This window comes from Primulina huaijiensis, chromosome 14, assembly GCF_012295235.1.
Source record: "Primulina huaijiensis isolate GDHJ02 chromosome 14, ASM1229523v2, whole genome shotgun sequence".
Lineage (NCBI taxonomy): Eukaryota > Viridiplantae > Streptophyta > Magnoliopsida > Lamiales > Gesneriaceae > Primulina > Primulina huaijiensis.
Window position 1 is genome coordinate 16,242,932 of NC_133319.1, and position 123,517 is coordinate 16,366,448.

The 123,517-nt window shown below is 36.1% G+C and overlaps 3 protein-coding genes and 1 pseudogene across 3 annotated transcripts; 3 read left to right on the forward strand and 1 right to left on the reverse strand.

Annotated features, from left to right (window-relative positions):
- The first annotated feature begins 82,009 nt into the window (after positions 1-82,009).
- On the forward strand, positions 82,010-82,894 carry LOC140958032 (uncharacterized). Its single transcript, XM_073415435.1, has one exon. The coding sequence runs from the start codon at positions 82,010-82,012 to the stop codon at positions 82,892-82,894; it is 885 nt and encodes a 294-aa protein (XP_073271536.1).
- A 7,009-nt stretch (positions 82,895-89,903) lies between these two features.
- On the forward strand, positions 89,904-95,960 carry LOC140957466 (uncharacterized). Its single transcript, XM_073414752.1, has 7 exons — positions 89,904-90,026; positions 90,247-90,309; positions 92,082-92,154; positions 92,242-92,335; positions 94,239-94,346; positions 94,469-94,517; positions 95,243-95,960. Exons 2-7 carry the CDS (start codon positions 90,277-90,279, stop codon positions 95,705-95,707), a joined length of 822 nt encoding a protein of 273 aa, XP_073270853.1. The 5' UTR covers positions 89,904-90,026; positions 90,247-90,276; the 3' UTR covers positions 95,708-95,960.
- Positions 95,961-100,189: 4,229 nt separating this feature from the next.
- LOC140957294 (cytochrome P450 98A2-like) lies at positions 100,190-103,245 on the reverse strand. The gene is made up of 3 exons (XM_073414484.1): positions 102,747-103,245; positions 101,145-101,539; positions 100,190-100,953 (listed from the first exon to the last, which is right to left on the reverse strand). Exons 1-3 carry the CDS (start codon positions 103,228-103,230, stop codon positions 100,309-100,311), a joined length of 1,524 nt encoding a protein of 507 aa, XP_073270585.1. The 5' UTR covers positions 103,231-103,245; the 3' UTR covers positions 100,190-100,308.
- A 12,747-nt stretch (positions 103,246-115,992) lies between these two features.
- Positions 115,993-119,613, forward strand: LOC140957636 (uncharacterized; annotated as a pseudogene).
- Positions 119,614-123,517: the final 3,904 nt, after the last annotated feature.

Below are 123,517 nucleotides of genomic sequence, written 5' to 3' on the forward strand. Positions count from 1 at the left end.
TCAGTTTGAATATCTTGTTCGGCAGATATTTCTGGCTGAACTGGTGCTTCAGTTTGAGCTTTTTCGGATTCAGTCAGTTCTTTTTCTGAAGTTTGGATTGGCACTTCAGTTTGTTCTTCAGTCTCAGCAGATATAAGTTCTTCAGTAACAAGAGATTCAACTGGTGCTTCAGATGATATCTTGACTTCTTGTTCTGGTTGCTCTAATGAAGTAGCAACTGATTCAGAGTGTATTTCTTCTAGCTGAGCTTCCAGGGCTACAGCTTGAATGATTTCATCAATGTTTGCCAAGGATAGTTCTGTTTCAGAGTATAGCTGATGTTCTGCCTGAAAAGATTTAGGCATCTCCTGAACTGGCTCTTCAGTTGCCGGTTGTGGAGATGGCCCTTTCTGTGGAGAAGAGGATGAATCTTTATCTGTGTTTGAATTTGAGGATTTGTCAGGAAGAACCAGTTCCTGATCCTGTTCCAAGAATCTGATTTCACCCTGTAGACGACTTAGATCTGTGTCCAGTTGAGTGAACACAGCTCTATCATTGTATGCAGTTGGACTTGTGCGATTGTAGTTGGATTTCAGCTTTGCTACCATTTTGGTTAGCTTTTTGGCGCGAATTTGATCAAAGAAATATTTTTGCCTTTCTAATGCCTGGGGAATAGTAGCAGCTTTGACTACTTTCAGCACAATCACTTCAAGCTTGATGAACTTTTTCAGTTGGGATTTGTGCTTCAGTTCTTTGGCAAAGACTTCAGTTCTAAAAATTTTCCAAATATCAAAGGATTTTAATTTTGATGTGGCAAAAGCATTGACCTGTTCCCAAACCAGGTCAATGTGTGTTTGAATGACATTAGATGGCCTTGGTTCTTCAACCAGCTTGCCTTTTCCTTTGTCAGTTGTGAGAATGTGAGGAATATCCATTCCAGAGTGTGTGGCATCCACTGGTTCCCTTAATGTCATGCCTTTGGATCTGGCCCTAGGCAAAATGGTGGGGGGATTTACAAGAGTTAAGGGAGCTCTTACCTTAGCTCGTGCCTTTTCTTTAGTGACTGAATCCTCAGGTGGAATTGCCTGTAAAGGTATAGACTGAAGAGGCTGTTGAGCAGCTGATTGAATGATTTTCTCAGTTGGAATAGGTTACACTGTTGTTATAGGTTTGCTTCTTTGCGTCCTAGGCTTCTTGACAAGCTTAGGAGACGGAGTTTTCTCCGAATCTGATTCAGTCAAGATCAATTTCCGTTTTGCTGTTTTTAGTTGAGCCAATGTTTTGGCTTTCTTGACTTGTGCTGGAGCAGGTGATTGCGACTCAAGCTCCTGTTTGGTTTTTGATGGCAAAATGTTCTTGGCAGTAAAGACCTTGAACTTTGATGATGTTCTAGCATTTTCAGCTAACAATCCCTTTATTTTTAAAAGATAACTGATTGGGATGGCAAAGCCGCATGACTGTTTGGATGATTTAAGCATATTCTTCAGAATGTTGAAAATTATATACCTCCAGTTGGCCTTTTTTTCTCCCATGATGATCGTCATCACCTGGAATTTTTCAAGTGTAAGAGCAGCATAGGAGCCAGCCTTTGCCAATATCCCCTTCGCTACTATGTCGGCTAATAATTGTATTTTTGGTTTCAGCTCTTTCTTTGGATCGGAAACCTTGATTTTCCGTCCATCAGCAGACAACCGAGATTGCATTTCTTCAATGTCAGGGGTTTTTACTTCAGAAAAACTGACATACTCATCAGTTGGCAAAGAAAAGATTTCTCCGAAAGCCTCTTCTGAAAGGATCAACAACTGATCATTGATAGTTACAGAGACATTGCCATCAGCAGTGACGAATCCCTTCAGATAGAATTCATTGACTTCTTTGAGGTATATCTTCTGTAAAGATTGTTCCAAGAACATCCTGAGACCTGCAGATTCAATCTTCAGAAATACATTCTTCACATCTGCTTCTTGAACTGATAGTACTGAGTTAAAATCGATGACCATAGCGTTCAAAATATGAGCTGGGATCTGATTTGCCATTTCGAAAGATATAGTGATCTTTAAATCGTAAAGAATAAGATCTGGAATTAGTATACTTTTAGAAACTGATTGTATTCGTGAAGAGGAGAACTGAATTGAAGCGGGCAAAGTACATTTGTTCGTGACTGTTCAAATTCGGGACACGTGTCAGTCCAGGAAAAATGTTGAATAAAAAAATATGTGTACGTGTGCTGGAAACGTGTGTGTAAAGATAGTGAGCGGTTTAAAATGTGCCACGTTATGAAACTGAAGTCACGTCATTTGATTTGGAATATAATTAGTTTTTTAATTAGTTAACTTATGTGAGAAGATTTGTAACATATCCAACTGAACAATCAGTTGGAAAACTGATACATTCAGTTGGGAATTCACAAACAATTGTCTTCTCAGTTAACCTTTTTAAAACTAACATTCCTCCTTAATTAGTGCATAAAATAATTAAAGTAACGATATGAATTAATTTTAAAAATCAGAAGGATTATCGTTTGCTGAAACGTTGATGACCCTTCAGCTTCCATTTTTTCAGCTATAAATATAAGTAACACAGTTAGTTTCAGTCATATTAGTGAAAATATTTAAGATAAAAAAATGGCAGATGCGAGCAGTTCGAGTGGACCGTCGTTTACTCTGGAAGCTAGGAAGGCTGCCATAGAAGACGAAGTCTTCTACAAGAGTCTTCCCTACTGGGAAAGGTTACAGGAGCTTGCGTTCCTGTATAACTCTGGAGAGGCTACCACTCCTGAGTTGGTGGCAGAGTTGAATAAAGTGCGAAGGCACTTGAACATTGCTGTGTGGGTGGACATCTTCACAGATGGTAATATCTATCAGCTGATGCTTCGGAAGGAACTGAGAATCCTTAGGCGCATAGCTGGCTCTCACAGCTTTTGCAAGACATCTACTCCACCTTTATCCGCTTGGTTACATATCAGAATAAATGTTATAGAGGAAAAATATAATGATGTAATCCAAGCAAATATTTATGGTTAAATGAAATATTTTTATGAGTTTAATTTTGTTTTTCTTTTTCCTGCAAACGATACATTTTATCAGTTGTCATATATGAATTACGAACGTAAACAAATGAACTGATACGAGACTATCTGTCATAAGTTGATCATGAACTGAAATTGTTTAAACATTAAGTAATAAATGACAAACTGATATCAGTTGATAATGAACAACTGATAACTGAGGATCCTCGGTAAATGTGAAAGATGCTTTGGTTGACTTGAGACTCTTCAGCTTCTCCAATGTCATATTCCTATAAATAGGACGATAGTGTTAAAAATGTGAGACAATAAAAGTTCAATAACAGTTCAATATGTCTGATTCAAGTAACTCTGATGCATGCAGCAGCACGCACATTCATGTTACTGAACAATCGTGTAGAACCCATAATTAGACTGCGTATAAGCCATGCATAATTCTAGTATTTTAAATTAAATTGACTTCATTGCATGAATATTTAAATGCTTTTCTTTGAAGTTAATTATTTAGCCAGCAGTTTAATTTTATCTTTTCAGTTAATTCAGTGAGGCCGGACTGGAGTTGGAGTTTAGAGATAAAATTTAAGATTCAGAAAATATTTCCAGAATTTATTTTAGCTAGCAAGTAAGTTAATTTAAGTTAAAAGGAGGTTTAAAGAATTATTTAAGCAACTTGAGGTGAGTAGAAAATTAGTTCATTTAAGCTCCATTAATTAAGGGGTTAATTCACTAAATTATTTAAAAAATAGGTAAGGCTTTTAAGGGATAAAAATTTACTAAATAATCAACATTTTCCCCTCCACTAATCTACAAATTTCGGCCACCTTAGAATATTAAGCAATTCATTTGCCAACTCACCCTTTGACCAATTCTTTGTCATCTTTTAGCATGCTAATCTTTTCAATTATTGAGCAACCTTAATTAATTAACTAATAAGCATTATCCTAGTCTAGATTAGCAAGAGAATTTGGCCACCTCATTCCAAAACACCCCAACAAATCATTTGATATCAAACAACAATTCAAATTTCAAAAAAATGTAGACTTGATCTTGATTTGTTCCATATATTGTGCACCCATCTCCCTCACTCCCCTAACCACTTATTCCCCTCCTCCCCACCGAAATCCAGTACACATTTCAGAGCTAAAAATCGTGAGTTCATAGCTAGAACAAGAGAGGAAAAATCGAGTAAGAAACAAGGTAGCAAGAACGCTCCATCTCCTCCGCGCCGAGTCGTTTTATTCATTCGTTTTTCGTTCAAAACGAAACCAGGCATGTATATATTTGATTGCTCTTCAATCAAGTCCTATTATAAATTATTTTTCATCACATGATCATCATTTCAATGTTAAAACCGAAATACATCAAGACATTTCAGAAAATGCAACAAGCAGAATTTTTCGGTTTTCATGATGCTTTTCACGGGTTGCCTTGCTTTGTTTGTTTCAGGTATTGAATCTATTCCAGGCTCCCAAGGCTGCTCCTAGACATGTGCTAGGACATGTTAGGAACACATTTGTCCAGTGGTTTGAGTCCCATGTCAGCCGAGACCAAGAAAATGACAGCAACTCCATTTGCGCCCATTTGTGTTTCGAAATCTGATGTTGCTGTCATAAGGGAATGGATCGGATCATGGATGCCCCAGGGGCCTATAGCCATGGTTAGATCACTTCCCTAGCATGTCTAAGACGTGAATAAGTTGTCCTTTTGGTGGCTTGGTCCATGGTGCATCGGTTTTTAAATCAAACGCAAGAACAGCCCAGCACCCCCTTCGGCTTCTTCCTTTGTACAGCATTGTGTGTTTCGAAAATGGTGGTATGGTGTGGATCTTGGTTGGCCTATGGACCATAGCTACGGTTCATACCATACCCCAAGATGTCTAGATCGTGCCATGGTCAATAAAATGGCCACTGGAACGACACGAGACAACAAATGAAACACAACACCACACACGCATGTATGAGTGTTCTCGGTTGGATCCTTCGGTTGAGTTATGGTGTGATGCGAATTGTGGCTGGCCTAGGGCCCTTAGCCATGGTTCAAATCATTCCTTGGGATGGTGGTAAGAGTCTCTGGTTGGTGGTTCAAGCCCCAATGGCCGGTAGTCTCAAAAACGACACAAGATACGCGATTGCACAGCTGCTGTAATTTGACAGCAAGTGGTGCCGTCGTTCGGAGGCTTGTTTCGAGTGCTTGGTTGGCTTTTAGCCTATAACCTTTGACTGGACAATGCCTCATCGAGTTAGGAAGGTCATGCTTTTGGCCGTTTGTGATTCGGATCATTTTTGAGGTCGTACGAGAATTTACGCTGCGATGTGCCAAATTGACTCTCGAAAGAGCGTTTCATGTTTTGGCCTCCATTCAACTAGATTTCGGCCCTCACTATTTTAGGAGAATTAATTCATCATTTTAAGTGTATTTTAATCATGACTATATGATGGTTCAGTGTTGGTTCGGGTTGGTTCGGAGTAATGATTAAATACGAAGTCGTTAGACGTAATTGTCGCACTTTCGAACTTAATTGCATAGTTTGGTCAAGTAAATGCTATTGCATATTTTCATGGCATATTTAGGTTGCAGCGAGCCTGGGAACGATCCAATCCAGTTGGTAAAATAGTACAGGATATTTCATTATGCCATTTAATTATATTACGCGCATAAAAATAGAAAATACTTATTTTTTAGATTTATGCGATATTGCTTGTGGTCAATTCACTATCATGGGAGCATTATTTTACCCGGTTGCCAGTTACCGGTCAGTTCAGTTTGGTACCAACCGGTCGCCAGTGACCGGTCAGTTTAGTTTGGTACCCCCCGGTAGCCAGTTACCGGTCAGTTCAGTTCAGTGCAGGGGCCACATGCGTAGACCATAATCTCAACAGAAAATTATTACACGCTATTTCAGTACAGGGCTCCAAGGAGCAAACATTTTTCACTATGATTTTTCAGTACAAGTTATGCACGTATTATAATTGCTCATGATAAGTTATGTTTCACAGTATGCCTCATGACATGATATTTTATCCCATGCAAATTTTACTATAGTATTTACTCGTTATCTACGATATATGCATGCTGAGTCTTTAGGCTCACTAGACTTGATTGTTGTAAGTACTGACGAGGTCGGGGCCGAGGGCGGGGACCAGTGAGCCAGCTGGGGTCGGCAGTAGTGGCACCCGAGGACCTCATTTACAGCACTTGCCATTTTATGCAAACATTTTTATCAGTTGTTGGATATTCTTAAATTGTTATTTTTGCAAACAAATATTTTCTTCCGCTGCCATTTTGAATATCAAACTTTGTTTATCGGTTTATTTATGAATGAGGCATTTTAATTATTTAAAAAGAAATTTTTTTTTAATTTTCCGCAAATTTTCAAGCAAGAATCATCGGGCCTTCACAAATCGACTCCTCGTTTAGACGAGATGAAGAGAAAGATGGAGGAATATGTTTTGAAGAAAGTGATGTCCACATGGTTTAAGATTCATGAGTTGCAGAGGGTAAGTAGAAGTTGTGCTTTTCCTACTCGTGCTCAAGCAGCAACAGCAAAAAAATACATTGAGCGTTTTGAAGTTAGGCATGTTACAGATTTGGTTGAGGACAAATGTCTGTTGGAAGCGATGTTATGGAAGGAGTGGCATGTGGTTGATAAGATTTCTAAAACTAGGGCATTTTCTAGAATCCGAGTTTATGAGATGAATGATTGGGTTAGATAATGGCTAGATTCAGTTGGTTCTATGATTTCTTCTGTAAACTAGGATCGGTGGTATTCTTAATAAAGTATTATTTTCAATTTGTTGTGTTCTTATTTTATGCAGATAATTCTCTTAGTAAAGCAACATTACTAATAATTTTAAAACAAATAAATTAAACCAAGAATATTGCGAAAGTAAGAAAACTTAGTCTCTGGTAATGGTTTGGTGAAGATGTCAGCTGCTTGTTGTTCTGTTGAAATATACTCCAGTCTGATATTCTTATTTAAAGCATGATCTCTGATGAAGTGGTGTCTGACATCGATATGCTTGGTCCTTGAATGAAGGACTGGATTATAGGTAATGGCAATTGTGCTCGTATTGTCACAAAATATGGGCGATTCTTTTGTAATTACTCCATAATCTCTCAATTGTTGCTGGATCCAGATCAGTTGTGCACAGCAACTGCCAGCAGCAAGGTATTCTGCTTCAGTTGTTGAGGTAGCTATGGATGTCTGCTTTTTGCTAAACCAAGAGATCAGTCTGTCTCCCAGAAACTGACAAGATCCACTTGTACTTTTTCGATCAAGCTTACATCCTGCATAATCTGCATCTGAATATCCAACTAAATTGAAAGTAAAGTCTTTAGAATACCACAACCCAACATTTTATGTACCCTTAAGATATTTCAAAATTCTTTTAGCAGCAGAAAAGTGTGATTGTTTAGGATTAGCTTGAAATCTATCACACATACAGACAGCAAATACAATATCAGGGCGACTGGCAGTTAGGTACAACAATGAACCTATTAAACCTCGATATAATGTCGCCTCAACTGATATTCCCCCTTGATCAGTGTCCAATTTTACCGATGAGCTCATGGGAGTGTTTGCAGCTGAACATGATTCCATGCCAAATTTCTTCAGCAGCTCCTTTGTATATTTAGTCTGACTGATGAATATACCAGTTTCCAGTTGCATCACTTGTAGTCCAAGAAAGAATGTCAGTTCTCCCATCATGCTCATTTCAAATTTGTCCTGCATCAGCTTAGCAAACTTTTCGCATAGTTTGGGGTTAGTTGACCCAAATATGATATCATCAACATAAATTTGAACTAACAAAATGTGATTATTCTTAGTAAATTTGAATAAGGTCTTATCAACTGAACCAACAGAAAAATCATGGTCAGTTAGAAATTTTATGAGAGTTTCGTACCAAGCTCTGGGAGCTTGTTTAAGACCATATAATGCTTTGTTCAAATGATATACATGATCAGGAAAGTTGTGATTTACAAAACCTGGGGGTTGTTCAACATATACTTCCTCTTGTAGTTGACCGTTCAGAATGCACTCTTTACATCCATCTGAAATACTTTGAAATTTTTGTATGATGCATAAGCAAGAAACATTCTGATTGCTTCCAGTCTTGCAAATGGAGCAAACGTCTCATCATAGTCAATTCCTTCTTCTTGTCTATATCTTTGTGCTACTAATCTTGTTTTGTTGCGTCCAACTGAACCATCCTCGTTCAATTTATTCCTATAGACCCATTTTGTACCTATAATAGTTTTTGAAATTGGTCTTGGAACTAAGTTCCACACATTATTATGAGTGAACTGATTTAGCTTTCCTTGCATTGCATTTACCTAGTTAGGATCAGCAATAGCTTCATCAGTTTTCTTCGGTTCTAGTTGTGAAACAAAAGCTGAATGAATAAATAAGTTTAGCATTTGATTGCGAGTTCTTACTGGATCAGATGGGTTTCCTATTACCAGTTCAGGTGGATGTGATTTTCTCCATCTGTACTCAGTATTTGTCGTATCAGCAATTTCTTCAGTTGGTAACTGGACACAGTTGTCAGTTTCAGTTGGTGCTTCGTCAACTGGTATTTGAATGTTATCATTATGCTCCACCAACTGATCATCAGCAACGACTTCCTGCTCATCTAATTGGTCCAGTATTTCTGGTTCAGGAGTTTGAAATGTGTTTTGATTCCCATGACATTCATCTTTGTCGTCATCTTCCAAACTGATATCTGTGAATCGATCAACTAGCTCAACTTGATCAGTTGACTAATCAGTTAGTTCAGTTTCATAGAAATTAATATGAACAGATTCTTCAACATTTAGTGTTTTGTTGTTGAAGTCTCTATAAGCTATACTAACTGATGAGTATCCAAGAAATATTTCCTCTGCAGATTTAGCATCAAACGCTTTTAAATAATTTTTACCGTTATCAAGAATAAAACATCTGCAGCCGAATATTTTGAAGTATGTTATTATAATTTTTGTTCCATGCCAGATCTCATATGGTGTTTTCATATGATTCTTATTAATCATTGATCTGTTTTGAGTGTAACACGCAGTGTTTACTGCTTCTGCCCAAAATCTTTGAGAAATACCAGAATCAGCAAGCATTGTTCTAGCAGCTTCTTTAAGGGTCAAATTTCTTCTCTCATCTACACCATTTTGCTGAGGGGTTCTGGCTGCTGAGAGCTCATGCTTAATTCCAGCATCCTCTAGAAAATTTGTAAGAGTTTGATTGATGAATTCAGTTCATTGATCAGATCTGATTCGATCAATTCCAACTGATTTTTCATTTAAAAGTCTTTTGAAGAGCTTTATCAGTTGTGAAGCAGTATGGTCTTTAGATTTGAGAAAAATAACCCATGTAAATCTTGAAAAGTCATCTACAACCACCAGGGTGTATTTCATTCCCCCTAAGCTCATGACTGGTATAGGACCAAAGAGATCCATGTGCAACAGTTCTAAGCATCGGGATGAGGATTTACAGCCCTTGTTTTTAAAAGAGGATCGTACTTGTTTACCATACTGACATGCAGAGCAAAGGTTTTCTTTTGAAAAATCTATTTTGGGCAAACCAGTTACAAGTTCATGTTTACTCAGATAGGCAATGGTTTTGAAGTTAAAGTGATTTAATCTCTTATGCCACAATCAGTTTTTAGATGATTTGGAAGCAATAAAACAAACTGGTGCATAAGTTTGATCATTCCAACTGACTTTATATGTGTTTCTACAACGTTTGCCAGTTAGTATGATTTCATCAGTTGGGGTTTTGACTGAACATGAGTTTTTGTCAAATTGTACTGAGAATCCACTGTCGCATAACTGACTGATGCTGATCAAGTTATACTTCAGGTTTTCTACTAATAGAACATCTTTAAAAGTAAAGTTACCATGGATAAGCTTACCCTTACCCACAGTTCAACCTTTGGAGTTGTCCCCGAAACTGATGTTTGGACCACTGTACTTGATCAGTTGAGATAGCACACTTGCATCTCCTGTCATATGTCGCGATCATCCACTGTCCAAATACCATATTGAATTCTTGTTTGTACCTGTTACATGCAGTCACACACATGATATAATTTGGTACTCATATCTATTTGGGTCCTGAACTGATTAGTCCCTTAAGAACCCATATTTGGATTAGTCTAATAGACTTTCCAGTAGCTGTATTCCAAATTGTTTTTCTCGGCTTTTGTGTGCTCGTGTAGTGTACCGATGATACAATATGTGTTTTAGCTTTATTCAACTGATTGTTCAGTCTATATCTCTTCTGAACTGGCTTGCAGTTATAGTAATTGGAATAGTCGTTTGAATATTTTTTGTAAAATCTCTTTGATGACTGACTTTGTGAATCAGTTGAGAATTTTTTACTATAACCAATCCCATATCTTTTAGCCTTATTCATATTCTCAGTAGGTTGCTCAATCAGTTTATTGAGCTCAATTTGTTCTTGTACCACAGCTGATTTGACAAAGTGAATGTATTTCCCTTTGTCTATTGTTAGCTTGGGTTGAGTATCACTTGGATACATTTCTCCTTGAGTACTGAAACCTAAACCAGTTTTATCAGAAACTGATTTTTGTGAATTCTGCATCTCATTCAGTGCAGAAGATGATTTATTCCAAGACTGAATGAGTTCAGTCTGTTTTGAATTTTCAAAGATAAGTTTCTGGATCAATGACTGATCTTTGTTTCTGCTTTTAACTCAGAAATTTCCCTTTTTAGACTCAACCCATCAACTGATTCATCAGTTTTGGTTTTATTTTCTACGGGATCAGTTTGCTTTGCTTTGATTTTCTCAAATGATGATGCAAGCTTTTGATACTCATTTACCATGTCATGCCGTGTTAGAATGAGTTCTTCTCGTGTGAAATCAGTTGAGCTGAAATCAAATACCTGTTGGCTAGATGATTCTTCTGCTGCATCATTAGCCATCAAGCACTTTACTTCCCCATCATCACTAGAACTGCATGAGCTTTCTGGTTCTGACTCCTCACTATCTGTTTCTGCCCATTTAGATTTGTTTTCTTCAGCTAAGAGTACCTCATGTTTCTTTCTGAAGACCTTCTTATCTTCCTTGGGTCTTCTTTTGTGTTCATATGATTTCTTTCTTCTATCAGTTGAACCTTGACTATCCTTCTTGGGTTTAGGACAGTCAACAATAAAATGACCTGATTTGCCATAGTTATAGCAGGCATTTGGTTCATCTTTGGAATTGTTTCTTTGATATGGCTTCTGGAATTTCCCTTGATTCTTTCTCATGAACCTTCCAAATTTTTTGATAAACAATGACATAGCATCATTGCTTAACTGATCAGCAGATTTCTCGACTGAACTGATTGGTTCAGTTCTGACAGCTGCAAGAGCAGTTGTGGCTGGTTCTCCTTCTCTGGTCTGCAGCTCAAATTCATAGGCCTTCAACTCTGCAAACAGATCAAGAAGTTAAATCCTGTTCAGATCTTTGGATTCTCTCATTGCCATGGTCTTGACATCCCATTCCTTGGGAAGACCTCTCATTACTTTCATTGCAACCTCTTTGTTGGTATACACTTTTCCAAGTGCATTTAGCTCATTGATGATACTGCTTACTCTTTCATCATACTCGTGCATCGATTCTCCTGCTTTCATTTTGATGTTATCAAAATTTTGCACAGCAACAGAGAGTTTATTTTCTTTGGTTTGATCATTTCCTTCACACAGCTGGATCAGCTTTTCCCAAATTTCTTTGGCTGACTTACACATTTTTATTTTGCTGAAGGTTACTTTATCCAGAGTTTTGTACAGAATGTCTTTAGCCACATTATCAAGATTTGCTTTTCTTTTATCTTCAGTTGTCCATTCTTCTCTTGGCTTTTCTATTCTTTGTGGCGCTCCTTCTGTTATGGCAACTGCTGTATTTGTTTTTAGAATTTTCATGGGTCCATCAGTTATGACATACCACATGTCATCATCTTGTGCAGCTAAATGAGCCTGCATTCTGATTTTCCAATCCTCAAAATCTTCTCTGGAGAACATAGGAATTTCGTTGAATGAAGTCATGCTAGCAAGTTTATAGATCAAAAGTATTCAAGAACAAGATTCAACTGCTCTGATACCGCTTGATAGGATCGATTAACGTATCAAGAGTGTTTAGAAGGGGGTTGAATAAACACTTACAATTAATACTAGTCTTTTCATGTTTTGAGTTCAGTTTGGTGACAAACTGATCCTCGGTATCTTGTTGGTCAATAACAATCAGTTAAACTAATATAGTTGCGGAAAATAACTGACTGAAAGATAGAATACGAAACTGAAATAAAGTAGACAAGGATTGTTTATGCATGTTTGGAGATTTCAATTACTCCTACGTCACCCCTTCTATCTCAAGAATAGGATATCCACTAAAAGACTTTGATCAAATACAAGATGTGTACCGACCCACTTCAGTTAGGACTTAACACTGCCTAGAACTGAAACTCTTAGTTTAACATAATGTTTTTAGTGCGTAACTGATTTTAGCACTATTGAATTTAGAAAATATTACAGAGTGCTCGTATGCTCAACTTGTAGCCTTGACTGCTACGAATAAATCAAGAAAGGGTGAGCTTATATTTTGACAGAGTGACAGCAAGCTTTTGAATAGTGTATGTTGCACTTATTCAGCTGTTCTTCTGTCATATTTGTACTCTTCTTTTTCAACGGTAACTTGAGAGGAATTTGAATCCTTGTATCCGTTGATTTTCACTTGATTATTCCTTGGACATTGTTTGCTTCATTTATTTTAATGCGGTGTCTTAATTGCTTTAGCCGAAATGCGTTTTTCTAAGCTGTCTTGATTAGGGTGCAACGTTATTATTCAGTTGCAATCTGCTATGTCTCTTTGTCGGCTGAATGTTCTTTCCCGAGACATCTTCAGTTGAAGGATGCTAAGCTTTAACTGATCGAAGTAATATTATATCAGCTGATCTTAGTTGTGAGGTTCAGTTGCTGAATATACTTGCGTGTCAGTTAGTTCTTCTTTTGTCAAATGCCGGAACTTAGTTTCCAACAATGGATTTGAATAAAAAAATTGAATCGTTCATTTTATTATTTCGCGCATGAACCATAAATGCATTCGGAAACATTCTCCTTCATTTATTCTTGTCTTTATTGGTGATAAAGGTTGGTGATAAAAGTTGGTAAAAATATTTAATGGGTTTAGTGGTTGGTTTGATTATTGTGTTTATAGTTTTTTTTTATTTTAACCATTTATATTATACGAAGAGATATGGAAGAAAATTCACAAATATAAAGTGATTTTTGTGATTCAAGTGATATTGAATCTCAAAATATGCATTTTGATATAAGCTCATCATTTTCATCAACCTCACCACTTGAGAATAAGCGCACAACGTTTCGATCGTTTCTGTCACTTCCACTGTCGCAGCCGCCGATGTCGCCACCAATGTCCCCACCCTTGTTACCGATTCAGTTGCAACAGTTTTGTTCTATTCTGCCGTCTCTAAAGCTAGCGTCACTTTCGTTTTCTCCCTCCTCGTCGCCTTCAATGTCGCTGCCGTCGTCGCTAATGTCACCGCCAATGTTACGGACTCTGTTAGAGAAGTTTCTTTCTATGCCGCTGTCTCTAAAGCTAGCGTCGTTTTGGTCTTATCTCTCGCCTAGACCTCTCGTCGGCTCGTCATCTTTGCATTAATAATCCAATTGCAATTTAAACCATTTTATATGTTTTAAATGGTTTACTTTTGTAATTATTTAGTAATATGTATAACCAGAAGTATGTACATTTTCAATGCTTATGAGTTTAAATGTTTGCTAAAAGAAGTTGGATATTTCTTATTGGTAAGGTACAATAAAATTTTGATCCTAATGATTTTTTTTATTATGTATGACCAAACTTAAGATTTTCATATTTAGAATATATTTATTTTTTTTGTTAACATACTTGGTATTTTTGTTATTTTTTTTTTTGTTACCCCAACAAGACTATAATGCTTTTGAAAGGGAAGAAGTGAGTAGTTTCGTGCGATGTACAAGAAGATCGCGCAATGCACACAAAGTCGCATTTATTGCGACATGACTACCCCAGAGATCATCGTGCGATGTACTGGAGAACATCGCGTGATGTACTAGAAATGTATTAATGCGAATGGACGTGACATTTTCACGCGCATGGATTTGAATAAAAAATTTGAAACGTTCCTTTTATTATTTCGTGCATGAACCATAACTGCATTCGGCAACATTCTCATTCTTTTATTCTTTTCTTTATTGGTGATAAATGTTGGTGTTAAAAGTTGTAAAAATATTTAATTGGTTTAGTGGTTGGTTTGATTATTGTGTTTATAGTTTTTTTTTTTAACATTTATATTATAGGAAGAGATAGGGAAGAAAATTCACAAATATCAAGTGATTTTTGTGATTCAAATGATATTGAATCACTAAATATGCATTTTGATATAAGCTCATCATTTTCATCAACCTCACCACTTGAGAATAAGTGCACAATGTTCCGATCGTTTCTGTCACTTCCACTGTCTCCGTTGTCGTTGACGATGTCGCCGCCAATGTCCCCGCCCCTGTTACCGATTCAGTTGCAGCGGTTTTCTTCAATTCCGTCGTCTCTAAAGCTAGCGTCACTGTCGTCTTCTCCCTCCTTGTCGCCGCCAATGTCGCTGCCGTCGCCGTTAATGTCACCGTCAATGTTACCGACTCCGTTATAGCAGTTTCTTTCTATGCCGCTGTCTCTAAAGCTAGCATCATAGCCGTCTCATCTCTCGCCAAGACCTCTCGTCGGGTCATCTTCTTTGCATTAATAATCCATAATCCATTTGCAATTTAAACCATTTTATGTGTTTTATATGGTTAACTTTTGTAATTATTTAGTAATATATATAATTAGAAGTATGTACATTTTCAATGCTTATGAGCTTAAATGTTTGCTAAAAGAAGCTCGCATGCTTTCTTATTGGTGAGGTACAATAAAATTTTTATTTTAATGATTTTTTTTTATTATGTCTCACCAAATTTAAGGTTTTCATATTTAGAATATATTTATTTTTTTGTTAGCACACTTGTTATTTTTGTGATTTTTTTTAGTTACCCCAACAACACTTTAATGCACTTGAAAGGGGAGAAGTGAGTAGTTTCGCGCGATGTAGACATAGTCGCATTTATTGCCACATGACTACCCAGAGAACATCGCGCGATTTACTGGAAATGTACTGAAATCGCATTTAATGCGAATGGACGTGACATTTTCATGCGCATGGAATTGAATAAAAAATTTGAATCGTTCCTTTTATTATTTCGCGCATGAACCATAAATGCATTTGGCAACATTCTTCTTCATTTATTTTTGTCTTTATTGGTGATAAAGGTAGGTGATAAAAGTTGGTAAAAATATTTAATGGGTTTAGTGGTTGGTTTGATTATTGTGTTTATAGTTTTTTTTATTTTATTTTAACCATTTATATTATTGGAAGAGATAGGGAAGAAAATTTACAAATATCAAGTGATTTTTGTGATTCAAGTTATTGAATCACAAAATATGCATTTTGATATAGGATCATCATTTTCATCAACCTCACCACTTGAGAATTAGCGCACAATGTTCCGGTCATTTCTGTCATTTCTACTATCCGCCGCCACCGTCGTCTGTAAAGCTAGCGTCACGGTCGTCTTCTCCCTCCTCGTTGCCGCCAATGTTGCTGCCGTTGCCTTTAATGTCACCGCCAATGTTACCGACTCCGTTAGAGCAGTTTCTTTCTATGCCTCTGTCTCTAAAGCTAGCGTCGTTGCCGTCTTATCTGTCGCCAAGACCTCTCGTCGTGTCTTCATCTTTGCATTAATAATCCAGTTGCAATTTAAACCATTTTATGTGTTTTAAATGGTTTACTTTTGTAATTATTTAGTAATATGTATAATAAGAAGTATGCACATTTTCAATGCTTATGAGCTTAATGTTTACTAAAAGAAGCTCACATGCTTTCTTATTGGTGAGGTACAATAAAATTTTTATCCTAATGATTTTTTTTATTATGTCTTACCAAACTTAAGTTTTTCATATTTAAAATAATTTTTTTTAAACACACTTGGTATTTTTGTGTTTTTTTTAGTTACCCCAACAACACTATAATGCTCTTGAAAGGGGATAAGTGAGTAGTTTCGCGCGATGTAGACATAGTCGCATTTATTGCCACATGACTACCCAGAGAACATCGCGCGATTTACTGGAAATGTACTGAAATCGCATTTAATGCGAATGGACGCGACATTTTCACGCGCATGGATTTGAATAAAAAAATTGAATCGTTCATTTATATTTCGCGCATGAACCATAAATTCATTCGGCAACATTCTCCTTCATTTATTCTTGTCTTTATTGGTGATAAAGGTTAGTGATAAAAGTTGGTAAAAATATTTAATGGGTTTAGTGGTTGGTTTGATTATTGTGTTTATAGTTTTTATTTTATTTTAACCATTTATATTATAGGATGAGATAGGGAAGAACATTAACAAATATCAAGTGATTTTTGTGATTCAAGTGATATTGAATCACAAAATATGCATTTTGATATAAGCTCATCATTTTCATCAACCTCACCACTTGAGAATAAGCGCACAACGTTTCGATCGTTTCTGTCACTTCCACTGTCGCAGCCGCCGATGTCGCCGCCAATGTCCCCACCCTTGTTACCGATTCAGTTGCAACAGTTTTGTTCTATTCCGCCGTCTCTAAATCTAGCGTCACTGTAACGCCCCGAAAATTTAAAAGTCTACGCGAACCACATGCATTTGAATTATTAAATTCTCCTGTATTTTAATTAATTGTTTTAATGGCATTAATTAATTATGTTGTGCATAATTGCATGTTTAAAATATATTTTTCTACATGATTTCATTAAAATTGTATTTTTAAAGGATATTCGAGTTGCGATCGAGGAACGGGGACCGAGGGCTGAAAATGTAAAATGTTTTTATTAAATGATTATTTTTAACTATTTAAAATATGGTCGATGCTTTTTAGTATTTTTGAAAATAAAGGGTTTTGAGGTGATTTTCTACGTCGGGACGTAATTTTATCGGTGTTGGTTTTTCAACTAAAATGCGAACTTCTTGGCAACCCGGCTATTAAATTCACAAACTTATTTTACCAAAAGTATTTTTTATATTTCAATTAAGACTATTGGTCCTAATTAAACCCCTTAATAGGCCTAAGCCTAATTAGTAATTTAATTAACTATCTAAAGTTTTTTTAATCACAAAACCCTTCACTTTGCAATCAAACCTCACGGCCACTCAATCTTTATTTCTGAAAACTCTCCTCACAACCCACATCACACACGGCACACCATATTGAAGGAAAAATTCAGTAGAGTTTTCGAAAGGTTCTAAGGAAAACAAGCCAAAGGTTTCGATCCGTTCTTCGACGTCAACGGTTTTTCGTGCATACATAACGCAAAGGCACGCCATAATTCTTCCTTTTCTCATCTTTCACACCATAGTATTTATTTAATTGTGTTTTTGCATGAAAAACAAGTGCATCATAATACAAATTCGTTTTTGTGGCATATGTTAATTTTAAAGCTTGTAATTGCATCCAAAATCATGTTTAATATGATCTAAAGGGGCTGCCATGATTAGGATATGTTTGAGGGATGTTTTTGCATGATTTCAAGAGTCCTAAAACCCACCAAAACGTTGCAAATTTAATAGAACAAAAGCTGGAAACCAATTGTTTATTATGGTAGCATGTGTGTTCGGTGGAAGAAATAATCGATGCATGGGGGTGAGTGACTCGACCAGACCTGGTGGTTGAGTCCTAGGGGTCATGTTTAGGTCCTAGGGAGGGTCCTGGAAGGGCTGGGCTCGCTGTAGGTGGCTGGGGAAGAGCCCTTACGTGTTAAGGGACTCTTCCCGTGCGTGCGTGAGGGCGGCTGAGAATTTCAAGGGGGGGCTCGGTTGAGGGCTTGGCTAGGGAGGTCCAGGCGATGGCTCAAGGTGGTTTATAGTGGGGCAGGAAGGCTAGGGCTCGGTGCTGGCTGCTGCAAGGAGTCCCACGCAAGGTGGACTCTCGCGCACACAATGGGTCTCGCGCGCTGGTGCTGTGCGCCTGGCTGCTGCGTGGGTTCAGGGGCTCGGGGCTGGTTGGGTCGAGTCTGGGCATGGTCCATGGATGTCTAGGGTGAGGTGGGCTCGATGGTTAACTAGCTGGAAGGGTCCTAGTTGAGTTAGGAGTCCTAGAAGTGCAAGGTGACACACACACATGTATGCAGAATGTTTGGTCACGTTTTAGAAGGTTTTGGGTCGGGCCAGGGCTGGTTTATGGGCTTGGGCTTGCACAGTAGGGTCCCTAGATGGGTTGGTTAGGTTTTGGCTCGGGCGTGGCTCGAGTAAATTGAGAGATGGCTCGATGGGTTCACTAGGGTGTCAATATTTCGAATTTAAGAGCAAAAATTGAATCTAAGGGTCCACGGGTGTGGCTCATGACTTGGAAGGGTAGAATAAATACTAAAAATGTTATATTTAAAATTTGGGATCAAAATATTGAGTTTTGGATTTATTCGGAATTTAATCGCCGCACGAAACGTCAATTAACGAGTTAATTGAAAAGCCTAGTTTTAAGCTTTATAAAATTATGAAAAATTAGGTTTAAGCTTAAATAATTATTATAAGTCTAAGTTTTTAATTTGGGAATTTTATATGAAAGTTTGGTTTAATTCGGGATTAAAACGCATTAAAACGTTATATTTAAAGATAAATTTAAAAGTCATCGAATTAAGCTAAATAAAAATATGAGAAAATTCTTGTAGGCTTAAATAATTATTTGGGGCATGTTAGAGTCATGAAATCAAGAAAAAATTCGAAAACGTAAAATGCTGAGTCCAGGGGTAAAATGGTCTTTTTACACCGGAAAATTAGTAAAGGTCATGGCAGTGCCCGAAATACTGTTTTTATTAAATGTTTATGAATTCCTCATGATTAAATTATGATTTTTAAATGTCTAAGGGATTTTTATGATTTAAAAAAGACATTTAAAATACATGTTGCATGCTTGGTTTCAATATGAAAAACGTAAATATTGTTCATGATTTTCTAAGTGATGCAAATGAAAAACGTTGAAGGATGTGAAGTTAATGTGACTAATTCGTTAATGTTGGCGACGTCGTGAGGGTTATGGTCCCAGTGGGAGCCCGACGATCGTGTTTCCATCATTGCGAATATGTGGTAACGGTTAAAGTGGTAACGGTTTTGTGGTAACGGAAGAATGAGAATATCGTGAGGGGAAAAGGCCCTAGAGGGAGCCCATTTATGGGAAAAGGCCCCAGAGAGAGCCCCGACGATCGTATTTCTATTCGAATCATGGTAGGCCAGGGCCTAGTTGACCGGTGAGAGTGTTGCTGGTGTCCCCCGCCGCTCAGTACTGTGGTTATATGTAGATGGATCCATCGACCCTCATGATCATGATCAGGAAAATCACAATTAACGATCTGAATTCAACAAAAGAAAAAGAAAAGGAAAAATGATTATGATCAAGTTAAAACGTTTTATGTCATGATAAGGAAAAGAGCAAGGTTTTTTATGCATGTCATGAAATGTTATTTTTACTTAAAAGTATTTTCACTGTTGCATGCGATTTTATACGTATTACTTGTTACAAAGATTTTGGTGTGTTGAGTCTTTAGACTCACTAGGTGTGATGGATGCAGGTGAGTACGATGTAGGTCTTGATGGTTGACCTGACTGGACTGAAGTTGCACACAACCCGAAGACCAGCGCTACATTTTTCGCATTACGTTTTATGATTACTGATTTAAGTTAAAGATTTTTAAGACTATTTATTTATGCTTTTGAGAGATTTTTGAGAGGTTTAGTATGGGCTATCCTTTTCAAATTATTGCTTTTTAGGTTTGGTAAAACAGTAGACGATTTTATTTTCAAAACTATTTCACTTGATTTTTAAAATGCTAGTGGTTGATGTTTTATTTTAATATGCAAAATATTTTATAAAAATATTTAATGGTGATTGCCGAAACATTAGAGGAAGAAAAAAAATTCTAGTACTTTTAAAGCAATAAAAAGGGCAGACGTTTCAGTCACTGTCGTATTCTCCCTCCTCGTCGCCGCCAATGTCGTTGTCGCCGCCGTTAATGTCACCGCCAATGTTACCGACTCCGTTAGAGCAGTTTCTTTCTATGCCGCTGTCTCTAAAGCTAGCATCATAGCCGTCTCATCTCTCGCCAAGACCTCTCGTTGGGTCATCTTCTTTGCATTAATAATCCATTTTCAATTTAAACCATTTTATGTGTTTTAATTTGGTTAACTTTTGTAATTATTTAGTAATATATATAATTAGACGTATGTACATTTTCAATGCTTATGAGCTTAAATGTTTGCTAAAAGAAGCTCGCATGCTTTCTTATTGGTGAGATACAATAAAATTTTGATTTTAATGATTTTTTTTATTATGTCTGACCAAATTTAAGGTTTTCATATTAAGAATATATTTATTTTTTTGTTAACACACTTGTTATTTTTGTGATTTTTTTTTACTTACCCCAACAACACTTTAATGCACTTGAAAGGGGAGAAGTGAGTAGTTTCGCGCGATGTAGACATAGTCGCATTTATTGCCACATGACTACCCAGAGAACATCGCGCGATTTACTGGAAATGTACTGAAATCTCATTTAATGCGAATGGACGCGACATTTTCATGCGCATGGAATTGAATAAAAAATTTGAATCGTTCATTTTATTATTTCGCGCATGAACCATAAATGCATTTGGCAACATTCTCCTTCATTTATTCCTTGTCTTTTTGGTGATAAAGGTAGGTGATAAAAGTTGGTAAAAATATTTAATGGGTTTAGTGGTTGGTTTGATTATTGTGTTTATAGTTTTTTTTATTTTATTTTAACCATTTATATTATTGGAAGAGATAGGGAAGAAAATTTACAAATATCAAGTGATTTTTGTGATTCAAGTTATTGAATCACAAAATATGCATTTTGATATAGGATCATCATTTTCATCAACCTCACCACTTGAGAATTAGCGCACAATGTTCCGGTCATTTCTGTCATTTCTACTATCCGCCGCCACCGTCGTCTCTAAAGCTAGCGTCACGGTCGTCTTCTCCCTCCTCGTTGCCGCCAATGTTGCTGCCGTTGCCTTTAATGTCACCGCCAATGTTACCGACTCCGTTAGAGCAGTTTCTTTCTATGCCTCTGTCTCTAAAGCTAGCGTCGTTGCCGTCTTATCTCTCGCCAAGACCTCTCGTCGGGTCTTCATCTTTGCATTAATAATCCAGTTGCAATTTAAACCATTTTATGTGTTTTAAATGGTTTACTTTTGTAATTATTTAGTAATATGTATAATAAGAAGTATGCACATTTTCAATGCTTATGAGCTTAATGTTTACTAAAAGAANATACAATAAAATTTTGATTTTAATGATTTTTTTTATTATGTCTGACCAAATTTAAGGTTTTCATATTAAGAATATATTTATTTTTTTGTTAACACACTTGTTATTTTTGTGATTTTTTTTTACTTACCCCAACAACACTTTAATGCACTTGAAAGGGGAGAAGTGAGTAGTTTCGCGCGATGTAGACATAGTCGCATTTATTGCCACATGACTACCCAGAGAACATCGCGCGATTTACTGGAAATGTACTGAAATCTCATTTAATGCGAATGGACGCGACATTTTCATGCGCATGGAATTGAATAAAAAATTTGAATCGTTCATTTTATTATTTCGCGCATGAACCATAAATGCATTTGGCAACATTCTCCTTCATTTATTCCTTGTCTTTTTGGTGATAAAGGTAGGTGATAAAAGTTGGTAAAAATATTTAATGGGTTTAGTGGTTGGTTTGATTATTGTGTTTATAGTTTTTTTTATTTTATTTTAACCATTTATATTATTGGAAGAGATAGGGAAGAAAATTTACAAATATCAAGTGATTTTTGTGATTCAAGTTATTGAATCACAAAATATGCATTTTGATATAGGATCATCATTTTCATCAACCTCACCACTTGAGAATTAGCGCACAATGTTCCGGTCATTTCTGTCATTTCTACTATCCGCCGCCACCGTCGTCTCTAAAGCTAGCGTCACGGTCGTCTTCTCCCTCCTCGTTGCCGCCAATGTTGCTGCCGTTGCCTTTAATGTCACCGCCAATGTTACCGACTCCGTTAGAGCAGTTTCTTTCTATGCCTCTGTCTCTAAAGCTAGCGTCGTTGCCGTCTTATCTCTCGCCAAGACCTCTCGTCGGGTCTTCATCTTTGCATTAATAATCCAGTTGCAATTTAAACCATTTTATGTGTTTTAAATGGTTTACTTTTGTAATTATTTAGTAATATGTATAATAAGAAGTATGCACATTTTCAATGCTTATGAGCTTAATGTTTACTAAAAGAAGCTCACATGCTTTCTTATTGGTGAGGTACAATAAAATTTTTATCCTAATGATTTTTTTTATTATGTCTTACCAAACTTAAGTTTTTCATATTTAAAATAATTTTTTTTAAACACACTTGGTATTTTTGTGTTTTTTTTAGTTACCCCAACAACACTATAATGCTCTTGAAAGGGGATAAGTGAGTAGTTTCGCGCGATGTACAAGACGATCGCGCGATGTACACAAAGTCGCATTTATTGCGACATGACTACACCAGAGAACATCGTGCGATGTACTGGAGAACATCGCGCGATGTACTGGAAATGTAATGAAATCGCATTTAATGCGAATGGACGCGACATTTTCACGCGCATGGATTTGAATAAAAAAATTGAATCGTTCATTTATATTTCGCGCATGAACCATAAATTCATTCGGCAACATTCTCCTTCATTTATTCTTGTCTTTATTGGTGATAAAGGTTAGTGATAAAAGTTGGTAAAAATATTTAATGGGTTTAGTGGTTGGTTTGATTATTGTGTTTATAGTTTTTATTTTATTTTAACCATTTATATTATAGGATGAGATAGGGAAGAACATTAACAAATATCAAGTGATTTTTGTGATTCAAGTGATATTGAATCACAAAATATGCATTTTGATATAAGCTCATCATTTTCATCAACCTCACCACTTGAGAATAAGCGCACAACGTTTCGATCGTTTCTGTCACTTCCACTGTCGCAGCCGCCGATGTCGCCGCCAATGTCCCCACCCTTGTTACCGATTCAGTTGCAACAGTTTTGTTCTATTCCGCCGTCTCTAAATCTAGCGTCACTGTAACGCCCCGAAAATTTAAAAGTCTACGCGAACCACATGCATTTGAATTATTAAATTCTTCTGTATTTTAATTAATTGTTTTAATGGCATTAATTAATTATGTTGTGCATAATTGCATGTTTAAAATATATTTTTCTACATGATTTCATTAAAATTGTATTTTTAAAGGATATTCGAGTTGCGATCGAGGAACGGGGACCGAGGGCTGAAAATGTAAAATGTTTTTATTAAATGATTATTTTTAACTATTTAAAATATGGTCGATGCTTTTTAGTATTTTTGAAAATAAAGGGTTTTGAGGTGATTTTCTACGTCGGGACGTAATTTTATCGGTGTTGGTTTTTCAACTAAAATGCGAACTTCTTGGCAACCCGGCTATTAAATTCACAAACTTATTTTACCAAAAGTATTTTTTATATTTCAATTAAGACTATTGGTCCTAATTAAACCCCTTAATAGGCCTAAGCCTAATTAGTAATTTAATTAACTATCTAAAGTTTTTTTAATCACAAAACCCTTCACTTTGCAATCAAACCTCACGGCCACTCAATCTTTATTTCTGAAAACTCTCCTCACAACCCACATCACACACGGCACACCATATTGAAGGAAAAATTCAGTAGAGTTTTCGAAAGGTTCTAAGGGAAACAAGCCAAAGGTTTCGATCCGTTCTTCGACGTCAACGGTTTTTCGTGCATACATAACGCAAAGGCACGCCATAATTCTTCCTTTTCTCATCTTTCACACCATAGTATTTATTTAATTGTGTTTTTGCATGAAAAACAAGTGCATCATAATACAAATTCGTTTTTGTGGCATATGTTAATTTTAAAGCTTGTAATTGCATCCAAAATCATGTTTAATATGATCTAAAGGGGCTGCCATGATTAGGATATGTTTGAGGGATGTTTTTGCATGATTTCAAGAGTCCTAAAACCCACCAAAACGTTGCAAATTTAATAGAACAAAAGCTGGAAACCAATTGTTTATTATGGTAGCATGTGTGTTCGGTGGAAGAAATAATCGATGCATGGGGGTGAGTGACTCGACCAGACCTGGTGGTTGAGTCCTAGGGGTCATGTTTAGGTCCTAGGGAGGGTCCTGGAAGGGCTGGGCTCGCTGTAGGTGGCTGGGGAAGAGCCCTTACGTGTTAAGGGACTCTTCCCGTGCGTGCGTGAGGGCGGCTGAGAATTTCAAGGGGGGGCTCGGTTGAGGGCTTGGCTAGGGAGGTCCAGGCGATGGCTCAAGGTGGTTTATAGTGGGGCAGGAAGGCTAGGGCTCGGTGCTGGCTGCTGCAAGGAGTCCCACGCAAGGTGGACTCTCGCGCACACAATGGGTCTCGCGCGCTGGTGCTGTGCGCCTGGCTGCTGCGTGGGTTCAGGGGCTCGGGGCTGGTTGGGTCGAGTCTGGGCATGGTCCATGGATGTCTAGGGTGAGGTGGGCTCGATGGTTAACTAGCTGGAAGGGTCCTAGTTGAGTTAGGAGTCCTAGAAGTGCAAGGTGACACACACACATGTATGCAGAATGTTTGGTCACGTTTTAGAAGGTTTTGGGTCGGGCCAGGGCTGGTTTATGGGCTTGGGCTTGCACAGTAGGGTCCCTAGATGGGTTGGTTAGGTTTTGGCTCGGGCGTGGCTCGAGTAAATTGAGAGATGGCTCGATGGGTTCACTAGGGTGTCAATATTTCGAATTTAAGAGCAAAAATTGAATCTAAGGGTCCACGGGTGTGGCTCATGACTTGGAAGGGTAGAATAAATACTAAAAATGTTATATTTAAAATTTGGGATCAAAATATTGAGTTTTGGATTTATTCGGAATTTAATCGCCGCACGAAACGTCAATTAACGAGTTAATTGAAAAGCCTAGTTTTAAGCTTTATAAAATTATGAAAAATTAGGTTTAAGCTTAAATAATTATTATAAGTCTAAGTTTTTAATTTGGGAATTTTATATGAAAGTTTGGTTTAATTCGGGATTAAAACGCATTAAAACGTTATATTTAAAGATAAATTTAAAAGTCATCGAATTAAGCTAAATAAAAATATGAGAAAATTCTTGTAGGCTTAAATAATTATTTGGGGCATGTTAGAGTCATGAAATCAAGAAAAAATTCGAAAACGTAAAATGCTGAGTCCAGGGGTAAAATGGTCTTTTTACACCGGAAAATTAGTAAAGGTCATGGCAGTGCCCGAAATACTGTTTTTATTAAATGTTTATGAATTCCTCATGATTAAATTATGATTTTTAAATGTCTAAGGGATTTTTATGATTTAAAAAAGACATTTAAAATACATGTTGCATGCTTGGTTTCAATATGAAAAACGTAAATATTGTTCATGATTTTCTAAGTGATGCAAATGAAAAACGTTGAAGGATGTGAAGTTAATGTGACTAATTCGTTAATGTTGGCGACGTCGTGAGGGTTATGGTCCCAGTGGGAGCCCGACGATCGTGTTTCCATCATTGCGAATATGTGGTAACGGTTAAAGTGGTAACGGTTTTGTGGTAACGGAAGAATGAGAATATCGTGAGGGGAAAAGGCCCTAGAGGGAGCCCATTTATGGGAAAAGGCCCCAGAGAGAGCCCCGACGATCGTATTTCTATTCGAATCATGGTAGGCCAGGGCCTAGTTGACCGGTGAGAGTGTTGCTGGTGTCCCCCGCCGCTCAGTACTGTGGTTATATGTAGATGGATCCATCGACCCTCATGATCATGATCAGGAAAATCACAATTAACGATCTGAATTCAACAAAAGAAAAAGAAAAGGAAAAATGATTATGATCAAGTTAAAACGTTTTATGTCATGATAAGGAAAAGAGCAAGGTTTTTTATGCATGTCATGAAATGTTATTTTTACTTAAAAGTATTTTCACTGTTGCATGCGATTTTATACGTATTACTTGTTACAAAGATTTTGGTGTGTTGAGTCTTTAGACTCACTAGGTGTGATGGATGCAGGTGAGTACGATGTAGGTCTTGATGGTTGACCTGACTGGACTGAAGTTGCACACAACCCGAAGACCAGCGCTACATTTTTCGCATTACGTTTTATGATTACTGATTTAAGTTAAAGATTTTTAAGACTATTTATTTATGCTTTTGAGAGATTTTTGAGAGGTTTAGTATGGGCTATCCTTTTCAAATTATTGCTTTTTAGGTTTGGTAAAACAGTAGACGATTTTATTTTCAAAACTATTTCACTTGATTTTTAAAATGCTAGTGGTTGATGTTTTATTTTAATATGCAAAATATTTTATAAAAATATTTAATGGTGATTGCCGAAACATTAGAGGAAGAAAAAAAAATTCTAGTACTTTTAAAGCAATAAAAAGGGCAGACGTTTCAGTCACTGTCGTATTCTCCCTCCTCGTCGCCGCCAATGTCGTTGTCGCCGCCGTTAATGTCACCGCCAATGTTACCGACTCCGTTAGAGCAGTTTCTTTCTATGCCGCTGTCTCTAAAGCTAGCATCATAGCCGTCTCATCTCTCGCCAAGACCTCTCGTCGGGTCATCTTCTTTGCATTAATAATCCATTTTCAATTTAAACCATTTTATGTGTTTTAATTTGGTTAACTTTTGTAATTATTTAGTAATATATATAATTAGACGTATGTACATTTTCAATGCTTATGAGCTTAAATGTTTGCTAAAAGAAGCTCGCATGCTTTCTTATTGGTGAGATACAATAAAATTTTGATTTTAATGATTTTTTTTATTATGTCTGACCAAATTTAAGGTTTTCATATTAAGAATATATTTATTTTTTTGTTAACACACTTGTTATTTTTGTGATTTTTTTTTACTTACCCCAACAACACTTTAATGCACTTGAAAGGGGAGAAGTGAGTAGTTTCGCGCGATGTAGACATAGTCGCATTTATTGCCACATGACTACCCAGAGAACATCGCGCGATTTACTGGAAATGTACTGAAATCTCATTTAATGCGAATGGACGCGACATTTTCATGCGCATGGAATTGAATAAAAAATTTGAATCGTTCATTTTATTATTTCGCGCATGAACCATAAATGCATTTGGCAACATTCTCCTTCATTTATTCCTTGTCTTTTTGGTGATAAAGGTAGGTGATAAAAGTTGGTAAAAATATTTAATGGGTTTAGTGGTTGGTTTGATTATTGTGTTTATAGTTTTTTTTATTTTATTTTAACCATTTATATTATTGGAAGAGATAGGGAAGAAAATTTACAAATATCAAGTGATTTTTGTGATTCAAGTTATTGAATCACAAAATATGCATTTTGATATAAGCTCATCATTTTCATCAACCTCACCACTTGAGAATAAGCGCACAACGTTTCGGTCATTTCTGTCATTTCCACTATCTGCCGCCACCGTCGTCTCTAAAGCTAGCGTCACGGTCAACTTCTCCCTCCTCGTTGCCGCCAATGTTGCTGCCGTTGCCTTTAATGTCACCGCCAATGTTACCGACTCCGTTAGAGCAGTTTCTTTCTATGCCTCTGTCTCTAAAGCTAGCGTCGTTGCCGTCTTATCTCTCGCCAAGACTTCTCGTCGGGTCTTCATCTTTGCATTAATAATCCAGTTGCAATTGAAACCATTTTATGTGTTTTAAATGGTTTACTTTTGTAATTATTTAGTAATATGTATAATAAGAAGTATGCACATTTTCAATGCTTATGAGCTTAATGTTTACTAAAAGAAGCTCACATGCTTTCTTATTGGTGAGGTACAATAAAATTTTTATCCTAATGATTTTTTTTATTATGTCTTACCAAACTTAAGTTTTTCATATTTAAAATAATTTTTTTTAAACACACTTGGTATTTTTGTGTTTTTTTTTAGTTACCCCAACAACACTATAATGCTCTTGAAAGGGGAGAAGTGAGTAGTTTCGCGCGATGTACAAGACGATCGCGCGATGTACACAAAGTCGCATTTATTGCGACATGACTACACCAGAGAACATCGTGCGATGTACTGGAGAACATCGCGCGATGTACTGGAAATGTAATGAAATCGCATTTAATGCGAATGGACGCGACATTTTCACGCGCATGGATTTGAATAAAAAATTTGAATCGTTCATTTATATTTCGCGCATGAACCATAAATTCATTCGGCAACATTCTCCTTCATTTATTCTTGTCTTTATTGGTGATAAAGGTTAGTGATAAAAGTTGGTAAAAATATTTAATGGGTTTAGTTGTTGGTTTGATTATTGTGTTTATAGTTTTTATTTTATTTTAACCATTTATATTATAGGAAGAGATAGGGAAGAAAATTCACAAATATCAAGTGATTTTTGTGATTCATGTGATATTGAATCACAAAATATGCATTTTGATATAAGCTCATCATTTTCATCAACCTCACTACTTGAGAATAAGCGCACAACGTTCCGGTCGTTTCTGTCACTTCCATTGTCTCCGCCGCCGCCTTCGCCGCCATTATTGTCGCTGCGGCCAATGTCCCCGCCCTTGTTACCGATTCAGTTGCAGCGGTTTTCTTCTATTCCGCCGTCTCTAAAGCTAGCGTCACTGTCATATTCTCCCTCCTCGTCGCCGCCAATGTCGCTGTCGCCGCCGTTAATGTCACCGCCAATGTTACCGACTCCGTTAGAGCAGTTTCTTTCTATGCCATTGTCTTTAAAGCTAGCGTCGTTGCTGTCTTATCTCTCGCCAAGACCTCTTGTCGGGTCGTCATCTTTGCATTAATAATCCAATTGCAATTTAAACCATTTTATGTGTTTTAAATGGTTTACTTTTGTAATTTTTTTGTAATATGTATATTTAGAAGTATGTACATTTTCAATGCTTATGAGCTTAAATGTTTGCTAAAAGTAGCTCGCATGCTTTCTTATTGGTGAGGTAGAATAAAATTTTGATCCTAATTATTTTATTTATTATGTCTGACCAAACTTCAACTAAATTTTTTATCCTCAAATCTCTCATTTACTCCCCGTTTTTTCCTTCTTTTTCAATCAAGATCTTTACCCTTCTGATACTCACCGAAAATTTAGGGTCTGGTTTCAGCAAGTGACACTAGTCTAGACGCAGGTTTTGAATTTTCCATGCGCCTGAAATCACGAAGAAGACCGTTAGAAGGGGGTCGGGAGGGTGTCTCGGTGTAGCCCATCTGACGCTCAAGTCAGAGACTGAGGATATAAGTGGAGAGCAGCTAAGAGTGCTGCTGAAAATAATATAGTGAATATATCAATGAGTTGGACACCCACACTGTAAGGTCCAAATTAAGACGACGTAATCTAACTGCATGCAAATATAGGAAATATGAAAAATAGCTAATTAATTGATTTTAATTGATTATGTGACATGCATGATTATATGTTAAATAGCATTTTATTGTCATTATGCATAAAACTATATTTTTAAGGATTATTCGAGTTGTGATTGAGGAACGGATACCGATGACTGAAAATTAAAAAATGTTTTTATTAAATAATTGTTTTAAATTATTTAAAATATGATTGATGCTTTTTCATATTTTTGAAAATAAAGGATTTTGAAGTGATTTTATACGCCGATGCGTAAATTTTATCGGTGTTGGTTTTACAACAAAAATACGAACGTTTTGGCAACCCGACTAATAAATTCACAAGCTTATTTAAACTAAATAATTTTTTATAATTTAATTAAAGACTAATGGGCTTAATTAAACCCCTTAATGGGTCTAAGCCTTGTTAGTATATTTATTAAGTATTTAAAATACAATTTCACCCCAAACCCTCTCCATAACCTCACGCCACTTTCAGCAATTCTCTCCCACATTATTCACGGCACACACACATTAAAGTTTGATATAAATTCGAAAGCTTTCAAAGGAAATTCAAGCCTAGGCCCTCCTCGTCGTCGTTCTTCATCGTCAACGTAAATTCGTGCATAAATTACGCAAAGGCACGCCATACATCTCATTTTCTCGTCTATCACATCATATTATTGTTTTAAATAACTTATGTATGAAAAGCATGAAGTTCTTATGATTATTTTCGTAATATTGCATATACATGTGGTAAACTTATGATTACATGATTCAAATTCATGATTTTATTGTGTTTAAGGGGATGCCATGACTAGGGCTTTGATCAATCATGTTTTCATACGTTTCTAAGGGGCCTAGAACACCTGAATATGCTGCACAACCCGTTGAAACAAAAGCTGGAATCAACTTCTGTCAAAGGGAACTTAGGTGATCGGTTTTGGACTTGGGCGCTTGGTTGGGTCACGGCCAGGGTCTGGATGAGTTGAGTGTTGAGCCCTAGCCACGTTAGGGCACGAGTCGAGAGGGCTGAGAGGAGTCTTAGCATGATGGGACTCCCACCCGAGAACTTCAGGAAAATCGCGCAGGGTTCAGCGGCTTGCGCAGGGAAGATGGCTCGGTCTGGGGACTTCGGGCTGGGCTAGGGTGACTCCTTAGGGTCCTAGGTGGATGACAATAGGCTGGTTGAAGGGCTGGGTCAATGACTAGAGTCCTAGGTGCGAAACAAGAGTCCAATACCTACAAGGGTTCTTGGCCGAGAGCTGTGCTGCTTGCATGGCTTCAGTTTCTTGTTGTGGTTCGAGTCTAAGGGGTCCTAGTTGTCTTGAGGGTTCATGAGGGTCCAGGGGAAGTGTGGCCCGAAGATGGCTTGGGACAGCTCGAGCTTGTCGCGCTGCAAACGTGAGGGTGGCTCGGGTATGGCTTAGGGCGTGGACTTAGGGTTTTGCTTTAAGAAAATAAATCGAAACACAACTCACGGGGGTCGAGTCGTGGTTCACGAGGGCTAAAATAATATAAAAGTCTAAGTTTTAAATTCAGGAATTTTATTTTAAAGGTTGAAATTATTCGGGATTAAAACACATTAAAAAAGAATAATCACGAGTTAATTAAAAAGTCTTATATTTAAGCTAAATAAAATTATGTGAAAATTAATTTAAACTTAAATAATTATTTGGAACATGTTAGAGTCAATGAAATTAAAAATAAAAAATAAAAAAACGTGAAATTTTACGTCGAGGGGTAAAACAGTAATTTTACACCTAAAAAGTAGTAAACATCATGGCAGTGCTCTAAATGATGTTTTATATTCTAATATGATTATTTCAAATGTTTATGAATTTTATTGTTAAATTATGATTTTAAATGTTTATGGATTTTATTGTTTAATTATAGACAAATAAAAGATATGTTGCATGCTTGTTTTTTTTTAAAAGAAAAGGATATTAAATGCTTGATTTTTATAAAGTGATGAAAATGTGAAATATTGGAGGAGGTGAAGTAATTGTGACTATTGAGGATATGAATGGGGATATCGTGAGAGAAAAGACCCTAGAGGTAGCCCATTTATGGCAGAAGGCCCCAGAGGGAGCCCAAAGATCATATTTCCATTAGATGAGGATAGGCCAATGCTCAGTTGACGGGTGAGAGTGTCGGTGATGTCCCCGTCGCCCAGTACTGTAGTTACATGTAGATGGATCCATCGACTTTTTTTGAGGTTGAGGAAAGTCACAATTAACGATCTGAATTCAATAAAAAGGAAAAATGTTAATGCTCATGATGAAAGGATTTATGTTATGAAATGAGAAAAAAAGAAAAGTTGAGGTTTATGTTATGCATGTCATGAAAATGTTATTTTTACGTAAAAGTATATTCACTGTGCTTGTGATTTTATACGTATTACTTGTTATCAAGATTATGGTGTGTTGAGTCTTTAGACTCACTAGGTGTGATGCTTGCAGGTGATTATGATGTTAATGTTTCTGGAGGTCTTGATGGTTGACTTTGCTGGACTGTGGGTGCACATAACCCGATGACCAGCGATTCTATTTTTTCGCACTTATGATTTAAGTTTATGATTTACGTTAAAGAATTTTAAGACTATTTATGAATATATATATATATATATATATGCAAGTATTTCGGCCGAAACAGTATGGTTAGAAAAAAAAATTTAGCCCTTTTTAAGCAAAACGATTAGCAAACGTTTCACATACCTGGTATTTATAGAAGAATACATGGGCCTATCATGGGCCTTCTACCTTGGCTAGGGATGGGCTGGGGCCCATGATCCGATGTGGGCTCGATTTGGATGAGCTCATCCCTGGGGTATCACCAGTCTTCCCCTCCCAAGTCAAACTGAATCGCAGGTTTGAAGTTAAATTACTTGCATGGTTCTCGGTTTACAACATGCGAGTTTTGTGTTCTTCCTATGCTGCTCACTAGTCTCCAAAAATTTAAAAACAAATTAAATCACCTTCCCATTGTGAAGGGTCATATATGCGTTGGGCTCCCCTGTAAATATTAATCCCTTTTCCACTTCACTCTCGTCTTCCCTTAACATTTTCTCCATAACCACACCAGTACATTCGCCTTGCACAACCGCTCGCCACTTCGCTTCGCAACCACCAGCCTCGCTCCTCCTCGTACAAAGCCTCGCCCTAGTCTCGCATACGCTTTCACTCCACAGCCTCTCCCCTTCTCATATACTCACCCTGCGCCGAGTGCATCGCCCCGCAACCCTGCTCGCCTTTCTCGAGCTCTCGCCCTCGCCCTGTCACCAGTCCCTCATCCTCCTTTCGATCAGCCTCTCCTCTTGCGCAGTGCCTTTACCCTTCCTTCCCTTCGCCTCGGCCCTCGCCAACTCAGCTGTCACCTCGCCAACCTCCCCTCACCTGCAATGCTTACCCTCGCCAGCACAACCTTGCACCCTCCTATCCTCGCTTTGCTCGCTCTCGCATTGCTCGCTCTCGCATTGCACCTTCTCGGTGCTTCTCGAACGCTCGCCCCATGCAACTCATAGCCCAAACGCTTCTTCTCCCAGCAGCGTCGACTCTCCCTGAGAGCACCCGCGAAGCCTCTCACCCATATGCTTGCGCGCTCGCCCAGCACGCCAAGCGCTCGCCCTGCACAGCCTCTCCCTCCGCCCCTCTCTTCATCGTCTTGCCTAGCCCTTCCCTCTCGCCCATGTCCACCGCCTCGCCCCTCATCCAAGCATGACATCGCCCTAGCGCACGCAGCCATCACCCTCGCCCAGCCGCCAACCGCCTCGCCCTTCGCCCAAGCCATCACCTTCGCCCAGCCGCCAGCCACCCTCGCCCTCACCGTGCGCTCGCCCAAGCCATCACCCTCGCCCAGCATGTCGATCGCTCGTGCTGCACAGCCTCCCCCACGACTTGACCAGGCAGGTCAATCCCCGCGACTTGACCAGGCAGGTCGATCACCGTAATTTTCGCAGTGGCAAACATCGTTCGTTATCGACAAACCAAATAAATTTTTCTAATACGGTATGCCCTCGTTGCCCCCATCTTCAAGGTCCTCTACTAAGCTTTTGAAGGAAAAATAATTTCCACTTCTCCGCGCCCTTGACTCCTCTGCTAAAATAGTCCTTAGCAGGAAAAATCAAACTTCAACCTACTCAACCTCTAACTACTCTGCTAGGTGATGCCTTAACAGGAAAAAATAAAACTCTTACATCATCATCTCGTAACTCCTCTGCTAAGCCGGGCCTTAGCAGGAAAAATCAAACTCTCACCTAATCATCTCGTAACTCCTCTGCTAAACCGGGCCTTAGCAGGAAAAATCAAACTTCAACCTCCTCACCCTCTGACTCCTCTGCTAGGCGATGCCTGAGCAGGAAAATAAAACTTCCACACCGTCACCCTCTGACTCCTCTGCTAGGAAATGGCTCAGCAGGTAAAATTTAACTTTTCTCCTTTCCAACTCTTTTCCTCTACTAGGCTCAGTCGAAGTAGGTAAATTTAAATTTTCTCCTCCACGCTGCTCCTCTACTAGACGATGCCTCAGTAGGAAAAAATTAATTTTTCTCCACCCCAAATCTGCTCATATGCTAGGCGATGCCTTAGCAGGATAATTTAGATTTCATCTCCTCACCTCTGACTCTTCTACTAGGCTTTGTCCAAGTAGGTAAAATTTAATTTTTATTCTCCTCTACTAGGCGATGCGTCAGTAGGAAAAATTTAATTTTTCTTCATCCCAACTCTGCTCCTCTGCTAGGTGATGCCTTAGCAGCTTAAATAATTGTTTGGGACGGTCTAGGGTCAATGAAAATAATAAATGGTCAAATTCGAGGAATTTTACGTCTAGGGGTAAAACGGTCATTTTACACCTAGAAAATATTAAAGTTAATGGCAATGCTCTGAATGCTGTTTTATATATTAAAATGATTATTTTAAATGCTTATGGATTTTTATATTTAAATGTCGATGAAAAAGATGTGATGCATGCTTGTTTAAAAGAAAAATGATTATCATATGCATGATTTTATAAAGTGATGGAAATATGAAATGTTGAAGGATGAGAAGTAATTGTGACTAATACAAATACGATGATGTGTGAATACGTAAGGCCAAGGCTCAGTTGACGGGTGAAAGTGTTGCTGATGCCCTCGTCGTCCAGTACTGTAGTTACATGTTGATGGATCCATCGAACCCTTAATACGAAATCACAATTAACGATCTGAATTCAACGAAAAAAGAATACATATATTTATATGTTGGATATGAATATGTTTATGTTTAAGTTTATGCATGATTATGAAAATGTTAATTTTAAGTAAAAGTATTTTCACTGATGCATGTGATCTGTATACGTATTATTTGTTATCAAGAATATGGTGTGTTGAGTCTTTTGGCTCACTAGGTATGATTGATGCAGGTGAGTATGATGTTGATGGTAGTGGAGGTCTTGAAGGTTGATTTGACTGGACTGAATGTGCATATAACCCGAGGACCAGCGCTAGTTTTTCCGCATTTATGTTTATGATTTATGATTAAAGATTTTTACGACTCTTTTTATTTATTTATGCTTTTGAGAGATTTTTTGAGAGGTTGATAGAGTTGTATTTATTTTTAAGTATTGCTTATTTAGGTTTTGTAAAACGTTTGACGATTTTATGTTCGGAACTATTTCTATGATTTTCAAATATATTTGGTTGTTTTATTTTTAAAATGGTGTCAAAAATATTTTATGCATGTGTATGTATTCGGCTGATTCTTAGGTGAAGTTTTTTTTAAAAAAAATTCTGCTAATTTTAAAGCAAAACGAGTATTGGACGTTTCAATTGGTATCAGAGCAATGTTCCTGTAAAGGGTTATGCCACCATCAATGCCGGGAAGCTCAGTCAAGCCTCAATCTGTAAGTTTAAATGCTTTATATGATTTATATGATGCTACCTACATGATTACATAGAATATATGTTTATGTCACATGTTTAGTAGCTTTTTGAGAATATATGTTTTATATGCTTAAATTGCTCAAAATGGATTAGAATATGTTGCATGATTAGAAAACTTAGATTTAAATGCATGTTGGTTACGTTAGAATTTGGAAAACGTTAAGCTATTATGCCTTCTAGACGCGCACCTGTTTCCGAAGGGCAAGCCGAGAATGTTGAGGATCTTCATGTTAATGCACCCCCACCTCCTAATGGGGATGCTACTACGCGTGCACTGGAGAGCATATCACGTTTTTTTTTGAGCAGTTTCAGCAGACTCCTAGGACACAACACGATGTTTATTATCAGTTTCAGAGGCTAGCGCCGAAGGAATTTTTTGGACCACCGACCCATTTGCTGATGAGGCATGGATTCGTGCACTCGAGGTGCACTTTCTCTACTTGAATATGGGAGATGCTTACCGTGTGAGGTGGGCCACTTATATGTTTAGAGATGATGCTTCTTTATGGTGTGAAGGAACTGAGCATGGTATTGATGTCGGTACTCATACGTGGACTCGATTCAAGGAGATATTCTATGAGAATTATTTTACTGCTGATGTCCGAGAGCGATTGAAGAGAGAATTTATGAATCTCCGTCAGGGAGAGACTTTTGTGACTGAGTTTGTGAGGAAGCTTGATAGGGGTTGTCACTTTGTACCTCTTATTGCTAAGGACGCTGCGGAGTAGATGAGGTACTTTCTAAATGGTCTACGAAGTACTATTCTTCGTGATGTGATGATGATGCATCCCTTAAATTATGCTGCTGCCACTGCCTATGCATTTCAAGCCGAGCAATCTTTGAAAGAGATTGATTTTGAGGCGCAGCTCAAAATACAGCAAAACCAACAGCACAATCAGCCAAATAAGAAGCCATATATAGGGCCTCCTAGACCTCAAGGACAGCAAAAGCCCCAAGGTCAAGTCAAGAAGCAAGGACCACCAAAGCCACCACTTCCTGGAACACCAAAGCCTGCAGAGAGGCAACCATGCAAGGAATGCAATCGCTTTTATTTTGAAAAGTGCATGTGGGGATCTTTTAGATGCTTCATATCCAAGGAGGAAAGGCATAAGGCTGCTGATTGCTCGAAGAAAAATGGATCTATTGTGGGCAGAGCTTATGTCATGCATGCTGAGGAAGCCGAGGAGGAGCCAGACACGACGCTCATTACCAGTAACCTAGTTATTTAACATTTTTATATTGCTTATATTGCATGAAATGTTAAATTGGTTATTAAAATTGAATTTGGATCAAGATTAAACTAGTGAAAATTAGGTTGCATGCTCTACCTTTGTTGGAATTAAGGAATAATTTTAGAAACCATGGAAATTGGTATTGATTTTGAGCCTTAATTTATGTAAAGGATGTAGTAATTCCAAATAAAATTTTGATGGGCAAAATTTGAGGAAAAATCATAACTAAGGGCTTGATTAGAGGAGTTTCAAAATTTTGGAGGGTTTATCGTGCAATTACCAAAATTTTTGGGGCAAGATTGAATTTTTCTAAAATTTAAGGACCTAAATGGAATTTTCAAAAAAGTTCGGGGACCAAAATCGTAAATTCCAAAAATTTAGGGGTCAAAATTGTAATTATTCAAAAATTTCGAGGGACTATAATGTAAATTTCGAAAAATTGAAGGGCTAAAATGAAATTTTTCAAGAAATGCTAAGTTCAACGCGTAATCTTCACATAACGTTGGGAAATAATGATAGAAATTCCTTAAGCTTCAACACGAAAAGATTTAAAAGATGTTTTCACATCAGGGAGGATTATCATTCTAGGTATAGCTACCTATGCACAGCTAGATTCAGGAGCTACACATTCTTTCATATCCGAGACTTTCGTTAAACGACTGAATATTATTCTTGAGGATATGAGATTGGGTTTCAAAGTTTCTATTCCTTCCGGTGACCAAATGCTCACGTATAGAATTGTGAAGAATCTGGAGCTTCGTTTATTTATAGATGTGGTTCAGGCAGATCTTATTGTGCTCCCCATGCCTGAATTTGACATCATACTCGGTATGGATTGGTTATTGGAGATTTGATAGATTTTTTTCAGATATCTGTGTTTATTCAACCGCCTAGTGGTAAATCTTTTGTTTTTGAGGCGGCGAGGAACAAGTTAATCCCGCACATTATCTCTTGTCTGTGTGCGAGAAAGCTTATGAGACGAGGATGCCAAGATTTTCTAGCATATGTCACTACCGAACATGCTCCTATCAGTCAGAAGTCAGAGGATGTCGAGATTGTCAGAGACTTTCCTAATGTCTTTTCTGAGGTTGTTTCTGGAATTCCACCTGATCGTGAGATGTAATTCTCTATTGAATTGATGTCGGGAACAATACCTATATCTAAAGCACCTTATCATCTAGCACCCGCTGAAATGAAAGAATTAAAAGATCAAATTCAAGAATTACTAGAATAGGGTTTTATTCACCCTAGGTATTCTCCATAGGGCGCACCGGTATTGTTTTTGAAGAAGAATGATGGTAGTATGCGACTCTGTATCAATTATCGAGAGATAAATAGAATCAGTATCAAGAATAAGTATCCTCTGCCAAGAATAGAAGATTTATTTGACCAATTGCAAGGAGCATCGATATTTTCGAAGATTGATCTTCTTTTCTGGATACCATAAGTTGAAAGTGAGAGAGTCCGATGTTCATAAGACATCATTTTGGACTATATATGAGCACTACGAGTTTATGGTCATGGCATTTGGGTTGACCAATGCGCCAGCGATCTTCATGGATCTCATGAATCGCCTATTTCGGCCGTATATGGATCAATTCGTCTTAGTCTTCATTGATGATATTTTGATATATTCAAAGAATAAAGAAGAGCATAGTAGTCATTTGAGGACAACACTGCAAGTAATTCAAGATAGGAAGTTGTTTGCAAAATTCAGCAAGTGTGAGTTTTGGCTTGATAGAGTGGCATTCTTAAGCCACATCATTTCTAGCGATGGAGTCGAGGTTGTTCCAAGCAAAGTTGAGGTAGTGAGAGAGTGGCCAGTACCGAAGAGCGTAATCGAGATTCATAGTTTCTTGGGACTAGCTGGCTATTATCGAAAGTTCATTCAAGGATTCTCATCTATTTCGATACCCATGACCGCCTTGACAAAGAAGAATTCAAAGTTTGTATGGGGATCTGAGTGCCAAGAAAGTTTTGACAAGTTGAAGCAAGCTTTGATTACTGCGCCAATGTTATCTATGCCATCGAGGCAAGGAGAGTATGTTCTTTATATCGATACTTCTAAACTTGGTTTGGGCGCAATTCTGATGCAAAACGACCGAGTGATAGCCTATGCGTCGAGACAGTTGAAAGCTCACCAGAAAAACTACCCCACTCATGATCTTGAGCTTGCTGCAGTATTTTTGCATTGAAGATTTGAAGACATTACTTATATGGGGAGAAGTGTAAGATTTTCACCAACCATAAAAATTTGAAATACTTCTTCACCCAAAAAGAGTTGAATATGAGACAGCGAAGATGGCTAGAGCTAGTGAAATACTACGACTGTGAGATTAGCTACCATCAGGGAAAAGCTAATGTAGTGGCAGACGCATTGAGTCGAAAAACAGCAGTTATTACTCATTTATCTCTTCAAAGACCACTATAGTCCGAGATGCAGCAGTTTGAGCTTACAGTATATGCTAGGGGCGAGGCCCCTAATCTTGCCACCTTGACATCACAGTCGACTTTGAGAGATAGAATCCGTGAAGGACAGTCTTCTGATGAGCAATTGAAAAAGTGGAGAGATAGAGATGAAGACAAGGACCAGAAGTTGTATTATGAGGTGGATGGTATAGTTCGATATCGAGATCGTTTATGGGTTCCTAGTGACGACTCTTTGAGATAGCTCATTATGAAGGAAGCTCATGACACGCCATATTCCATTCATCCTGGAAGCACGAAGATGCACAAAGATCTTCAGTTATTATATTGGTGGTCGGGCATGAAGCGTGATATTCTGCGTTTCGTGACCGAGTGTTTGGCATGTCAACAAGTCAAAGCAGAGCATCAGAGGCCAGCGGGGAAGATTAAGCCACTTCCTATTCCCGAGTGGAAATAAAAAAATATTACCTATTGGGATGGCTCTTTTTGAGGCACTTTATGGAAGGAAATGTAGATCACCTAGTGGAGTTCACCTGCGAAATTGAGATATTATTGTGGGATGAATACGAACTCGAGACATTATTGCTGATGTCCCCGCCGTCCAGTACTGTAGTTACATGTAGATGGATCCATCGAACCCTTAATATGAAATCACCATTAATGATCTGAATTCAACGAAAAAGGAATACGTATATGTCTATGTTGGATATGAATATGTTGATGATGTTATTTATATGTTTAAGTTTATGCATGATTATGAAAATGTTAATTTTAAGTAAGAGTATTTTCACTGTTGCATGCGATCTGTATACGTATTATTTGTTATCAAGAATATGGTGTGTTAAGTCTTTAGACTCACTAGGTGTGATTGATGCAGGTAAGTATGATGTTGATGGTAGTGGAGGTCTTGATGGTTGATCTGACTGGACTGAAGGTTCACATAACCCGAGGACCAGCGCTAGTTTTTCCGCATTTATGGTTATGATTTATGATTAAAGATTTTTACGACTCTTTTTATTTATTTATGCTTTTGAGAGATTTTTTGAGAGGTTGATAGAGTTGGCTTTATTTTTAAGTATTTCTTAATTAAATTTGGTAAAACGTTTGACGATTTTATGTTCGGAACTATTTCATTTTATTTTCAAATATAGTTGGTTGTTTTATTTTTAAAATGGTGTCAAAATATTTTATGCATGTGTATGTATTCAGCCGATTCTTAGGTGAGGCTTTTTTTAAAAAAAATAAAAAATTCTGTTACTTTTAAAGCAAAACGAGTAATAGGTGTTTCAATGTGTGTTGATTAGAGAGTTAATTAAGGAGTTAATTAGAATAATAAAATAGCTAATATCCAATTAACATGTTAAATAAAATACTAATCCAATATTATTAATCAACCACTAACTTTACTAGAACCCCTAATTTTAAATAAAATGCACAAGTGCCAAATTAGTATTTTTGAAAAGTTTAAAATCTTAAAATCATCTAATAAATTAAATTAGGCTATAAAATGCTTAAAATTTCAGAAATATTTTAAAATATCAATTTTCTTGACTTGAAATAAAATATCACATTATTCATAAATTGCCTAAATCATCACCGGTCTCTTTTTCCAATCTCGCATCGAATATTCGCCTGAAATATAAAACTCAAGAAAATGTTTTAACGTGCATCAAATAAACATGAAATAATTTAAAATAATGCGAATCTTAAATCATGCATCATTAAAACCATATTAAAATTAAATAAATAATTTAACAATTTAATAAATACATGGGTTTACGTGTACTGATTTTGGGCTCTACAATTATTCCCCACTTAAATAAATTTCATCCTCGAAATTAAATCTTACAAAACAACTCCGGGTAGTGACTTTTCATATCTGCTTCGGCCTCCCAAGTGGCCTCCTCCACTGAATGATTCAGCCAATGGACTTTGACCAACTTGGTCACTTTGTTCCAAAGTCTCTGTTCCTGTCTGTCTAGAATTCGGATAGGTCTTTCTTCATATGACAGATCTGGAGCAAGATACGGCTCATAACTCAAAACATGAGAAGGATTTGCCATATACTTCCTCAGCATCGAAACGTGGAACACATTGTGTACTCCGGCTAGATTCGGCGGTAGAGCTACACAATAAGCAAGTGTCCCAAATCTGTCAAGAATTTCGAATTGTGCAATGAATCTCGGACACAGCTTGTCTTTCTTCCCAAACCTCATAACACCCTTCATAGGTGCTATCATCACGAGTACGTGATGTCCTACGGCAAATTCGAGATCTCTTCTTCTCTTGTCAGCATAACTCTTTTGGCGACTCTGGGCGGTCTTCATCCTATCTAGGATCTTGCCCACCACGTCTGCAGTCTGCAGAACAATCTCTGGGCCAAGTTTTGATCTTTCACCAACTTCATTCCAATTAATCGACAATCTGCATTTCCTTCCATAAAGTTCTTCTTAGGGAGCCATACCTATAGATGATTGAAAATTGTTGTTGTAGGTAAACTCCACTAGGGGTAGTTTTGATTCCCAATTCCCATAGAAATCGATCACACATGATCGCAATAAATCTTCCAATATCTGAATCACTCACTTTCTCCAACAAGAATTCACACTTACTGAATTTTGCAAACAACTTGTGACTCTGCAAGACTTGCAAAACAGAACTCAAATGCTGACTGTGTTCCTCATGGCTCTTCGAGTATATAAGAATGTTGTCAATGAATACTATGAAGAACTGATCTAGTTAGGGCTGAAATACTCGATTCATTAGGTTCATAAAAATCGCTGAAGCATTTGTCAGTCCAAATGGCATCACTAAGAACTCGTAGTTCCCATATCTAATTCTAAAGGTTGTCTTATGAACATCACCATCCTTTACCTTCAGTTGATGATACACAGAACGTAGATCTATCTTAGAGAACATTGTAGCTCACTGCAACTGATTGAATAAGTCCTCGATCCTTGGTAATGGGTATTTGTTCTTGATCGTTACCTTGTTCAATTCTCGGTAATCAATACACAACCTCATGCTTCAATCTTTCTTCTTTACGAAGAGCACTAGTGCGCCCCATGGTGAGAAACTAGGGCGGATGAATTCTTTGTCTAGGAGCTCCTGAATTTGCTTTTTGAGCTCTAACATTTCTACTGGATCCAAACGATACGGTGCCTTGGATATTGGCACAGTGACTGGCACAAGGTCAATGGCGAACTCCACCTCTCTCTCTTGTGTAAGGCCTGTGACGTCGTCGGGGAAAACATCAGGAAAATCTCTGACCACTGGTACATCAGATATCGACGGGGAGGGTGCGTCACGTGTTGAAATAATACTGGCCAAGAATGCTTGACACTCCTTATGTATAAGTCTATGTGCCTGCATGCAAGAGATCATGCGAGGGAAACTCCTCCACCCATCCGGCTCAAAAATAAATTGCTCAATGCCCAACGGTCTTACCAACATTGATCTTCTCTGAAAGTCAATTAGAACTCTGTTCTTCATCAACCAGTCCATCCCCAAGAAAATATCAAACTCTGGCATTGGCAACACAATCATATCGACGTAAACTAGGTGGCCCTGTAGTTCAAGATCGATATCTCTGACCACGCTAGTAGCTGATAACTCCTCCCCTGATGGGACTGTCACAGAGTAGCTCACGTTGAGTCAAATGGACTTGACCTCTAAATAATTAGCGAACGTCTCTGAGATAAAAGAGTAAGCCGGAATCTAAAAAGGCCTTGGTGAATACTCTCTTTATGAAGATATTTCATGAGGGTCGTTAGCACAACACATAAATTTATACCTCAAAATACTAATCTTAACCTCATGCATAGTTGGAAATCTCTATCCAAAGTCACCAAAAAATGAAAACAACATACTATTATTCCCAAGTAAAATTCAAAGCATGAATGACAAAAATAATATGGTGTTGAATTAAATAGGTTACCAGTCAGTAGAGTCATGTCTGGGTTCACCTCCTCGGCACGCAGGGCAAACACTCTCCCTTGGGTAGGCTGCCTCCACTGCGGGCAGTCCTTCAGCATGTGATCACTGGCTCCACACTTGAAGAATTTGCCCGAATCCCATAAAAAATATCCCACATGATTACGGTTGCATTTCATGCACGTTGGATACTCACAGGCTTCTGAGGAGCCTTCTTTTGCGGAATAGGACCTTTGACTTTCGGCGGTTCTTGAAATGTTCTATTTCTTTTTGTTCCCTGGAAAGGTATCTTAAGCTGTTGTTCCTGTGAGTGATGCTCCTGGGGTGCCTGATAGGGCCTCTTGTCCTGCCTGTCATTCTCAATATCCCTCTGGTCCTACTCTGCCGCCAAGGCTCTCGACACGGCAATAGCATAAGTGGTAGGACCAGCAACTCTAACATCATGGCGCAAGATCAGCCGTAATCCATCAATGAAATGCCTCAGTTTCTCCCGGGCATCATTCGCAATCAGGGGCACGAAGTGACACCCCCTCTCAAACTTCCTTACAAACTCTGCTACGCTGTTGTCTCCCTGTTGCAAAGTCATAAACTCCTTGGCCAGGCGGGAGCGTACTTCCTCAGTGAAGTACTTGGAATTGAAGACCTGCTTAAAACCAGTCCAAGTCAGGGTCTACCAATTTACTGGCATAGACGCACTCTCCCACCACAATCTAGCGTCCCGTGTCATCAGAAAAATGGCACATCTGACTCTGTCTGCATCCTGCAGCTCCATAAAAGTGAATATCACCTCGATGGACTTAATCCATCCCTCAGCTATCATCGGGTCAGTAGTCCTCAAGAACTCCTTCGGATCCATCTTCCTGAATCTCTCATACACCATCTCTGGCCTAGGCCTCGCTCCCGTATCTACTCCAGCATTGTTCCCCGCAAACTGTGTGAAGAACTGCGTCATCCCTACAAGCATCTGTGCCTGCATATCTGGCGGTGAACGAGGAGGAGTGGCCATCTCCCCATCCCGAGCTTCTCTATCCTCTTCACCTGCTCCACGTGCGATCATACGTCTAGGATGCATACTGTTCCAAAATTTACCCAACATGTAAACCAATATGCAATAACATAATATCCATATCATAAAACGAACTTAAACATGTACATGTTGAAATCATGACCTTGAAGCTTACTACATTAAAGAATTTTAAAACTTTAAAACTTACAGATTGAGGCGTGACTTCATGAGCTTCTCTCAACCGGCAGTATGCATAACCCTTTACAAGAACACCGCTCTGATACCAATTGTAACATACCGTACTTTAAAACTACTTCAAATTTGCAGAAAAATAAAAATTTTCTTAAATAAGTAATAATATTTCAAAATGCAATATAAATAAAATTCTTGAATGAATATTTGAAATATAAACGAATACAAACCATTTCTGTGTCATCAATGTCACAATCAAAACGAGCTTGCAAAAAGTATTTGTTTAAACAACGTGAAGTAATTTCATTAAAATTAGAGTAAATGAATTTAATATGCATAAAATTCTTGAAAACTTAAGCGGTCCTCGGGTTAGGCATCCGCACAGTCCGAGCCAACTCACTGGTCCCCACCTCTCGCCTCCTCGTACTCGTCCTCACCTGTATCGATCAAGTCTAGTGAGTCTAAAGATTCAATATGTATAACTGAGAATAACAAGTAATACATAATAAAACCACATGCATTTTAAAGTAACACATACATACTTAAACTATGAACATACTTACATAAACATAGACGTGCCATCATTACATAAACATGCTACATCATACATACTTAAACATGCATAATCATCATCATTTTGTGTAGAGATATGTTTCAAAGCAAGTGACCCATAACATAATGTGGCTGATCAGACTAAACCACAGTACTGGGCTGACAGTGATCATCATAGCCTTTCGACCGAACGTCCACTCCCACATACATAAGATCGTCGGTCATGCTTTACCGGGTGGATTGGTCCCTGGTCATGCTTTACCGCTTCTCAATCCTGATCAAAACCCGGCCATGCTTTACCGGGGTGGAGAGATGTAGAGCCCAAAATAAGTACACGTAAACCCTTGAATTTATTAAATGGTTAAAATTATTTATTTAATTTTAAAATGATTTTAGCGATGCATGATTTATGATCTTTGCATATTTTAAAATTATTATATGTTTACTTGATGCACGTTAAAATATTTTCTTGAGTTGTATATTTCAGGCGATTATTCGATACGGGATCGGGAAAAGAGACCGTTGACAATTTAGGCGATCATTGAAAATTTGGTATTGTATTTCAAGTCAAGAAAATTAGTTTTTTATATGATTTTTGGAATTTTAAGCATTTTAAAGTCTAAGTTAATTTATTAGGTGATTTTAAGATTTTAAACTTTTAAATTTTATTACATGGTATTTTATTTTTAATTAGGGGATTTTAGTAAAATTAGTATTGGTTTAACATTTTAATTAGCATGTAAATTGAATAATCAAGCAATTTTCTTCTCCTAATTATCTAAAACACACACACACACATATACACAAACGTTTCACCTACACACACACACACACTCACACACACTCACATATCAGATTTTTTTGAGAAAACTAGGGTTCTAAATTCTCAGCAATAGCCACCCCTTTCCCCTTGCAAAATTCCTGAAGATTTTGTTTGTTTTTCGAGCAAATCGTGCCACAAATCGTCCCAGATTGTCCCTCGCATCTCTCATCTTTGGTATCATCGTGTTGTGAGTTTTAAATCATAAAATGCATGTATATTCTTTCGTTTTTGCATTGATCTTGTCATAATATATGTTTTGATGCTATTGTGTGTAGAAATCCATGTATGTTGTGCAAAAGTTTGAGCAAAAATATTTTGAAACGATTTTGGATCAAATTCTAGATCTCAAAAACGTGTCTGCTGTCATTTTGAGTACTATGAATATTTGGTTAACTTTCTGGAACACCTTTCAACACATAAAACATAATACTCTTCGATACCTTCAATTTGACAGTAAATTCGTAATTTTTGGACAAGAAACGAGTGAGTTATGATCATTTTCGTGTGACTGCTCAAACTGTGACTTTTTTAAAAATATGTTCTTTTTGCTTGAGTTTATTTGGTTGCAGGCTTCGTTGGGAATCGCCGAGTGGTGGTGTCATGTGTTGTGATCAGTCGTCTTTCAGTGTTTCGTTTTGAGTCAGGTTGGGTTTGGATGCATTAGAAGCCATAGGGAAACTTGTGTGCAGATTTTGATTGAGTTCGCGCAGGGTTAAGCTGCAGCGCTGCATCTTTGCATGGTGCAGCACCACGGCACTGCAGGGTGGCACCTGTCAGGCGCTGCAGCACTGTCCCTCAGTGCCTAGGCACTGGTTCTGGTGTTTTTCGGGCTTTGAGTTTAGGTGCTATTGCTTCTTTTGGGTACTATTACGTCGTTGTGTCCAAGAATAGTGAGGGTTAATTTAGATGTTACGAATTTTGATTGCGGAACGCTGAACTATGGTTTAAGCGAGGTCCGTGTCTTCTATTGCTTGAGAAATTTATTACTCCATGTCAAGATCGTTTCGGGGTTCGAGTCATGGGTTAGTATGTTGATTAAACGTGTTCAAGTTCCGAGGGGTCTAGAAAGTCATAAGATATTTAACTACGTCGGTGGTGAGTTTGTTTGGTACGGTTAAGTTATGAAATTTTAAAGTTGTTGGGATAATGTACTAGTATGTATGTGTAGCGGGAGCCCCAAACGAGATCCAATGATTCCCTCAACGCTTTGTAAGTATGTTCGACATGCAAAAGAATTTTTTTTTTTAATGTTTTTGAGGTATGTTAAATTTCTTGTGACCAATTATGAACGGGTTTGGAAGCCGGAGAACGTGTCCGGGGACCTCTCCACCCCAGTAAAGTATGACCGGGTTTGATCAGGATTGGAAAGAGGTGAAGTATGACCAGGGACCAATCCACCCGTTAAAGTATGATCGGGGATCTTATGTATGTGGTAGTGGACATCACTGTCAGCCCAGTATTGTGGTATAGTCTGATCAGGCACAATATGTATGGGTCACTGAAAGGATCGGTTAGAAGGTGATAAATGTTTAGAAGGGGGGTTGAATAAACACTCACAGATTTTATATTCTTTTCGAAGATAGGGTTCAGTTTAGTGACAAAACTTACACTCGGTATCTCGGCAGTCGATAACAATCAGTTTAACTGTAAGACAGTTGCGGAAGTAAACTGACTGAAAATAATGACTGAAATAAAATGCACACGGTTTGTTTCTGGATGTTCGGATAATAGAATAACTCCTACGTCACCCCTTATATCACGAAGATAGGATTTTCACTAAAAGACTTTGATCGAATACAAGAGCTGTACTGATCCACTTCAGTTTGGACTTACCACTGCCAAAATTGAAACTATTAGTTTACAAAAACTTTTAAAGTGCGTGACTGAATTTAACACAACTGAATGAATCTAACAAAGATTACAAAGTGCTAACAAGCTCGTAAATTTAGCCTTGATTGCTACTGATATATCTGATAAGTGTGAGCTTTCGATATTTGAATACGAGTAGTGATTTTAGCAGCGTAACAGCAACCTTGAATAGAATAGTTGTTCGTTCTCTTCTTTTTCAGCTGCACTCTTCACCTATTTATAGGCTTCCCTCTCATGGTAACATTAAATATTATTTGAATTTTATATCCGTTGATTGCCACCTCAATATTCCTCTGACAACCGTACACTGCGATCTCTGAAATGCGACGTTTCACTAAGTAACAGTCTGCTGTGTACCACTGTTGGTTGAATGTCTTTTCCCGATAACTGATGACGTGTTCAGCTGAAGAATCAGCTGGTGGGCAATAGCTGGTAAGGTTTACAACTGCTGTTAGTTGGTTGCGCGTTCAGTTGCGTAGATCAGTTGCATAGTTCATGCGTTTAGTTATTGTATAATTAGTTGATTCGAGCTTTTGTCCTTTAATTTGTCAGCCGAAACTTAGTTTCCAACAATTTCTTCTTTTTAGGTGTTTGACAAAACTAAGCAGATAATAACTGATCAACTGAACTTATTGTAGATAAGATAAGAATTCAACTAACTGAACTTCTTCTTAGAGAATAATAATCTTCAAAAATAAAAACTGCTACTCAAAACAGTTAACTTCTGACTGCTCTTCAAAGAGATTCCGACTTCTTTTGCTGTTGATCTAGCTGAGCTTTAATCTCTTTCCCCTTTTTATCAAACGCATCCATCTTATTGGATAACCGCCGAACATCAGCTGATAAGATGCCAACAGTAGTGGATACGTCTAAGATTGCATTAAGCACTGTGGTTTGCAGCAAATCTATTTTCCTTGAGACAGACGTCTCCACAAAGTCAACTCGTTTGCTGATTGAGTCTTGAGTTAGGTAGAGACTCTCAGTTAAGCCTCTGTTATTTTTAAGTTCATCTATTGTAAAAGAGATAGAGTGTAAGGTCCAAAATTAAGACAACGTAATCCAACTGCATGCAAATCTAGGAATTTTGAAAATGAGTAATTAAGTTATTTTAATTGCTAATTAATTACGTGATATACATGTTGTTCGTTAAATGTGATTTTATTGTCATCATGCATAAAATCGTATTTTTTAAGGAACATTCAAGTGACGATCGAGGAACGGAGACCGAAAGCTGATAAACGTAAAATATTTTTATTAAATAATTATTTTTAATTATTTAAATTATGAATGAGGGTTTTTCATATTTTTTAAAATAAGGAGTTTGTGAGATGATTTTATACGCCGGGACGAAATTTTTATAGGGGTTGGGTTTTCAACTAAAATACGAGCTTTTAAACAATCCGGCTATTTAATTCACGAACTTATTTTACCAAAACCATTTTTATGATTTTATTTAAATCCTAATTAGTATTAGTGGGCTTAATTAGGGGCTTAATAGGCCTAAAGTCTATTAAATGAATAAATTAGTATTTAAAACACATTAAAACCCTAAGCTAAGCACTCAAAACTCACGCCACCCTATTTTATACAACTCAAACTCTTCCCAAGTGCAAACCACTCTCACGGCACATCACACAAAGATTCAGTAGGTTTTTCGAAAGTTTCAAGAGGGAAGAAAGCCTCGATTCGATCCGTTCTTCGTCGTCAACGGTTATTCGAGCGTATATAACGTAAAGGCACACCTTAATCTTCCTTTTCTCATCCATCATATCATATTATGTTTTGAATTAGTGTATGCATGAAAATCATGAATATTATTCAGAATTTTCGGAATATATCATGTGCATGCTTTGAACTTTTGATTTTTTATGCCTAAAATTCAAGTCTTGTACGTTAAAGGGCTGCCATGATGTCTAGGAAGGTTTAAGTGAAACTTTGGTATAAATTGAAGTCCCACACACCACACAACTCTCGGCTGGAACAAGAAAAAAAAAGAAGAAGCAACGGCAACAGAAACCGTAAACTTGCTATCAAGGGTTAAGGGAACGGGTTCCTTGTGCCAGGGTGGGGATTGGTTTCGGTTGGGGGGCCAGGGCTTGATCAGGGGAGGGATGAGTCCAGGAAATGGTCCTAACCACGTAAGGGTTCGAGTCTAGAAGGCTGGGAGGAGTCCTAACCCACTAGGACTCCTACCCGAAGTAACGCGCCCTTGCGCGCAGGCTTGCTGCGGCTCATCTGGGGTCGGGGGCTGGTTTAAGGGGCTTAGCATGGGCTAGGTTGAGGGTTAAGGGTCCTAGGTGAGTGCCATGTGCGTTGGGGAGGGACTAGAGTCATCGGCTAGGTCCCTGCATGCGTAAATCTTAGAGTCCATGCATACCCAAATTCTCGGCCAGCATAGGTGTGTGTAGAGGGTCCACGTTTTTGGCATTAGAATGGTTTCCTTGATGAAGTTAGGGTCCAGTAAGTTAATTTAAGATGTTGGGCAAGTTTCGGACCAACATGGTTCGGGGCTAACTCGTGAAAATCGGAAGTTGGCTCAGTGTTGAAGTTTTGGTGTCAAATTAGGCTTGTTAACTAAAGAAAAAAAATTGGAAAACGGCTCACGGGGGTCGGTCATGGTCCATAAGGGCTAAAATAATATAAAAAGACTAAATTTAGAATTTAGGAATTTTATATTAAAGTTTGGGATTTTTCGGGATTAAAACACGGTCAAAACGACTAAATATGGATAAATGAAAAAGTCTAATTTTTAAGCTTAATAAAATTATGGAAAAAATTAATTTAAGCTTAAATAAATATTTGGGACATGTTAGAGTCTTGAAATCAAGAAAAAGTCAAAAACGTAAAATGTCGAGTCCAGGGGTAAAATGGTCTTTTTACACCGAGAAATTAGTAAAGGTCATGGCAGTGCCCGAAATGCTGTTTTTATGAAAATATGATCATTTTTAAATGTTTATGAATTTCTCATGTTTAAATTGTGATTTTTAAATGTCTAAGGGATTTTTATGAATTAAAGAAGACATTTAAAATACACGTTGCATGCTTGGTTTAAAAATGAAACGTAAATATTGTTCATGATTTTTCTAAGTGATGCAAAAAAAACGTTGAAGGATGTGAAGTTATTGTGACTAATTCGTTAATGTTGGCGACGTCGTGAGGGTTATGGTCCCAGTGGGAGCCCGACGATCGTGTTTCCATCATTACGAATATGTGGTAACGGAAAAGTGGTAACGGAAGAATGGGAATATCGTGAGGGAAAAAGGCCCCAGAGGGAGCTCATTTATGGGAAAAGGCCCCAGAGGGAGCCCCGACGATCGTATTTCTATTCGAATCATGATAGGCCAGGGCCCAGTTGACCGGTGAGAGTGTTGCTGGTGTCCCCCGCCGTCCAGTACTGTGGTTATATGTAGATGGATCCATCGACCCTCATGATCATGATCAGGAAAGTCACAATTAACGATCTGAATTCAACAAAGGAAAAAAGGAAAAGGAAAATGATTATGATCAAGTTAAAACGTTTTATGTCATGATAAGGAAAACGATCAAGATTTTATATGCATGTCATGAAATGCTATTTTTACTTAAAAGTATTTTCACTGTTGCATGTGGTTTTATACTTATTATTCGTTATCAAGATTATGGTGTGTTGAGTCTTTAGACTCACTAGGTGTGATGGATGCAGGTGGTTCTGAGGGAGGTCTTGACGGGTGATACTACTGGACTGAAGGTGCACACAACCCGAGGACCAGCGCTACATTTTCCACATTATGCTTTATGATTTAAGTTAAAGATTTTAAGACTATTTATTTATGCTTTTGAGAGATTTTTGAGAGGTTTAGTATGAGATTTACTTTTCAAATTATTGCTTTTTGGGTTTGGTAAAACAGTAGACAATTTTACATCATGGCTATTTCACTTGAGTTTTTAAATACTAGTTGATTGAGGTTATATTGAAAAAGGGGCAAAATATTTTATGAAAATATTTTCATGTGTTAGTTGAGTTGGCCGAATTATATATAAAAAAAATTTTCTAGTACTTTTTAAGCAATAAAAAGGGCAGGCGTTTCATAGAGGTCACAGCATCTTGAATTGTCTTCAGTCTCCCTGAATTGAATTTAACTGAAGAGTCCAGCTTCAGAGAATGAGCAAGTTGAGTGGATTGAATTTTCTTGATAGCATCCATCATCTTTGACATGTTATGCTGGATGTCCTGAATCTCTTCAAGTACTAAATCCATGTATGAGGATAAATGAGGAGATAGAGGTCCAGACATCCCTGGTTCCTGTTCCCTGGTAGTTTGATCAAAGACCACCATAGTCTTGTCAGATACTACCGTTTCAGCATGTATCAGCTCTGGAACGTCTTGCATACTGGTTTCTTCTTGAATAGGAGGAGATGAAGATTGATTCGGAGAAGCAGATAAACTTTCCTGCTGATTAGAGGATCTGTGGGAGTTTCAGTCGGAGGGTCAGTGACTGGTGCTTCTGATTGATGGTCAACTGAAACTTGTTGCGGCTCGTCAGTTGGAAAATTTTCAATAGCGTACAACTGAGCCTCCACAATGTCAACAGTTTCTTGATCAGTCACGATAGGTGATTGAATGGGCACATCAGTTTGAACCCCTTGTTAAGCAGAGACAAAAGGCTGAACAGGCTCCTCAGTGGAAGAGATAACAGCATCTGTAGCTGCTTGATCTGTTGGGAGATCAACTGATTCAGTTGAAGGCGCATTTGTCTGAAGTTCTTGGGCTACTGACTGAATGATCTCATCGATATTGGCAAGTGGCTCTTTGTGCTGTGATGAGGGTTCGTCTTCTTCTTCTTCTGAAAAGCCTTTATGATAGACTAATTCCTAATCCAGTTCCCAAAACTTTATCTGCGTTTGCAAAGCAATAAGATCTGTATCCAACTGAGTAAGCACATCTCTATCATCGTAAGCAGTTGGATTTGTAGGAATGTAGTTGCTCTTGAGCTTCTCAATCAGTTGAGCAAACTTTTTGGCTCTTATTTGATCAAAGAAATAATTTCTCCTCCCTAGTGCCTAAACACTGGTAGCAGCTTTGACTACTCTGAGACAGCTGCTTCCAGTTTGATGAATTTATTCAGTTGAGATTTCATTTTCAACTGTTTGGCAAAAATGTGAGTTGGGATTCAGCAAATGCATTGACCTGTTCCCAGATAAGGTCAATGTGAGTTTGAATCGCGTTTGATGGCCTGGGATCTTCGATCAACTTGCCCTTGCCTTTCTCATTAGAGAGAATGTGCGTAATGTTCAGCCCAGAATGAGTAGTATCCACGAGTTCCTGAATCCTGATTCCTTTGGGTCGAGCAGGAGCAAAGATTGTAGGGCGGTTGATATTGATCATAGGAGATGTAACTCTAGCTGATTCTTTTTTTTTTACCAGCTGTGGTAATGACCTTTTTGGATGGATCAGTTGGTGGAGGTAAATGATCGTTTGCTGAAACTGCAGCTGGAAAGGCTTTAAGAGGAATAGCCTGAATAGGCTGTTGAGCATCTGATTTCTTTAATCTTTCAGCTGGGATGGATTCCAACATTGTTGTCGGCTTGGTTTTCTGGGTCCTTGGTTTCTTTGTAATCTTCGGAGAAGGTTTTTTCTCAGAATCTGATTCACTGACAATCAATTTCCTCTTGATTGTCTTCAGCTGAGCCAAAGTTTAAGCCTTCTTTACTGACTTGAGAGCATCCTGCTGCATCCCTATCTCCTTTTTGATCTTCACAAACTGATCAGGAGAGATGTCCAGTTTCATCTTGGGTGGCTGGACGTTCTTGGCGTTGAAGATTTTGAACTTGACTGATTTTTCAGCATTATCAGCCACTAGCCCCTTGGCCTTCAAAAAATAACTGATTTGAACTGCATACCCCCTTGACTGCTTGGTTGATTGGAGCATGTTGCGCAGAATGCTGAAGATGATATGCCTCCAATTCACCTTCTTTTTAGCCATAATTACAGTCATCGCTTGAAATTTTTCAAGAGTAAGAGCAGCAAAAGAACCGACCTTAGCTAAGATCCCCTTAGTCACAATATCAGCCAGCAGTTGGATTTCTGGCTTCAATTCTTTCTTGGGATCGGAAACTTTGATTTTCTGACCATCAGCTGACAACAACGATTGCATCTCCTCAATATCGGATGTTTTAACCTCAGAAACGTTGTTGAGCCCATCAGTAGGCAATAAGAACAGTTCTCCAAAAGATTCTTTAGAAATGATCAGCAACTGACCATTGACAGTAGTGATGACGTTTCCATCAGAATTGACATACCCATTTGAGTAGAAATCATGAAGCTCCTTTGGGTAGATTTCCTGAGAAGATTGTCCCAGAAACCTCCTCAAACCAGTTGCTTCCAGTTTCAGAAATACGTTCTTGATATCTACCTTGTTGATTGATAGAACTGATTCGAAGTTAATAGCCATAGCATTCAAAATGTGTGCTGGAATTTGATTTGCCATCTTTGAGAATACGAAAAGCTGAAAGTTTGCAAGATATAATATCTGAGTATGAATTTGCTTTGAAAAGTGATGTGCGCGTGAGGAAGAACTGAATTGGGGCGAGAAAGGTACATATGTAGGTGACTGTTCAATTTCTAGACATGTGTCAGTCCACAAAAATTTGAATTAAAAACGTGTGTACGTGTGCTGCAAGCGTGTGTACAATTTCAAACGGTTCAAATGAATCCACGTTTCAAGATGCTAAACATCATTTAACGTGATAAAAATCAGTCACATCACTTGATTTGGAATATAATGTGGTTAATTAGTTAACTTATGTGAGAAGATTAGTAAAATAATCAGCTGAACGATCAGTCGTGAAACTGTGTCTTTTCAGTTAAAGATTTACTAACTGCTGTCTTCTCAGTTAACCTTTTAAAACCAATATTCCCCCTTAATAAATGCATATTTAAATTACGAGAATTTAAGCATTATATAAAATGACGAATTAAAATAAATCTGATGCTTAGAGGTTAATCGTCTGCTGTAATGATTTCGCCCCTTTAGCTTCCTCGACCCTGGCTATAAATAAGAATAGCTCGGTTAGTTTCAATCATATTAGCAAATAGTTATCCAAAAAGTATAATGTTAGGTGCAAGTAGCTTGAAGACTCCTGATATGGCCGAAGCATTTATGGATTCAGCTCTGGAGAAAAGAAAAACTGCTATGGAAGATGAAGACTTCCACAAAATTCTCCGATACTGGGAAGAGCTTCAAGGACTCCAGTTCCTCCAGGAGTGTGGAGCAGCTGCCACCCCCAAACTGGTGGCAAAAATGAAGAAATATCGGCGGCGCTTGCACGTTGCTGATGATGTGGACATCTTCGTAAATGAAGGTGTCTACCTACTAATGCTCCAGAAGGAAAGGAAGATCCTAGAACATATTGCTGAATCAGATAGCTTCCTTAAGACTTCCACTGGAGTTTTAACCGGTTGGTTGACCAAGTGCAGGTCTGCTGTTGAGGATGAATATTTCACTGTACTCCGTGCTTATTACTTTTAATGAATAAAATGTTTATCTTTGTCTTTTATCTTCCTGCAAGAATTAATTTCATCAGTAATTCACGAACTGATAAATGACACAAATTAATTAACAACTGATATATTAGCAGTAAAACTGATTAGGATAAATCAATTAAACCAAATATATTGCGAAAGTGAGAAAACTTAGTCTCGAGCAATGGTTTGGTGAAGATGTCAGCTGCTTGTTGTTCAGTTGAGACATATTCCAGTCTGATGTCCTTCTTCAAAGCATGATCTCTGATAAAGTGATGCCTGGCATCTATGTGCTTGGTCCTTGAATGAAGAACTGGGTTGTAGGTAATAGCAATCGTGCTTCTATTATCACAAAATATGGGCGATTCTTTGGCAATAACTTCATAGTCTTTCAGTTGTTGCTGAATCCAGAGCAGTTGAGCACATCAACTACCAGCATCAAGATATTCTGCTTCAGTTGTGCAAGTAGCAATGGATGTCTGCTTCTTGCTGAACCAAGAGATCAGTCTGTCTCCTAGAAACTGACATGATCCACTTGTACTTTTACGATCAAGCTTACATCCTGCATAATCTGCATCTGAATATCCAACTACATTGACAGAGGAGTCTTTAGAATACCATAACCCAAAATTTTGAGTGCCTTTAAGATATTTTAAAATAAGTTTGGCAGCTGAAAAATGTGATTGCTTAGGGTTTGCTTGAAATCTAGCACACATACAGACAGCAAATACAATATCAGGATGACTAGCAATTAGGTACAATAATGAACCTATTAAACCTCTGTAAAGTGTCGCCTCAACTGATATTCTCCCTTGATCAGTGTCGAGTTTAACTGATGAACTCATGGGAGTACTTGCAGCTGAACACGATTCCATGCCAAATTTCTTCAGCAACTCCTTCGTGTATTTAGTCTGACCGATAAAAATGCCAGTCTCCAATTGCTTCACTTGTAGTCCAAGGAAAAATGTCAGTTCACCCATCATGCTCATTTCAAATTTATCCTGCATCAACTTAGCAAATTTCTCGCATAATATGAGGTTAGTTGACCCAAATATAATGTTATCAACATAAATTTGAACGAGTAAAATATGATCATTCTTTGAAAATTTGAACAATGTCTTATTAACTGATCCAACAGAAAAATCGTGATCAGTTAGAAATTTTGAAAGAGTTTCATACCAAGCTCTTGGAGCTTGTTTAAGATCATATAAGGCTTTGTTTAAATGGTAGACATGATCAAGAAAATGATGATTGACGAAACCTGGAGGTTGTTCAACATAGACTTCTTCTTGCAACTGACCATTCAAGAAAGCACTCTTTACATCCATCTGGTAGACTTTGAAATTCTTGAATGATGCATAGGCAAGGAATATTCTGATTGCCTCCAGTCTTGCAACTGGTGCATATGTCTCATCATAGTCAATTCCTTCTTCCTGCCTGTATCCTTGTGCTACTAGCCTTTCTTTGTTGCGCACAACTGAACCGTTTTCGTTCAGTTTTTTCCTGTACACCCATTTCGTACCTATGACAGTTTTTGAAATTGGTCTTGGAACTAGGTTCCAGACATTGTTATGGGTAAACTGATTTAGCTCCCCTTGCATTGAATTTATCCAGTTTGGATCAGCAAGAGCTTCATCAGTTTTCTTCGGTTCCAATTGCGATACGAAAGCAGAATGAATAAACAAATTAAGCATTTGATTTCTTGTTCTTACTGGGTCAGATGGATTTTAGATGGATTACCTATCACCAATTCTGGAGGATGTGATTTCTTCCATTTGACACTACAAGAAATTTTTAATTTAACAACAAACATACGACAACGGTTTTAACTAAAACCGTTGTTAAAAAACTTTTAACAACGGTTTTAGTTAAAACCGTTGTCGTATATCATTTTTTAAACAAAAGGCAACAGTTTTTATAAAACCGTTGTCTTTCGGGGGTCAAAGACAACGGTTTTTAGGGTCAATAACAACGGTTCTACAGAACCGTTGTCTTTGAGCGTTTATGACAACGGTTTTATGAACCGTTTTCTATTAGCGTGTTTTTTTACAATCACAACGGTATTTAGCGACGGTTTTGCTAAACCCGTCTCTAATTTTAGCGACGGTTTTGGACAAACCGTCGCATGTTTGACATTAGCGACGGTTTAGACATACCTGTCGCTAAAATTAGCGACAGATAAAAGTACCACCGTCGCGAATTTAAAATTAGCGACAGTTGTGAGTAAACTGTCACTCCATTTTATTCTATCCCTCTCTATAAATACCAGCAAATTCGCTCCATTTTCTTCCACTCACTTCACAACACTTAAAATTTTTCTCTCTTACACAATTTTACAAATTCACAACACTTATAATTTTTATTTCTTACACGATTTTACCACTTCACAACAATTAAAAATTTTATCTTATACGATTTTATCACTTTACAACACTTAAAATTTTTATCTCTTACATTATTTTACCAATTTCAACATAGATTTATTAAATTATTAAATTTTTTTTATTTTACCGAAACTATTAGCGACGGAATTCATGCAGAAACTATCGCTAAATGGCGACGGTGTTTTGATGATGTCCGTCGCCATATGTAGCGACGGTGTTTGAGTGCCCATCGCTAATTAGCGACGGATATTCAAACATCCGTCGGGTAGTTTAAATGCGACGATTCTTTAAAATCCGTCGCAAATTGGATCTAGTTGTCTTTGAGTGAACCATTTAACCACAGTGGCTTTAACAACAGTTTTAAAATGGCTACGACAACGGTTTATTTTTGTTGTAGTGTGAGTTCAGCGTTTATTGCTTCTATATGAGCAACTGCTTCTGTAGGCAACTGAATGTTTTCAGTTTTAGTTGGAGCTGTTTCAGTTGGTAACTGAATATCATTTGTTTGCTCCACCAACTGATTATCAGGAGAAGGTTCCTGTTCGACTGATTGATCTAATATTTCAGGTTCAGGTGTTTGAAGGATGTTTCTATTGATATGATTATCCTCTTCATCATCATCCTCCAAATTTATCTCTGTAAGTCGATCAACTAGCTCAACTGGATCAGTTGACTTATCAATTAATACATTTTCTTCAAAAACAACATGGATAGATTCTTCAACATTCAAAGAGTTTTTATTAAAAACTCTATATGTTTTGCTAAAACCAAGGTGTATTTCATTCCTCCTAAGCTCTTGACTGGTATTGGACCAAATAGATCCATATGTAACAGCTCTAAGCATCGGGAGGAAGATTTACGGCCCTTGTTTTTAAAAGAAGATTTTACTTGTTTACCAAACTTACATGCTGAACAAATTTTATCTTTGGTAAAATCCATTTTAGGCAAACCAGTGACAAGATCGTGGTTACTCAGATGTGCAATAGATTTAAAGTTCAGGTAGTTTAATCTCTTATGCCACAACCAGTTTTTAGAAGATTTTGAAGCAATAAAACATACTGGTGCATAAGGTTGATCATTCCAACTGACTTTGTAAGTGTTTCCACACCGTTTGCCAGTTAGGATGACCTCATCAGTTGAGTCTTTGACTGAACAAGAGTGTTTGTCAAACTGAACTGAGAATCCATTATCGCATAACTGACTGATGCTAATCAGATTATACTTGAGATTCTCAACTAATAAAACATCATTAATTATAAAGTTACCATGAATAAGCTTACCCTTACCCACAGTTTTACCTTTGGAATTATCTCCAAAACTGATGTTTCTCCAAAACTGATGTTTGGTCCAGTGTACTTGATCAGCATCACACACAAGATATAATTTTGGTACCCATTTCTATTTGGGTCCTAAACTGATTAGTCCTTTAGGAACCCAGACTTGGATTAGTCTGACTGACGGTCCAGTTTCTGTATTCCAGATGGTCTTTCTCGATTTGTGTGTGCTTGGTGTGTAGTGTGCAGATGAGACAAAATGTGATTTAGATTTGTTCAACTGATTGTTCGGCCGATATCTTTTCTGAACTGGCTTGCTGTTATAGTAATTGGAGTAGCCATTTGAATAATTTCTGATGAATCTTTTTGACGACTGACTGCGTGAGTCAGTTAAAACTTTTGGGCTATAACCAATACCATATCTTCTAGCTTTGTTCGTACTTTCAGTAGGCTATTCAACCAGTTTACTTGGCTCAGTATGTTCTTGTACCACAACTGATTTGACAAAGTGAATGTATTTCCCTTTATCCATATTCATTTTTGGTCGAGTATCATTGGAAGACATTTCATCTTTGTTGCTGAACCCTAAACCAGTTTTTTCAGTAACTGATTTCTGTGAATTCTGCATTTCAGTTAATGCAACAGATGATTTGTTCCAAGCCTGAATAAGCTTAGTTTGCTTTGAATTTTCAAGCATCAACTTCTGAATCATTGATTGATTCCTGCTTCTTTCAGCATTGAGCTCAGCAATCACCCTCTTTAGACTCAACACATCAACTGATTCATCAGTTTTAGTTTTATTATCTATGGGATCAGTTTGCTTTGCTATGGTCTTTTCAAAAGATAAGGCAAGCTTGTGGTACTCATTAATCATTTCATGAAGAGTTGAAATAAGTTCTTCTCTAATGAAATCAGTTGAGCTGAAGTCAAATACCTGTTGACTGCTTGACTCCACTTCTGTATCATCAGCCATTAGACACTTCACTTCCTCTTCACCATCACTGGAACTGCATGAGGTTTCTGGTTCTGTCTCCTCGCTGTCAGTTTCTTCCCATTTAGATTTACTTTCTTCAGCTAAGAGCACCTCATGCTTCTTCTTGGAAGACTTCTTATCATCTTTGGATCTCTTTTTGTGCTCATATTACTTCTTCCTTCTTTCAGTTGAGCCTTGACTGTCCTTCTTGGGTTTGGGACAGTCAGCAATGAAGTGACCGGGTTTGCCACAGTTGTAGCAAGCATTCGATTCCTCTTTAGAATTGTTTCTCTGATAATGATTCTGGAAGTTCTCTTGATTCTTCCTCATAAATCTTCCAAATTTTTTGATGAACAATGATATAGCATAATTGCTCAGTTGATCAGCACACTTCTCGACTGAACCATTTGGTTCTGTTCTGACAGCAGCTAAGGCAGTTGTGGCTGCTGGAGTAGAAGGTTCTCCTTCTCGAGTTTGCAACTCAAACTCATAGGCCTTCAGATCAGCGAATAGGTCATGAAGCTCAACCTTTTTTAGATCCTTGGACTCCCTCATTGCCATGGTCTTAACGTCCCACTCCTTGGGAAGACCTCTGATCACTTTTAATGCAACTTCTTTGTTGGTATACACTTTTCCAAGTGCATTTAGCTCATTGATGATAAAACTTACTCTTTCATCATACTCATGCATCGATTCTCCAGCTCTCATCTTGATGATGTCAAACTTCTGAACAGCAACATAAAGTTTATTCTCTTTAGTTTTTTCAATTCCTTCACAAAGCTGGATCAGTTTTTCCCAAATTTTCTTAGCTGTCTTACACATCTTGATTTTGCTGAAAGTTATTTTATCCAGCGTTTTGTACAGTATATTCTTTGCCACATTATCCAAATTAGCTTTTCTTTTGTCTTCTGTCTTCCATTCATCTTTGGGATTTTCTATTCGATGTGGTGCCCCTTCAGTTATTGCAACAGCTGTGTTGGCTTTCAGAATCTTCATTGGTCCGTCAGTGATGACGTACCACATATCGTCATCTTGTGCAGCTAAGTGAGCCCGAATTCTTATTTTCCAGTCGTCAAAATCCTCTCTGGAAAACATTGGGATCTTATTGAAAGAAGACATGGTGAACAGTTTAAGTAGAAATATTCTGAGACGAGATACAACTGCTCTGATACCACTTGAAAGGATCGGTTAGAAGGTGATAAGTGTTTAGAAGGGAGGGTTGAATAAACACTCACAGATTTTATATTCTTTTCTATGATTGGGTTCAGTTTAGTGACAAACTGACACTTGGTATCTCGTCAGTCGATAACAATCAGTTTAACTGAAAGACAATTGCGGAAGTAAACTGACTGAAAGATAGAATAACTGACTGAAAATAATGACTGAAATAAAATGCACACAGTTTGTTTCTGGATGTTCGGAGAATAGAATAACTCCTACGTCACCCCTTCTATCACGAAGATAGGATTTCCACTAAAAGACTTTGATCGAATACAAGAGTTGTACTGACCCACTTCAGTTTGGACTTACCACTGCCAAAACTGAAACTCTTAGTTTACAAAAACTTTTACAGTGCGTGACTGAATTTAACACAACTGAATGAATCTAACAAAGATTACAAAGTGCTAACAAGCTCGTAAATGTAGCCTTGATTGCTACTGATATATCTGATAAGAGTGAGCTTTGATATTTGAATACGAGTAGTGATTTTAGCAGCGTAACAGCAAGCTTGAATAGAATAGTAGTTCTTTCTCTTCTTTTCAGCTGCACTTTTCACCTATTTATAGGCTTCCCTCTCAATGGTAACATTAAATATTATTTGAATTTTATATCTGTTGATTGCCACTTCAATATTCCTCTGACAACCATACACTGCAATCTCTGAAATGCGGCATTCCACTAAGTAACAGTCTGCTGTGTACCACTCTCGGTTGAATGTCTTTTCCCGATAACTGATGACGTGTTCAGCTGAAGAATCAGCTGCTGGGCAATAGCTGGTAAGGTTTACAACTGCTATTAGTTGGCTGCGCGTTCAGTTGCGTAGATCAGTTGCGTAGTTCGGTTATTGTATAATCAGTTGGTTAGAGCTTTTGTCCTTTAATTTGTCAAACGCCGAAACTTAGTTTCCAACAGTCACTTGCTTTGAAACATATCTCTACGCAAAATGATGATGACACATGTTTAATTATGTATGATGCAAGTACTTTTATGAAAAATGTTTATGAATTGACGGCACGTCTATGTTATGTAAGTATGTTCAAAGTTAATTTACATATGTGTTAATTTAAAATGCATGTAGCCTTATTATGTATTACTTGCTATTCCAAGTTTATTCATGTTGAGTCTTTAAACTCACTAGATTTGATCGATGCAGGTGAAGACGAGTATGAGGAGACGAGAGGTGAGGATCAGTGAGTTGGCTTGGACTGTGCGGTGGACTAACCCGAAGACTGCTTAGTTTTCAAGGATTTTATTTTATGCATGATAAACTTTTTTACTCTGATTTTGAAGGAAACTATCTTATGTTGTTTAAATCAAGTACTTCCGCAACTCGTTACATTCCAAATATTTTGTAAAACATTTTATTTGTATTGCTTTTTGAAAGATGATTACTTATTTAAGAAAATTTTTATTTTTCCGCAAAATTTTAAGTATTTAAATGTACAGTACGTTACAAGAGGTCTCCGGACACGTTCTCATGCTTCCAAACCCATAACACAATTGGTCACAAGACAATTCGCATACCTCAAAAATATAAAAAAAAATCTTTTTGCACGTCGAATATACTTACATAGCGTTGAGGGCTTCATTGGATCTCTCTTGGGCTACTGCTGCACATACTAACACATTATTCATGCAACTTAAATTCCATAACTTAACTGTACCAATCGTACTCACTACCGAAGTAATTAAATAACTCGTGACTTTCTAGACCACTCAAGACTTGACCATGATTAATCATCATACTAAACCATGACATCAAATCCCAAAAAAATCTTGATATGGAGTATGAACATTTCCCAAGCAACGGAAGACACGAACCCTGCTTAAACCATAATTCAACGATTCCTATTCAAGCTTCGTATCAGCTAATCTAACCCTCACCAAGCTTGACCATAATGACGTATTGATGCCCAAACAAGGCAATAGAACTTAAATATAAAGCTCCCAAACCATGGACTAGCGCTTAGGCGCCTGTTTTTCAGTGCTGGTTAAGCGCCTACGCGCTGCACCCCAGCGCCGTGGAACTACCAGGCGCGAAGCTCAGGCGCTGCGGCGCTAACTCTGCACGATCCAAACCCAAAGAATTCATCTTCTACCCTGTCCTTACTCAACCCGAACCAGCATCGAACCACAACACGCGCACACCCAAGGCACCACCAAAACTCGCTCAAAATCCTTCCCAAGCAATGACACACAACCACAACGCGTCACAATCCCATAAACCCAAATTCGGCATAATTCTCTTATCCACGACTTCTATTGTAACCAAACCCTTACCGACCCAAAACGAAACACCATATAGCGTCTGATCACAACACACTACATACCTAAATGTAGCAGTGACCACCCGACGGTTCCCAACGAAGCCTGCAACCAATAAACCTCAAGAAAACACGAAGAACACATTTTGATAGCATCAAAGTTTGAGTAGTTACATGAGAATGATCATAACTCACTCGTATCTTGTCCGAAAATTATGAATTTTCTGTCAAATCGAAGATATCAAAAATTAATACGTTTTATATTGTTAGGATCGATTGGGGGGATCATCGTTGAGCTACAATAGCTCGGTTCTTGAAATATTAACCACCGATGAATTAAATCGAGTTTGGTGTTCAAACCAAGCAAAAAATACTCGAAATAATCCTTCGTAGAAACCGATTAAATATTTTGTAAAGCATTTAAAATATATGCAAGTTGAATGAGTAAAAATATTTTAGTTGAAGCATTTTATCAAACACTTGTATGCAATATTTTGGTATTTGAAGAACACATAAAATGCTTTAATAATGCATCTTTAAAAACAATGGAAATGATAAGTAAATCCAATAAACAAAGGGATACGAATTTGTTTATGGATGTTCGGAGACTTCAAAAGCTCCTACGCCACCCCTTCTTCTCCTTGGGAAGGATTCACTAGAAGACTTTGATTTATACAACTACTTGTACAAACCCACTCAGCTAGGACTTACCCACTGCCTAAACAGAATTCCTAGCATTCAAGATTGTAGGCAGCACCTCACAATCAGTATATTGTTTAATGTCTCATATGCAAAGACTACATACACAAGTTTATTGTCTTCGTGCAAGACTCACTCAACTAATCTTTGAAGTTCAAATCTCTTGTATATGTGTGAGTGATTGTGTGTGAGGAAATTTTCTTTTACAGTGTACATCTCAAATATATCCTCACACAAGGGCTTTTGCTCTCAACTAGCTGATTTCTTCATTCTAACTGTCCATGCTTTGAATCCTCTTCAAAAGATCTTGTTTGATCTTCAATATGTTGTATTTATAAGCCCCAATAATGATATATACGTTAGACACAAGAATATGACCGTTTGGAAAGTTTCTGTACTGTTTCTGAAATTGCAACGGTCAAATTCAGCTTGCTGGCATTTTCCCGACTGGTCAACTCTGGTCAACTGGTCAACTCTGGTCAACTCAACTGGTCGTTCAGTTCAACTGGTTCAACTGATCTTCAGCTGGTTCAATTCAGTTTCAGCTGATTTGTTGAAATAAGCCTAACTGATTTCAGTTTGTGCAGAACCAATAGCTTCATTGTCATTTATCAGCATTTTAAGCTTCGATTCAGACTTTGACTTCTGAAGATGATTTGTATATCTTTGTCTTACCTTTCCAATGCATACTGAATAATTTCAATAACCGAGCTGAGAGATATGACCAAAATACCGCAACTGCTCAAACCCAACTGATTGCTATTTTCGTGCAATCAGTTTGGTAATTCAACGATCAGTTAGACCATGATAACATCCGAATTTGCCCAACTGACGTCAAATAAAACCTGTTTGAAATTGAGTTTTCTGATCAGTCAAGTTCGTGGATTGTCATTTAGATCATCCAGTTGGGAGATATCATCAAAAAACCGATGCTTGCCAGAAATTCAGTTTGTGCAGAATTCAGTTTCGGTTTACTTCTTGTGTTTGCAACTTCACACTTGAGTAAATATGTTATAAACACAATAACAAGTTTTGTTAACATCAAAATCAAGATTGCAAACTTGAAAAGTTCCAACTATGTTGAAAGTTTTTCCAGAAAACCGATCGAAAATTCGCAGGATTCGAAATGACAGAAGATTCGGTTTTTGAGATCTAAAAGCTGTTCCAAAATCATTCCAAGTATCATCTCTCAAACTTTGCATAACATGTACAGATTTTTACACACAACATCCATCAAAATATTTTCTATGACAAGATCGATGCGGAAAATGAAAGTTATACATGCCTTGATGATTTATACTCACAAAACGACGAATATCGAAGTGAGGAGATGCGAGAACCAATCCGGGATGACTTGTGGCACGATTATTGCTGCTAATCAAACGCGAGTCTGCTGAAAAATCATAGGGGAAAGGGGTTGGCTGATGGAGAAACTTAAGAACTCTGGTTCCTTTAAAAAAGAAAGAACACGAAGTGTGTGTGTCGATGAGTGTGTGAGTGTGTTGTAACGTGTGAGTGTGTGTGTGTGTTGATTAGAGAGTTAATTAGGGGGTTAATTAGAATAATAAAATAGCTAATAACCATTTAACAAGTTAAATAAAATACTAATCCAATACTAATAATCCACCACTAACTTTACTAGAACCCCTAATTTTCAATAAAATGCAAAAGTGTCAAATTAGTATTTATGAAAAGAATAAAATCTTAAAATCATCTAATAAATTAAATTAGGCTTTAAAATTCTTAAAATTTCATAAATATTTTAAAATACCAATTTTCTTGACTTGAAATAAAATATCACATTATTCATAAATCACCTAAATCGTCACCAATATCTTTTATCGATCCCGGATCGAATATTCACCTGAAACATAAAACTCAAGAAACGTTTTAACGTGTATCAAATAAACATGTAATAATTTAAAATAATCCGAATCATAAATCAAGCATCTTTAAATTTGTTTTAAAATTAAATAAATAATTTAACAATTTAATAAATGCATGAGTTTACGTGTACTGATTTTGGGCTCTACACCTTTTCTATTAGAATACCCATATTGAACTCATATACTTTCAGGTCTGTAAATAGGTCACAAAGCTCGAGTTTTTTGAGGTCCTTGGATTCCCTCGTAGCCACTATCTTTACATTCATTAACGGGACAAATCAAGGCAAGTCCACAATTAAAGTATTCTTTTCCAAGTGATGCAAGTTCAATAACAATGTTGTTAAACTATTCATCAAACTCACTCAAAGTCTAGTTGGGCTTCATATTTACTTTGTAAAATTTCTGAATTGCCACGGTCAACTTTTTCTCTTTCATTTAATCATTTCCCTCGCAAAGTTGGGTAAGGTTTTCCCAGAATTCTTTAGTGGTTGAACATTTCTTGATTTTGCTGAACATGTTCTTATCAAAGGTCTTGTAAAGAATGTTCTTGGCCATGTTGTTCAAGTTTACTTTTTTTTTGTCCTCAATGGTCCTCTATGATCGATGCTTTCCAACTATTTGAGGCACACCTTCTTATATGGCTATTGGTGTGTTGGTTTTGAGTATCTTCATTGGATTGTCTATAATGACATACCACATGTAATCATCTTGTGCGGCTAGATCATGTGTATTTTTCAATTGTCATATTCTTTTTTTGAGAATATAGTTATCTTATTAAAAGATGTCCTTATGAATATATAAATATTAGAGTTAAAAAAAACCTTATTTGATACCATATGTTGGGATCGGGACGGAGACTAGATGAGTGAGATGAATAACTCTTTTAAAATTTCTTGGAAAGTTGAGCTGACTGTAACAAGTTTTAGATGTTAAAACCCTTTCTTTAATGGATAGACCGAGCTGGACAACTAAAAATATATAAGTGCAGAAACGGTCTGGCTAAACTAGTGATATTTTGTATATTCAATGCAAACAACAATTAACAAGGCGGCTAGAAATAGGCAAGAAAACAAGATAAAGTTCGTAAGTAAATGAGACAAAATTTTATAGATGTTCGGAGATAAAAACTCCTACATAAACTTTTTTTCCAGTTTGGAATGAATCAACTAAAAAGACTTTGATTAGTATACTCTTGCACAAATCCACTTCGACTAGGACTTAACACTACCTAAATCAAAGCTTTGAACAACTAGAGTTGGTTAGGTCAAGACATATTTATCCTTGAAGGTCTGATATGGACAAATATGCTTGTGTTAAGTGAGCAACTTGATATTTGAATGATTGTGAGTGCTTGAGATCTTGAATATTTTCAAACTTATAAAAGCTTTGAATCTTGTAAATCTTCTTGTTTTCTTCAATCTGATTCTGCATATATATATAGATCATCTGTACTAACTCTCGACAGAATGGTCTTGTCATGTATGTCACATTAAATATTCATTTAATGTTTTTTTAATTTTGCGACTTTAGCTCTTTTAGCTTATGACAAATTGATTGACTTTTTGACATTTTAGGAAAATTTTTCTGTCAATTGGGAGTTGATAAGATTGTTGGAACTTTTCAAGTTCGCAATCTTGATTTTGATGTTAAAAAAACTTGTTATTATGTTTCTAACATATTTACTCAAGTGTGAAGTTATTAAAACAAGAAGCAAGCTGAAACTGAAATCTGCACAAACTGAATTTCTGACGAGCTTCTGTGTTTTGAAGATATCTCTCAGATGGATGATCCAAATAACAATCCGCCAACTGAACTGATCAGAAAACTCAATTTGGAACAAATCGTATTTCAAGTCAGTTGGGCAAAATCGGATGTTATCAAGGGCTAACTGATCGCTGAAATGACGAACTAATTGCACAAAAACAGCAATCAGTTGTGTTTGAGCAGCTGCGGTATTTTGGTCATATCTCTCAGCTCGGTTATCGAAACGAAGCGATTAAGTATGCGTTGGAAAGATAAGACGATGATCTACAAATAATTTATAAAAGTAAAAGTCTGAATCGAGGCTTAAGATGCTGATAAATGGTGATAAAGCTACTAGTTTTGCAAAAAACTGAAATCAATTAGGCTGATTTCAGCACACCAGCTGAAACTGAACTGAACCGAACCAGTTGAACTGAACCAGACTAGTTGAACTGAACCAGACCAGCTGAAGACCAGTTGAACCAGACCAGCTGAACTAAACCAAACCAGACCAACTGAACCAGTTGAACTGAACCGAACCAGCTGAACCAGCTGAACTAAACCGAACCAGCTGCTGACCAACTGAACTGAACTGAACCAGCTGCTGACCAGTTGAACTGAACGACCAGTTCAGTTGACCAGAGTTGACCAGTCGGGAAAATGCCCAAAAAGCTGAATTTGACCGTTGCAATTCCCGAAACAGTACACAAACTTTTCCAACGGTCATATTCTTGTGTCTAACGTATATATCATTGTTGAGGCTTATAAATACAATATCTTGAAGATCAAACTAGAGCTTTCTAAGGGGATTCAAAGCATGGGCAGTTAGCATGAATATATTAGCTAGTTGAGAGCACAAGCCCTTGTGTGAGGATACATTTGAGATGTACACTATAAAGGATAAATTCCTCACACACAATCACTCTCACATATACAAGAGAGTTGAGCATCAAAGTTTAGTTGAGTGAGTCTTCACACAAAGACGTAAAAGATGGTGTTGTTGTCTGGGCATATGAGACATTAAACAATATGCTGATTGTGAGGTGCTGCCTACAATCTTGAGTGTTAGGAGTTTAGTTTTAGGCAGTGGGTAAGTCCTAGCTGAATGGGTTTGTACAATGAGTTGTATAAATCAAAGTCTTCTAGTGAATCCTTCCCAAGGGGAAGAAGGGTTGACGTAGGAGTTGTTAATCTCCGAACATCTATAAACAAATTCGTGTCTATTTGTTTATTGCATTTACTTATCTTTTTCATAGTTTTAAAGATGCATTGTTGAAGCATTTTATGTGTTCTTCAAATACCAAAATATTGCATACCAAGTGTTTGATAAAATGTTTCAACCCAAATATTTTTTACTCATTCAACTTGCATATATTTTAAATGCTTTACAAATTATTTATTCAGTTTCTACGAAGGATTATTTCGAGTGTATTCCGCTTGGTTTGAAAACCAAACTCGATTTAATTCATCGGTGTTCATTATTTCAAGAACCGAGCTATTGTAGCTCAACGATTACCCCTTAATCGATCCCAACAAGTGGTATCAGAGCAGGTTGTTCTTGAAAGAGCATTGAAACTGATTTTGATGTTTAAAATCGAAAATTTCAGATTTTTTACACATATATATGCAAAACTGAATTTTCGCGCAGCTTGTAGCGACCATGGGAAAAATGGCATATCTCCTTGCTCGGGTGTCCAAATGATGAACCGTTTTTTGCGTTGCAAACTAGACTCATAGAGGTTTACAGCGGTATAAAATTTGTAGCCTTATTATGCCCGAGAAAATACAGTTTTTTCGTTGAAGGCAGAGCATATGTGCTGCAGCAGAAAATGAGCCATGGATAAAATTGGTTAGTTATCCCTCTTCTTTTATAATTTTCAAAATTTCAAAAATATAGGGGGAAAACTCATTATAATTTTAATGAGTAGATTATTTTTAAATTTTAAGGGGGAGAAAATTTTGTTTAAAATGTTTTGGAAATATGACTTTTTGATTCACACAAAAAGAGGGAGAAATATGTTAGTTGAGGTGATTGTTTATCCAAGTTTTGTGATCATCAAAAAGGGAGAGATTGTTGGAACTTTTCAAGTTCGTAATCTTGATTTTGATGTTAACAAAACTTGTTATTATGTTTCTAACATATTTACTCAAGTGTGAAGTTATTAAAACAAGAAGCAAACTGAAACTGAAATCTGCACAAACTGAATTTCTGGCGAGCTTTTGTGTTTTGAAGATATCTCTCAGATGGATGATCCAAATGACAATCCGCCAACTAGGCTGATCAGAAAACCCAATTTGGAACAAGTTGTATTTCAAGTCAGTTGGGCAAAATCGGATGTTATCAAGGGCTAACTAATCGCTGAAGTGACAAACTGATTGCACGAAAACAGCAATCAGTTGTGTTTGAGCAGCTGCGGTATTTTGGTCATATCTCTCAGCTCGGTTATCAAAACGAAGCGATTAAGTATGCGTTGGAAAGATAAGACGATGATCTACAAATCATTTATAGAAGTCAAAGTCTGAATCGAGGCTTAAGATGCTGATAAATGGAGATGAAGCTACTAGTTTTGCAAAAACTGAAATCAGTTAGGCTGATTTCAGCACACCAGCTGAAACTGAACTGAACCGAACCGAACCAGTTGAACTGAACCAGACTAGTTGAACTGAACCTTACCAGCTGAAGATCAGTTGAACCAGACCAGCTGAACTAAACCAGACCAGACCAACTGAACCAGTTGAACTGAACCGAACCAGCTGAACTGAACCGAACCAGCTGCTGACCAACTGAACTGAACTGAACCAGCTACTGACCAGTTGAACTGAACGACCAGTCCAGTTGACCAGAGTTGACCAGTTGACCAGAGTTGACCAATCGGGAAAATACCCAGAAAGCTGAATTTGACCGTTGCAATTCCCGAAACAGTACACAAACTTTTCCAACGGTCATATTCTTGTGTCTAACGTATATATCATTGTTGGGACTTATAAATACAATATCTTGAAGATCAAACAAGATCTTTCCAAGGGGATTCATAGCATGGGCAGTTAGCATTAATATATTAGCTAGTTGAGAGCACAAGCCCTTGTGTGAGGATACATTTAAGATGTACACTGTAAAGGATAAATTCCTCACACACAATCACTCACACATATACAAGAGAGTTGAGCATCAAAGTTTAGTTGAGTGAGTCTTCACACAAAGACGTAAAAGATTGTGTTGTAGTCTTTGCATATGAGACATTAAACAATATGCTGATTGTGAGGTGCTGCCTACAATCTTGAGTGCTAGGAGTTCAGTTTTAGGCAGTGGGTAAGTCCTAGCTGAATGGGTTTGTACAATGAGTTGTATAAATCAAAGTCTTCTAGTGAATCCTTTCCAAGGGGAAGAAGGGGTGACGTAGGAGTTGTTAATCTCCGAACATCCATAAACAAATTCATGTCTATTTGTTTATTGCATTTACTTATCTTTTTCATAGTTTTAAAGATGCATTGTTGAAGCATTTTATGTGTTCTTCAAATACCAAAATATTGCATACCAAGTGTTTGATAAAATGCTTCAACCCAAATATTTTTTACTCATTCAACTTGCATATATTTTAAATGCTTTACAAATTATTTATTCAGTTTCTACGAAGGATTATTTCGAGTGTATTCTTCTTGGTTTGAAAACCAAACTCGATTTAATTCATCGGTGTTCATTATTTCAAGGACCGAGCTATTGTAGCTCAACGATTACCCCTTAATCGATCCCAACAAAGATATTGTGCAATAATACTTTAACTGATAGAATCGAACAGCTTGAATTGGAAGTATCTACCTCGATCTGCTAAAGTCTGACCTGTTCTAGTACGGTTAAACTTGTTTTCTTCGCTAATAACTCAGTCCGGTTAAAAAACAGACGATCTTCTGATAATTTCTGCAACTTGAGCTTATGATATAATGTTGATCGGCTCGAGTTGACCAGCATCTAGAAACCTGTAAATATATACAAATGACAGATGGATCCTTAAACAGCTCGATGCTATTATTTGTCATTATCAAAAACTTAGGGTAAAATTATATTCCAACATGACATAAAATCAGTTAAAATTAATTAGTTAAACAAAATCATCAAACATTGTATCTAATATTAAATTTGATTGAGAAAATGGTTCACTTAAATACTTTTTGTATAATGAAAATACAAAATGATTATATATTTAATGTTCAAGTTGATATTCGTGAATAGAATAAAATTTTTCGTTTACTTGATCGGCCATATGAAAACTTTTTTTTTTTTTATAAATTTTGTTCTTCGAAGATTACTTTAAAATATTTAGGTTCCATTTGGTTTTTTATTTAAAGTTGTCCGAAAATATTTTTTGAATTATATTTTTAAAAAGAAAAATTTTAATTTTCATAATGCAAGCTTATATTGGAAATTGATCAGCTAATTAGTTAAAATTAGATCTTAGTTCAGTAATTTGATTTCTTTTGTATTTTCAATCCTTTTTTTTTCTATCTCGCACTGACATGTCGTCGTACATATTTGAAGGGAAATAATCTCACCGAGTTTAATTAATATATTTTATTAATTTGAATTATTGTCCCTAATATTATCTTTCCTTGTTGATTTAATTGAATAAAATATCTAATATGATTTTGCCTTTCTTAGATAATAAGATACTCATTCAAATATATTCGAAGATTTGTTACTTGTGATAGTAGATTGATGAAATATGATATTAGTGTTTAAAAAGAGTTTATTCTTAATAAAACTCTTACTTTTCTTGTGTTTTAGGTTTCCTTGTGAAGTAGGACTCTTCATCTATAAATAAGAGGTCAAGCACATTGGTGAAGGTTGCTTCGATACTATACACACATACATGTAGAAGAGTTTTTGCAGAGCATAATTATTCTCGAAGCCGTTGCTGTTTGAAGTGGTGATCGTCGTGTTGTTCCGAATGTTGCCAACATCTACAGACAACATCCGTAACGATGTTGAATGAAGATTGCTACTGATTGATCGTGCTTTTCGGGATCAAGTTTTTGCTTTCTTATTTATGTTTTAATATTGCTGGTTATTTTAGAAAGCTTTTATTTTCTCAACTTGTTGAGGAAATTGATTTTTGTCATAATCACTAGTGATAGGTTTTTGTAAACTCTTGGTTTTCTAGTGATTAATTTTTGCCATAAGGCACCGCACAAGTATTTATACTTGTGCATATTTAATCCTGTCCATTCAGTTCTTTTACGCGAATTTGTGTTACAAAATATAATTTTCTGCTGCATGTTGTCCCAGATGTTGTAACATTTGGCACAACACTTAAATCTGATAAAACACAAATTCACGATTTTACATCCTATTCTGATGTTTTTATTATTTACTGGCATCTGTCGAACACTATAATCCTTACAAGTGGTATCAGAGCTTACTCTTGATATACTAAGTGCTGATTCTAGGTTTTTGTTTGTGTTTGACAGAAAATTAATTAAATGGATACATCACTTGCTAATGTTGCACTTCGTCCACCAGTCCTTGATGGAACCAACTACAGTCTATGGAAGGTCAAAATCAGATACTATATAAAATCCATAGATGAAAGGGCATGGCACCGTGTCATCAATGGATGGACCTCTCCAATCATGTTAGATCAAGATGGTGACAGCTTGCAAAAGCCTGAAACTGACTGGACTGTTGATGAAGTACAAAATTCGAACTATAACTCGAAGGCCTTGAATGCTATTTTTACGTCTGTTGACGTGAATATGTTTAGCTTGATCACCAACTGCACCTCTGCTAAAAGTGCATGGGATATTCTCCAAAGACACTGTGAAGGTTCTGAAAGTGTACGACGAACCAGATCAAGGATGCTCACTTCCAAATTCGAGATGATGAGGATGGAAGAATCTGAAAATATACTAGAATATGATCGTCGCTTACGGGAAATTGCTAATGAGGCGTTCAGTCTTGGAGACCCTATCTCAAATGAACGGTTGGTTAGCAAAGTCCTTCGCTCTTTGCCCGAAAGATTCAACATAAAAATTTGTGCTATAGATGAGGCTAAGGACACTTCTCAAATGCCTTTGGAAGACCTTATTAGTTCACTTTGTACCTTCGAAATGAACATGGGCATGCAAAAGAAAGACAAAGGGATTTCACATGAATTTTCAGCATCAAAAACCCCACAACAAAAATGGCATTGCCGAACGTAAGAACAGGACTTTGCAAGAAATGGCAAGGGTGATGCTAGCTTCAAAGAATATCTCAAAGCGATTTTGGGCAGAAGCCCTTAATACAGCATGCCATATTTCGAATAGAGTTTATTTGAGAAGTGGTTCAACCATGACTTCGTATGAAATCATCATGGGAAAGAAACCTAATCTTAAATATTTTCATGTTTTTGATTGTGTTTGTTACACTTTGAATGACAGGGATCAACTTGCAAAGTTTGATTCAAAGAGTTATAAGTGTTTATTTTTGGGATATGCCACTAATAGTCGAGCTTATCGCATGTTTAATTTAAGAACTAGGACTATTATGGAATCCATTAATGTTGTTTTTGATCATTGTGCAGATCTGAAAAAGAAAACAGCTGAAGATAATGCGGAAGACCTTCTGGACAATTCAATCTCACTGGAAAATGCAGATGTTGCCCCGGATGTTGCAACATCTGGCACAACATGTGACACTGAAGTCACCGAATCTGAAGAAACGCATTGTGATGATGATGCAGTAGATGATGGACAGATTATTCCAAATAAAATCCAGAAAAACCATCCATCATCTCAGATAATCGGAAATGTGCTTGGAGAAGTCCAAACTCGAAAGAAAGAAAAGATCGATTACCGAAAAATGGCTGGACTGATTTTCATGAGCTCTACATACTCACAGGTTAGATTTTCATGTTTTATATCCATTATTGAGCCTAAAAATGTTGATGAAGCTTTGAAAGATGAGTTTTGGATTAATGCAATGCATGATGAACTTGAGCAATTTGTTCGAAATGATGTGTGGAACTTGGTTCCACCTCCTGACCATGGCAACATAATTGGTACAAAATGGATTTTTAAAAATAAAACTGATGAGTCAGGAAACATCATTAGAAACAAAGCAAGGTTGGTTGCTCAAGGGTATACACAGGTTGAGGGGGTTGACTTCGATGAGACCTTTGCTCCTGTAGCCCGTATTGAGTCAGTCAGACTATTGCTAGCCATTGCATGCTACATGAAAATCAAACTTTTTCAAATGGATGTCAAAAGAGCATTTTTAAATGGAATTTTGAGTGAGTAAGTGTATGTTAGACAACCTAAGGGCTTTGAAGATCCACACCATCTGGATCATGTCTACAAGTTGAAGAAGGCACTCTATGGTTTGAAGCAAGCACCACGTGCATGGTATGGGAGATTGACTGAATATCTACTTGAAATTGGCTTCAAACGAGGTGAGGTAGACAAAACTCTTTTTATTCAAAAGTCCAAAGGTGATATTCTTATTTGTCAAATCTATGTTGATGATATAATCTTTGGTTTTTCATCTCAAAAGCATGCTAATGATTTCGTTGAGTGCATATCATCTACATTTGAAATGAGCATGGTTGGTGAATTAAGTTTCTTTCTTGGTTTGCAAATTAAACAAATGCATGATGGCATCTTTTTGTGTCAAAGCAAGTATGCTAAGAATCTGATTAAGAAATTTGCAAATGAAAACACCAAACACATGAAAACTCATATCGGCTAGAGTGAAAAATTGTGCAAAGATGGTGTTGCTGAAAATGTTGACAACACTTATATCGCAGCATCATAGGTAGCCTCCTGTATTTGCGTGTCAGTCGCCCTGACATCGTGTTTAGTGTTTGTTTGTGTGCTAAATACCAATCTAATCCTAAGATTTCTCACTTAAAAGCCGTAAAACGTATCCTACGATACATAGCCGGAACCATTGATCTAGGATTATGGTATACACACGAAACCAACTCTAATTTGGTAGGATTTTATGATGCTGATTGGGCGAGTGATTTAGATGATAGAAAAAGTACATCTGGGGGTTGCTTTTATCTCGGAAATAATTTGATCTCATGGCATAGTAGGAAACAAAATTGTGTGTCACTCTCAACTGCTGAATCTGAATATGTGACAGCTGGAAGTTGTTGTTCCCAACTGTTGTGGATGAACCAAATGATAGAAGATTATGGACTTAATAGTGAAACCTTAGTTGTTTATTGTTATAATTCAAGTGCAATCAACATTTCAAAGAATCCAGTGCAACACTCTCGAACTAAACACATTGACATTAGACATTACTATATTCGAGATTTAGTAGAAAAAGGATTGATTCGAATTGATTTTGTTGGTACAAATAACCAATTGGCTGACATATTCACAAAAGCATTAGATTTTGAGAGATTCTCCAACCTTAGGAAATCTCTCAGCATGTGTTCTGCCTGATCATTCATAGATGTTGTCTCAGATGTTACAACATCTCTGACAACACCTAATCTGCATGTGCATTTTTTGGACTTAGGCATACTACATTGCATTCATACTGTGATATGTTGTGTTGAAACTATGTAGCATAATCTATTGATGCACTTACAATTCCTGTCACTCTTTAAGTCTTCACACCTATATATGTGAACTTTGTCACAAAGAATTTGAAGTTTGGTCACTTTATTCTAACCAACGTGACAAACAACCTAAGTACAATTGAAAAAATGTTGGGTATGTGATTAGAAGAAAAGATGGAGAAAGCTACCTAAAATAGTCCATTGAAGACTGTGTTTTTAGTGTGGAAGCTACCCCTTCTAAATGTTAGCACAGAAATAGGAGAAAATGGAAAAAGCTACCTAGAAGAGTCCAATGAAGACTGTTCTTCTAGTGTGGGAGCTGCCACTTCTATGATCAGAAAGTTGTTAAATCATTGAGTGTAAAGAAAGATTAAAATTGTTTTTCTGGAATTGTGAGTGTTGTCAGAAAATGTTGCAAACATTTGTGACAACACTTCATCTGTAAACATATCTCATATTTGTTTTCATGTTTCTATTTCTGCTACATTCTGTTATTAGGCATAAATAGGTCATGCATAAACATAACATTATGAATATTGTTGTGTCATGAGGACATGAGTATTTCGACAAATAAATTTCGATGAATCTAGATTTTACCAAAAATTGAATATGGTTGATCTTTAATGTTTTAGTGGTGTCAAAATCAATGAGGGTTTTAAATCTGGAGATTTTTTTTAAAGGAAAATTGCACATCATTATCGCGATAATTTTTGAAGGGAGTAACGGTTATTTATTTGCCCGTTTTTTTTTACCGTTGGATTTAATGGGTTACTGATTTAATGTGTTACTGATTTGGGATGTTACCGTTGCACTATAATTTTATGATTATCCTCTTGTTTTTACACCGCCTGTCTCACACCATACGTACCCGCACTGTTTTGCAAACCCTCGCATAATCTTCCTGAAAAATTCGAATCACTCTCTGCGCATTTCTCATGTTCTCGTAACTTACTTCTCAATTTATACTCAATGGCAGGAAAGGGATTTGATCCCCATGATATTCGAAGCGAAATGGGACACGCAGACGATGTTGCCCCCGACGAGACAACATCTGCTGAAACACCCTCTGTTGAAGAACCAGTGCCCCTGGAGTTTACTGAACCAGGTGAGCCTGGAAATCCACAAGACGTTGATAGCCCACCAATAATTCAAGTGTTCAATCCTCCGCGCCAGCCAGTTCGTCTCTCCAAACAACAAGCAGGGTATAACCCTGACTTGACCACCTCCAAGCGATTTCGTCGCAAAGGAGAGGGGCCCAGCCGACCATCCCTTGCTAACCCTGAAAATTCCTCAGGAGATGATTCTGATGATGCCAATTACGAGTTTGTGGCCCACAAGAAGACTGCACCCCCGCCGAAGGAAAGTAGATCTTCCTCCAGCGATGCCACTGATTCCACTGAGGACACACCCCATGTTCCTCCACAAAAGCCCTCTCCATCTACTGAAGAGGAAATAACGTTGGCCCAATTCATGGCCAACTTGAAAAATTAGAGAACTGAAGCCTCTCTTGCCCCATCTGCTCCTGATGCTCTTGAAGAGTCCTCTGCTGAGGAAGATGTTCCTGAGGATGTTGCCAACATCACGGCCAACATAGATCTTTCTGACTATGATCTCACTACTGTTTTCTCGGAAAAATTCTACACTGAGCAAGCCTCGGCTCAATGGAATCTTTATGCACAGCGCTTATTTGTGGAAGAAAAGAATATTGATGAGGTTGTCTTCCTGAGACACAATATGATATCCTTCCTAAAGCACTGCCACCTTCTCTCCACTGTGTCCGCGGTAACACCTTTTTCTCGACTGCCTGTGTTAGAATTTTATGCCAACCTGTCCCCAGGAGTCGGTGATGAACGATCCGCCAAGTATGGGAAAGTGTTTGTCCGAAACAGGGTCTATGTGTTCAATCCTACAATCATCAATTCGCATTATCAGACCCCCGCAGAGGATGAGGATGGTCTTGCCTCCGACATTCACCTAGTTACTTCGACACTCACCGGGGGACTAGTTACTAAATTTCCGACCCATCCACATAAATTATCAGCAGCAAAGCTCACTTCATTCTACTCGGTGCTTCACAAATTGTAAGTCCGAAATTGGACCCCCTCTGCAAATTCCACTGCTGTCACTCGACACCAAGATGTGGTCCTATACTCCATTGGAATTAATGGGGTTTTTAATTTCGGGAAGCTAGTGTTCAATATGATAATGCAGTATGCAGATGGTGGATTGAAATCATCAAAACTTCCATACCCAAGCCTGATCTATGGGCTTCTAACCTCACAAGGTTTTGCTAGGGATATCACTGAGCATCTTTCTGATCTCGGTGACACCTTCAAGATTGCCCCTGCCTTTTTTAAAGGCACTCGAAAGATAGACCTCTCCTGGTCTGAGTCACCTCCAGAATCTACTCAAGGACCCTCTCAAACCGCCTCTGCCACGGCACCCCCTACTGCTGGTCCTTCTCCACACTCCACCTTTTCTCCATCCATATCTGGGTATTTGAAGATTCCAGTTGCTGGTGCTCAGGTTTATCTCGATCATGCCCTTAAGAAGATTGCCCAGGCCAAGGTCGATTTGGCTTTCTATGAGAATGTGGCTACTAACATCAGGGTACTGTTGGCAGTCGGAGTCTTTCATGGACAAAAAGGGGGAGATGATGCTGGTCCATCTAGGACCAAGGATGATGACAGTGATGAGGATGAAGAAACTGAGGATGAGGAAGATGAAGATGATAGTGAAGATGATGATGTTTAGATATTTTAATGTGTCTATTCCTGCTCTTATTTGTCTGTTAATGTTTCTGTTATTTATGTTGCTAATTTCTCTGTCTAGGCTCTTCTCACTTACAAACTGTTAATGAAACTGTTACAGGTGTTGTCCCGAATGTTGTTAACATTGTTAACAACACTCTTGCTAACAGTATTTTATTCAGGGGGAGAAAAGTTCTCTAACTCAAGGGGAGTTGATGTGAGCTAAACAAGAATAAATGGGTTTGATCTCATTTTGTACAAGAAAGGCAAAAAAGGGGAGATTGAAGGGAAATAATCTCACCGAGTTTAATTAATATATTTTATTAATTTGAATTATTGTCCCTAATATTATCTTTCCTTGTTGATTTAATTGAATAAAATATGTAATATGATTTTTCCTTTCTTAGATAATAAAATACTCATTCAAATATATTCGAAGATGACAAAAACTTGTGCGAGACGGTCTCACGGGTCATATTTTGTGAGACGGATCTCTATTTGGGTCATCCATGAAAAAATATTACTTTTTAAGCTAAGAGTACTACTTTTTATGGTGAATATAGGTAGGGTTGACCCGTCTCACAGATTATGATCCGTGAGACGGTCTCACATAAGACCTACTCTTCGAAGATTTGTTACTTGTGATAGTAGATTGATGAGATATGGTATTAGTGTTTAAAAAGAGTTTATTCTTAATAAAACTGTTACTTTCCTTGTGTTTTAGGTTTCCTTGTGAAGATAGGACTCTTCATCTATAAATAAGAGATCAAGCACATTGGTGAAGGTTGCTTCGATATTGACTATACACACATACACGTAGAAGAGTTTTTGTAGAGCAAAATTATTCTCGAAGCCGTTGCTGTTTGAAGTTGTGATCACCGTGTTCTGAATGTTGCCAACATCTATAGACAACATCCGTAACGATGTTGAATGAAGATTGCTACTGATTGATCGTGCTTTTCGGGATCAAGTTTTTGCTTTCTTATTTATGTTTTAATATTGTTGGTTATTTTAGAAAGCTTTGATTTTCTCAACTTGTTGAGGAAATTGATTTTTGTCATAATCACTAGTGATAGGTTTTTGTAAACTCTTGGTTTTCTAGTGATTAATTTTTGTCATAAGGCACCGCACAAGTATTTATACTTGTGCATATTTAATCATGTCCATTCAGTCCTTTTACGCGAATTTGTGTTACAAAATATAATTTTCCGCTGCATGTTGTCCCAGATGTTGTAACATCTGGCACAACACTTAAATCTGATAAAACACAAATTCACGATTTTACATCCTATTCTGATGTTTTTATTAATTATTGGTATCTGTCGAACACTATAATCCTTACAATATCAACGTCATTTTAGCAGTAGTTGGCAATATATAGATGTCCCGATAAAAAAAACTATAAGTGTAGGTTATAATACTAAAACCTATTTTTTTTTAATCAAAATCAAATTTAGACCAATTTAAAAGATCAATTTTGTAATTTTATATTTTTAAAAAACGAATTGAAGAATGTAATTATATTTGATCGTATGAAAATATTTTCCAAATCAGTGCCTTGTTACATAAAAATTTGTTAGATTATTCAATTTTTTTAATAGACATTAGCTCGTTCAAAATGTAATGTGAAGGTTAAAATGTAGAGTAGGTTTTATGTGAGACCGTCTCACGGATCCTAATCTGTGAGACGGGGCAACCCTACCCATATTCACAATAAAAAGTAGTACTCTTAGCTTAAAAAGTAATACTTTTTCATGGATGACCCAAATAAAGATCAGTCTCACAAAATACGACTCGTGAAACCGTCTCACGCAAATTTTTGTCTAAAATGTAATATAATTATCCATTTGTATTGAAAATGATGAAAACTTGAATTCAAATAATGTTTTATGATATGAAATCGCATAAAAATCTGGTCTTTTTTGTTGGAAAAATATGTTGGAAACCGTTTGTTTCATTTGCAAAAACTGAAAACATTTCCCAAAAATAAAACGAACAAAAGCTTAGTTTATTTGGAAAACCAAATCAAATTGATCCAGAATAATTTGGGAAAAAATTATATTTTGATAAAGAATAATGCTAAAGGTACAACTAAAATATCGTACAGCGATATTTACAACAATTATATATATCGTGATATTTTGTTATTATTTCGTGAGATTTTGTTAATATTTCATGAGATTTTGTATTGAATTTATCGTGGGATTTTGATAAATAAAATTTTTGTCGTTGTAAGAATCGACGTATAAATTTGTGTACATATAACATTACTCTTTGATAAATAGGTTATTCAGAATAAAAATGTCGAAAAGAGTAATTTAGGGAAAAAAATAATTATAAAGTTTTTTGGAAAATAAAAGTATTTGTATAGACTTTTAAATAATTTTCTCTAAATTGAATTTAATTTGTGGGTAACAATTGAAACAAAAGATATTGGTCATAAAAAATAATGAAGTTTCCAGATAATTTAAATGATTCAAAATAAAAAATAAACGAGATTCTCACCATAAATACAATTACCATTTATCCATCTAAATGAGATCTTCCAATTAAAGATGAAGATAAAGTATATGAAACGTAAATAAATCGATATATTTCCATAATCAAAGAGGATCCATGTCACTTTAAGTACTGTTAACTCGGGAGGAAGTCGCCGAATTAACTCAAATCACGTGTAAGAATCATATCTTAAACCCTATCACAACTTTTTACGTTTTTTTATTAGGAAAAATAGCAAATTCATCCTCTGGAATTGACATGTCGTCAAAATTGAATCTTAGTATGATAATTAAGTTGGTTTATTTTTATTTTTTAAATATTATCCTTTCTCACCAGAGTACTTATAAGTATTCGGAAATTGCTAAAATGACATTGGATATTGTTAAAGTTAGCGTTACTTCAGCACTCCGAATCTTCGATGAAACATGTCTAAAAGTGAAAAAAAATTACTGTCCTACGATCAAACATCAATGATTTAGATGACCAGAAACTAAAATATGTCAAATTTAAGGACGAGTTTTGTAACTTTGTATTTTTTTTCATTAAATTTCAAATTAAGTTATATATGGAAAAGTTTTAAATATATATGGTAACTTATTACATGTTAATAATAGATGTCCAAGAATAACTTTGTTATCTTCGAAATTAGCTATATATAATGTCATGCAATGAATTAAGGAAGATTGAGATATGTTTACGTATTGGTAGCATTCATTAGTTATTCTTGATTCTTTCGTCTATATAAGCAACAATATCCTTTATCTTCTCTTTAAAGACAAAATCTCAAAGATCCAACATCAAAGTCGGAACACAAAAAGTTGAAGGTTTTGGCTATGGAAAACCTAGAACAATGCCACTCCGAGGCTTCGAGTATTTCAGCAACAACATCACAAGATTCTCCTCCCAAAAGTAGTGGATCGATTGATCAGAAGAGGCAGGAGAAAATCGAGCCAAAAACGACTTCACGTGTCGTGCTGGATCTAAGGCTTGCCAGTGAAGAGTTGAGCAGTGCTAAAGTGGATCCAAATTCGAATCTCGAACTCAATCTCTTCAACTCATCGAATGCAGCCAGCGAATCGTCGAATGAGGGCACGCACAAGCAATCGGATTCGAAAACGTTTACGTGCAACTTTTGCAAGAGGGAGTTTTCGACTTCTCAAGCATTGGGAGGCCACCAGAATGCCCACAAACAAGAAAGGGCCATGGCTAAACACCACCATGGAGGAGCGGTGGAGTTGGGGGCGTCTGGCGGTGGAGTATCGCCTTTTGGCCACTCGGCCTACGCCCACTTTCCTTACTCGGCGTTCTCACAGAACCCCTTTTATGGTAGATCACTTGGGGTTAGGGCAGAATCAATGATAAACAAGCATTATTCTTACAATCCATGGCCATCATCGTCACCTTACAGCTCCCGTTTCGGGCAAGAAAAGTTTTCTAGAGCATATTTGATAAGCCCACCATCTTCATATGACAGATTAAGGATGGAAAGTTTTCCGACAACTCAAATTAATGATACAAGTGGATTACTAAAGCATGAAAAGTTTGGTGCAACTATCGATTTTGGGGTTATGAACTCCAAACCTCTTGGGGTTGATACTGATACTCGTGACACAGTAAGCAAGGAGAAACAAGGACTCAAGAATCAGGGCTTCAAATTCGAAAGAGAGGATGACGACTTGACCAATGATTCGGAGCTCGATTTGAATCTTAAGCTGTGATTAATTTTGTGTTTGTTTCTTTGTTCAACATCTTTATATCGCTTCCTTTGGATTCAAGTTTATATTAGTTAGTGTAGTCCCCCTACAATATTCGTAATCAAATATTTGTTTAAGAAAGCATGCATTGTTGCAATTTATAATTTATATGAAGATTTGTCTTTTATATTTTTGATTAACTTTCCCCAGTTTAGGTGAATAATGAAGTACTGGATATAATTGTTTCTTTGGCAGCTTTCAACAAAATTAAATATATGGAGTAATTAAGTCTCTTGTGGACGGTCTCACGAATTTTTATCTGTGAGACTGCAATAAAAAGTAATATTCTTAGCATGAAACATAATACGTTTTTTCATGGATGACCCAATTAAGAGATACGTCTTACAAAATACGACTCGTGAGACCGTCTCACACAAGTTTTCGCCAAATATATGATTCTCATTCGAAATAAATTTTCTTGAAATTTCACGTTTTCTAATATTTTAGATCGGATATCTTCTAAATCCGTAGACCCCGTGTTTGTAAATCAATGCTGTCATAGTTGTATTAGGATATCGTTCCCACAAACAAATTGTGACTGAGAAATTTGTCACGTATAACCACAATATTATTAATATTTAATATTAATTATCTTATTTGGAGTTTTGGTTCAAAATTCGGTTTTCATTCTGTGTGTGTAATTATTTTTGGTGTTTGACATAAAACAAAAAATTGCTAACATTTCGCCGTTGTGCTACTATATATTATTAACGTGACACCAGACATTGTCAACATGTACGACGTCATGTTCACAACTTAGCACTATGTCGAAATAGAACTAAATGTGTTAATGGAAAATAAAGAGAGCTTACATAACAAAGATCTGTTTCGCAGATTTGAAAAATCCCAAAGGCCAAACCCATCCCCGATAGCGTGTCCAGAAACCGTCTAGTTTCAAGTTTTTCCTTGAAGTCCCTGCTAAGAAAATTATCATCCCTACATATTACCGGTCAACAAAAGGGAATGTGACAATTTATATGAAAAGAAGAAAACATGAGGGATTATATTGTCGTGCAAAAGTCATAATAAGGATTGAAAGAATTGTATAACATAGAAGTACAGAAATACTAAGATTGTATGTATCAGATTTAGGTGTTGTGTGCAAATGTTGTAACACTTATTCACAATATGCAGTGTAATATATTAATTAAACATACAAATAAATTTTAATGAATAAAATAAGATAGAACAAAACGATTCACTAGAAAACTTATCAGTTTACAACAATCAATACTCGTAAACAAATAAAAGCTAACTCCCTAAACAAGTGAGAGAGCAAAGTGCATCCAAATATATATATCAAATTGTATAACAAAAACCACGGATGCAAAAAAAATGAAGCCGAAGTTCTTTAATAATCGAATAAACGACAGTAATCAAACATTGATTAGGTGTTGTGATCATTTGAATGTTCTCAACACTTCACGACAGCATTTCAATATATTTTGGCTTGAGCTCTGTATTAATTTACTGACATAATTCCTTGCTCTTCCTAAAGATGGCAATGGGGCGGGGCGGGGCGGGGCGGTTGGGGGGTCGGGTTTGTCATCCCTACTCCCATCCTCGAATTTCATCTCTACTCCCATCCCCACCCCGATCCCCATTTTTTGGGTTCGAAGAAACCGCGGAGATCAAATCCCCATCCCCGCCCACATCCTCATTTCAAAAATATTAATTGGGTGAGACGGGGGCGGATACGGGGATTCACCGAATCAAAACTTATTAGTATCTANATAATATCCTCATACGCGTCCCGAACTATTTCGGAGATTTTAAAAAAATCCCCGAACCTGAAAAAATAGAGGATTCTCGTCCCCGTTTCGGGTTTCCCCACGGGTCCCCAAACCCATGGGGGAAATTGTATCCCTTGCTTTTCATGTGTCGTTTCACTGCTCTCCTTCAACTTAAAACCACATGCATGCATCCGCAATGATATCATATTTATAAAATTCATTTGCCCTAGAGTTTATTCCTTGTATAGAGTCCTACACAAATATGAAAATAAGAATTTCATTAGGAATTAAACTATTTTGATCAATAGTATAATATCTATAGATCTTATCATAAATATCAATATTCTAGCAAATCTTGTTAGTCTAGAAAGTCAAAACTTTATATGTTAATATCACGATATTATTAACGAAGAAAAATTGATTAAGGAATAAAATATTCGTTTATCCCTCTTTTTGTCTTTCTCGAAAAAACATCCAAAAATGTTATTATCTTTCTAATATGCATTATCTTCGCTTGTATAATAACTCCCCCTGAGTTAAATAATTTTCTCTCCCTAAATTCAAACATGTTAGTGCAGTGTTGTCAAATAGGTACTTGTAATACGTAAACAAGAAAAATCAGAAATTTCATTAAAAGAACAAGATAACTAAGCAAATAGAACTAAAAACTCAAAGATAAAACAATCAAAGAAAAGCCAAACAAACTACGGAGAGTCTCCAACAGTATCTCCATCATGACCAACATTAAGATCAATATTAGACTTATCCATTTTTGCATTTGCATATGCTACTTCCTCTTTTTGTTCAGCAAAGAATGGATTCCAACTTCCAACAACAACTCATACTCAGCCACTTAAGCTTCATAAAATGCAATAACTTTTCTTGTGATATGGATTTGTTGTCGTCCAAAATCTATTTGGCCTTGAATGTGGAAGGTAGAGAGCACAATATACTCAGAAGGTTTTTCCCTATAAACATATTTAGCTTCAGCTGATTTGGTTCTAGATGATGAAGCACCCATGTTGCCAACATCTTGAGCAACATTAGAGGTAAACCATGGAAGATCTATTTACATGTTTTCTTTGAAATATGCAGGTGCTATATTCAGTTGGTCACCCACATCAGAAAATTCTTTAAACGACAATAACTTCTAAATTCATTTATTTACACTATTTTTTTCCTTTTCAAAACAATATTCTTAAATCCTAAACCATGCATAATTAATTCATCATAAATAAACTAGCATAAATAGTCAAATAAATGAATTCCATAATATCCATAATCATTCAACCAGAATAAGTAAAATAAGCAATAAAAGTCTGAATTTAAACTCAATCAATTCTAGCATCCTATCCGTCTGTAAATAAAAGTCATAATCCATAAAATCATTAAAATCTTAACATATGCGGATTTTCAAGGTCCTCGGGTATGCACTGCGCCACGCAGATGACTCGATAGTCCGCAACTCACGACTCAATATCATCTTAATCTGAAACCATTCAAACCTAGTGAGTCTAATGACTTAACATGCTCAACCCTGATATAGCAAGTACATAAGTATACAATCACATGCGTAAAAAAATTACAAAAATTACCAAACACAAAACCTTAAAAAATATGCAACTTTTAAAATCATGCATAAATATGAACTTTTTCCATAAAAATAACATTTTTAAGTGAATTCCGATCCTCGATAGTGACAACATTCAGTCGATTGATCAATCTATAAACCATAGTACTAGGCCGTCGAGTTCAATGTTCACTTCTTCCACGATCCCTCCGACTAACATAAAATAAATTTACCGTTCACTTCTTCAACGGATCCATTATTATTGAGATTCCCGCCCACGTTTTCGACGGTTCACTCATTTTTCATTGCAAGGTCATCGTTCTCGTTTTCAACAGATCCCTTACTACTTTTACGACACGATCAATTCACATTTCTCAAAAATATTTTCCTTTACTTTATCATTTCGTAAAAACATGCATAACTCCATATTCTTTAAAACTTCCAAAAATAGTTTATATAATTCGTATACGTCGAGACTGCTAAAAATAACATAAACATGCGGATATGTTAAAACTTCTGAAAATAGCATATATCATGCGTATACCTTAAAATTTCGAAAAATAACATTTAACATGATATGGAAACGTTTTAGGAAGTTCCAAACCGCCCTCGACTTTTCTCGAACTGACCGCACACGATTCAACTCTGTACTTACCCGGACGACCCCGAACTTGATTTAATGGTAACGACTCGATTTCAAAATTTTAAAAATACCAAAAATGTCCAGAATCTTGCTGGAAATTTCACCTTAGGACCTACGTTTCAAAAACAATTCGATTTGCTTATTGAATGACTCTTTTACCCCCGTTTTCGCGTTTTTGGGCAAACAAATGATCATACTACCTTTCTGTCGCGAACCAACTCGATACCAGGCCCTTGTTAACATCCCAAGACTCAATTTGAGCTACTAGAAGTTCCAAACCCCAGCCAAAACCGAAACTTAAATCAAAATTATAACCTAGGCCCATTACGACTCTATTTTGACACGTTTGGACAAATTACGACCCCGAACCAAGCCCTAGACCTCTTCCTTAGAATCTAACTAATCAGGTCTTTTTGGACTCAGAGAAGTCGCCCTCAGCTTAAAGCAAAAGGGTTTGATGTGGTCTGTCTTACAGAAGTAATGGCAAATGAAATGTCGCTTTCTTTGATTTGGCCTTTGAGCAGAATCTTGCTTCTTGATTGGTGAAGCTTCGACAGAAGGAGTGTCTCTTGGACAGTTTGAAGTATCTTTCTTTCACAAAAACAGTAGGTTGTGACCCACAGTTGGAAGATTCTCCACACTCAAACACACTATTCTTGAACCCTAGACCAGCTTTACTGTGTTTTTCCATCATTAAAATTGGGTCACGTTTTGTTGAGCTCAAGTTTGACTTTGCCAGTATCTTTGATGCCCTTTCGTTAACATCTTTGACTTTGCAGAATTCAAGATCTTTCTTTCTCAAAATTACTTCAAGTCTCGACACACACTCTTTTAGTTTTGTATTCTATTTTGAGAGTATCAAATTTATCTTGTTTCTTTTGATCCGGTTCTCGTACAGTTCTTCATACATTGTCTGAACATTCTCTAGGGTGATTTCATCTTCATCAAATTCTTGGGTTTCTAGATTACTCGAATCACCGAGAGCTTTTGCATTGAGACACACTGATTTTGAAGAGATGTTGCAACAAAGTGTTTCAAAACCAAAGGTAACACCTGGCGGATTGACTTGCAACCAACGTGTTTTCTTCAAAACAGCAAACATAGAGGTGTGATTTTCTCATTTACTAGATTCCTGCTCTTCTTCAGATTTCATCACTTAAGGAGACTACCATACCTTTGTTCCTTTGAAGTCTGTTGGCACATTCATTTGCGTAGTGACTGAATCTAGAACATTTTGTGCACTAAATCGATTCTAATCTTTTGAAATCTGGTTGAATCATCAATTCACTCTTTGGTCTAAATTGTCCTTGAGTAAGTGCAAGCCTTTTATTTTTTTTTCAGGAGCAACCAAAGTGGACAATTTAGGTGGTTGAACAGATTTCTTCTTGTCCCTCATACTTTTTAGATAATCACCAAATTCTTTGTAATCAAGGAGATGAAATCTTCACATAAATCAGACTCGTTGACTTCCTGAGATAGTTGGATTAAGTCATTGACGGAGTCAACAGAAACTTGCAGTGCAATATTTTTCTTTTTGTCTGTTTCTATAAACCCAGATTCATCTCAAAAGTTTTGAGAGAGCTCATCAAATCCTCCAAACTAAGCTTGGAAGTGTCTTTAGCTTAATCAATGTCACTTATCTTGATGTTGATCCATTCTATAAGAGATCTAAAGATCTTGTTGACAAGTTTTTTATTAGACATTAGATCACCGAGATTGAAGTCTTTATTTGTAATATCACGCAACCTATAATCATATTCAACGATTGTCTCGTTTTTTTCTATCCTCAAACTTTTAAATTTAGAGGTTAGAATCCTTAACTTGGTTTAATGCACAATCTCAGATCCTTCACATTGCTTTTGAGGAATTTCCAATGCATCTTTGGCAGATATGCAATTAGTGATCAAACTAAACATGTTAATATCGACTGAAGTGAAAATTTCATTGAGTGCTTTTGAGTTGAAATTCGAAATTTGGACTTCATTAATTGTCCAAACACTCTCTAGTTTGATTCGACTGTCACCATCCAAATCTACAGTTCTTTGTGGAGACCAACCATCCAGAACACGTTCTCATGCTCTTTCTTCAATGGATTTAATGTAGACCCTCATTTTGAATTTCCAAATAGCATAACCGGATCCATCCAAAACCGGTGGTTGAAAAACAGTGTTGGCAGATAACACGTCCATTGTACTTTTACCTGTTTAAACAAAAATACCCGAAAATCTCACTTAGTAATTGTTAAGTATATCTCTGATGCTAATTGAAAGAATTATTTAACATAAAAATACAAAAAAACTAAGATTCTGTATATCAGATTTAGGTGTTGTGTACATGTGTTGCAACACTTATTCACAATGATATCTTATTTATTGACGTCTTTTGTCCTAGAGTTTATTCCTTGTATATTGTCCTACACAAATCTAGAGATCTTATCATAAATATCAATATTATAGCAAATTTTATTAGTCTAGAAAGACAAAACATCATATGTTAATATCATAATATTATCAATAAAAAAAATTAAATATTTCTTTCAAGAAAAATTAGAAACGCTGTTAAACATTCAATATAATATGTGTAATATAATTATTTCTAACAAACTGATGCAAAATTTTGAAACAATCCAAAAGTAAATTGCAACACAAATTTACTTGTGACAATTGATTTATAGGTGATAAAACGTAAAAGTATGAAAAATATCACAATGAAATTTCAAGCTTTATAAGTTTAAGTGAGTTTATAACGAAATTAAACATGAAAAAACGTTTTTAGTTTTTATTATAATTTTAATTATGTCAAATCACTTAGTAGATTAAATAATACATAAATATATAATTTTTTAAAAATAACACACAAATTTTCGAAGTTTTAACGAAACGAACAGCAAATAAAATTTAGTATTCCATATCCTATTTTATTTGGTTGACAACTATTGGCTACGTGCTCAATGTAATAACTAATGTACCCTTTTTTTTTGTTGTATTGATCCTCAATTTGTACGTTGTTGTAAGACTGTCGACAGTGGTACCGTGCGCTTGTTCACTTGTACGTGACCTCATCGACAAACATTTTCCAACAATATTTAGCGTTTTTGATTTCGTCAAAGCACAATTTCTACGTATTCCTCGAGAAAAATTGGAAATCATGGTACGAGATTTCCAACTCTGATTAGAAGAATCAAATTTTTGCCGTATGAAGCTTTAGATAGATCGAGTTTTTGTTTTTCTTGATTGCTCCCCCACTGTTCTGCTTTCTACTCCATTCCTTTGTCCCCCAATTATGGTACCTTAATCATGATAAATTGTGAATTTTTAGGTTGATTACGTTTTGGGTTTTTTGTATTTCTTCTTAATTTTTCATATCTTAGCCGAGTTTCGTATGACTGTTGGATTACACCATGAGGAAGAAGCTCGATACTCGGTTCCCCGCTGTAAGTTTCCCCGTCACTCACTTTTTTTGGTTGATTTATCGATTTTTTTTGTGGATTTGTGTGATTTGTTACTAGTTTTGGATGTACTGTCTTGCTTGGAATGGAACTGAACTGATTTTTACCATCCCTGTGATTCCGGTATTTGCGAGATCTCGTAGTTTTTTTTCCGTTTATTTTTTAGTTTTGCTTTTTTTTTTTTTAGTGAATTTGGAATGCTGTATTTTTGTAACAGTCTATTTTATTTTTATTTGGATGTTTTCTCAAGTAAATGTGATGTACCGAACCTGAGTCGTGGGCTTTGTACCCATATTTTACTACTCATGCTGTATCTGCTACGACTCATGTTGGACTAATATACGGTCAATGACTAGTAGTGGTGCATGGGTATGAGCTGGGCTTATGTTGGGTCGGCCGACGTTACATGTGAAGTGAAAGAAAATATTAATTTAGGAGAAGATGCAATTTCTCACCTTATTTGCGAAGGCCCAATGTGTTGTAAGTTATACTTTTCTTGTTGATCTGTAAAAAAATTTGTTAGATAGTACACCGTCTTTTAACTGAACAAGCTGGAACTGTTTTAGTTCAGCATTTCTCCCATTTTAATATAATAATGGGGTATCTTTTGGGAGAGATGAAGATTTGAATTTATGAAAAAATTGTAGTTCTTGCATTCATTTCTCGTGTGATTATAGTAGTTTGTATCCGATCTACAAAGGCTTATCCTATCAGTTGCATTGAACTAGTGCATTGGTTTTGTATTTCAGGAAATGTGGAGTAATATGTAAGCTCATTGCTCATTTGATGACCACCAAAGTTGTGATTCTAATTAAATTAGTATTCTTGTTCAGTAGTGGCTTATGACTGATGGTACCTCCGGAGTTTAAATAAAATTCTGTTTTTACTTTCCAAAGGGGATAATCAATAGCAAACATTTCAGGATGATTTCGCATAGCTTAATGGAATGTATCAGAGTAGTTGTTACAATGGAACCCGAAAATCTTGTTGATTTTGTGGTAGTCCATTAAAACTTTGATAGAAAACATGGAAGTTTACAAAAAATATCTTTAACCAAAATGTTTTTTAGAAGTGTAACAGGCTTAGCTATCACAAATTGCTTCTTCATCATGCTAAATGGAAATCTGAAAATTGTAATGTTGAGGCTTGGGATCTCATGCTATCATGTCAACAGGCTATGAAAGATGTAGCCTCGGTGCCATGGTGTTTATAAGTTTATGCTGTGAGCTGTTTACTATCATGTATACCCATATATGGATTTAGTGGTCATACTCTTGGATATCACTCTTCAAGTTGAATTTGACTGCTCAAAAGCAATTCATTTAATTGCCACTTTTGTTTTGGTTCCTGATTGCTATCAGTGTACATATATCATGTCCATTCTTCGTTATTAATGATTTTCTATTTAAGTTGCTGTACACTAAAAGATTCTTACATTTTATGTTATGTCATATGTGAATGCTCCACTTTTCATTTTAGCTATAATCACTTGTAAGGTTAATTATCATACCACTGTTATCAATTTTATTTTTCACTTTTTTAGACACTAGTTATTTGCAGAAAATTTTACCTAAAATACCCCAGGAAAAAATAATTATGCTTGATAACCAAGAACCCCTTCGTTTTCCATGAAAAACCTGCATAAATGAACGGAAAGATTAAAAAGACAGTAGATATACAGCTGATTATGTGTTGTTCTAATAGAAAATGCTAGTCTATTATTCTTTCTATGTCTGATGAAAAGTTGTGTTTGCCAGGCTCGGATTAAAAAGATAATGCAAGCTGATGAAGATGTTGGGAAGATTGCCATGGCAGTACCTGTTTTAGTCTGTAAGTGTTTGTTAGTTGTTGGCCTATCACTTTTTTGTAGTGTCATAGTCTCTCTCTCATATACTTTTCTCTGTGTCATTGATTCAGCCAAGGCATTGGAATTATTTTTGCAAGATCTTTGTGACCGTACATATGACATAACCGTGCAGAGAGGGGCCAAGACTGTTAGTGCTTTGCATTTGTGAGTGGAGCTACTGTTCTCTACTATTTCTTATATCTTCAGCCTGTTTTAAGCGGTTGTATTGTCATATGTCATAAATTTGTCTGGTCTGATTGTATACGTGGCTGTGCAGTACTTCTCAGTTGTTGCATGTCCGCACATCCTGCCTTCTATTTGCTTTAAATTCATTGATGTTACACCAGGAAAAAGGTCTTGCCATAATTTTATGTGGCTATTGACGTGTCATTTACCAAGCTATTAAATCACATAATGTTTTGATTTGTATTGCTTTCCTGGCAATTGGCTTCATGAGGTCGATAAAGGTTTCTAAGTGGATTAAGCCAATAATTTTTGGACATAAAGGCGAGTGAGTATTGTTCTTGAGCCCTGAGACTTATGGATTGACATTTTCTACTCAAAATAGGTTGTGTCTTCCTCATGTGGTAACAGTGAAGAAATATGAGGTGTACATTAGTGAATTTAAGAAAGTGAGCATGTGTATTATTTTATTTACTTTCCACAGTTGAATGCGAAGTTTCTTTTGAACTGATTAAGCCTTTTCATGCTGGTATTAGGTGCTGATCATTTTTTTATTGCTCTTTGTGTTCCTCGTTATATTTCTAGGGATTACAACGTACAAAATTAGATCTTTGATTTGTGATGCACCTTTGAATTGGGTCTCACTACTTGAACCCTGAGGTTTTAAGCTAATTGTTGTGAAATGATGTGTGAGTGGGTTTGAGAGAGTTTCTGTGATTCATTGATGCTGTCGACATAAAATAACTTTTGTACAAACCTGAAAATTAACGATGACTTAAAATTTCTATTTATAATTAAGAAGGCAAATGACAAGAATACTAAGTTTATTCAGCTTAAATTATTCATTATTAAATTTAATTTTCACGGGATCTGGTCCATCTCACTGGTGGAAGCCTTGATTCGACCGCTCTTTGACAATCTAATTCTATTCAGAAAAAAAAATAAAATTCTTTGGCAAGTTTCTTTGTCAAGCGTAGGTAATTTTCTGGCATATATTTTTTCCATTCTGTTGAAGGCATTACTTTTTTATGTCCTTACTCAGGCTGACAAGTCAAATAATGAAATTAGTTGTTTTACATCAAAAAGTGATTCAATAAAGTATACATATATGATGAAACTTTACAATGTCTTTGCTGCTTCAGCTTCAAGTTTTTAATTTGAACTTGGAGCTAACTGCATCAACACCTCTGTAAAAAAATCAAAAAGCGAAAAATTAATAGCATCTTCCGTGTTTTTAAAATAGGAATAAAACCCCCTACCAGAGGGCAAATGTGCCTAAGTTTTTTTAACTAAGGGGTGAAATGTATATGATTTTAAAAATGAAGGGTGTAATAACTTATTAATATTTTTAGGGGGTTTTATGCCTTTTACCAAAGCTGTTGGTGCAATTAGCCCTTTTTAAGTTACATGATTATTGATTCATGATTATGATATTAATATTCAACACAATGCTTCCTGTCGTCATTTTTTAAATTATTATATGTACATGCGAAGTTTGACGGGCCAAAGCGGGATAGTGCACCAACACTTTTTAATTTACATGATTCATGATTATGATATTAATATTCAATACAATTCTTCCTGTTGTCATTTTGGAAGTTATCATATGTTCATGAGAAGTTTAATGGGCCAACTAAAATAAGCTGAAGCAGGATGGTGCTTATGAGTTTTCAAAAAGACACCATGTGGTTCTTTTCTAATCTGCATTAAGTGTACCTTTAATTTGTTAGTTCATTTTTATATCTCTTATTTAATATTTGACAAATTAACGATTGAGATTGCTCAACCTTGTTAATTTCAATCCAGCATTGTGTGGTAAGACATGGCAAAAATTTAGCAAGTCTGTAATCTGCCGTAGCTTCTAACTTATTCTTTTTATATGCAGAAAACATTGTGTACATAGTTATAATGTGTTCGACTTTCTGAAGGACGTAGTTAGCAAAGTTCCCGACTATGGTCATTCTGATAATGCAGCTGAAATGCCCAAAAGAAGGTTATGATGCTTTCAACTTTCCATCTGATCCCTCTACTGGAATCTGGATTAATTTGTTCTTGATATTCCTCCATGGTTTCCTTTGGAGACTGATAACCTGAAATTATGAACTGCTTTGGCAGGAAAGTTGAATCTAATGACAGTGATGAAGAGCCTAAAAGAGCTAGCATGGTAAGAAACCCTTCAATGAAAGTTTTACTATCCAAAGTTAAATATTCATCTTCAACTCAAAATATTTTCCTTGCGAGGGTATCATGTTTTTACTCTGATCAGTTGTTGGCATAACTGTTCACGGTGATCTATAGTTGTTTCATTTGGATCTAAATATGGCATTGAATAAATGTCTTATTGCGCATTGAACATACTAAATTTGATTTAAAGTTGACTGAGGTTTTGATTTTCAATTTTCTGTAGTTATCTACCGTCCAGTTATCTTCAGGTGCCTGTATTTAGGTATGCACCAGTGTGGTGTAAAAGCTGGTTTTGCTAAGCCACTTTCCAAGACGAATTATGTTTACATTTGACAAATAAATTGCATATCAATAACTTGGAGGACTAGCTCAAAATAGACGAATACCGTAGTTGTATTGTATTGTTATCTGGTAGAGTTGATCGAATGTTTTAGCAACTACTGACTGCTTTTATCCCAAAGAAGCTTTTTTAAATACCAAGTTTGTTGATAGTTTATTTTTTGGTCCCATCAGGGCAACAACACACCCTGTTGATAGATAACTTGAATAAAATCTCGCAACTTGGTAGTAGTTCAGAAGATGGAATTGTGTTAAATTTACGCACCAGTCTGTACTCGTTTCACTTGGGTGGCTTTTTTTTAAGCATTTTCTAATTTTCTGATTCAAATTCCTCCTATTGAGAGTATCGGACCTTGTTTACTGCAGCATGAAACCTGCCACCCTAGTAACAGTGGACGTGGAAGAGGAAGGGGCAGAGGAAGAGGACGTGGGCGACCCAGCAAAGCAACAGAGAGAGACACCTTTCGGCATGAGGTTGAATCTGTCTCAACTACTACTCCACAAACGATCAAAATAATCTTGAGTCCTCGTCAACCGGTTGAAAACAACTCTGATTCAAAGGAATCACCGAATGACAACACCAAAGTTGTCGAAACCGTTCATTCAGAGTCCAATAAGAATTTTGATCTGAATGCTGGAGTAGATGACTTTTCAGAAAAACTGGCTTCTGCTGCTGCAGCAACCGTTTCTGGACCTGGACCTTCAGATGGGAAAAATGAAGAGTATCCTGGACTTTCAGAAACGGATAGGATGGCCATTGACCCTGTTCACCTTGCGCAGCTTAGTTCGAGGCCGGATGAAGATGAGGAAGATTATGACAACGAAGGTTAGAATTATAAACCGCCGACTTTGTGAAGTTCTGATACACTTAGATTGGATTTGGATAAATATTTACTCCATGGAAGTCACTAAATTAACAAGTTATGATTGTAGATTTGGTTTCCTCTCTTGTTCACTAGATCTGTGTGCTGTTGTTAGTTTCAGATGTATCTTTGTGTGCCATGTGATCCCACTAAAAGATCTTATTGTTGTAATATTGAACTCTTCTCATATCGTTACAGCTTTCTGCTGGAGTTTTAGTTTCCATCAGTTCTTACTTTATGGTTCTGATTAATTTTTTTAAAAACAATTACATATATTTCTTTCTTCAATAAAGTTTGAAAATGTATATAATTACCCTTGTTATTAAGACCCTCGACAAAATTATATGTTTCTTTCATACGATTTTATAATCCAGTAATATTATTCTTCAAGCATGAGACCATCTGAAACTTTACGAATGATTTTATACAAACTCACATATCCACCGACGCCCATTCGTACAATCGTGGCAATAATCTTGGAGTAGGTACAGCCTCCAGTGGCAATTATTACTTTATGATTTTAACCATTTTTCATTTCCTACAAATACGCTACTAATTTTTTTTTTTTTTTTGAGTGGGTATCATGTGAGACCGTTTCACGGATCTTAATCTGTGAGACGAGTCAAACATACCCATATTCACAATAAAAAATAATACTCTTAGTATAAAAAGTAATATTTTTTCATGGATGACCCAAATAAGAGATCTGTCTCACAAATATGACCCGTGAGATCGTCTCACAAAGTTTTTGTCTTTTTCTTTTTTGCTTGATTAATAATAGTATTGTTGAAGTTTAATTAAGTCCAAAATGAATAGACCCAAAGCTCGAGAGGAAAAAGAAATAAGATCCGATAAGATAGCCCATCAGGAATTTAAACTAGTTTGAATAAGTCAATTGCATACCGATAATGAGATTATTGGAAATGTCGTGTGAAGATCGTGAATAATGGAATAATAAGAAACCACTCATAATTTTTGAAGAAAAGAAACTCATCAGCATAATGGAACAACTTATCACTCAGCACAAAATTCTACAAATTCTCTGTAAATATTTCCATAGATTTAGTATCAAAATTTCAGCATTATTTAGCTTTTAGCGTGCTTATTCAATTCCAGATTTCGTTTGGGTGTGAGGTTATTGTCAGTTGAATTAGGTCATACGGAGTTCGATTAGGAATCTTTGAATTATGGTTTGAGTTTGGTTGGCTTCGGGTTAAAATTTTGAGGTCTAAGGGTAAATGGTTAATTAGGGTTTCCAAGGACAAAATGACCATTTTTCACCCGGGTCGAGTTAGCAGTCCTGGCAGCGCCATGAGCACAGTTTGACATGTTTTAAATGTTTATGTTATCACGAACATGACTTTGATGGAAATATGAAAAATACGTTGCATGCTTGATTTTAAGAAAATTTACGTATATTCATGATTTTTATAAGTGATGAATACGATCACATGTTTTTGGAGGAAGGGTTGGTTGTGACTAATATGATGATACGATAATACGATGACATGTAAGGCCAAGGCTCAGTGGATTGGTAATACTGTCGCTGATGTCCCCGCCGCCGGGTACTGCGATTATATGTAGATGGATCCATCCACTAATACGATGATACGAAAGTTACAACTAAGAATTTAAATAAAGAAAATGAATACGTATATGCTGATATGTTGATACATGTTTTGGACACTTTATGCTTTGACACGATATGTTTAAGTTCATGCTTTTAAGATCATGAAAGGTATTTTAATTACTGTACTTTTCACTGCTGTATGATATATATATGTATTTGTTATAACAGTTCAGGTGTGTTGAGTCTTTAGACTCATTAGGTGTGATTAATACATGTAATTTTACGGTTGAGGCGACTGGAGGCGTTGAAGACTGAGTAGGCTGAGCTGAGGATGCACGTGAAAACCCAATGACCTTGAATTTCTGCCGCAGAATATGTTTATGAGATATGGGTTTAAGCAATATGGTTAAATATTTTTGAATCTAGTTATACGTTATTGATTCATCAGACTTTTGGTATCCGTTCGAATTTCTCTTTTAAAACTGTAGACTAGGAGATTGATTTTATTTTAAGATTTAATTAACTACAGTTATTTTTATTCAGAAGTTGGATGACCTTTTAAAAATGCATGTTTAACTTATTTAAATGTTGTGTGTGTATGTGTTTATTTTTGGTCATACATTTTAAAAAATATAATAATATTTCGATAGAATTTTAAGCAGTAGACGTTTCAGCATCAACATAGTCCAAAATTCAAGAATGGGGAAGATATTAGTCAGTCGAACGTCATTGTCTTAGTTGTGACAAATTTCTCATGTACTAGCAGAAAATACAAGTCAGAAAATATTGACTAAACTTCGGATGGAGAAAATGATAAAAGAGTCCAACTAATTAAGCTTACATCAATTGAAGGATTAAAAAAAAAACTTTCCAGCAGGTAATGATGATCTTAAGTTTCACAAATTTCAGTTTTGGAACAAAGCAATTAGCTTTAATTAAAATAATTGTATTATATGTTGCTATATGACTTTAAAATAACAAGACATATATAAGAATTATAACATTACATATAGAACAAGTATTACTAAATCAAAGTAAGCATCAAGGAAATTGAAAACAAATTGTTCTTTTTGGTATGAGTCTTGAAATAACTGTCTCAAAGCTTTTGCTAATACCACTGATGGGTTTAATTGTACGAATTGTACAAAGTTCAATGTAAAAGTCGTACTAAGATACTCAACTATGCTCAATTGTAGACGTTTAATCAAATACATTTAATTACGGTGTAATCATTAGTGATTTTCCAGATACCGCATAACAATAATCATCCAAGATCAAAATGAAACGACAAGAGTGACATTGTTCGAAGAGGTTGCTGCAACATTTATTAGTTGTTTTTGTTAAGAAACACATTGAGATGCAAACTAAGGTGATTAAAAATATTCATTTCAATATTATTATTATGGCAAAAATTTGTGTGAGACGGTCTCACAGGTCGTATTTTTTGAGACGGATCTTTATTTGGGTTATCCATGAAAAAGTATTACTTTTTATGCTAAGAGTATTACTTTTTATTGTGAATATTGGTAGGATTGATCCATCTCACATATTAGGATCCGTGAGACGGTCTCACATGAGACTCACTCTATTATTATAATATTATGGTATTTTTAATAATTACATATTTTATATTGCAACAACAAAGTGTTGTAGAGCAAGGAAATATACTTTATCACCCGAGTAAAGAAGATCACAATTTTCTTTTCAGATTATAGAAATCTGATTCAGATAAGAATGAAATACTATCAATAATTGGGGATAATTTTGAAAAGCCAGAAAAATTCAAGAGAAATATCACATATACAAAGAGAAGAAAGACTCGGAGCATCAAAGATATACTAAATGCTGGTAAGAAGAGCACAATCACAAACAAAATGGCAATACAATGGGGAAAAAAACAAAACAAAAGAGTCATCTTCCAAGAAGATACCATTGCGATTGAAGATGTTGAGAAGATTGCTGATTTTAATCGAAGGCTGAAGAAACTAAATAAAAACAACAACATAGAGTAGGGCCAAAAAAGTACAAATTAAGTTGGAGAAGAATTAATTATGCTTTTTGATATTAAAAACTTAAAATGAATATCATGTTTTTCAATATTTAAACCTCTAAATGGAGAGCGGACTTGTAGCCCAGTGGTCTCATCTCCCGTCAGATTAGCTGGCTCCCCGGGTTCGATCCCTCCCCTCGCGTGTGTTGTAATAAAAAAAAACCTCTAAATGGATATTGAAATTTTCATTTTCGCAAATAAATCCGTATAACTATCTAATTTCTATTTACTCACTATAAAATAAATCTTACCACGATGTGTCTCACATGCTACACACGTCTAACTTACTAGTTTAATAAAATTTGAGAGTGACAAAGTAACTGTTTTGATATTTTTATGTTAACTTTCAAAATTGTCTCTTAACTTCGCCAAGTTCTTAATTGTAATATCAACATCTTATTTTTTTGGCTATTGAAATATGTTTTTCGGCAAACTTAGCTGAATTAATTTTTTTTTAAGATGTAGGAAGAGAATGTTATAATTGGATTTTGAATATAAGAATTTGTCTCAAACTTAGAACGAGATAAACTACAAATCTCGGCGTGTATTTTATAGATTTATATCAACGTGTTTGTGAAACTTTAAAAAATTTTCAACAAGTTACCGTGCAAGCACAAGGAAATATTAATAATATACTTCTCGACTGCAAATAGAAGTGTAAACGAAACGAATCGAACTGAGATTCTAAAAAATTGAAGGCTCAAATTCGAATTGAAATAGATATATTCAATCACAATTCGAAGATCGAAAAATTTTAAAAAAAAACAAATTTTAGTTCGGTTTAAATGAGAGTTAAGGTTCGAGTTTGACTTTAAAAATTCAAACATGTTCGTAAACTATTCAAACTATTGATTGGAACAAAGTTGTTGGTGACTTCACATCAAATTCAATCCAACTCAACCATACAACAGAAACCCCGATCCATGGCCTTTGGAAAAATTGACAAAACTCACGTATCGACCGTAGTCCTTTCGTACAATTGTGGCAATAATCTTGGAGTGGGTACAGCCTCCAATGGAGTCCTCATATAAGTGACCAGACCAGGATTCTCTTCCATGTCGATCTCTTCTATACTCGAACCATTACGTGGAGCCCAACTGAAGTGGTGCATGAGATGACCTATCATCGATGTCACCAAATTGATTCCGAGCTGTGCACCGGGACATACTCTTCTTCCAGCACCAAAGGGAAGTAGGCGAAAATCATGTCCCTTCATGTCCACATCTTCTTCAAGGAACCTTTCTGGCCAGAATTCCAAGGGATTCTTCCACACCTTGGGGTCCCGGGCTACTGCCCACACGTTTACATGCACATTTGAGCCCTTAGGAATGTCATATCCACCGATTTTTACATTGGCATTGGCACGGTGAGGAAGCATAAGTGGGGTTGGAGGGTGCAACCGGAGAGCTTCCTTGGCCACACACTGTAGGTAGGGAAGGTTTGAGAAGTCCATTTCATTCATCACACGTTCATGTCCAATTACACCGTCTATTTCATCTTGAACCTTCTGTTGGACTCTGGGGTTCTTGATCAATTCAGCCATGGCCCATTCGACTGAAATTGCAGTTGTGTCCATCCCAGCAGTTATCATGTCCTGTAAAAATTTAAAACACGAATCATTTAGTTGATAGCAGTCAAGAAAGATGCTTTCGTGATCAAGCCTGAGACTTCATAAATCTTGAATTTTTGTATTCAACTTTGAGTCAGAAAATCATTTCGTCCGCGGTTCGAGCTCAAGAAAAACTTAAACTCAGTGACCATTCCTAGTAAAAATAATTTACTCACCCACAGAAGGCCAATGATGGTGTCCTCACTAAGATCATACTTATCTTGAAGTGTGAGAAGAGCATCAAAAAAGTGCTGTTTTTCTCCACTCTTTTGGCGAGCAAGGGTGTGCTCATCCATTATTTCTCTGGTGAGACGGTCCCTACGGGATCCATGCTTGGCAAATGCATCTTCATCAAGTGGGAACATCCAACGAAGCCATGGTACATGCTCGGCCATGGCAAGAGATGCACCAAGCTTTAACCCATTTGCAACAATGGCCTTGAATTCCTGCCCTTGCTTATCTAGTAGTCCCTCAGAATTCACAAATTGTTTGCCGAATGCAAGTCTTGTTATGTTGTTGAATGCCACAGCTCCAAGATATTTCCGTAATAGTAAACTCTTTCCTAAATTTTCTGCATGATTGGAAATTCCAAACATTTAGGAACCAAACCAAAGAACAAAATGGCAAGTGCAAGGAAAGAAAACTATAAAATTGTTTAAGACAAGCTTCATACAGTGACCCTTGTTAAACCTTTCCAATACATGTATATTTTTGTCCGTTCTATGAGACAAAATGTGTGATCTAACCTCCCTAAATTATATAAATATCTCAGTATTTAGTTTTATCCCCTACAAAAACATTTCTCACCCCACCACTCTTAAACATTTGGTTTGAATTCACAAATCTATTCTACCCACCAGCCTTCTAACCAAAACAATTGGCTTTGTGCCTGGCCCTTGGACACTATCTTTGTAGTGAATCACACATTTAAATTGAATGAATTGACAACTAAAGTCCGACTAACTCTCACCCACTTTCACCCAATTCTCACAATGTCCTAGCAGGCAACAACCACTGAAGATCGTTAGTCCGCGTCCAAACAACTGAAAAATATTACAACTTGCTTTCAAAAAATTTAGCCAAACCATTTTCTACCAATCTTGGTTATCCATAAACCTCTGGATCCCACCAACTCAATATGGCCGCGTCAGGACCCGAAATCAGGATGCAAATTTTTTAAGGGGTTGATATTTACGTTTCATTCTGTGTTATGAACATGTAAAATATGTGTCAAATTTATTCACAAATGAAGCGTATATTACAAAAAATGATTGTATATATCAACTCCCATTTTTTTATCCATAATTTTTATAATTTCAGGGATGGGGATAGACAACGAAAAGATAAAAAATTTAAGGTTCTTGAAACAAATTAATAAGGATTTATTAGTCAAAGAGGAAATGGCCGACTCATTGTCACTCTGCCGCTGTTATACGAAATCGAACTTCATCAACTCCCAGGATAAAAAATACAAACCATCTAAATTCAGGAGTAAAAAAATAAGAATCGAATCAAGTAATATGTCCTCGGAACCCAAGAAATTAGTTGAGGGATCAAGGAAGAGGAATTATTTAAGATATTTTGAGGATCAATATCGCATTATCAGAAGATTTACACTAAAATTTGTATTGCCACTGCTAGTTAAAGCATATGTGAATCCATCACCAATTTTAGCACAACCTAAGGCTAAAGGGACATGCTAAATCAAATCAAGTGCAAATGAGAAAAACACACAGAATGAAACATTCTCCAAAAAACAAGACACGCCACATACATACCAGGAGCAGTACAATCAGTGTAAATGGATTCCACCATAGCCAAGACCTCGTCCTCTCTAATGGGTCTCAGAGCTTCAAGCCTTTTTGACGAAAACAGCTCCACAGTACACACTTTTCTCACCTTCACATAGTGTGGCCCGTAATCGGCCCAAATCAGATCCTGCCCATCGCGGCTGAACTTCGCGGCGGAGCGGCTGCGGTGGCGGTCGGCGAGCAGCTGATCCTTCTCTTTCAGCACTTCTTTTGCTAATTCCGCATTAGAAACCACGACGTTCAAGGTTGACCCGAACCACACAGAGATTATGGGTCCATAGGTTTGAGCCCACTCCGCGAAGCACCGGAACCGCACCGGCTTTATGTCGTAGAGATTCCCAACGACCGGCCACGCTCGCGGCCCTGGAGGTAGGCGGAACCGGAGGCGGCGGTAGAGGTGGAGGAGGAGAAAGATGGCGGGGAAGAGGAGAAAGAGTAAGGAAGGCGCCATGGTTGTTGTAGTGAAGCGGTGGGAGTTGATATAGCTGACGGAGAGGGAGTTGGTAAAGGGTATTCAAGTCTTTCCGGGGTTAAAAGGATCGCTCATCCATTTTCGCTTTTGTGGTAAAATATAATTAGTGAAATTATTAATGAATTAATATTTTATATTTTATATAAATAGAGTAGGGAATTATAATTATTACATTCTTAGCAAAAACTTGTCTGAAACGATCTCACGAATCGTATTTTATAAGACGAATATCTTATTTGGGTCATCCATGAAAAAGCATTAATTTTTATGCTAAGAGTGTTACTTTTTATTGTGAATAACGGTAGGAATGACCCGTCTCACAGATAAAGATTCGTGAGACCGTCTCACAAGAGACATACTCTATATTTTTATTTAAAATTAATTCAAATTATATGAATTATATTATCTAAGCATACTCCTGATTTAATTTTAAAATTTTAGATTAGATAAGATTTTTTTCCGGTACTTTAGATTCAATCGTCGAATTGAATCATCAAAAAAGGATTTCTATTTATGATTTTTGAGAAACTAGTGCTATTTTAGTTCATGACTAGAAAGCAACTGTGATGAGATTTATCGATCTGTATATATATACTATGTTTATATAAAACCGTCTTTCGAACATTATATGTGGTAAACTCGGTTCATACCTAAAACAAAAAATAATATTTTCGATATAAAAATAATAATTTTTCATATATCATTAACATAGAATTTAACATGAACATAGAATTTAACAAGAATCAATATTCTTTAGTAGGTGGATTAGCATATTTTCGATCCTCGTGTAACTTGATTTACCATTTTATATTTTCATAAAAAAAATAACAAAAGAGATTTCAGTAAATTTAGAATTCTAGCTATGGCGTGTATCATAGAGAAATTCTTTGTTGGTGAAGTGGGTGTGCTTTAAAAGCGTGTTTGGTATAATTGGATTTAGTCAGAATTGAACGATAAGGATACCAAAAGTTGGTGACTTGTTTGGTGAATGATAGAGATGCCGATACGTGCATGATATAATCGAGAATATTTACATTGATGTTATACATACATATACATATACATATACATATACATATACATATAATTGAGAGAATATTAAATATACATTGATGTTAGAAATATATACATATACGATAAAAATTTTTGTGAGACGGTCTCACAGATCGTATTTTGTGAGACATATCTCTTATTTGGGTCATCCATGAAAAATATTACTCTTTATGCTAAGAGTATTACTTTTTATTGTGAATCTCGATAGGGTTGACCTATTTCACAGATAAATATTCGTGATACCATCTCACGAGAGACCTACTCTACATATACATAGATAGATAATAGAGAGAATATTAAATATACATTGATGTTATATATATATATAGATAATTGAGGCTCATCTTATTAAAATAACAATAAAACGGGTTAAATAATATATAATAATAAAACATAGAAACAAACATAAGGTTTATTTATTTTTTATAGGGTTAAATAATATTGTTTCTATATGGAGTACCCGATATATATGTGTGTATGAGTGAATTCTGAAACATGACATAAATATAGGTGTTTCCAATGTATTTATATTATATTTGTTAGGATCGGAGATTGATTTAGAGATGGTGAATAAATAATTTCAACAAATTCAAAAATTATTTTGGTTGGGCTTTGCAACATAGAAACATATTTTTCATCAGTTGGGTATCAATAAGCTAGCAGTTAGGTATTGCGTGGAATTAGTTCACTGACACGATTTGAACACAATAAATAGCTCGGTTATAAATCATCTAGGCTAAGAAATGAAAGCTACAAGCAGAGTAACTGAAATGTAAATTACAGATGTTTGTTTCTTGATGTTCGGAGACTTGAATAATTTCTACATCACTCATTCTTTCTCACGGAAAGATTTTACTAAAAGACTTTGACAATTACAACGATTTCCAACTGCCCACAATTAGAGTACCATTTTCTTATATTTAAGACGCAACGGAAGTCATAAAATTTAGTTTCGACGTTCGAAACGTTCTTTGGTGTCATATGATTTATGCCATTCATAAGATATTTAGATATGTTTACCTGGGTGAGAACCTTATATAAGTTTTTATCCGCCAACTGTGAATTCCGCTGATCTCATTTTAAGATCGAACTAACTCTTTTACCGATCTTGTGCAGCTTTGAGTCTGTCTTCGATGATGGTCACTTCGTCCATTGTCGCTTGGATTAGTTCTGGCCCAGTTATGGCTATGTCCTCTATTTCGTCACAATACAGCGGTGATCGAAACTTCTGTCCTTAAAAGGCTTCATATAGAGTCATTACAATACTGTTATGATAACTGTTATTGTAGGGGAACTCTATCAGGGGTAGATTTTCACTTTAATTACTACTAAAGTCTATTGCACATGCCCTTATCATATCCTCTTGGGTTTGAATTGTTCTTTCTGTTTAGCCATCAGTTTGAAGGTGATAAGCCGTATTAAGAGTAACTTTCGTTCTCATGGCATTTTGAAAGTTAAACCACAAACTGACACAAATCTTGGATCACTATCCGACAATATGATTGCTGGCACTTCATGTAGCTGCATAATGTTATCCATGTATAGAGTAGCCAACTTGTCAATATTATAATTCCTCCAGACATGTATAAAGTGCATAGATTTTGTGAGTCTATCTACGATTATCTATATACAGTCGTGAATATGTATTAAATTTGGAAATTCTACTATGAAATCCATGGAAATATGTTCTCATTTCCATTCATGGATTCTAAAAATTACAGTAATCCTTCCGGTCATTGGTGATCACCTTTCACTTGTTGGCATACTTGTCACTTGGATATAAACTCTACAACGTCTCTTTTCATTCTGCTTCACCAGAAATTTTCTTTCAAGTCCTTATACATCTTTGTACTGTCGAGATGGACACAGAGTTTTGATTTATGCGCCTCTAACATCATTTCTTGTCAAAGATTTTCGAGATCTAGCACACATAATCATCCTCTCATCCATAATATTTTGTCTGGGTCCACTTGAAAATATGACGACTGATAGGATCGGTTAACGTAGTTTGAGTGTTTAGCGGGAGGGGTTGAATAAACAGTCCAGATTTTTGTTTCTTTTTTGAATATGAATCAGTTCTTTGAGGAACTGATCCTAAAATCTTGTTTGTCGATATAAAACAGTCAACTGATAATAGTGCAGAATTAGATTGAATACTAAGGAATGGTATAATGTAAAACTGATAGTATAACTGAAATGAACACACGAATTTTTACTGATGTTCTGAAACTTCAAATACTCTCATGTCACTCTTTCTATCATGAGGATATGTTTTTACTACAAGACTTTGATATATTACAACAGATTGTAATAATTCACTTCAGTTGGTTTTATACACTGTCAAACTGAAACTCTTAGTCTATCAATACTTTTACAGTAATAAGCTAAATTGCTCTAACCAGTAGCCTGAATACTACGAATAAATACAATGAATTTAGAGCTGGATGTGCGATCTGTAAACTGAGAAAATACTAGAAAAATATTTCGCAAATGATTGAAGATTGTAGATAGTTTGATTCGTGTGTTTCACCAACCTTCTTCAACCGATTCCATCGGCTATATATAGTCTTCGATCCCAAAGGTCGTATTGAATGCATTTAATGAAAAATATCCGTTGAATCGTCGTCTAGTTATTTTATCTGACAGTAGTAAGAGGTATTTAGACTGTTCTGTTCTGATTCATCTATTCTTCTTTGGTATGATCTGTCAGTCTGTCTACTGATACTTTAACTGATGACGTGGCCTACTGAATACTTTGGTTGATAAGATTTTTCCAGTTCAGTTCAAACAAAGTCTTCAGTTACGATTACTTGATTTGCCCGATCAGTTTATTTCTTCAGTTCTCTTACAGATTAACTTGTCAAACTCTGAAACTTATAATATTCCAACAACGACTTTCTTTTCTTGACTTTTTCTTGGAAATTCTCTAGTGTTGTGTTTCGACTCAAATTTAACTTGAATGTATCCCGAATGTATAGTTGTGCAGAGAGTGATCCAAGAATCATCTTACCCATGAGAATCGGCTACATTATTTGCCTTGTCGAGGTGGTAGCTTATTTTCAATTCATAGTCATTGAGAAACTCTATTCATAGCCTTTGTCCCATATTCAATATTTTTTAGTGAACAAATAATTTAGCCTCTGGTAGTCTGTGAAGATTTAACACTTGGAAGCATCTGTCTCCTAATTTTCAAAGAAAAGACCACTGCTGTCAACTCGAGATCTTTAGTAGGGTAGTTTTTCTTATGTGGCTTCAGTTGTGTTTATGCATAAGCAATGACTCGTCTTTCTTGCATGAGTACGCATCCGAGACCTTCTTTTAATGTGTCGCTATATATGGTAACATTTTTGTCCTCAGTAGGCAATACAAACACTGGTGTGGATGCAAGCTTCTCCTTTAATGTTTGAAAACTCTTTTCCCATCCTTCGCTCTAGTTGAATTTTGATTTATTTTGTGTGAGTCTCTTCAGCTATACGACTATTGAAGAGAAACCATCGACGAATTTCTGGTAACAACCTGCTAATCCAAGGAAGCTTCTAATTTCGACTGCATTCTTAGGTCTTGGCCAATCTAGAATTGCCTCTACTTTCTTTGGGTCTACTGATACTCTTGCTTCCGATATCACACAACCTAAGAAAGACACACTCTTTATCCAGAATTGGAATTTCCTGAACTTTTCATAGATCTCTTTCTCCCTTATAGTTTGTAGAGCAAGGCAGATGTGCTATTTGTTGTGTTTTTCATTGGGATAATAGACAAGATGTCATCAATGAATATCACTATAAATTTTTCGAGGAACGTCTTGAAAATTCTATTCATAAGGTCAATGAAGTCTCTTGGAGCATTTGTCAATACAAATGGCATTGTCGTGAACTCATAATGCTTGTATCTTATTCTTAAGGCTGTCTTTGGAATGTCTTCTGCTCCGACCTTTAACTGATGATAGGTTGTCCTCAGGTAGAGTTTGGAGAAGACTGTAGCTCCTTTAAGTTGATCAATAAGAACTTCTACCATTGTAAAAAGATATTTATTATTGATTATAATCTTATTGAGTTCTCTATAATATATATAAAATCTCATATTTCCATCCTTCTCCCTTACAAATAGGACTGAACCTCCCCAAGAGGACGCACTTGTCCTAACCTGCTTTTTGTCTAATAACTCTACGAGTTGTTTTTTAAGCTCCTTGAGTGCAACTGGAGCCCTTCAATGGGGTGCCGCTACAACAAAAAAGCTAAAATCCGTTGTCGTAGGTGATTTAAAACTGTTGTAATTTACTGTGTTGTTAAAAGTGCGTTCAACGACAACGGATAAAATCCATTGTCACAGCTATCATTTGTGATGATTTTTCAAAAATCATAATTTTAGCAACGAGTTTTGTTTAAGCCGTCGCTAATTAGCGACGGTTTAAGATATACCGTTGCTAAAATTAGCGACAATTTTTCATGAAGCCGTCGCTAAGTAGCGATGGTTTAGAAAAAAAAANGACAGTTTTTCATGAAGCCGTCGCTAAGTAGCGATGGTTTAGAAAAAAAAACCGTCGCTAAGTTTAGAGAAGAACTGTCGCTAATTTTTTTAGTAAAATAAAAAAAATTACTTTTATAATTTAATAAATCTAAAAAAAATTACAATATTATGCTAACAATATTCATGATCTAAGCTAACACTTAAAAATTTACCAAATATTGAAGCGAAAAAACTTACCCTAAATCGAAGCTCAAATCGTCTAAGAGAGAAATATTATAAGTGTTCTGAAGTGGAGGAAAATAGACCGAAAACGCGGATATTTGTAGACAATTTGCGACTTGCGACGGTTTCTGGTAATAGCGACGGTTTTTTTATTAAACATTTATTAAACCGTCGCTAATGAAAACCGTCGCTATTAGCGACGGTTGTTTAATAAACCGTCGCTTAAGCAAAAATAGTGACATTTTTTTATTAAATCGTCGTTAATTTAAAAATTGCGACAGTTTTAATAAAACTGTCGCTAAATTTAAGCAAAACTGTCGCTAAATATATAGCCACAGTTTAAGAAAATCGTTATTGTTTGTCCAAAAAATACGCTAATCGAAAATCTAAACCGTTGTCGATTATCCAAAAAAACACGCTCAAAGACACTAAAAAAGCACTCAAAGACAACGGTTTTTAGAAAACCGTTGCCTTTGACCTCCAAAAAAACGTTAAAAATACAACGGTTTTTAGAAAACCGTTGTCTTTTGCTTAAAAAAACACTAAAAGACAACGATTTTCATTAAAACCGTTGTTAAAAGAAAAAAGACTACGATTTTTAACAAAAATTGTTGTCTTTTGGGTGTTGTTAAACCCATATTTTCTTATAGGTTGCCTTGGAGATTGATGCAACACCAAGTACCAAATTTATCTCGAATTCTACTTCAAGGTCCGGGACCATTCCATGAATCTCTTCTGGCAAAACGTCCAAAAACTCTCGTATTGAGTATATTCCAACTTCAGCTCAAATCCTTCTCGCACTTCGTTGACCATTGCTATATAAACCTATTCGCCCGATTTTATGGTTTTCCAAGTCTAGGAAGCAGAAAGAATATCTTTCTGTTTCTTGGCATTGTCATGGTTCATGATTTCTTCTCTGTTTGGGGTTCGAAATTTGAGATTCTTACTCCGGCAATCCATATTGATGGCTCTTGTATAACTAATTCATCCCAAGGATGGCGTCCAAATATACCAAAGTGAGTTGAATCAAGTCGGCACTGAATATATGCGAAATGATACCGATTTTATTCTATCTTGAAATTATCATTATTACTATCTCAAAAATTAAAACCCATATAGAATATTAAAACTTAACTCAATATTGATCTATAATCTATTTACTTATATCCCAAAAATTATAACCTAATTGCTATGAAATAAAATTTTATTTAACCTTGTATGAAAGAAACTAATCTTCAAATAATTATTTTTTTTACTAAATCTTGCTTTCATCAAGGTCATGAGCCTAGTGCATTCTAACACAAAGGAGTTCATTGAATGTCTTCCTCCTCGAATCATTCTTAGTATCATAAAAAAGATCAAAATTATTGTGTTACACTTTCTTCGATATCCACTATTAACTCATAACTTTTGATATTTACATTAGGTCATAATCTACTTTTTATCCTAAAATAATATACATTTAAGATATTCCAAGATCCTACATATTTAAAGTTAGCGCCAAGCATTCTTAATAACCCAAACTTAATGCCCACACAGTTTACTATTGACATAAAATAAACTTCTATATTGGAATACCCAAAACTTATTATATAATTATTACATCAGATTTTCTCATATTAGTTTTTATAAATAATTTATCATCCTCGAGTCAAATCCTTCATTTTAAGTCAGAAGCATAAGTCAACTCATCTCTGATAGGTGTATTCCCAACAATATAGACAAATACTTATTGTTTTTGTAATACAATTCCAAAAAAAAAATCGACAAGTAGTACAAGAAACACGTTGAATGAGATTTTTTTCGAGAAATTTTTCCAAAAATGTAAATTTTTGATATTGACATGAGGATTGAAAAAATATGTCGAGAAGATTCTAGAACAATCTACGGAATTAAATTCCGAGCTTTCTACGAAAAGTTATGAGTTTACGAAGCTTCACAAAACGACAAAAACGCGATTTAGGATATCCAAGTGAAGGAATTTCATGTTTTCGGACTATGCCTCTCAAAAAATTATGAATATTACTCGTTGGGTCGTTCCGGAGGAGGCTGCATCAGCTTTTCGCCATAATGTGACAAAATTTTTTTTCCTAACTTGATTATGAACCTGACGGTTCTAATATCAATTAAATATCACGTCCCAGACCAGGGTTATTCGACATCGGCGTTGTTTACAACCACAATATTGAAAACAAGAAGCCTCGAAGTACAATATAAATAAAAAAATGTAGTTTGTTATTAATAATCAATCAAAAAATTGTCTTTACAACGTACATTCTTAAAACGATAAAAATATGCGGAAGTGTTTACAACGAAAAATAAAATATTTAAATAAGCGAAGAATAAAATAAACTTCTTGATTCATCTTATTATCAGCCTCAAAACCGGTCTTGTTCATCTTGCTCGATTTCCTCTTCTAGCTTATCTAAGAACAGTAGAGTAAAAGGTGAGTGATATGATCTTTACTTAACAAATGGGGGCTGCTCGAGCACATATATAACAAATACACACTATCTTCAAAAGAGCAGCATATCATGCATAACATATTTCGTATCATATATTATAAACATAAACATAAGCATAACTTGGCCTAGACATTGAGATTCGTCGACTTTCCATGATTTACTGATATCACTTTCTAATTTTTACTCCTATAAAGGAGTGAGGTCATATAACGGTTACAATCACATCGTGTAATGGCCATTAACATATCTTATATTGGGATTTCCACCCATATCCAGTTGAATCCTCACTGTGCAAAAACATAAAACATACGATAATCGTATCAAGAAGATGTAGAAAAATAATTACGCTCGATCGTAACTTTTTAAAACGAAATAATTTATGCACAAAATATTTTAAAACAAACTCATTTACCTTAGCATTGCTCGAAAAATTGAAAAATGGCAGAAGATTCATGCAAATGACAGTTCCAAAAAGCAGCATCACTTCGACCAGAAAATTAGTCGTCTTGCATAATTATTTGCGACTTATTGCACCGTTGGATCGGGCCTAATTTGGACATTACGTTCACAAGTAAGTCAAATAGATTGTGTATGATGGAGATCAAGTTTGAAAGTCATTTTAACCTGATTATGTATGAAAAACCGTAGGAACATTATTATCTCCTATATTTTTAGCAGTTTGCGAAAACTATACCAAAAACTAACCGTTAGATTTGGTCGAATTTTGGATATGATGTTCAAAACATATGATGTAATATGAACAGTGGAGATAGGATTTCGACATAATCTTGTCCTGAATGTATCACTCGAAAAATAGACAGAACTTTGCCTTGCAAATTCAAAAATGCTGCAGCACTTGGAAAAGGATTTTTGAAATATAAAATCAATTTGAGTGTATGATTTTTGAGAATAAGGTAGAGGTATTTATAGGGGTGATGTTGAAATCTTTCTATAATTCGATTGATATTTCTTGCATAATTTCAAAATGCTCATTCCATAAATTTTGAGATGCTCCTTCCATACATATTACATTACAAAATTCTGAAATTTGATGTTGGACTGGATGGTTGAATGCAGACTGCTTTCTTGTACAAATTCATAATGTACCTAAACTGCACTGAAATTTGCTAGCTTATTTGTTGAGAAAAACTGTCTTGTATGTAATATTCTCTTCAAAATTTGATGGATATCTCAGCCTTGATTTTCAAGATTAATACATGTCTTGCACTGGATTTCGAATTCTATGTATTTATTGACTTGAAATTTCAAATACCATGTATTATTTAATATTTTTGAATTTTATTTTTCTTACAATAATATCATAACTAGAAATTAAATTTTTATACATGTCTATATTTAAATAAGTAGTTATATGCCCAAAAATTTGGGCTCTCGCTTGCCTTTTGTATGATTCTTCAGTGGTTTTCTAATTTTTCAAGCAATAATCAGGTAAATGTGCTTTTTTATATAATTTGGCACACTTGTTCTTTTACGTGTTCTTATGTTTTAAAATAATTTGTATATGAATTGTTTCGGTTTCCAAAATTTTTTTTGAGCATGAGTTATTTGTTTCGTGTTGTGTTAAAAGTACCATATGTTTTGGCACAATGATGATTCAATTGGATATGAGTTAGAATCCAGACATACGATAAGTTTTTGGCCCTTACATGGTGTGGTTGTATCTGTTATATGGTCTCACCCTTTTAGAGTAATAAAAATTAGAGACTTATATCAGTAAAACGTGGAAAATAGAAGAATCAAAGTGCATAGGCCAAGCAATGCTTACGTTTATGCTTATTATATATGTTATACAAAATATGATATGCATGATATGTTATTTCGAAGATCATGTGTATTTGTTAGGTATGTACTCGAATGGGTCATACTTTCTAAGTGATGACCATATCACTCACCCTTTATTCTACTGAACAAAACTAGTTTTGGGAATGATAATAAGAATGATCAAGAAGTTTATTTTATTTTTCGCTTATTTAAGTTTTTAATTCAAGTCTAAGCTCTTCCGCATATTTTTATCGTTTTTGGAGTTTATGTTGTAAAGACGATTATATTTTATTGTATTTATAAAATAAACTAGTTTTGGTTTATATTGTACCCCGAAGCTTGTTGTTTGACAATTATGTGATTGTTGAACAACATCGGTGTCAACTAACCTTAGTCTCAGAGCGTGACACATGTAATACATGGAATATAATACTTAGTATAAGAAGACTTATCGTCATGATTTGTGTGTCTGCTTCTTAACTTTTGATGTTGATTGATTTCATTATTTTTAAATTATTTGAAATATGTAGACCAAGTGGAAGAATGTTAGATCATTTTATGTAAGTCCATAAAATAAATTTAATTATGTTTAACATATTTCATTAAGATAAATTTGTGAGATGTGTCATATTTAAAAGAAAGTAAATCAAGAATATTATCTATATTAAGATGAAAATATCTTGACATTTGATTTACCACATACCGAATAAAAATCATCATTATTTTCCAAATCTTGAGTTTATATATGATGATCAGAGAACTTCTATAAATAATAGCATACATGGTCCCCAAATTAATGCAGTTATTCAGAAATACATCATCTCATAAATTGCAAATTTTTTTAGAAAATCTCTGTTTTTTCGGTGTTCGTGGGATCTTTTAGTTGCAGTTTCAAATTCAATATCAATTGTTGGAGGTAATAATTCATTCATGTTTAATTTTTCTATATATCGATCTTTACTTATTATATTGTGCATATGTAAATCGAATCTAGTTCTTCAGCATGTTATATTTCTGACAAGATATACTTATTAGACTATTAATTAAGAGAAATTCTTCTAACTGAAGAACATGAAATATAAATTTGCATATGATGTAAAATTGGAACTTACATATCATATCTAATATTATTTTCAAACCAAATTTTAGAATAACTTCAAAATTATATGAAAAAAATGCGTCACTCATAGTTTTATATCTTAATTTCTTGATAAAAATTAAGAATAAATTCTAGAATAAAAAGTTATATATTATCCAAAATTATACAAAATTTATATTTAAATTTTTTTTAAAAAAAAATTGAGCCACCCGAGTTTCTTCATGTAGCTCCGCCCGTGCCAACACCAATGATTTAATTTACACCCTAAATAACTACTAGTATATCTAAAAAATAGGGCCTAAAATTCCTCACAAGTTATATATATAAATTTATTGGAACTCTTTCCTCTATAATTAAGGTACGATGTCAAAAAAAAAAAAACCCCTAAAAATAGTAATTACATAAAGATTGATAGGGATCTTACTCCACCCACACCCCTATATATCTAAGCATCAAGACTAACCATTTCCTTCACAAATCTTATCCTATACAAAATAGAGAAAAAAATTATAACATCTCCTAAGCCACAACCATAATGGAAATGAAGAAGATCGCCTTTGCAACCCTCATCGTCGCCACTGCCACCATGGGCATTACCATGGCTGTAGAAGAGGCTGCACCGGCTCCGGGACCATCTGGTGACGCATCTGGTGTCTTCCCTACCGTCGGTTCAATCGTTGGAGCATTTATGATATCTCTTTTCGCCCTTTACAGGAACTAGGCCTTGCATGAGGTGATCAAGAAATTGTGTCCATTAGAGAAGAAAAAGATTTGTTAGTATCGTATCGTATTGTATTTGAGTCACGTCAATTCTCTGATCAAGTTCACGTGTCTCATCATATAAATTACGATGTAGTAAAAATTAATATTTATAATAATAACGAACTTACATATTTATAAGTCAAAGCAATTTTTGTGTTGATTATGCTGTATATATTTTTATATTAACTTTTTAAATTCTACTTATTCTTTTTGACATGCAACATCAAGTGAAGAATTAAGGGGAGTTCACATTTACTATCCAAAACAATTTGAGCATTCTAAAATATTGATTTAAGAGAAGAAAAAATAATACACATGACAACAAAATAAATTTAGTTTCGAGGTTTAAGTATGTGTATTATTTTATATTACGAAGAATAAATTAATTTATTTTATTCATACATATATGTATTATTCCAAAATGTTAAAAATTAAATATATAGCTATAACTATACTTGATATTGGACATCTCTGAATAAAAGTGCAAACTAATTCCCAAACATAAACTACATTTTATGCCTTTCAGGAATACTTTTATTCCCGGGAAATATCAAACAAATTAAAAAATACCATGATAAAATTATTTATTATTTTACACATTATCTTTGAAATTATAAAAATATCTCAAATGCAATTTTTTTTTAAAAAAATTCAATTACATTGTATTTTGATAGTTTCATAATTTCAAAAATAATATATTATTTAAAATGTAACTTTCATGGTATATTTAGCTTAACGTTCAATTATATTACTAAAATATTCAACCATTTAATAAATTTTTACAGATATTTTAATTTATTTATTATCTGCTTTAATTTCTGAAAATATAAATATTTTGGAGAAATTCGTGCAAATGCAGTACACACTGAACGCTGTACGTTAACGTACTACTAACTGCATATAGTTGCACATTACATTGTCAGAATCGTTACTTTTATAGTCAACGATCGTCTCCATTTGGCGGCGGCCAAGCTCCGACTCAAGCTTTGTTACCTTCAAAATCTCTTCCTCCGCCGCCGCTCATGGCGCTTCCATTTGTTCTTCAATTCTTCGCGGGATGCCTTGCAATATTGAGCTTTGTGCAGTTGGCGGCGGCGCATCAAGAGTCTGGCGAGTGGGATTGCGATGCCGACGAGGAGGCCCGAATAGTGGCCCAATTTCGACCCGGAATCGTCACCCTCGATGGGCAAGCCGAGGATTGGGCTGATGTTGACAGGTTCGAGTTCCCGCTTCGCCCAGCTCTTGACCCGGATGAGGATAAGGAGTACAAATCTGGAAAAATGAGCGTCCAGGTACCCTGAAAATTCTTCTGGTTATTTCAATTTGCTGCACAGGAGAACTTGTAATTTCGTTTCAATTGTCTTATTTGGGTGGAAGAATAATTTTGGATTTACGGCGCAAGAGAATTTTTTGCATACAAGACTTTACGATCGGCAAGATACATTAAACCAGAGTCAAGTAATTGCCAAAAATGGAACCAAATAAACTTTCTGAAAAAAGAAGAATGTAGTAGAAATATTAAATCTTTTGTCAAATGATGAATTTTATTCATTTAAATTTAACAATGAAGAGAGAAACTAGTTAATGTATCTAATCTGAGAACTGAAACAAGATGCAATGGAAAATAGACTGCTTTTAGTAACAAAGGATCCACGAAATAGAAAATTTAAACTGGTTTTGTTTTGCATTTAGAAAAAAATTATGATCAAGTTCGGACTGCTTTTCTGCCCGCAATCGCCCCATACGCCGGCGACTCTTTGATTTACAGATTGATTTTGTTGATAATGAATGATAAATAGGCTTTGCATGATGGGACGAATATTTACTTGATGTTGCAAGTTGATGGAGATTACATGTACACAAAAGGGTAAGTTTTGACTGACTAGAAGATTTGAAATTTATAATACTTTCCTTTTACTTGGATTGCATTTAATCTTTTACTCTACTTCTTTTGTGAAAAGGTTTAAATTGTTCAATGCAAATTATCATGATTGAATTTTCTGTTGATAGTTAATTATGGGAAAGTAGTTTGTTTTTGTGAGAGTATCTTGTGACGGGACAGTTTGTCTTTTGTCCTGGAACATCGATTGATCAACTTGCTGATTGTTTCATTGCTATATCCACTTATGTGTTTTCAAGGACTCGTTTCCATAACTTAAAATGGTTTCGACGCACCACTTTGAGTTTGAGGGGTGATGATGTTGTCAAATTTTTGCCAAATATCTGCTTCAAAACCTCTAGGTCAATATGTTTTAGCCAAGGTGAATCAGTATCGAATGTTACCAAGCTTCCAACGACTTGTGGTTCAGTCTCCAAAGGCGACATATGTTGACCATAAACGAGTGTTTTTGGATCTTTTAGTTTTGTCTTGCTATTTTATCTTTGCATAAATAAGTAAAAATAGAATAGGGTTCTATAGAAAGTCACATGACAAAGCTGAATCATATCAAATTCATTCCCTTTGTATTTTCATATTGCCTTTTTGTCTGGTTTCAAATCATGCAGAGATGACCATAAATGCCCATCTGTAGCCTTGATGTTTCAAATTGGTGATGATGCAACTTATCATAATGTAAGTCATTACGTAAACTTAAGAAGTTTATTCGTAGAGATTTTATTCAGCCACTCAGCAATATTTTCTTTTCTGTCACCATTATTCGTATTTTTTAAAAGGAGTTATTCTTCTTTGTACAAGATGGGTGGCTGTAAAGAATCACCAGATACATGCAACAGCACGAGTTGCCGTGGCCATGAAGTCGACATCATGCATTTCTCCATAGGAAATTCTATCCCGGGAAGGCTGTACGGCGAGGATTTAACCCATGTGAACAGCAAAAGTGGAGGGTAATTATCATGAGGATTTTCTCTTTGAATCACTGTTCTTGGAGATCACAAGCTAGTGGTTGTTAGTTATTCTCAGTTTTGTTTACTTGAACAGGTTTGGTTTGGTAGATATGTATTCATGGAACCCACACTGTCGAAACATCGATGGTCACGCCTCTGGTACTTTCACGATTCTCTTCATCACGGCCTAAATTTTCTTCAGATTGCAATTTTTCCGGGCTATTGTGTAAAAGATCATGTAATAAAGTATTCAAATAATTCACTTTACAGAAAATGGTTCTTCTGCACTAAATAACTGGAAAGCAGCATGGTGGCACAGCAGTTTTACTACCCATGCGGGTAAATGATTTTTTAGCTTTTGGAAACATGGTTATCTTTTGGTTTTCTGAAGAAACTTGTGTGGAATGGGTAACAAACATCAAAAAAGATTTGGTACTGTTGGTTTCATTTTCTTTGCCGTAAACGGGTTTCATTTTCCGCATTCCTGGAAAGTTATTTTCTGAAAATGCCTTTTATTCATGTATTCCACCCTTTATATATGTGGTGTCCTATAACATTCGTTCGTGTTTTCGGGCCCTCATAGCCAGGAAAATCTTCAGAACAAATCCACCCACAAATCATTGTCCAGACCATCGCTAATCATAACAATAATCGCCCTTTTTGATAACTGTTGCATGTAGATTATTCCATTCTCAATGGCATCAATAGGAGCAAGAAAATGCATTTCTTTTGGGAGTTGGCAACTGTATTGCATAGTTTCTGTAGATTTTCTTGCCTAATTTTTGTTATTTGGTATAAGTGCTTTCCAAAGAGGTTAAACCACTCTCTCTCTTTTGCTTGGAGAACGTAATTTTTTTCTTTCGGTTAGAGAGTTTCTAGGACGTAATTTACTTTTTGATTGATTGGTTATATCTCTCATGAAAAGTTAAATGGCAATTCTCTTATTAAGGATACACTTACTCGTCTGGACCCTTAACTAAACAAAAATGTTTCTTAATCGCAGGATTTATCGAGGATGACAGCCCGTATTCATTATCTGGTCAAAAAGGAACATACTACTTTAATTCTCTCGACCATTGAGAACCATGGATCGTCTTCAGCAGGTTCGTTTACCTTTTGTACTGGTCTCTGTATATCTACGACTGACGCTCTTAAAATTCATTGCCGGGTATTGGCATCTTACTGGTTTTAGTTTATACTTCATGGTGGTCTTAGATATTTTTGAAATGCAGGACGCACAATTCAGTATTGGGCTGTCTAGCAAATTTTCTGCAGCCTTTTGGAACCCATCTGATGGAAAACCGTGGCATGGTTCTGAGCATTATTCGATAGGCTGCGACTGGATACCGATGGATATCACTCCAGGTTTCTATGCGCAATCCAAAGTAGCGACTGGAAGTTCATGGGACGCTGCAGTTGGATTTGCTTTTCTCTTATCTTTTGTTTCGTTTTGTTTGTCTATATTTGTGGGGTACTGGGTTTCGAAAACGAAATCTATGCCTTTTACTCCTATAGATCGTCACTAATGATCTACACGATGTTTTTTGTTGGTGTAAAGTTGTTGCACTCAAACGATGCGGAAATTTTAAAATTTTACTTTTCACTTTCAAAACTTTATTGGACGTCGTATGATTTAAAATCATTTATAGGACGTGTTGTTTTGATTTATTTTTATGTGTTTAACGTCGACTTCAACTATCCCGGTATTAAGGCGGTAATAGCGTTTTTTTATAAATTTCTACGAACTTTATTTTGTCTTCTAATCAGGTCTACGATCAGAAACTTTGTTCATCGTGTAGAAATTCATACGAAATTTGGGTTAAGATTAGATCGTCGAAACTTCAAAAATCTGAAGATGACGTAGTGGCATTGGGGGCGGCGGCACGACGATGCTGTGGAGGAAGGAGTTTGTCCAAGCTTCTGTTGAGGAGGGTAGGGGGCTGAATTTTTCTTGTTATGAAGGAGAGAGAATATAGATTTAATTTTCATGACGATGTTTATTGTGTATATTTGTGTAATGTCTATTATCAATTTTTGATAAGATATATATGAATACAATATTTCAATCATTATATACACGTATATGTACACACACACGCGCGTATATATAGACATAAAATTAAATAATCACTATTTAATAATATTATATGAGAATTTTGTATATAATAGTCACAAATACTAATTTATTATTTAATTGATATATTCTAAATTTATTAAATAAATAATTGTGAACTGATTATAACTTCGATCGATGATCACATATCGACGATCGTCGATGTGTCAAGAGTACAAATCTTGTTCATATAATGAAAAATGAAAATTTCGAAAACCGAAATTTCAACTGATTCATTTTTGGCAGCTGGCAGTTTTGTAAACTCTTTAACCAAAACAGACAGTTTCACTCTTTTCGCTTAATTAGCAGTTATGTTAAACTTCACAATTTTCAATATATGTAATCCACTTATAAACTTCTTTATAAGCAATCTATTTGATTTCCAAAAATCTATGATCTTTAAATTCAACTCTTTGAATTTGATTATTTCAACTGGAACGTTGAATTCAATACTTGTGTAATCCTCAATGATTTAGAGATACAAATAGCCGCGAGTTCACAACTTCATGTGATTCAGAACAACATTTGTTTTTATTCGGGCTAAACCTAATTAGTTTCATTCTTTTCATCAACCCTTGATAAAAAAAACATCAGAACTTGAGTCTGATTGCACCCATCTAATCATGATTAGAGTATTTAGTAGCATCGTCACATGATCTCCTAAATATCATTGATAGTGCATGCAAAAATCTTAAGTTATAGTTAGTATAAAGTATTGTCCCTTCAACTTATATATCTCAATCGAATCTACAATCATTGATATATTGAGAATTGCAATGAATTCGATAGTGATGTGATGTATCTTTGAGTAATAAGAGTGACATGATATGAGCATCTGAGGAAACATATTTCTAAACTGCACGTGTCTTACTCTTGCCCGAGATTTCTTCCACTATTATCTCATCAGATCACATAAAATATTTTCACCCGTAGGCGAGCGGTGAATCCTTGACTATAGTGTATTAACTCTTACGCATTTTGAAACTACATTCAACCTTGTCAACTGATGACCCTCAGTGGAGTCGATACATAAATCAAAATGCATGGAGACTCCATGTTGTCCCAGGTCAAAGGACTAATGGTATACAACCATAACCGCGGACTATTCCACTCAATAAGTGATAACCACTTGAAAAGCCCGAGAGAGGGTTATTCAGCGCATCATCAAATGATCACCTATCTGTGTGAATGGACATCTCCATGCCTTTACCAATGAAACAAGACGTTGCATCTCCATGCCCTTACCAATCAAACTTTATCATTATTTTAGACAGCTAAATCGACCAGGAACTAATTATAATATATTACTCTTTCTAATGGCTCTTATTTTAGACAGGTTCGACGTCAGCTGCAGTGGCTCATAATTTAGTACATGCGAAGAGTTCGACATGTACTTCTGTAGCATCGAGACGTGGAACACGTTATGAACTCCTGCCATATTCGATGGTAATGCAACTCTGTAAGCTAGTGTTCCCACTCTCTCTAGGATCTCGAATGGTCCTATGAATCTAGGATTGAGTTTGCCCTTCTTCCCAAATCTCATCACACCCTTCATTGGTGCGACCTTCACGAACACATGATCGCCCACTGCAAACTTTAGATCCCTGCGTCGCTGGTCTGCATAACTCTTCTGTCGGCTCTGATCGGTCTTCATCCTGTCTCGAATCTTGATCACTAACTCTGCAGTCTGATTGACAATGTCTGGTCTCAATTCTACTCTTTCCCCTACCTCATCCCAATAAACTGGTGACCTACACTTTCTCACGTAAAGTGCTTCATATGAAACCATACCATAGATGCCTGATACTTGTTGTTATACGTGAACTCCATGAGAGGTAACTTAGGCTCCCAGCTGCCCTGGAAATCAATCATGCAAGCTTTGAGTAGGTCCTCCAAAATCTGAATCACCCTCTCAGACTGACTGTCGGTCTGCGGATGAAAGGCTGTATGGAATAGCAACTTGGTACCCAATGCCTGGTGCAGACTCTTCCAAAAAGAAGACATGAACCTCGGATCTCTGTCTAACATGATAGACACTGGAATCTCATGCAGTCTGACTATGTTGGAAACTTAATTTCGATGTTTGACAAACCATAAGTCTAATCGATTAAATCAACTGATCAAAGAAGACCGATTTCAGTTTTATCAAAGGCAATATAAAACCAGCTGAACTGGACGTCCCAGACAACTGACTAATCAATTAGACGACTAATCAGTTTCAATTGATCAGTTGCTACAAACAGTTGTAGACTTATAGACTATTGCCTATTAGCTGATCCTTCAGCTGTACACATCAAGAAAAGGACGTTCAACCGACAATAATACAAAAGCAGATTGCAACAGATAGTGGGAACGCCGCAATTCAGCTGCAGTGTACGAATGTCAGAAAAATGTTGACATGGCAAAGCAACGGATAAAAAGAGTCAAAACCTATCAACATTTTTCTGACATTCGTACACTGCAGCTGAAGAAGCCTATAAATAGCAGAGAAGAGCAGCTGAGACGATACGATAACACATCAAAATCTTGAATATCTAAACTCGTCTATTCTTTGAAAAATACGCTGTTACTCTGCTGAAATAGAAGCTCACACTTATTGCATATATTCATAGCAATCAAGGCTACTCCTTCGAGCTTTATAGTAAGATTATGATATAACACAAATGATTTAACCTATCATCTAACCTAGAATTAAAAACTGAAGATCAAAAAATTTAAAACCAAAATAAGGATGAATACTTATAATTTTGTACAACAAAATCTAAGAGTTTTATTATTCAGATATGAATATTTTACAAGAAGATATACAAGAGAGAGAGATTGGAGAAACTCAACTGTGTCCTCCTAAGTTTACAAACATTCTTGTTATGTACATAATAGAATCGGACTTCAAATTCCGGATTCCAAAAGAAAATATAAACAATAAATTACATAGTGGTGTTATGTCACTTTCTATAATGCTGGTGTGTCACTTCTTGGGTAAAACTGTTTTTGAACACTGGATAAAAAGAGATGCATTCATCCATAAGTTTTTTGAAAGTTCTGGCCGAATTGTTGCTGAAGCACCAAATATTTTCTACCAAATGAAAACCAATCTGGGTCCTGGGAATAAAATTCTTTTTCTGTCAATGATGATATGTTTCATTCTTCAATAGAAATAATTTTCTTTATAACAAATTTTGAGAAACTATAATTTCCTTTTTATTGATTATTACAGTAATAGAAGATTTTCATAAAATCTTATTTGTTTATATGAACTGTATACATATGATGTATTGGTTAATTATCTTTCCATAATAATTCATGGAGTTTTTTCCCATTGAATATCAATTTTATAATAATATTAATGTTTTCAAAATATAAATAATAATATTGATAATATCAATATTATTATTATTATTAATATTGGTATTATTATTAATATTAGTTTTTTTGAAAATAATAATAATAATAATAATA

What these genes read in the sequence shown, in the direction of transcription:
- LOC140958032 (XM_073415435.1), top strand. Translation starts at nt 82,010, where the DNA reads ATGGAAAACCTAGAACAATGCCACTCCGAGGCTTCGAGTATTTCAGCA.
- LOC140957466 (XM_073414752.1), top strand. Translation starts at nt 90,277, where the DNA reads ATGAGGAAGAAGCTCGATACTCGGTTCCCCGCT. An exon ending in TCGATACTCGGTTCCCCGCT is followed by an intron (nt 90,310 to 92,081) that starts GTAAGTTTCCCC and finishes TGTGTTTGCCAG; the next exon opens with GCTCGGATTAAAAAGATAAT. An exon ending in AGCCTAAAAGAGCTAGCATG is followed by an intron (nt 94,518 to 95,242) that starts GTAAGAAACCCT and finishes TGTTTACTGCAG; the next exon opens with CATGAAACCTGCCACCCTAG.
- LOC140957294 (XM_073414484.1), bottom strand. Translation starts at nt 103,230, where the DNA reads ATGGCGCCTTCCTTACTCTTTCTCCTCTTCCCCGCCATCTTTCTCCTC. An exon ending in CACTGATTGTACTGCTCCTG is followed by an intron (nt 101,540 to 102,746) that starts GTATGTATGTGG and finishes CCAATCATGCAG; the next exon opens with AAAATTTAGGAAAGAGTTTA. An exon ending in CCATCATTGGCCTTCTGTGG is followed by an intron (nt 100,954 to 101,144) that starts GTGAGTAAATTA and finishes AAATTTTTACAG; the next exon opens with GACATGATAACTGCTGGGAT.